The sequence below is a fragment of the Lithobates pipiens genome, unplaced genomic scaffold (assembly GCF_037356315.1).
Source record: "Lithobates pipiens isolate NorthernLeopardFrog02 unplaced genomic scaffold, aLitPip1_a1.2 Scaffold_18, whole genome shotgun sequence".
Classification (NCBI taxonomy): Eukaryota; Metazoa; Chordata; class Amphibia; order Anura; family Ranidae; genus Lithobates; species Lithobates pipiens.
Window position 1 is genome coordinate 65,255,275 of NW_027507758.1, and position 144,179 is coordinate 65,399,453.

The window sequence follows — 144,179 nt, forward strand, 5'->3', positions numbered from 1 at the left end:
CACAAGGATGTTTAAAGTGCTGTGAAATAAGCTTCTTTATTCTCCAACCTCACTTAATTCCAAATAATAATAATAGTCTCATGGACGGTACGCAGTGTCACCCAGCTGGAGTCACGGACGCTTTCCATTATTAAATCGTCCTAGCATTTAGCTTGGAGAATGGACAATTCTCTGAAAGTCTTGTTTAAAAGGAGTCTGTAATGATATAAATATGGCAGCTGTCAATCATGATTTGTTTTTAAAGGAGTAGGAACTGGGACTGTCATCCTGGTCCTGTCTTGATTAGTAAGGCACTGGCCTGGAACAAGCATGCAACTAGTCAAGCCTTGAAGGTCTGAACTTTTATTCTAATCTTTGTTCTAGATCAGTGATTCTCAGCCAGGGTTCCGTGGAACCCTAGGGTTCCTCCAGAGGGTGCTAGAGGTTCCTTCAGCATTGGGTAATTACTGCCTCTCAGATAAGTTCGCACTGACACCATTGATCTTTTTAGCTATCTGTAAGGAGGTAATTCTTCCTAATGGCCACAAGTGTAAGGACCATTCCTCTCACTGACCATCACACTAATGTATCATGATTTTTATAGCAGGGGTTCCTCGAGACCAGAGAACTATTTTAAGGGTTCCTCTGTGTTGAAAATTTTGAGAAAGGCTGTTTTAAGTCATTGACTCACTATGTAAAAAAAAACCCAGTACTTCAGCTTTAAAACCAAGCCAGTAATGGCAACCACCATATTGTTGGCCTCATTTATTCATTTTAACCCTACTGGAATAGAAATTAGAAAGCTTTCAGAGGATTCTAAAAGTAAAACTACAGGCTATATTTTACTTTTATCACATAAAGTAGAAAGGGATTAGAATTGTATGTTCCTTGCTAAAGAACAATATTTTTTGTCAGGTTGTTATGGGTAAAGTTCCACTTTAAGCAAATTTTCCACCAACTGGGTTTTTGTCAGCATTGTAAAGAAGCTGAATCAGAAGGGTGGTTCTAGTCAGTATGTGAACTTCATAAATGTATCCTCACTTGGAAACATAGTACAACTGTGGCCTTCAGCAATGCTCACTGGGAAATGCATGCAAATAACTCTTTCATAAAGGAGGAAAGACTATTTAGGCTTTTAAAAAATGTCCTAGGAAAGGTCCAAGAGGGGATATGATTAGGGTTACACCAATACTGGTGCCGATACTAAGCAATTGCATATGTATCGGTATTTGTGCAAATGCTCCGATACCTGAAACTGATACTTTCTTTCAGCTGTCAGCGAGATGCCCCCACTGACAGCTGAAAGGTTAAAAAAAAAAAAAGCCAGCAATTATCGGCTGTTAAGGAGTGGAGCCTTAACATTGTTTCTTTTTGTTCTGTTTATTCATTTAGCCACCGCTCACACCGGCTGTGATTTGTCATGTGATTTGGCACCCTATTGTCGGTAATGAAACTGTTCAAATCAGTGGGATGCTGACTTTGCGATGCCACGCCAATTTCAAAAACTCGTTTCTGCACTACTTTTGGCGATTTCAAGTGCGACTTGCATAGACATCCGCGCATGAAGTCAAACAGATGTCAGCCAAGTCGCACCTGAAGTTACACTGACATGCGGCTTTGAAATTGTGAGATTTTAAGTGAAGTCACATCATTTAAAAGCCGCATTCAGTGTGAACCTAGACAGATCAAAGGGATGAACTTCGATCTGCAGATAAAGTCAGTTTAACCACTTCACCTCCGGAAGGCTTACCCCCTTCCTGAGCAGGCCATTTTTTGTGCTACGGCTTTAACTGACAATTGCGTGCAGCGCTGTACCCAAATAAAATTGAGTCCTTTTTTTCCCACAAGTAGAGCTTTCTTTTGGTGATATTTGATTACCTCTGTGCTTTTTATTTTTTGTTCTATAAACAAAAAAGGCTGTCAATTTAGAAAAAAAACAAAACAATATTTTTTACTTTCAGCTATAAAACATATCCAATTAAAAAAAAAAGTTCTTCATCAATTTAGGCCAATATGTATTTTGGTAAAAAAAAAAATCCCAATAAGCGTATATATTTATCGTTTTGAGCAAAAGTTACAGAGTTTACAAACTATGGGATAGATTTATGGACTTTTTATCTTTTTTTATTGTTTTTACTAGTAATGGCGACGATCAGCAATTTTTAGTGGGACTATGACATTGCAGCAGACAAATATGCCACTAATGCTGTGCACACACGGCCAAACTTTGTGACAGCAAAGGTCCGACGGAACGAATCCGTCAGACAATTCGATCGTGTGTGGGCTTCATCGGACCTTTGCTGTCGAAAAATCAGATGGACTTTAGATTTAAAACATGTTTCAAATCTTTCCGACGGACTGGAGTCCGGTCGAAAAAATCTGTTTGTCTGTATGCTAGTCCGATGGATGAAAACCGGCGCTAGAGCAGCTATTGGGTACTGGCTATGAACTTCCTTATTCTAGTCCAGTAGTCAGGGCCGTCTTTAAGGCAGGGCAAAAGGGGCAGCTTCCCTGGGCCCTGTCATTGTTTTGGGGCCCAAAGCAGCTGCCTCATACTTGACAACTATCCCAGTTTAAATTCCCTTGTCCCTTGAAGTTTTAGTCCTGTGCTGTGTCCTGATATCTCAGTGTGAAGTGCTGCTACTAATGTTGCCCAGCTCTACCCTATTGTTGTGTACAGATGACTCACCTGCAGAGCCTGTGTTTACATGTAAATAACCGTCATTCATATGTAAATAGCAACAACATGCATATATAAATAGCTGAGGCCAGCGGCATTGATATATACCGTAAATAAAGGTGGCATTCATATGTATATCATGCCCCCATGTAGTGAGGAGAAGATGTGCTGTAACCTATAGAAACCAGTGAGCAGTATTACTGTACAGTAATCTCTAGCAGCCAATCAACAAGCAGAAATCATGTGCTGTAACCTCTAGCAACAAATCAGCTAGCCTTAATGTGTGCTGTAACCTCTAGCAACCAGTCAGTAAGCGGTAATGATATGCTGTAACCTCTGGTAACCAATCACAATCGCTGCCTGATCTGATACAGTAAACTGATTTTAAGTATAGCTACTATTTATTGTATGTCTCAGAGAAGGTGGAGAGCAAAATTACATGGGGGGAGGGGGGCCCTAAGAAAATTTTTGCCCTGGGTCCAATCAATATTAAAGATGCCCCTGACTGTCACTGTATACATGACACTGGCAGGGAAGGGGTTAAAATCAGGGGCAATCAAAGGGTTAAGTTATGCTCCCAGGGAGTGCTTTCTAACTGTGGTGGGAATGCTGTGACTGGAGGAAAACACTGATCAGTGTTTCTGCTTAGCAGAAACACAAGATCTCCATTTTCTTCCCTCACAGAAAGGTGGTCAGCCTTGTCGGACCAGTCAGACCACCATTCTGCCTCTCCTGTTATTGATCGCTGGTGGGTGGCGGCCGCTGATTCGCTCCCTCTGTGTCCAGTCGCACAGAGCTGATTCGAGGCACATGATATGTGATTTTGCGCTTAAGGGCCACCCTACTGCAGTATATGTACACGGGGTGGTCCTTAAGCAGTTAAAGCAACCTGGAAAAAATATATATATTTTTTTTTGTTTTTTATTAAATATTACTCCATTTAACCCTTTATTAACCTTAATTTACTCTAATCAGCCTTGATTAACTTCTTATTCTCCTCCGTTTAATTATTATTTTCCTGCTAATTTATTTTTTTCTTATTCACTTCTATTTTCTAAACTATTAGTAATTAAAACCTTTTTTGTTTGCTTTGTTCGTTAATATTTTTACACCTTTAACATATAATTACACGTTTCACTTCGAAAAAAGGGCAAAATGAATAAAAAAAATGTATTTCATTTGTAAATAACTTTTCAATGCTTTGTACCATTGCTGACAGTTAAAGTGTAAACAGCACAGTTGTGGTAGGTATTAGTAATTGGTATTGGCAAGTACTAAAAAAAAGTATCGGTAGTCGTACTTGTAAAAAAAATGGTATCACTGCATCCCTACCGTGTTTGCCCTGAAAATAAGACCTACCCCAAAAATAAGACCTACTGAGATTTTCAGGAAGGGTTGCAATATAAGCCCTGCCCCGAAAATAGGCCCTAGTGTAGAGTGCTGGAATCCACTCCGTTGCAGTAGTGTATAGTGTAGACTGTGTGATCCAATTGTGCCAAGTACCTTCGGAATAGCGCCGCTCTGCGATCAGCTGATCTCCTGCTCCTCTCCTCCCAGCTGTCAGCCCCCCCACCCCTTCAGGGCTCGGAGCGAGGAGGAAGTGGCAAGCTGCGCTGAGCTAATCTCCCCCTCGCCAAGCTGTCAGCGGGGTATCTCGGCCCCTTGACTGTGCAGAGCTCCAGCGGGCTAAGGAAGTGGCAGGCGGCACTCAGCTGATCTCCCCCTCTCCAAGCTGTCAGCGGGGTATCTCGGCCCCCTCCCTCTGTTGAGCTCCTGCGGGTCACAGGCACTATAAGAAGGTAGGTGGCACTACACTATTTGCATCATGTGATACTGTAATGCCGCGTACACAGGATCGGAATTCTCGTCGGAAAAAGCTCTGATGGTTTTCCCGAAGGAATTCTGACGGAATTCGGCTCAAGCTGTCTTGCCTACACACGATCACACCAAATTCCGATTGTTTATAACGCGGTGACATACAACACGTACGACAGGACTAGAAAAAGGAAGTTCCATAGCCAGTAGCCAATAGCTTCTGTCTCGTAGTTGAATCTGAGCATGCGTGATATTTGGCGTGGCGGAATTGCATACACAAGATCGGAATTACCGATAGAAAGTTTTTCTGTCGGGAAAATTGAGAACACGCTATCAATTTTTGGCTGGCGGAAATTCGGACAGCTAAATTCAGATGGAGCATACACACCGTCGCATTTTCTGATGAAAAGCTCTCATCTGTCTTTTTCTGGCTGGAATTCCGACTGCGTGTACGCGGCATAAAACAGAGTGGATTCCAGAATTCTACAAGCACTTTTACACAGGGGATTCCTGACAGGCAGGGGGGGAAAGACAGCACATGGCACAATAAGACCTACCCCGAAAATAAGCCCTACTGTGTCTTTTGTTGCCAAAATTAATATAAGACCCAGGCTTATTTTTGGGGAAACATGGTAGATAGGATCTTAAACTGATGATGGTTTGACATAAATCTGGAATAATGATACCTGCATAGCAAAGCGTTCATACTCAACTCTCTGATAGCCTTTTGCTCAGTTATGGCACTCTAGTCTACACAAGCCTTTTCGGCATTGAACACTCCCAGAAGTAGTAAGAGAGTAGTAACAGTGTCAGATGACAGAGACATTAACTTAACCACTTCAATACCAGACACTTTCAACCTCTTCCTGCCCAGGCCATTTTTCAGCTTTCAGTACTGTCACACTTTGACAATTTCTCAGTCATGCAAAACTGTACCCAAATGCGCGAGGGAGTCACGGCCGTGGCACGGCTCTTTCTTTGGTCGGCACGCTGTCCATTGAGAGAGCAGTGCGCATGCGCCGGTGACATCACTGGTGCTGCTAAAGTAAATATCTCCTAAACGGTGCAGGTTTTTTACTATACCTACAGGTAAGCCTTATTATAGGCTTATCTATAGCTATAAATTGAAAAAGAAGCCTTTACTACTACTTTAATCACCACTGAGTTTTTTACTTTTTGCTATACGAAATGGAAAATTCTGAAAATTCGGGAAAAAAATAAAAGCACTTTTCTTTGTTTCTGTTATAATATTTTGCAAACAAATAATCTTACTTCATAAATTTAGGTCAAAATTTATTCTGCTCCATTTCTTTGGTAAAAATAACCCAAATCAGTGTTTATTATTTAGTCTGTAGGAAAGCTAGAAAGTCAACAAACTATGGTATATACATTATGTTCGAAAAGTTATCATGTTGTTTCTTGAGGTCCTAAAATGCCAGGACAGTACAAATACCCCCAAATGACCCCTTTTTGGAAAGTAGATAGTCCAAGGTATTTAGTAAGAGGCATGGCAAGTTTTTTTAAGTTGTAATTTTTTTGTCAATTTTTTGGGAAAATGAAGAAATTAAATAAAATCTGTGGAAGGGGGTTCACATTTTTTTTTTACATGCAATCACCAGAGCTGTATAACGTCGCCATATGACTGGGGTGGTGGTGATCAGGCACACCGACTGGTGACAGTATGTAAAAAAATAATAATAATAATAATAATTTTTTTCAATGTTTTTTTTTTGTACAATTTAATTTGTCTTTTTTATGTTTTTATTTTATTACATACTGTTACCAGGGCAGTGTAGTGTTACTATAGTGATATTGTACTACTCTGAGGATGTGATATATTTTTTTTTTTTACACACTATAATTGCTTATAACAGTGATGATCATAAGCAATCATTTTTTCTGAATGGCATCCATTCATTCATTTCGTACTATTGTGAAACTGTGACTGACCACCCCTATCACATGGTACAGATGCACTAGGATTGGCCCTGCCTGTACCACGTGATCACTGTGACCAATCACAGAGACCAATACAACAGTAGTCAATGAATAGCTATGAATGAAAGCCATTCATTATGTACAACTGTCATGTAATCACTGTGATTGGTCACTGCGGTCACATGGTACAAGCCCAATACAGTGATCTATTATCTGCTGTGCCTGGTGGACACAGCAGGTGATGAATCGCACCACAGTGCAGCCCCTAGGGCGTGTTTGCGAGGCGTGTAACTGGGAGGACATCATATGATGTCCAATAAGAATGGGAGAGCACCGCCCTTTCCTATTATCAGTCAAACTAGCCATACACGGCCTGTTTTCTTACATTCATATGATTCCCTCATCCACGCTAAACAGCATGGATGGAGAAATCTCCACTGTTGGCTTTTTTATATAGCAGCTGTAGTACCTGTCGCTGTCTGAAAACATTTGTGCTGCGCATAGTGACCACATCTGATACAAAGCAGTCAATGTTCAGCCAATAGCTTAGTCAATTTTCAACTTTTGTGTTGTTTGGTGGTACCTGCAGGGTCACCCACAATTTGAACTTTGGACAATTTAGCAGGAATTGACCGAAATTTGAGCTGAATGTGACCAGCTTTAGGAACCAATAGGACACTGCTATCTAAAAAGATTATTATTTTTAGGAGAAGAAAGTCAAGGCCAGATCTAGGCTGTCTGATATCGGGGGGGGCAATAAAAAATGTTGAGATGGGAGGTCAGCAGGGCAGTGTACAGGGCATCAGCAGGAAAGAGGACAGGATCAGCACTGCGTAGGGCAGTGTATAGAGGCTACTGGTTTTTAGGACAGTGTGCAGGGGTCAGCAGAGCAGAGGACAGGAGGGAGCAGGGCAGAGTACAGGTAATCAGCAGGGCTAAGAATGGAAGGTCAGCAGGGGACAAGCTGAGGACTGGGGTTAGTAGGGTGGAGGACAGGGGTCAGTGTTGGCAGGGCAGAGAACAGGGGTCATGGCTGGCAGGACAGAGGACAGGGGTCATCGCTGGAGAGGCAGATGGCAGGGATCACTGCTGGAGAAGCAGAGGACAGGGATTACCATTGGCAAGACAGAAAACAGGGGCCACAGCTGGCAAGACAAAGGACTGCGGGAGAGGCAGAGGACAGGAAACACCACTGACAGGGAAGAGGACAAGAGAACACCATGAAAGAGAGAGAGGACAGGGATCACAGCTAGAGAGACAGAGGACAAGGATTGCCACTGGAGAGGCAGAGGACAAGGATCATTCCCAGAGAGGCAGAGGATCGGGATCATGGCTGGAAAGGCAGAAGACAGGGATCACTACTGGAGAGTCAGAGGAGAGGAATCACCGCTGGAGAGTCAGAAGACAGGGATCACCCAGTGGCATTGCTAGGGGGGTGAAGGGTGCAGTCCTCATCCAGGTGACGCCTGCTAGAGGGGTGGCACTATCCTGAGTGTGACGAAAGCCCTGGATCCCTTTAGCATTTTTTTTCTTCCAGCACCGCTTTGTCTTCCTCCTCTGCATTCAGTGGCCGGGCAGAGCATCCAGGGTGGAGGGGGGTGGTCAGGCTAGTAAATTTTTAGCGGACAATGGTCTGTTGTTAGATTTTCGTGTCGTCTATACACAAGTCCATCACACAAAAGTCGAAAGTACAAACACGCCTGCTCAGAAGGTGCCCAAAGGGTGGCGCTCAAGAGCTGAAATTCCCCGTAGTACGTCACTACGTTCATGTTTGTTGGCCGACAATTGTGTGACGTTAGTATGCAAGACAAGATCCGGGCCCATGCCCTTTTGACAAAAGTCTGACACTCTGTTGGCCAACAATCTGATCGTGTGTACGAGGCTTTAGGCCTGATTCACACCTATGCATTTTTAGTGCTTTTTTGCATTTTGCAGATTTGCACTACAGTCCATTTAACACATTCTGTAGTGCAAATCTGAAAAGTGCAAAAAGCACAAGAAAACGCATAGGTGTAATCAGACCTTAGACAATTGACTGATAACACTGGTCACATTTCACATTACCTCTGGGCCCTGACACTGCAGCCTGCAGAGTTATTATAATTGGGGACGATTCTTTTTTAATTATTATTAATTATTGCTTAAGCACAACTGTGTCCAGTTTTCTATTAAGAGACCCTGTCAGAGACCCCCATACCTGTAAAATAAAAAAAGGTGCAGATAATAGAGAAAAACACAGAGAACAGCTCACAATTCCCTTTTTTCCTTCTTGTTGGAGCCGCCAGTGGCATCATTGTTCTGAGCTGTCAGCCCTTGTCTGTTCCAAACATATTGTAAATCACTGGCTAAAGCAGACAAATGCTTTAATGGTTCCACCAGCGTGTTGAGAAGTCTTGTGCGATCCACCTGTCATCGATAGCCCAGAAACATGTAAGACATCAGCCGTGCGCAGAGAATCTGCTGGAAGACTGCAGTGGAAGGCTGAGCATCTGTGTCTTGCAGCTGCTGAGAAAACTCCATGTGTCCCTCCAGCTGTTTCTTCAATTGCTTAAGAAGAAAAAAAAGAAAAAAATGTTCTGTACTGCTTGAAAATGAGATGATGATTACCGCTTACAAACCGTATGCCAGCTCTTTTTATTCTCTCCGTCAACAAGGAGCAGCAAAGGAGCTCATAAAAAACAAATGATTTGTGTACCAGGCTACTGTTCATGGAATAAGAGTACTTAAAGGGAGACTCCAGACAAGCAGTTATATGCATGGGTAAAATGCAAACCGGTGAAATGATTTATTTGGCAATACACACTCACCGGGCACTTTATTAGGTACACCTGTGCAATTGCTTAGTAACACAAATTGTTAATCACATGGCAGCAATTGAATGCATTTAGGCCTCTAGACGTGGTGAAGACGACGTGCTGAAGTTCAAAGCAAGCATCAGAATGGGGAAGAAAGGGGATTTAAGTGACTTTGAATGTGACATGGTTGTTGGTGCCAGACGGGGCTGGTCTGAGTATTTCAAAAACTGATGATCTACTGAGATTTTCAAGCACAGCCATCTCTCGGGATTACAGAGAATGGTCCGAAAAAGAGAAAATATCTGGTGAGCGGCAGTTGTGTGAAGGAAAATGCCTTGTTGATGTCAGAGGAGAATGGGCAAGCTGGTTTGAGAGGATAGAAAGGCAACAGTAGCTCAAATAACCACTTGTTACAACCAAGGTATGCAGAATACCATCTCTGAATGCACAAAACATCCAATCTTGAAGAAGATGGGCTACAGCAGCAGAAGACCACGCCAGGTGCCACTTCTGTCAGCTAAGAACAGGAAACTGAGGATACAATTCGCACAGGCTCACCAAAATTGAACAATAGAAGATGCTGCCTGGTCTGATGAGTTTTAATTTCAGCTGCAACATTCAGATGGTCGGGTCAGAATTTGGCATAAACAACATGAAATCATGGATCCATCCTGCCTTGTATCAATGGTTCAGGCTGGTGGTGTAATGGTGTGGGGGGGAGGGTATTTTCTTGGCACACTTTGGGCCTCTTAGTACCATTGTTGATGTCCATCCCTTTATGACTCCAGTGTACCCATCTTCTGATGGCTCCTTCCAGCAGGATAATGCCAGACCACACCGAGTGCCATTCCTGTCAGCTAAGAACAGGAAACTGAGGCTACAATTTGCACAGGTTCACCAAAAATGGACAATAGAGGATTGGAAAAATGTTATCCGGTCTGATGAGTCTCGATTTCAGCTGCGACATTCAGATGGTCGGGTCAGAATTTGGCATAAACAACATGAAATCATGGATCCATCCTGCCTTGTATCAACATTCAGGCTGGTGGTGGTGGTGTAATGGTGTGGGGATATTTTCTTGGCATACTTTGGGTCCCTTAGTATCAATTGAACATTGTGTAAACGTCACAACCTACCTGAGTATTGATGCTGACCATGTGCATCCCTTTATGACTACAGTGTACCCATATCTTCCAGCAGCAGGGGCGGACTAACCATTTGGGCACTCGGGCACTGCCCGAGTGCCCCATGTCACTAAGGGGCCCCATCAGGGTTGCCAGCCTCAATAAAACCAGGGACAGTATGTAAAAAATCATTTTTTTTTTAAATCCCAGGATTATAGCTGCCCCTCCTGTCCAGTGCCTTTTCAGTGTGTGTATGTGTATTGTGTGTGTATATACTGTATGTGTATATTATGTGTCTGTGTGTGTATACTGTATGTGTGTGTGTGTACTGTGTGGCCCCATAATCTTATGCCTGGGGGCCCCATAATCTCTTATTGCCTGAGGGCCCCATAATCTCCTATTGCCCAGGGGCTCCATAATCTCCTATTGTCCGGGGGCCCCATAATCTCCTATTGCCTGGGGGCCCCATAAGTTGTCAGTCCGCCCCTCTCCAGCAGGATAATGCTCCATGTCACAAAGCTCCAATCATCTCACCACTGGTTTCTTGAACATGACAATGAGGTCACTGTACTCCAATGGCCTCCACAGTCAATCCAATGGAGCACCTTTGGGATGTGTTGAAATGAGAGATTCACATCAGGGATGTGCAGCTGACAAATCCACAGAAACTGTGTGATGCTATCATGTCAATATGGACCAAAATCTATGAGGAACATTTCCAACACCTTGTTAAATCTATGGAATGAAGAATTAAGGCAGTTGTGAAGGCAAAAGGGGGTCCAACCCGGTGCCGGCAAGTATAAAGAGGTATAATAAAGAGGCCGGTGAGTGTATATTAATCATGTGGAGTCACTCTGATGACCACCCACACTGTCTACAGATTGTGTATCACCTTCTCCAGGGGACAACCTTCAGAAAATGATGTACCGTATTTATCGGCGTATAACACGCACTTTTTTCCCCTTAAAAGCAGGGGAAAATCGTGGGTGCGTGTTATACGCCGATCACCCGAAATTCTGAGCCTCTGGGCGGCTTTCAGCCGCCTTCGGCTCTTCAAGGCAACTTTCGGCTGCCTTCGGCCGTTCTCGGAAGCTTTCGTCCGCCTTCGGCCGTTCTCGGAAGCTTTCGGCCGTTCTCTGAACCTTTCGGCCGCCGAGAAGAGCCGAAGGCGGCCGGAAGCTTCCGAGAACGGCCGAAGGCGGCCAAAAGCTTCCGAGAAGAGCCATAGGCGGCCAGAGGCCCGCCGAGAACTACCGCACGCCGCCGAGATACACATCCGACTCTGTATCTCGGCGGCGGCATTTAAAAAAAATAAAATAGACACGGCTGCAATGGGGGACAAGACTGCAATGGGGGACAAGACTGCATAAGGCTGCAATGGGGGACAAGACTGCATAAGGCTGCAATGGGGGACAAGACTGCATAAGGCTGCAATGGGGGACAAGACTGCACTGGTGGACAAGGCTGCATAAGGCTGCAATGGTGGACAAGGCTGCATAAGGCTGCAATGGTGGACAAGGCTGCAATGGTGGACAAGGCTGCAGATGACACTGATGGGCATATAAATGTAAGTTTTTTTTTCCCTTAAACTTCCGTCCTAAAAGTTTTTTTCCTTAAAATTCCCTCCTAAACTTGGGGTGCGTGTTATACGCCGGCGCGTGTTATACGCCGATAAATACGGTATTTTAACCCATTTCTGTCCCCATATGTCAGCAGGAAAAGGGGGCGCTATAATGCCCACACACTGCACATATGCGTTGCTGGGTGGCCCATGTTTCTGTGCTGAGTGTGCGCTCCCTGCAACCTGCCAACACAGAGGCTGAGCTGTCATGGATATCTCTAAGTCCAGACTTTGAGCTATGCTTTGCTTTTATGGCAATTATACAATTTACATAATTTCTCCTACCACGTGTCTTGTGCCACACTCACTTGTTTTTATTTCTGATTTAGGCATGGAGGTGCATGTAATCATGTACGTCATTTAACCACTTGACAACTGGGCACTTAAACCCTCCTCGTGACCAGACCAATTTTCAGCTTTCGGTGCTCTCACACTTTGAATGACAATTACTCAGTCATGTAATACTGTACCCAAATACATTTTCGTCCTTTTTTCCCAACAAATAGAGCTTTCTTTTGGTGGTATTTGATCACCTCCTGGGTTTTTTATTTTTTGTGCTATAAATGAAAAAACACCAACAAATTTGAAAAAAAAAAACACATTTTTCTTTGTTTCTGTGATAACATTTTGCAAATTATTACTTTTTCTTCATACATTTTGACCACAATTTATACTGCTACATATCTTTGGTAAAAATAACCCAAATTAGTGCATATTATTTGGTCTTTGGGAAAGTTAGAGAGTCTACAAGCTGTGGTGCAAATCATACAAAATTGATCACATCTGAAGTACTGGTGGCCGATCTCATTTCTTGAGACCCAAACAAGCCAGGAAAGTACAAATACCCCCCAAATGACCCCTGTTTTGAAAGTAGACATTCCAAAGTATTTAGTAAGTAAGTAAATAATAACAAATAATGATATAATAAAAGTACATTTTATTCAATAACTTTTAGTCAATAATATAATCAAATCAAAAACATTTAAATTTGTTCAACCAAGGGTGCAATATTATTAGTCCAATTGATTCAATAAACATCCCAGGTATTAAAATTTTTGAAACATGGGACTGCACAAAGTCCAATGTCTCAATCAGGACAATGGAACCTGGTTTCCTTTTGGATTTTCTTTCCACTGTCACTCGCTTTGAGCAACAAACCACGCACATCCTTGTAGGTGCTGACTTTTTCTCAGTTGGTGGAATGTAGTCCATGAAGTGACGACCAGTCAGGCGTTCTGGGTTGGCAACATCAACAGCACGATGTCCAGCTCTATTCACAGCCATTGGCATTTGGTGTTTCACGAAGATCAGTTCGTCAACTTTCCAAATAAAGTCAGAATGGATCATAGGCTTGTCACTCTTTTTTTGAGTAGAATGTAGGCATTCCACATGCATTGCTCAAGAACGGGGCTCAAAATTTCAAGTCATGAGGTACCAGCCAGGCCTCAAGGGTTACCCGCCACCAGTTGCCCCACCCAACCAAAACACGTCCTCATAAATTGTCTCATGAAATTACACTTACATGTTTTATGCAGAATTAAGTTCTAAAAATAAATATTAACAACAACTTTATGCGTGTCCATCAGTGCAGCCTCATCTGTGTCAATCAATGCAGCCTCCCCTGTGTCCATCAATGCAGCCTCACATGTGCCCATCAATGCAGCCTCACCTGTGCCCATAAATGCTGCTTCAAATGTACCCTGCCCTTGTCCACTAATGCAGCCTGCCCTTGTCCACCAATGCAGCCTGCCTGTGTCCACCAATGCAGCCTGCCCATGTCCACCAATGCAACCTGCCCATGTCCACCATGTAGCCTACCTGTGTCCACAATGCAACCTGCCTGTGTCCACCATGCAACCTGCCTGTGTCCATCATGCAGCCTACCTGTGTCCATCATGCAACCTCACCTGTGTCCACCATGCAGCCTCCCTATGTCCACCATGCAGGGGGAGAGAGGTGAGGAAGAGGATTGATGGCCGGATGATTAGAGCAGCGAGGAACATTAATTTCAATAGCAGTGTGTTCCTGCCGCTCGATACAGCCCCGTTCCCTGGCCGGGGAACTTTGATACACATCACTCATTCCGGGATTGGACGGTTGATCTGTCTATCAAATCCCCAGGAGCAGGGGGCAGGGCTGTGAGTGACAGCGAGTGTGGGGAACACTCTGCTATTGAAATGAAAGCCACTAGTGATTTTCCTCATGCTCTGATGATCCAACCGCCTGCTCTCCTCTCTTCCCCTCCACAAGCTCTGGGAGAAGGACTCTCATAGAACCCGCCTGCCGGCTGTGCTCGGCCCCTCCCCTGCTCCCAGGTGGTCCTTCCTCACCAGCCCTCCACTCCAAATCCACTTGTAAAATGTGAGCAAGCAAGTGGAATTTTTGAGGGCTGCTCAAGAAGGTGCCTGAAGATGTTCTTGTAATACTTTTTTTGCTTTTTCCGCATTGCTGTATAGAATGTCATTGTCATTGCTCTGTCAACACCTCCCATGGTGTTATTGTAGCCTATCATTACTTGTGGCTTCAAGATTTCCTTCCCAACTTTTGTGCGTACCATAACAGTGGAGGTATTATGGACTGTACTCATTAGGCACACATCTTTTTTGTCACGTCATCGCAGTGCCATCATTTTTCCTTTCTGCCAGGCAACCATTTCTCCAGTCTTGTGCTTCGTATTGCTAAACATTGGCGGCATGTCATGCCAGTTAGCGCTAACGTTTCCATAGGCATCCATTTTGTTCTGCAGAAGAAACTCAAAACGTTCAGGAGATGTGTAAAAGTTGTCAGTTATTACGCAGTTGCCCTGATCTAGCAATGGCTCAATCAGTGAAAGAACGGAAGATGTTGCCATAGTTGCTGTATTTTGGGTTGAATTTTGTTCCTTTCCCAGTGTATAGGACAGAATTCCAAAAGTAACCAGTTGATGATTTGCATAGCATAAAAGATTTTACACCAAATCGTTTGACACCATTTTGACACCATTTATTGGATCCAGCTGAGCCCTCCCTTGTAGGCCATTAGACTTTCATCTATACTAATGTCTCTTTCTGGCGTATAGCTCTGTTTTCTAAATTCTGCAGAATGATTTGATATACTTCCCAAATTTTCTTGAGTTTTGGTGCTGGATGAGTAGTTTAGTAATTCTTCATTGTTTTCGAAGTGCAAATACTTCATTATCAGGGAAAATTTGTACTCTGACATGACCGTGCCAAAGAATAGAGTTGCAAGTAATGTATTCGCTGTCCAATAACACTTCTGCAGGGGATTCCCCACCACTCCCTAAAGTATTATTAGGCCCAGAAATTTCCAAGTGTCATCTTTGGTCACTGGTTCCCACTTTCTACTTCTTTGAAAACTTCCGATGCGTAGTAGCTTGTTGCTCTTGGAACTGGTTTGTCTCCGTAACTATTTTTTCAATAACCTCATCGGTCAGAAATAGTTGTAGGTATGCCAAGGGGTTGTCATTTCAATATACACTTTCATACCAGGAGCTCCAGTAAATGGGAATCTTGGGGGTGCTGTGTGATCTGTACCGCAGTCAATAGAGCACCAAGTCTGAACATCACTGAGCTCAGTCGTAGGATCGTCGCTGAAATCACTTTCTGTGTCTAACAAATTTCCCCAGGAATCGCTATCACTCAATTCTGCAAGGGATTCTATATTGCTATTGCTCTTTTCAAGCAGGTCATAAACCGCTTTTAATGTAGAGGCATGCTTTTTGGATGCCATGGATGTTCTCCAGTTTCCAGGCAGAAAGAACTGTATAACTGCAGGCAGGGCACTGGACAAAGCACTGGGGGGAAAACTGAGGTCAAATGATTTGATGCAGGGATGTGTACAGGGAACGGAAGCCAGGACACACAGAGCATCGGGTGAAAGATCCATCCGCCGGACACAGCGGGAGTACATTGCGGGATACCAGGGACAAGGTAAGTTACCTCTTCCAGTGACAAAGTAAGTTACTTCTTCCAGGATCCAGCGATGCAATCCCGAGTGTGGCTCGGGGTTACTGCTAATGGTACTGAAATTTCACCCCAAGCCACACTCGTGAATACTGCCAAGGAGGTTAAGGGAATTTCTTGGGGGATCCGCAGGTCACCAGATCTAGTGTCCCCATTGGAAGATTTCCCCTCTATTACTTTTCTGGGGACAACCCAAAATGTGTGATTTTCTTCTACTTCCACTGTCAATGATAATGGTAAACAGGACAAATAGAGAGAGAAAATCTCCCTAATGGGGGTACAGACAGCAATAAAAACTGACAGGAGTTCCAAACCTTTTCCACTCTATCCAAAACAAAAAAAAAGTTTTGCATTTAGTTATATCCCTTCCCAGTCTGTGACTGGACAGTGTAGGAGAAGCAGCAGACTGATAAGCTCATCTCTCTGTTACTCTGCTTTCTCTACCATCAGTATGCTCATACTTAGAAAATGAACACTGCAGTACAGCTGGCAGTCAACTTGTGCTGCTTCCCCTTCTCCTAGTCTGAGTTCTGCCATAAAGGGACTGCAAAAGGACTATATTAGTCTAAAGTCAAATACACTGTGTGTATTAAGAAAAAAAACACAAATTATGTAATAATGAATACGGAGCTGCATTAGGATGAATTGAATATCACCCTGGAGTTTAGATTTAAAGGGTATCTGTGGTCAAAATGCAAAATCATTATAATCATTTCCACATTGTATTTAAAATTATTTCCAACTTACTCCTATTATTCTGAATCATCTTGAAGTTTGTAAACATACTTTGTGAATATCCCCACAGATTTTCTTCCTTGAATTATGTGAAAAGTAGTAACTATGTCCTGTGGGTAGGCACTGCTGTGTCACACATTCACAGAGCCTGCCTTCTGAACTACAGAGCAGCTGGGGGAGGGGTTTCGGGAGGCGGAGCCAGTGCAGGAATCTCTGCGTGCAGGTTGCAAGGGACCATGGGATATGTAGTTCTTAGAAATAGAAAAGTAAACAGCAGAGAATAAGCTGCAAAGCAAGCTGGGAATCCAGGAAGTTGTGGCAAGAGACAGCCAGCAGACAGGCAGAACTCACAACATGAAAGGAGATTTTTCAAGAAAGCTTCTATTGGATTGTCAAATATAACTATTGCTTGTATTGGTATTACATTGATGATGTCATAAAATGAAAGTGTGTGCTATGACCATAGATCTCCTTTAGATGGGCTATGAGGTTATACCAAGTTGTGTGTTTGTGACTTGTTTGTTTTTCCCTCTTAGGAGGATGTATTTGTTTTTCCAAGGCAATGCTTTCATAGGTCATCATTCTGAAACTGTACAAGTTGCATTTTTTTCTAAAAAAAAAAAAAGGCAAGGATCACTCTCAGTTATTATTACCATGTGCTGTATGTCTACATCTGCAAGCTATTTCTGCCCTGTCCATGGTACTGATACGACTGAGGGATCTGATACTATCAGATGTGGGAAGGCAAATACCCCTAAACTATTTCTACTTACTAGTATTTAATAATGTGTGATATTTGGAGATACAACATCTATTTCATATGTTTATGCTACTTCCAAATAATCTCTTAAGAGTTAAGAAAAAATAATATACTTCCACATATTGATTAAATTCATCTTTGTGTCTTCTTTATTTTCCTTTTCTTGCTCATTATGTATTTATATGTATGTGTGTGTATATATATATATATATATATATATATATATATATATATATATATATATATATATATATATATATATATATATATATATATATATATATTTATTTAATTTCTCCATTGTCCTTATTCTTTTCTCTTCTCATTCCTGCCATAGTTCTTTCGGTTTCTTACTCTCAGAGTTTTTTTTTTCACGTTGCTTCTGTAAGTCTCGTCTTGTTCCCTGCCTGCTCTCCATTATCGTCCTTCCTTCCTTTCCATTTTCAGCTATCTCACTATTCATCCTTTCTTCCTTCCCTTCTTTCTTTCTTCCTTCCTTTCCATCATTAGCTATCTCATTAACCTTCCTTCATTCTATCCTTCTTCTCCTTATTTTTCTTCCTTCCTACTCTAAGCTATCTTTTTTCCTTCCTTCTTTTCTATTTCCAAGCTTAATTATTTCCATCAGTTTTGGCGAGGCCTTTTCTGAGTGGAACCTGTCCTCTTAAAACACTGTATGGTTTTGGCCACCATGCTGCAGCTCGGTTTCAGAGTCTTGGCAATCTTCTTATAGCCTAGGCCATCTTTATGTAGAGCAACAGTTCTTTTTTTCAGATCATCAGAGAGTTCTTTGCCATGAGGTGCCATGTTGAACTTCCAGTGACCAGTATGAGAGAGTGAGAGTGATAAAAGCAAATTTAACACACCTGCTCCCCATTCACACCTGAGACCTTGTAACACTAACAAGTCACATGACACTGGGGAGGGAAAATGGCAAAATGTGGACATTTTCACTTAGGGGTGTACTCACTTTTGTTGCCAGCAGTTTAGACATTAATGGCTGTGTGTTGAGTTATTTTGAGGGGACAGCAAATTTACACTGTTATACAAGCTGTAAACTCACTACTTTACATTGTAGCAAAGTGTCATTTCTTCAGTGTTGTCGCATTAAAATATATAATAAAATATTTACAAAAATGTGAGGGGTGTACTCACTTTTGTGAGATACAGTATTTTCCTTCCTTCTTTTCTTTTTCCAAGCTTAATTATTTCCATCAGTTTTTTTTTCTTTTTTGTTCAAGTAAGTCCTGTCTTGCTCCCTCTCCACTCTCAGTTATCTTTCTTTCTTCTTTCCTTCCCTCCTTCCTTCCTTCCCTTTACTCTCCTTCCTACTCTCAATTATTTATTTCCCTTCCTTTTTCCTCTATCCAAGCTTAATTATTTCTAATAGTTTTTTTGTTGTTTTTGTTCACAATATTCCTGTAAGTCGTGTCTTACTCCCTGTCCACTCTCATGTATCTTCCTTCCTTCCTTCCTACCTTCCTATCTTCCTTCCTTCCTTCCTTCCTTCCTTCCTTCCTTCCTTCCTTCCTTCCTTCTTCCTCCCTTCCTTCCCTCTTCCTTCCTTACTTCCTTTCTTCCTTTCCATTATCAGCTATCTTACATATCTTTCTTGTTTTGCCAACAGCTCTACCACCAGCTATGAAGGGCCTGCCTAGATAGATACAATTGGAGAAGATTGTTTATAAACAGAGACTGATTATGGTGCAGTATTGTTCTTTCATAAAAATAAGTTAAAAGCACCCCAGAGAGAACTCTCATAAAATATTCCTTCCTAAAGCACTGTATAACTAGCATTTGTATTCAGACTCTTCCACTTTGCTTTTACTGAGGATTAATGGTCCTACTGGAGTGGTTAGGAAAGATAAAACTAAGAAATAAAAAGGAAAGTCTGGGGTTTTATGTAAAATCTAGAAGCTCATTTAGACCTTCTGTTCATAAAGATTGATCTATTTGGTGACCTAGGCAGAGCTTAACTACAGCAGAGCACCCTTTGGATTCAAATATTTGGATACTGAACATGTGAATTCTGTTTTTTTTAGGCAGCATCAGCTGAGAGATCATTTATACAGTATATTTATTAACTTGTGGTGCTTTATAATCTACACATATTGGAGTTAAAGTGGAAGTCCATGCTAAAACTAAAATCCCTGCATCTATAGACACCAACGATCTAACACTAACCTATCTAGCCTTGTAATGAAGAAATACATACCTATTCTGAAGATGACCCGACCCCATCCCACACTGAGCTGTCACCTGTAGCTTGGCTGTGGAGCAGTGTGCAGAGGACACAGCCGACAATGGAAGCCTCATAGTAACTTTATGGGTGATGTCACTTCCCATTCATTTCACAACCGTTGTTGGCTGTGTCCTCTGCAGAGCTGGAGATTGGGTCAGTTCGGCTACAGAAAAGGTATGTATACTGATTTCTTCTTTACAGGGCTAGATAAGTTAGTGTTAGATCATGGGTGTCCATAGATGCAGAGAGTTTAATTATAGCATGGACGTACATTTTAAAGTGATATTAAACCCAAAAGTAAAATTAAAATGAATATATTTCTGCTTGCAGTCCTTAGAAAGCCAGGTGGAAAATATTCAGGCAGCAGTGGATGCTGTTGCTCTTACATGATTGTTTATTACAATAGCTGGCAGTGTAGGCTTCTCCATCATTGCTGTTAGTGTGGATTGGGGAATCTATTGATTTGATTGATTCTTATTCAGGCCACCGGGAAAATCTATAAGTGTGGGGCGGGCTTTACTATGCACACCTACAACTGTCAGTTTTCAGCTGTCTCTACACCTGTGGCATTTCATAAGAAAACTGTTTTTAGAACATTTTCGTTCGATTAGCTAACAGTTAAAAGGGATCATTTGAAAATCGGTTTTAAGAAAATAAGGAGAAGGATGGACATTTTTTGAGAAATCTAATGGGAACAAACACATTTCTAATCATTGATTGCGCCATCTAGTCCGGTCATGTAATTCCTTGTGTTAGCCAGTGGTGGCTACAGAGAAGAGAGAGCGATCGCTCAACAACAGCTGAGATGTCTGGGAGTAGTGACGCCATCCTTTGGGGTTGATTTACTAAAGGCAAATAGGCTGTGCACTTTGCAATGTGCAGTTACTCCAGAACTTAGTAAATGAGTTAAAGCTTCACTTTGTAAAGAATACCCAATCACGTGCAGGGAAAATAAAAAAAACTGCATTTTTGCTTGCACATGATTGGATGATGGAAGTCAGCAGAGATTCTGCTCATTTACCAAGCTCTGGAGCAACTGCACTTTGCAAAGTGCACAGTCTATTTGCCTTTAGTAAATCAACCCCATAGGCTCCCATGTCTCAACCATTGTCTGTGTTCCCTCCTCTCCCATGCAGCTGCCACTGGCTGCCACAGGGGAGCCATGACCGGACTGGAGTGGGCTAAAAATAGGTAAGTATATACATCTTTATTACACAGGTCAGCGAGCATAGGTCTTGGGAGGGGGGGGGGGGGGGGCATTGTTAGCACTAGTTAGGTTAATCCTTGAATGCTGCTGCAATCCTGAAGTAGAAAGTTCATTCTATGAAAAGTGAGACATTAAAATGGTACTTGAGTGAAAAGTTATTCAAAATTAGTCAAGCCCATGAAGGCACCAGTGGATGGTTGGACAAGCGATTTGTATACTTTTTCACCAAAATATTCAAACAAAATTCTACAGGTATAAGGGCAGCCTTAACAACAGCAATGCTATTCTCCTGCCATTGGTGAGATGGTGCAAATCAGAAGAGATTATGGCAGTCACAATTGCATGTTGCTGCACAGCCTTGTGGCCAGTGGCAGCCGGTGGTATTTTTTTTTGGTGGGGCGGCAAGCAGTAACAATACCCAAAAGCCCCCCTCCCCCTTCCCCCCCCTTGTCGGTCGATCGGTGGGCGGGACTTACCCCATCTATGCAGTGCTTCACTGGGGGCTTCCCTTGCTCGGCGGCGGTAACAGCTTTCCCTTCCTCTGCTCTCCACAGGCAGCGGCAGCTTCCATTTCCTCCCTCCTCCTTGGTGGACAATCGGGAGTCTTCTCTTTTTGGCCAGTCAGAAAATGGGTCTCAGACTCAACAGCGACTATTCATTCGCTGTTGTAACACCTGGGTAGGCTCATGGCGCAATGCTCTGCGCTATGAGCCCACCCAAAACCTCTACCTCAAAGAGGACCTCACAAGAGTCTCTGGCTGATGTGTTTCAAAGGTAGCACTTCTTCATCAGAGCCAAATAACTGATCATACACCTATATATAAGCACACTTTTAGCCTAATTGTAATCTGACAGTTCAAAAGCGCCTGACAAGTTGCATCCCATTGCCAGCAATGGAACCAATCAAATCATTGTGACTTTGAAAAAGATTCCCACGCTACTTTTTTAGCGATTTCATTGTGACTTGCATTGACGCCTGTTAAATAAAGTTGCAAGCCGCTATGAAATTGGAGGTCCAAATCACACTGATCTGTGGCTTTAAAATCGCATTGAAATAGCACAATTTCAAAGCTGCACTGGTGTAAACCAGGGCTTAGGTATATGCCAACAGCGGTGAGTAGATTCTGCATAGGTACCTGAGTTTCTTTTGAGAATAGATGTCAGCATTGACTGATGCAGTGACAGTGACAGGTGCATCGTGCGGGGAGGCCGGACTAATGGGTTTCTATTAGGTCCATATTTTTTTTACAAGCATGTGATTAGAGCCTGAGGGTCTAATTGGCTTGTTTGAGGTTGTCCTCGGGGAGCAGGACACTGCGCCCCCAACCCTCCCACTTGTGATTTTAGCAAATCAATATTTGCCATCGCATCACTTCCAGTTTCCGGCTTCTCGTCTTGGCCAATCACGACAGGAGGCTGAAGATTTGGAACCTGGAAAGAATACCTAGTTAACATAGGACCCAAAAATGTGTGTATGCCCCTCAGGCTCGGTGGTAAAGGAATATGTAGTCAATGCTTCCCCAGCTGCTACTTAAATGCTGACGGGACGGAACCCGTCCTGGTTCCTATGAAGTTTCAAAGAACAGTGGGGTGGCCTCTTAAAGTCGCACATCTAGGTGTACTGGAGCTGTAAGTAGAGTGGCAAGCTCAGCCCAGACTCCAACTAGGCCACACCCCCAGTGCGTTTCACTCCACCCCCAGAGCTTAGTCATGGGGATTTTAACACGGAACCCATTGGGTATCAGGGGAGCCATGACCGCTGGAGGGCTCCGTTTATATGGTGAGTGCGGACCTGGATAGGTTTGTTTTGTTTCCCCCAAAACATTTTTTAGTACCATCCGCCACCGATCAATTGATTTTATGGTATGTAAGGCTAGCTTTATTTTTTATTTTTTGCTGAGGTTTTTATAAATATTACTGATAAGAGAAATAAACATTTTATTCTACAAAAACAAAACAAACAAAAAAAAACACAAAAAGATGTATAATCCCAAAAGGAATGAATATTGTTTATGGGGCTTCTTCAGAGTCATGTCACCTTAGGTTAACCCAACAGGTCATATTAACTGAGGTTAATACCTTATGACTAGCAAAACGTTCAGAGATCACAACCTGTTTGTTACACAGATCTGTACCGTGACCCTCCCCTGGCAGTGAAAGGGTAAAACCATTCCAACAAGTTCTCAGGCAATTACTCCCACGGTCGATGAAGTTCATGCTGTGAGCCGAGTGACTGAAGCAGAAGCTAAAAGGGTACTTCAAATGCTCCTCTTGCCCCCAGGTAGTTTATTTTGTACATCTGTGTTTTTATAGAAAATTTTCTACGTTCCTCTTTATTTTAAAACATTAACTCAGTGCAGCGAGGGGTCAAGAATGTCGGCATTTGTGACTAAATGCACCTAATCACTTGATTTCCCAGCCTGGAGGGAGGGATGAAGACAGGACACAAGGTTGGAAATGGTTTATTGATGATTGTAATTTGTGAACATCACAACACAGTATGACAAGGTATAACAAGAACACCAAACACAACCATTGCAATTACCATTGGATGATGGTTCACTCTCAGCTTCTAGTATGTTGGCAGGGGTTCTAATTAAAGAACTATAATACACAACATTCATTAAAGGGGAATGTATAACTGTTCTAATGCTTTTGATAAACTCCTTAAAGCTTGATATAAATAAGCTTACCAATATTTGTTAATGTTTTAAAAACCTTGATTTTATGTTCATGCAGCCATTTTTGCTCATTACGTACAATATGTTAGCCACTATTTTGCAGTGCTGCACAATGGTTGTGCTGCTCTTTTTTAAAATGCAAGCCTGAGTAATTTGACAATGCACTCCCTGTGTGTCTCAAATGTTATCTTAATAGTTGTTACAAAAAAACAAGAGTAAGGCCGCGTACACACGGGCGGATTGTCTGCCCAACTAAGTTCGTCAGACAATCCGACAGACAGTCCGTTCAACTTTTGAATGAACGGACTTGACCACACACGATGAACAGACAGTCCGCTGAAAACTTGCACGATGACGTGTACAGCACGTACGACGGGACTAGAAAAACGACGTCCAATACACTGCAATGCAACCTTCGGCCGTGTAAATCCTTTCTGAGCATGCGCCATACTTAGTCCGTCCAACTTGCCTACACACGAGCGGATTGTCCGCTGAAACCAAGTTTGGATGGACAAAACCAAGTTTGGACGGACAAAATTACGGAAATTCCGAAAGACAAAGTCCGTCAAACTGTCCGCTGAAAAAGTCCGCTGAAGCACACACGGGCGGATTGTCTGTCCAACTTAGTCCGCTGAACCGTGTTTCAGCGGACTAAGTTGGACAGACAATCCGCCCGTGTGTACGCGGCCTAACTGTACTGAGACAGTTAGAACTTCCGTTAGTTTTGAAGTGTTAGGCATAGGGGATTAAAGATGAGAGTGGTCCCCTTCATTTTCGGGACAGATGCATCTATGGACAGAAGGTCCTGGCTCGTCTTGTAGGTTTTGCCATGCGGAAGCCTTAGCTGTCCTCTTAGAATCTTTGGATGTCCCAGGTACATTGTCTGCAGATGTATGACGGGCTCTTCCAAGTGATAGGCCAGCATGTCCTGTATGGGGTGGCCTAGTTTGACTAGCAAGATTGGTTGGAGAGTTAGGAGTGTTCTTCCCTCAAGTTGAATCTCTCACAGGGTGAGTATGACCTGGTCAAGTGGATTGATGACTGACTCGATTAGTCTATGTACTATTATGCACATCTGTGGGAAAATTAACATCTTTTTCTTCCAGTTAAAATCTCAGATTTAAAGTCCAAAATGTCTTGCTCCAATTTGATGGATATCTTGGAAATCATATTATCCTCATAGGCTTGTATCCTTTGAGTTAAAGAATTTTCAAACGAAGTGTGAGATCTCAACTTGCCCAGTTCCCAGTTCCTTAGTGGTGGAATCAATGTCCTTTTGACTTTGACTTTGAGTATTTCCATCCATTCTAAGGAGCACTTGGTGGATGCCACCAGCCACTGAACATTCAAATCTTCATTAAGAAAACCATAGGATTTGACTGCTCTGAGACCTCTAGGGGTGATCACAATGAGATTAAGGTATCATTTTAGGAGCTCAATGTCTCACTATCGCATACACTAATATTCCATGGCATTGCATAATTTGTAGAACAATTTACTAAGTAGTTTCTTGGAAGTGCTCTCAGTCTTTGGCTGTCACCTGTCGGCTTCCCTTGTGGTCAGATTCTGAGCGCTGGTGCTGTGAATCTTGTCACTTGCCAGTCTTCTAATTGAGCTTGTGAGTGCAACTTACAAATTTTTAATAAAGTGTTTGTTTTTAATACTTCATTATGGTGGTCATTGAGCCTGTTTGCTCTTTCCCCTTGAGAACTTCCATTAGTGTTTACTCTACAAATCTCACTATGTAATACTATGACAAAAATAACAAATTATAATAGTTAAACTTCTAGTGGATCTTGCATCTGAAATATGAGGTCTGTTTTTTAAATGCCCTCCACCCTTTTTGAAAAGCAGATTTAATGTTTAATAATAAAAAAAAAAAAAAAAAAACAGAGGAGCGAGTTATATAGTATACCTGCCTTTCTCCTCACTTCTGCCCACAGAACCTAGCCTAGGGTGACCTTCAGAACAACATATTCAAAGAGGCGCTGGGAACTTTTGGACTTGCATGTGTAGTCAGATGAAGGAAAACTACAAACAAGCTCAATAGCTATGTTGAGGGGTACCCAACAATAACCATAAAAATACAGAAAGGAGCACCAGATCAGAATTAGAAAAAAAATGTCCAAGTTGATTTTAATGATAAAAAGTTATATAGGCAGCAGGTTTCACGTTTGATGATAAAAAGTTATACAGGCAGCACGTTTCGGGGCAACACTGCTCTCTCTTCATCATGGGAGCTAATGGACTGCTGTCAGGTTGTTCCTCTTTGAGAAGATTCAATACCGGTTCTAATATAGAACTGTAATGTCACTGGTTTTATTGAGTTCATCAAAGTTTTAACCTATGTTGGGCCCTGATGAATTGGGAGTGTTGCCCCAAAACGCATTTACTGTTGGTCGCTTCTATCACATTTTGATCTGGCACTCCTTTCTGTATTATTTATAGGCTAGAAGGACATCGTCTTTCTTCTGCTGAGATCTAGGGAATGAAGAGTACTCCACATCTCACTGAAAAGATGCCTCCAGTACTGTGCTGAGAGCACCGCTTTGCTGGATATTAAGAGGACCTTACATGGAGTGCCACATATTATTTGCCAAGGATTATGTAGGGTGAAGTCCTAATGGATCAGTCTGTTTAATTTCTATTCAATCAAGTGCACCGTAATACTAAAGCTGGCCATTCAGTGCACAAATTTTGACTGTTTCAGTGGTTGGCCTTGTTAGTCACCTCTTGCCTGACACCTTATCAGCCATCGGGGTCAACTGTCCAAATACAATAGCCACTATAGAAAAGTTGTCTCTCAGTGCTGGATGAATTAAAACTCATCAGTGTATGGCCAGCCTGATCGGTAAATTCATTTTTTTTGGCTTAAAAATATATACAGTATGTGTTAAAAAAAAACATAATATACCAAATACTGTACAATTGCTACACAAGCTGTACAATTGCTACACAAGCTTGTAATTTAACGTTATTAAAAATTACCTTTTTCTTTTTTAATCTGCGGCTGCAGTAATTTCCTGTAAAATTAAATGCAATATGATAACCTGGAGATATTATGAGCACCTTTGTCATATCCTGATTGTTCAGTTGGCTCACTGATTTTGGCAGAAGTCTGCATTAAGATACAAGTCACATTTTAGGCACCTTCTGCAAAAGGAATTTTCAGTTTTAATGATATGTACCCCAGAGGTTAAATACTTATCAAGGGATGCAGACCCTACAGCTTCTTTTCATCAGAATACTGAGAGCGCACCAGGTGATTATAATGAACCAGATACAACACACCAAAAATTGAGCGGAGGAAATAACCAAGGGCGGGATTTTACTTTTATCAGCACAGAGTAATTAATCAAAATATAAAATACACAAAGTTTCTATTACAAAGATTAAAATCAGAATAGACACGTGAATCACCATCGCTCACATATGTCTTAATCCACAAACTGCAATACATTCATGTGGCACCTTTGAGGATCAACGCGTCTCACGGCCATCTTGCTTCTTCGGGATTTGATTTCAGTCATTTCATCCTGTAGCAGTGACATAAAAAAATTTGCCCTCATGTGTGTCAACACCTAACCTTACCCAAAACTACCCATACACAAATAAAATAAAATATCATTCAAAAATGTTTGCTTTTCTAACTATTGGTTGACTTTTTAATTGTTAGTGGGGTCAAATTGGTGATTGTTTTTTACTGTAGTGAGGTGAAAATTCATAGGAGCAGGATGAAAAATGTGGTCAAACTAACGAATTTCCAACAATATACTATACAGTATATTGTTTTTGTTAGGGAAATTTCCTTCATTCCAAAATCCAATGGTAACAATGGACACAAGTTTGAAGTACAACCAAATTAAAATTTTCAAGTCTCTGTTGACATTTTCAAATGCAATGATAATTGTTTTAATAAAAGCTCAAATATCTACTTATCCTTAACCCAAAACTTAAAGTAAACCGTTGCTAGTAAATAGATAATCAACTATTTACATACATCTATGCCTAAAAAAGTGCATGATAACTTATGTGCGATAGGCTACATGCACACCTGCTAATGCATCCTTCCTGCGATTGTATGCAAGAACCCCAGTGGTGATTCCCGCAATTATTTGTGAGAGGCGGCACCATTTAAAATGGGAGTCTGCCAGCTCCTGCAGCTAATTAGACCCACTTGCATGTAATCTCTCAAGGAGTGCTTTCATATGAGTGAATGCCTCATAATGCAGCCAGTCTGTGCCAAGGCCGATCACTCACATGTGATCACTGCATGAGAGATTACATGTGAGTGGGCGTGATTACCTGTGGGAGTCGGTAGCCTCCTATTGCTTTCAATGGGGCTGCCTCTTGAAGTTAATTGTAGGAATTGCATATAATTATGGACAGGGAGCATTTGCAGGTGTGAATGCACTGTTAAAGTGGTTCTGAAGGCCTTTTTTTAAATTGATGCATTCTCTAAATTAAGGTCTCCCCTCCAGTTCCTCCCTCCTTATACTTACCTGAGTCCAATCACAATTCAGTGCTGTGCCCATTAGCAGTGGCTCTTTCCACTGTCTCTCTCCTCACAGGGCAGATTGATAGCAATAGGAGCCATTAGCTCCTGCTGCTTTTAATCAAACCCTGTGAAGAGGGGGTGAGGGGCGAGGCTGAGATGTGATATATGTGTCTATAGATGCAGACACCACCTAAGAATGCCTCACAGGAAGCAGCTTCCAAAAATCTAGCAAACCAAAAAGTGTAAAGGCCTGGCTTTCATAGGAAGTCCATGGAAGGAACAAACAGTTTAAGATTCAAAAGAAACAAGGTACAAGATTATCCAAAGGTTCAGACGGGATGCAAGAAGAGATACTGCCGGATGCAGCAGAGGTTGTGGGTGCAGATCCTGGACCTGACAGTACTCCCCTCCCTCCAGGATATCCCATTGATGCTTTAGGTCAGGTTTGTGGGCAAACATCTGGTGGAATTTTCTTGTAAATCTAGGGCCATGGCCCATATCCTTCTCAGGTCCTAGAATCAATAATTTTCTCAAACACAAATTCTTCTTCGCCTTGCACCTCAACAGGTGGAGAATTCTCCCAGAGAGGGGTTTTCATGAAATAGTTTGACCAAAGGTACATAACACAGAGCAAATCTTCATACTGTCAGGAAGTTTTAATCGAAAGGTGACTGGGTTATTTGAGCTGAAATCTGGAAAAGTCCCACAAACTTTTAGCCCAGCTTTGCAAATGGAATGTGAACCTTCACATTTTTGGTTGATAATTAAAAAGGTAGGATTTAACTGCGACTGCGACTTTTGTCAGCAGCCTTCTTGTATGATTCCTCAGCCTCCTTCAAAGGCCGGATCAACTTCTCCTCAATCTCCGGCAATCCAGTTAATCTGTTGGTAACAGCAAGAATCAAAATTGAGATAGGGAGATCAGGAAAAAGCTGGATGATACCCGGTGTTCAAGAAAAGAGGAATTTGAGCAGTAGAGCTATGTTTAGAATTGTTATAAGCAAAGGCTACTGTCAGAAGACAGTCCACCCAGTCCTTCTGAAAATAACTGACAAAACAGTTTGATTGGTACTTTCGGTCTGACCTTTTGACAGGGGATGAAAAGAAGAATACAGATTAATTGTAACACCTAACACTGAGCAAAATCTTTTCCAGAACTTTAAAGTAAAATGCACTCCTCTGTCTAACGCTACAACTTAAGGCATTACATGTAGTTTAAAGACTTCCCAAAACATCAGTTTGACCATTTTTTCAGCAGTGGGTACACCCTTGACCAGTATAAAAAGAGGCATCTTAGTGAGACGGTGGCTAACTAATGTGATAGTGGTCATTTCATTTGAAGAAGGTAAATTGACCACAAAGTCCATTGAAATTGACCCCCATGGTCTTCATGAAACAAGAGGTGGTTGGAGTAATGACAAAGGAAGAGAATCAGGGTCTTCGTTGTAACCGGGCCCCCCAAAAGGAAAGTGATAAAAGTTATTTTTTCTTGGAAACACTAAGATGCTAAGCAAGCTTAGCGTCATGCTCCAACTTGAGGGCTTCTACCCAAACTGATTCAGGTACATAGAGATGAGTCCAAAACCCCTTCCTGTACTCAAGGTTTATGTTCTTATATTTTAAAACGTGTGGCCCCTAGGAAGTTCTTTTGAGTTATTATTGTACATTCAGAGTTGCCTTCCTGGAGAGGCTCAGACAACATCCTTGATATGACATCAGCCTTACCATTCCTTGACCCAGGTCAAAACAAGCTAATAAAATTGAACCTAGAAAAGAATAGCGGCCAATGTGATTGTCTAAAAGATAATATCTTGGCAGAACAAATGATTTACACATTTTTATAATCAGTGAGAAGAGGATGATTAGCTCCTTCTAGTATATGCCTTTATTTGGAAAAAACATCCTTAATTGCCAGCAACTCTTTATTCCCAATGCCATAGTTCCTTTTGACTGAAGACGTTAAACAAGAGAAATAAGCACGAAGATGAAGCTCCCACCACATGGTCTAAAGCAGGGGTGGCCAACCAGTGGCACATATGGCCCGCAGAGCCCTCGGATGGGGCCCACGACCTCCTGCTCTGGAATGGCGGGTTAGCAAGCCCAGATCGCAGGTTGCCGACCCGTCATACCACAGCATCAGTGTTGTGAATGAAGCTGGTGGTAGAGGAAGAAAGTGGCTGCAGAGCACAGCTCCATAAGCCGATGCTTCCTGTACAGCATTGGCTTTTGCAGAGTCTATGGCAAAGTTCAGTTAACCCGTAGGATAGAAACAGGTTCACTACGCTGTACCCGTGGTGTGGCTAAACATCAGTGTAAAAGCAGTTTAGGCCTTTTTCACACGATCGGCCCTACCCAATTGGATCCTCAATTCACCTCTACAGAGCGGCAGATGTAAACAGAACTTTGTCTGTTTACTCCCGCCTGCCTCTAATCTGATCCTAAAAATCCATAAAAAAAAAAAAGAAGGGAATTTGTCCCCTTCCATCTGGGTAGATCGGATCGGAGGGCCTATAGAGTAGCTGTCACCTGTCATCCACCATTGTGGCCCGGGACTGGTTACCAAGTTGCTTAAGTGGCCCTCGTTCTTAAAAAGGTTGGGCACCCCTGGTCTAAAGCATCCACTTCTACAATAAAAAGGATTGGGATGTACCAATATTGGTGCAGAAATGAAGATTCTTTAGCTTATTAAAGGGAGCCTGTGCCTCAGATGGCCACACAAAGGTGCATCCTTTTCTTTGTCACCTGTATAATTGGTGCAACCACCTTAGAAAAGCTTCTTATACATTTTCTGTAGAAGTTGGTAAATCCAACAAATCATTGTATTTCCTTAACTTTTCTAGGGGTGGACCAATCCACAACTGGATCTGGGTTTGTTCAAACTCACATTTTTCCAGTTTGAGTCAGTTCTTCCTTAAAGCGGAGTTCCACCCAGTTAAAAGTCAGCAGCTTCAAAAAGTGTAGTAAAAGTGTATAATCAGACACTTACTTTTACCATGGTCCAGTGATGGGGGCACATGAAAAGCCGCTCCTCTCCCCCTCCTCTCTGCAGCGCCAGCATTCTGACCGTGGGCGCCCGGCTGTGGCTTCACAACCGGGGACGCACTGCGGATGCACAAGCTGTGCTGCGCAATGTGAATGGCCGGGCATTCTTCATGGACCTATGACATGTCCCAGAAGATTACAGGGAGGGAGGGGGGAGAGGTGAACTTCCTTCAGGAGCCAGAGGAGGAAGTGGGAGCTTGGTGCCCTTAAAAACTGGGTACCTTCTCCCCCCAAAAAAATGACACGCCAAATTTGGCATGTAAGGGGGTCACCATCACTTAAAGTGGAAGTTATATTTTTGGGTGGAACTCCGCTTTAATTTTTCAAAGGCAGTGCAAACGTGCTTGTGATGCTCCTCCAGGTTATCAGAAAAGATGAGAATATCATCTAGATATGCAATCACAAATTGGTCCAACAGACCTTGAAAAACAACATTGATGTATAATTTTGTAAAGACTTTGACAAAATTGAGTCTTTCCAACATTTCAGCAATTAAAGGAAGTAGATAACATTTTTAATAGTGTTTTCATTTGAATCCCTGTAATCAATGCACGGACGCATGGTGGAGTGAGTCCTTTTTTTTCAACAAAGAACAGGGCTGCTTCTGCAAGAGATGTTGAGTGTGTAATAAAGCCCTTCTTTAAATTCTCATGAAGGCACTCCCTAAGCACCTTTAATTTAGGTTCTGACAGATTGAAAAGGTGACCAAAAGGTATTTCATCCCGTGGAAGGGACAATCATATGGGCGATGAGGAGGTCGTTGATTGGAATTCTTTTTAGCACATATATCCTAGAACCTATAGTATTGCAAAGGCAGGTTGTCATATGACTGGGTATTTACTACATCAATTTGTGATTCCTTGATCAGTGGAGAACTTGCTAGACAAGGTTCTCTACAATGTTGCTCGCAATTGAAGGACGTAACATTTATGGTTCATGCTCCCCACTTTATGGAGAAATTAGGAGTAGAGAACCAATTAATGCCCATGATGACAGGAAATGTCAGTGACATAATCAGCTAAAAGCTGATAGTCTGACGATGGTCAACCTCAAATTGGAGTACCAGAGGAACTGTAAATGATGTATTTCTTACTTCCCTATGTATATTTATGTCAATACTGCTGCTATCACTTTTATGTGTTCCCACATATACACCAAAAGTCCTGAACATTAAATGTTTTTTTTTAAAAATGCAAAAGAAAAAATATATCCAAATATATCCAATTTAAACAGAAAAATGGGGGAAAAGGCAAAGCAAAAGAAAATTAGTTTTAGTGTGACCATCCATTTTTAAGGTAATAAATATTGCCTTTCCTTTTCAATTGTGAGCCCATGTATTTTTTTTAAACTGTCAAATACCCCTTTTCTTTGCAAGATGGTAAACTAAAGGTGCTTCGTATACTTTGGTGTACTTAGTACTCCCAGATATGTAATTTACTCATTAGCACACCGAGATTTGCTCATGTGGTTATAACAAGGGCTGAACCTCTCATTTAGGAATCAGTCTGAAAATATCATGGTGAAACAAACAATACCTTCTTCAGAACAGAGTCATGTAGGAATCTGCAACAAAGTTAGCATAATGCTAGCCATACAGCAGTCGAAAAATCATTCAGCCACGTTTTTGAAAAACAAACACAAGGTTGTAAGAGCAAACAATATTGGCATCATGTACTGACTAAATTTTGAACAATAAATCTTTCAATGGACATAAATGAATCAGTTTCTCATTTGTTTTTTGCTTCTGGATCACATATTCACAGTACCAACAGTTCAATTTAAAACAGGCAAGAATTACCCTTTCAATGTATCATCCATTAGGCAGAAGTTTTGCAAACTTTTCCTTAGATTTTTTGGCTCAAAAATGTCACAAGCAATTTTTGACTTGTGCCCATTAACTGGATGAAAAGTGAACAAACTGTCCACATGACAGATTTTCTAACCATTTTGCATCTAGTGTATGGACACCATTAATCTTTGCAATGTATATAGCTCACCAAGAGGTATTGTGTCGCTCAATGATGCTGGAGTTACACTAATAGGTTTAGAGGAAGGATACAGAAGGTGAAGGAGCTTACAATCTATTGAAATATAAGTAAGAAATACAGTGGGTGGAGGAGATTATAGTTTATTATGCTACACACGACCAGACTTTCCCGGCAGACTAGGTCCGAAGGGATTAGTCCAATTGTGTGTGGGCTAGTTTTCGAAAAATAAATCAGATGGACCTAGAAATAGAACATGTTTCAAATCTATCCGACAGACTCAATTTCGATGGACTAAAATCGTGAAAACTGTTCATCTTTGTACTGGTCCAACGGACCAAATACGACGCAAGGGAAGCTATTGGCTACTGGCTGTTGAACTTCCTTGTTTAGTCTCGTTTACGGCATCAAGTTCAAAACAAATGGACTTACGAACGGACTTAGTCCGTTCATGTGTGGCCAAGTCCGTTAGTTCGGAAAGTCTGCCGGAACTCCACCGAAAGTCCGTCGGGAAGACCGTTGGACCTAGTCTGCAGGAAAGTCTGGTCATGTGTACGTGGCATTAGTGTAATAAGAGAGAGATACAGAAGGCAAAGGAGTATACAGTCTAAGAGGGTACAATGGGGATATACAGAAGGTATGTGGCAAGAAGAACTCCAGCTCAGAAATCTCAATTCAAGGGTGCAAGAGCGATACAACAAGCCAGAAGACAGTAGTAGACTTATTACCATGGCAGGAAAATGTAACCAGGAGAACCCCTTTAGTTACCCCTTTATTTTTCTAAAATTCTCAGAGCCATGGACCAGTTCCTTTCAAGAAGTGTCCACGATGCTTCGAACATTCCCGGTGCCAACTCCAGCAAAGAGAACCTCAAATCACGCCAGCTTCCCCCTCTGCAGAAAACATAATTTGATAATTATTTCTGTATTTAGCCGTCCACGTTACGGCATTCACAGAGAAATGTGATTAGACAAAAGTGATCATTAGTCTCCCTTGTTCCACCATAAAGGAGGAAGCTGCTCTCATACGTTCCCCCAGTTGACTAGGGCGAAACAGCCTCTAATCTTGCTGAACACTTTGCTTTAGATGCTATATCAATGAGGCATTCAAACCGAGCAGTTTATACACAAAAAATTTTGTCTGCTTTGTAAAAGATTATCCCTTTATAAACACTCTGCGGAAAACATAAAAGCAAACAGGGGACAGCACATAGAGCAGGAAAGGCGTTGTTAGCAGGGAGATTAATACTGAATGGGTTGAAATGAATGGTGCTTACTAAAACGAGGTCCAGATACTTTGGCTGCAGTGAAACATAAATAATGGGAATGACACATTGTTTGTTCGGGATAATGAGTAGATCCGAAGTAGGGGCCTAGGACAAGAGATTAAAGATTAAATATCCATCTCCTGATGAATATTTGTTGCAAACTTTAACCTTTTTCCTCCCAAAATGCATCTTTCTTCATTTGAATTCCCTGCCAGTTTCAGATGCCCTTCATGAGTTGCTAACTTGATTTTTACGACTCTTGCTTTTTTTAATCTGCCAGTGAAAAGGTGATCCTTTAATTGTTTTCAGAAGCCTTGTTCCTGATTTTTATTTTTTTTTATTAATATCTTTAAATGCATTTTTCTTCCATTGGAATACCCATTAATTTTGGTTGTTCATCACAAGTTGCAAATTTCACTTTGACAACTTAATGTTTTATTATTATTATTTTGTATTTACTATGTCAATATACAGTATTTTATCTAGTTAAATATCCCTTTTAAAATTGTATTTTTTTTTGTTATTGTAAAGAAGGTTATTGTTGGTTATGTATTCAAAGTTTCATTGTTTCATTTATTTACGTCTTTTACCCTTTTTTAAGGTGTTGTGATATTCATAACCATTTTCCTTTGAGTGCCTAGGATCCAAATTGTTTCCAAAATTTTATTTTGTTAGCACAAATATTTGCATTTTATGATATTTTAGAAAAAATGTTTTTCTTTTTTCTTTTTACTATAATAGTTTATGAAAAATATTTCCTAATTAAGCTTTGCATCAATCAGATGTTATAGTTATTTTATATCTATATTCAGATATATACAAGCAAATAAAATTGTTGACTATTGTTGTGTGAGGAAATGTAGGTTATGGTGTAATTTGTAATGAGAATCACATAAAGATTAAAAAGTGCCATAAATATCACAACAAGTACTTTGACGAGTGGTGCATTTCATTTTTATAGTGCCTAATAATGCAATATAACCTGTGTTGGGTTATCGATATTAACACAGTTCTTAAATAATTCGTCCCTGAGCCACGATCTAAATGGAGGTCTGAACCGCAAATATGATTTCAAGGCTCAGATAAACCAGGCTGATGAGACAGTCCAAGAGCTACAGAGGGACTCGTGAAAATGCCTGGGCTGAGGGCTTGGCAACAGACTTTGATGGCCTGATAGCAGTTTGTCTGCAGAGAATTAAACACACAGGTCCACAATGGTTTGGCTGCAGTTTTAAATGGCTCACACTAAAATACTATTTATACCTGTATTCATCACAGGTAATTTTTTTAGATTACTGTTTTATTTAAATTCAAATAAAAAAATAAAAATAAAAATGTGCTTGTGCAGTCATCGATGTTATGCAGCTGCTCAAAATTCCATTTCAAGACATACAATTTCATCATAGGTATCTGTTTTTAAATTTTGCCTGTTTATTATAATTATTTATTTTGTTTTTATTATTACTACTAAAGTGTATCTAATGGAATTTTTTTTTTTTTTTTGGAGCTATTTTTACGTAATGTGCCTAAACACATGAAAAAGTGTGCATTAACCAAACTCAAGAGTTAGAATAGGCCTGGAAAGTTAATGTAAGACCCTTAAATCCCTAACACTGCCTTTGACCTCAAATTTGCAGATATTTCAACATGTTCGCTAAATGTGCCCACAAAGCAAACCCAAGCAAATTTGCCCATTATTAGTCACATCTCTTCATCTGCAACTTTTTTTCGGGGACAGTGATTCAGAAATTCTTGAAGTTTGAGAATCAGGATAACAGTCATTGTCTGGAGGAGGTTAGATCACCTTTCAATAAAAAATATGATTTGGAACTGAATAGTTACAGCCAACTGCCACCCAAAATTTCAATCATATAATGTTTTACTTTCTAGCAGCCAATCAAGTTTTGGTGTAAGCTGAGCAAACCTAACAATATATCAGTAAAAAGACATCTTTGGCATCTTTTCACCCCAAGTTTTGATTATCTAGTCACTAAAAACCTACAAGAAATAATAAATATTCATTTAAGGTGGCAAATTGATGTGGATCATTCATTGCCACCGTTGGTCGCCTCTACTCCAGCCCGCAGACGAGGCAATCCCCACGCCCTTCCCACCCTGAACACCTCCTCCGTCACCACTGGACCTCACCGCAGAGGCACCAGGTGACACAGGGAGCCAGGATAACCACGGCTCAGGCCTACCCGCTACATTTCATCTTGATCTACCAGATGCGGCTGCAATATTGGTAAGTAGTGGCTTAGGCCCCTAGCGCCTTCCTCTTTGCTTCCCTCTGCCCCCCTCCCCTCATCTCTTCTCCTCTCTTCTTCTCTGGACCATCTGGCAGGTAAACTTCGGGATTCACCCTTAGCAGTCGATCCAGGGTCCTCCAGTCTGACCGCTTCTCGAGGGGTCAGGAAGGAATTTTTCCCCCTACTGTAGCAATTGGCCAGCACAGCTAGGGTTTTTTTGCCTTCCTCTGGATCAACGGGAGGGCGGTTAGGTCAGCGGCCCCCCTCTCTACTACCACCAGACCATTGGCACCGTCATCAGCACCTCAACACATCGCCGCTGTCATCACTGGCATCCTTCGGGATTACCACCTTCTGAGCAACATCGTCGGCGCTACATCAATATTATCATTGCAGGCATCATTGTCGGCGCTACATCAATATCATCATCACAAGGCATCCTATCACCATCAACTTTGCCATGTGCAACTTCAAATACTCAGCGGAAGTTCTCCACAGGAAACACCACCTCAACATTACCAACCTCCATTCAAAAAATCCTACGAAAAGAACAACTACTAAAGACTAACCCACAAACACAGGAAGATACCAATTCAACAACAACAATTAGCATGCACCATGATCAACACCAGATCTGCAGTTAAACACAGACTGGGAGTCCACGACTTCATCACTCAAAACAACATAGCCAGCTTTCTGTGATGAAGAGGCAATCTAACACCTGCAACGCCATCCTAACCAAATTGGTACCTGAGAACGACAGTATCCTAACTGAGCATAGAACAGGAAAAAAAAGAGGAGGCCTAGCAGTAAACTTTACAGAACTCAGTACCTTTCATGGAGACACTTACTCTACAACTTCAAACAACACCCCAAGACACCATCCACATACTACTATGCTATGCTATAGACCACCAGGACCAAAGACTATTCTCCTTACACCCCACACTGAATTCATGTCAATATACACCTTGAAAACCAAAAACTCTGGTACTCTCTGGTTAACCTCTGGGCAAACTCTACCCAAGACCCTATCCCTACCGCCTGCATTAACCAACTGGAAGAATTAGGTCTCCAGCAGCTGATAAAGGCGCCCACACATGGGTCAGGAAACACTCTGGAGCTCATTTTCAAACAAAATATGGACATCAACATATTCGATAACACACCGCTACCTTGGACAGACCACCACACCATCAAATTCAAAATCACCACTAACACCACCCTCCAAAGATGGAAACACGCAACATCAACACACTGGACCTGATCTCAGAAGAAACTTCACTCCGAACTCTTCAAAACCACACTATCAAAAAAAAAAATAGCAAGGCTAAATTTAAACCTCTCAATGGAACCAACACTCAACTCCCTAAACAAGGCAATACTACAAACAGCAGACTCAGTGGCTCCAAAATGCAGAACACTCATCCGGAAAAAAAACTTGGGGTGGTTTAATGTCACGCTCACTCTACTCAAGCAAGAACGCAGAAGAGCTGAAAGAGTATGGAGAAGAAATCCTACCAAGGAAAACCACACAAACTACAAAGCACTCACGGAGAAATACCACAAAGCAATCTTCAAAGCTAAAAAAAGATAATTTCGCGAACACCATCTCATCTGCAAACGAAACCCAAGAATTCTGCAATGAGTTATCGGATTTTTTCATCAACAAAATCGACAACATCAGGAAGACAATTCACCAGAAAAAAACAACCAACCTCATTCAACCAAAGCAAAGTGAAGACGCACATCACAAAATCACCAAATTTTTCTCTGACCCCAATCACCACCGACACCACTAAAAACATAAACAATGCCTCCGAGACAAAACATCACCTATTGACATTATTTCCACAAAACTCCTGAAAGAATATGCCAACATCTTGGCGCCTACCATAACACACTTCATAAATCAGTCATTCAAAGAATGGACTGTTCTGACCACCCTCAAGCAAGGCATTATCAAACCCCTGCTAAAGAAACCCAACCTCGACCCCCAAGACCCTAACTACCGCATACCGATAACAAGTCTTAACACCCTCTCCAAGATTATGGAGAAAGCAGTAGTACAACAGCTACAACACCACCTGGACACACACAAACTCTTGGACCCTCTGCAATCCGGCTTCCGCCCAGGCCATGGCACAGAAACGGCCCTTCTCAAAATATGGGACGACGCCCTTGAAGCAGCAGATGAAAGAGAATCATGTCTACTAGATCTGTTGGACCTCAGTGCAGCGTTTGATACAGTAGACTACAATACCCTACTCATCCGCCTCGCAGAAGTAGCAGGAGTCTCCGATGCAGATCTACACTGGTTCGCATCATTCCTAGGAACTCGTTCTCAAACAGTGAAACTAGGAGCCTTTACCTCTGAAACACAGGCAATCTCTTGTGGAGTCCCTCAAGGTTCACCCCTATCACCAGTGCTCTTCAACATCTACATCCGCCCACTCCTAAAACCATCAGAATATCAGACCTCTGCTTCCACTCATACACTGATGACACTCAACTTTACTTTCGCATTACCGGAAAAAAAGACCATCATCAGCAACTAGAAAAAGGCCTCACTTTGATAGACGACTGGATGACCACTAGCTCCCTCAAACTCAACAAATCCAAAACAGAGCTTCTTCTCCTACACACAAACCAAAATTCCAAAACTAAGACCCCATGGACACCTCCCACCATCTTTGGACAAACCATCTCGCCAAGCACCAAAGCCAAGAGTCTCGGAGTCATCTTTGACTCAGAAATGTCAATGGATGCACAAATAGGATCAGTAGTCAGAGGATCTCACCATCTCCTCCGCCTGCTACGTAGACTCATCCCTTTCATTCTAACAGAGGACAAAGCATCAGTAGTTGGAACAATCATTAATTCCCGACTCTACTACGCAAACTCCCTCTACATAGGGCTAACCCAATATCAACTTGCACGCTTACAACTCATCCAAAACACAGCGGCAAGACTGATAACTGGAAAAAACCCTGGAAATCCATCCCCCCCGCTGGAGGAGCCTACATTGGCTAACCGTAAAGAATCGGATTACATTCAAGACCCTCTGCCTCACCCACAAATGCATAAAAGGAAACGCTCCTCTATACCTATGCGAGAAGATAACACAATACACACCCAACCGCAGTCTTTGATCATCTAACCAAAACCTCCTCCTCATTCCCAAATCCCGCTTCAAATCAAAGGGAGAATGAAGATTCGCAGTCCAAGGACCATGGCTATGGACTGCTCTACCGACTTACATCCATATGGAAGAAAACCACCAGGCGTTCAGAAAAAAACTCAAGACCTACCTCTTCTAAGAAGCTAGACAACACAGGCTGATCAAGCGCCTTGAGGCGATTCAGTTCGAAATTGCAGCTCTATACAAATCCTTCATTCATTCATTCATTGCAATCTCTTCTCAATTAAAATGTATGTGTGCTGCACCGAAATCTCAACCAGCATTGTCAGTCTTTCCTGTTGGACTATAGAACCCCATTTATCCATCGATCCCATCTTTTGAAAGATGTAGTTCAAGGGGTAGGTGTGCCTAAGGCAATAGGAACTGACCAAGGTTACCCAGTTCCTCCCAGCAGCTCCCCCTGCAAGTATGAATCTATCTATGGGGGCTGTAGCCACCCCCTATTCAGGCATCCAGCCCCCTTTCGGACGCTGGGTGCCTGAATTACAGCAGCGGGTGTGTTTTTTTTAAAGCAGCTGATTAGAGCCATAGGCTCTAATAGACTTCAAAAAGGTGGACTTGGAGCTTAAAGCATTGCGCTTGCAATCCACCCAGGTGTGTTAGCAAAGCAAATTAATATTTGCTCTTCTAACACTGAACTGCCTCTCAGCCAATCAGGAGGTGTGGATATAATACCCGTCACCTGATTAGCTGAAGGTACGGAATGGAAGAAGAGATGCACAGGAGGACAGAGAACCATGGAGGACACAGAAGTCGTTGCCTGACCCACTGCATGTCACACAGATTGCCGCCATCACCCACCACCAGGATGGGGTAAGTTTGTGCCAGTCAGGTGGCGAGCATGGGGGGGGGTCACAGAGGCTGCATATGATGGGCACAGAGGCTGCATATGATGGACAAAGAGGCTGCATATGATGGGCACAGGCTGCATATTATGTGCACAGGCTGCATATGATGGGCACAGAGGCTGCATATGATGGGTACAGGCTGCATATAATGGGCACAGAGGTTGCATATGATGGGCACACAGGCTGCATTTGATGGGTACAGGCTGCATATGATAGGCACAGAGGCTCTATGATGGGCACAGAGGCTGCATATGATGGGCACCAGCTGCATATGGTGGGCACAGAGGCTTCATATGATGGGCATAAAGGCTGTATGATGGGCACAGGCTGCATATGATGGGCACAGGCACTGCAAATGATGGGCACAGTGGCTGAATATGATGGGCACAGTGGCTGAATTTGATGGGCACAGAGGCTGCATTTTATGGGGCACAGTGGCTGCATTTTATGGGCACAGTGGCTGCAATTGATGTTTTTTTCAGTATTTTTTAGAATCTTTCAGTTTGTTTGCACCCCCACAAAAATTTTGAGCACCAGCCGCCACTGTAAAAAGGGTTTGAGGAAGGTCTGGGGGTAAATTCAGGTCATTTCTGAAGATCACCTCTGAAAGCTAATGAAAAAACTCCAATATTGCCAAAAATGTGTAAATGTATCTTTACAGCAGATGGCAATTAATTTCCCACTGGTAAGCATGTGGCACTTTTCTGATTTGGGCATATTGTGGGTGAAGGAATAAGTCACTGTCGGATGGAGTTGGATGGCGTTGATTTGCACATAAAGGCCAGTTGTCAACACAAAGACATGGGTACGGCTCTTAGTTAGACTTAACTTCCTTAGGCCCAGTAATTCACAATTAATTAGATATTGATAACTGTCATTCTGACATTCATAATTATTGATAATTCATGAAGCATTCTTTTACTTTGCAAATGATACATCCCCAAAAAAAAAAAAAAAAACTGAAAGATTACTTGGTTAAAGAGCTCTCCAATTCTCCCAATTGTACAAAGCACATTTGATTAACAGGTGCTATAGGATCCAGCAAGATACATTTATGTAAGGAACTTGAAGCAGGACCAGAAATATTACCTAGGTACCAATACTAGTATAGGCAAAAGTCCACATTCACTCTGGTACTTTATAATGTATTTCTAAGGACACATCACAGAACACATAACTAGTCTTCCAGTAGCATCCATTGAGGTAATAGAAAGATATTACCGTTTCCTGTAATATCATGGGCATATTAAGGATGTTGCATAGGAAACTATAGGCAACTAATATATGCAAATTTAACCACTTCAGCCCTGGAAGGTTTTACCCCCTTCCTGACCAGGGGGTTTTTACAATTTGGCACTGCATCGCTTTAACTGCTAATTGCGCGGTCATGCAAAGCTGTACCCAAATGAAATTTGCTTCCTTTTTTCCCCACAAATAGAGATTTCTTTTGATTGCCTCTACGATTTTGTTTTTTGCGATATAAATGGAAAAAGACCAAAAATTTTTTTTTTTTATATATATTTTTTACTTTTTGTTATAAAAAAAATTCAATAAACTTTATTTTAGATATACATTTAGGCCAAAATGTATTCAGCCACATATCTTTGGTAAATAAAATGTCAATAAGTGTATATTTATTGGTTTGCGAAAAAGTTATAGCGTCTACAAACTAGGGTACATTTTCTGGAATTTACACAGATTTTAGTTTATGACTGCCTATCTCATTTCTTGAGGTGCTAAAATGGCAGGGCAGTACAACCCCCCCCCCCAAATGACCCCATTTTGGAAAGTAGACAACCCAAGGAAATTTCTGAAAGGCATGTTGAGCCCATTGAATATTTAATTTTTTTGTCCCAAGTGATTGAATAATGACAAAAAAAATTAAAATTACAAGACGCTGTCACTAAATGATATATTGCTTACACATACCATGGTTATATGTGGCATGGCACCCCAAAATACATTTCTCCTGAGCTGTCACTAAATGATATATTGCTCAAACATGCCATGGGCATATATGGAATTACACCCCAAAATACATTCTGCTGCTTCTCCTGAGTACGGGGATACTATATGTGTGGGACTTTTTGGGGAGTCTAACTGCGTACGGGGCCCCGAAAAACCAATCACCGCCTTCAGGATTTCTAAGGCGTAAATTTTTGATTTCACTCCTCACTACCTATCACAGTTTTGAAGGCCATAAAATGCTAATATGGCACAAAACCCCCCCAAATGACCCCATTTTGGAAAGTAGACACCCAAAGCTATTTACTGAGAGGCATGTCGAGTCCATATAATGTTTTATATTTTGCCACAAGTTGCGGGAACATCACAAACTTTTTTTTTTTGCACAAAGTTGTCACTAAATTATATATTGCTCAAACATGCCATGGGCATATATGGAATTACACCCCAAAATACATTCAGCTGCTTCTCCTGAGTATTGGGATACTACATGTGTGGGACTTTTTGGGGAGTCTAACTGCGTACAGGGCCCCGAAAACCAATCACTGCCTTCAAGATTTCTAAGGGTGTCAATTTTTGATTTCACTACCTATCACAGTTTCGAAGGCCATAAAATGTCAAGATAGCACAAAAAAATAAAAATTTTTGGAAAGTAGACACCCCAATCTATTTTCTGAGAGGTATAGTGAGTAGTTTGCAGCTCTCATTTGTTTTTGAAAATGATTAATTTTTTTCCTTTTTTCAATTTTCAAAACCTTGTGCCAAAAAGCGAGGTCTGCAAAATACTCACCATACCTCTCAGCAAATAGCTCGGGTGTCTACTTTCCAAAATGGGGTCATGGGGGGGGGGGGGTGTGCCATCTGCGCATTCAATGGCCTCCAAAACTGTGATAGGCAGTGAAGAGTGAAATCAAAAATTTACACCCTTAGAAAGCCTGAAGGAGGTGATTGGATTTCAGGGTACCGTACGCAGCTAAGCTGCCAAAAAGTCTCACACATGTGGTATCCCCGTACTGAGGAAAAGCAACAAAATTTATTTTGGGGTGTAATTTCACATATGCCCATGGCATGTTTGAGCAATATATCATTAAGTGACAACTTTGTGCAAAAAAACTTGTGTCACAATATAAAATATTCCATGGACTCGATATGCCTCTCAGCAAATAGCTTGGGGTGTCTACTTTCCAAAATGGGATCATTTAGAGGGGTTTTGACCTGTCCTGGCATTTTATGCACAACATTTAGACGCTTATGTCACACATCACCCACTCTTATAACTACTTGAAGACAAAGCCCTTTCTAACACTTTTTGCTTACATGAAAATATATTTTTTTTTTTTTGCAAGAAAATTACTTTGAACCCCCAAACATTATATATTTTTTTAAAGCAAAGGCCCTACAGATTAAAATGGTGTTTTTTTTTTTATTTATTTTTCCACACAGTATTTGCACAGCGATTTTTCAAACGCATTTTTTTTGGGAAAAAACACACTTTTTTAAGTTTTAAGACACTAAAACACATTATATTGCCCAAATGTTTGATGAAATAAAAAAGATGATCTTAGGCCGAGTACATGGATACCAAAAACGTCACGCTTTAAAATTGCGCACAAACGTGCAGTGGCGACAAATTGCATACATTTTTAAAAGCCTTTAAAAGCCTTTAGAGGTTACCACTTTAGATTTTCAAAGGAGGTCTACTGCTAAAATTACTGCCCTTGATCTGACCTCCACAGTGATACCTCACATGCATGGTGCAATTGCTGTTTACATTTGTCGCCAGACCGATGCTTGCGTTCGCCTTTGGGCGAGAGCAGGGGGGGACAGGGGTGCTTTTTTCTTTTTTTTCTTTTCTTTTGTTTGCTTTTTTATCTTATTTTTAAACTGTTCCTTTCATTTCATTTTATTTTTTTATCATTTTTATTGTTCTCTCAGGGAATGTAAATATCCCCTATAATAGCAATAGGTAGTGACAGGTACTCTTTCTTTGAAAAAATTGGGGTCTATTAGACCCTATATCTCTCCTCTGCCCTCAAAGCATCTGACCACACCATGATCGGTGTGATCAAAAGCTTTCCCAATTTTCCAATAGCGCTGTTTACATCCGGCGAAATCTAAGTCATGAAATGCTCGTAGCTTCCGGTTTCTTAGGCCATAGAGATGATTGGAGCCATTCTGGTATCTGATCAGCTCTATGGTCAGCTGGCCGAATCCCCAGCTGCATTCTCAGGTTCCCTGTTGGGACAGAAGAGCCAGAAAAAAACATGGAAGACTGTGGGAGGGGGGAATATTCCCTCCCACTGCTTGTAAAAGCAGTCTAGAGGCTAATTAGCTGCTAGAATTGCTTTTACATGAAAGCCGACCGCTGTCTGAAAAGAATGATACCAAGATGATACCTAAACCCACAGGCATCATTCTGGTTTAACTACTAAAATTCCAGCAAAATACCAATACGTTGCTGGTCCTTGTTGGGCATATATTGTAATCCTTTTTTTCATGCAGCCTGTGGGCTGAACAAAAAGAAGAGATTGATCGGTGGGTATGCCCACCATTAGAATACCTCCCTTCATCCACCCACTTCTAATGATGGGCATACATGCACCATTTATATATGCCGAAGCATGGGGGCATCCGCCCCAAAAGGTAGGAGCAAATCGCTCCTCCACCCTTGCTGCCCCCAAGCATTTGCATATACCGTATATACTCGAGTATAAGCCGAGATTTTCAGCCTCTTTTTTGAGGCTGAAAGTGCCCCCCTCGGCTTATACTCGAGTCATCGCTGTCTGCCCGCTCGATCAGCGTGTCGAGCAGACAGACAGCGGCCATTCTATTCAAAAGCCGCGCCTCCGGCGCCGCCTTCGCCTGTGATAGGCGGAACACTGAATTTCCCAGCAGCCTGTGTTCCGCCTATCACGGACATCGTATCATCCTCGTACTACGGACGAGGATGATACGACGTCTGTGATAGGCGGAACACAGGCTGCTGGGAAATTCAGTGTTCCGCCTATCACAGGCGAAGGCGGCGGCGCAGCTTTTGAACTTTACAATGGCCGCCGACGAAGAGGGCACGGGACGGCACGGCACGGGACGGGACGGGACGGGGGCAAGGCAAGGCAAGGCAAGGCAAGGCAAGGCACGACACGGGACGGATGCAAGGCGGCAAGGCACGGGACGGAGGCAAGGAGGCAAGGCACGGGACGGAGGCTCGGGACAAAGGTAGGCTGGACACACACACACACACACACACACACACACACACACACACACACACACACACACACACACACACACACATGGATGGAGACACACACAGGGATGGATGGATGGATGGATGGAGACACACACACACAGGGATGGATGGATGGATGGAGACACACACACACAGGGATGGATGGATGGATGGATGGAGACACACACACACAGGGATGGATGGATGGATGGACACACACACACACAGGGATGGATGGACGGACACACAGGGATGGATGGACGGACACACAGGGATGGACGGACACACAGGGATGGACGGACACACAGGGATGGACGGACACACACACAGGGATGGACAGGCATGTCTCACCCTCGGCTTATACACGAGTCAATAAGTTTGCCAGTTTTTTTGGGGGTAAATTGGGGGCCTCGGCTTATATTCGGGTCGGCCTATACTCGAGTATATACGGTATGCTCTTTTTTTATCTGTGGTAGTGAAATCACCTCCTACAGCGCTGGAGTCACAGTGGGACTCCAAAGGGACAAAAATAGCAGGTGTCACGCCTATATCCGCGCTTGCTGCAGACACAACATCTTCTTTGGGGGGTTCGTTGGGTAGGGATACTCGGGAGGACATAAGGAAAATGCCTCTCATGCAGCCGGCTTACTGCATTTGGTTGGGGAAGGTGAGGTGGAGCACTGTCTGGAAACAGAAGGCTCTGACGATCTCTTCCTGGAATTTAAGGAATATCCAGTCCATCCTGAAGCTCTGTATAGCACATGAGCGTTTTTTGTACCAGCGTCTGGCCTCATGGGCAACTAGGTCCACACCTACCATGTTAAGGTTATATTTGTGGACACGGTTTCTCCACAACACCAGTGGCTGTAGTAATTTGGACCGGCGTGTCTGCGTAGAGGGAGGTAAGAACGAAAACATTCTTATTATCTCTCCCCTTCATAGCGAGCAAGTTATTACACTTCAAGCAGGCTCTCTCCCCCAGCCTAAGGTGGGGAAAGCCCCGGCGATTGGGTCGCACGGTGCCACATGCTCCAATCTGATGATCAAACAAGTGACTAAAAAGGGGCACGCTCATGTAATAATTGTCCATGTACAAGTGGTACCTCTTTCCGAATAAGTCCCACACAATCTTGCCAGCTCTTCCTATGTAGTCAGGGCAGTTTGTTGGCTCTATGTGACTATCTTTGCCCCAGTAAACCATGAAACTACATGTATAGCCTGTGGCCCTGTCACAGAGCTTATCCATCTTGACTCCGTATCTGGCACACTTGCTGGGAAGGTACTATTTGAATGACAAGCGGCCAGAAAACTTAATCAAGGACTCATCAACGTAGAAAACTTGATGGGGAGTAAACAAGTCTGCAAAACATTGGTTGAAGTGGTTTACGAGGGGCCGAATTTTGTAGAGCCGATCGTATCCAGGGTCTCCAAGAGGACGACAGAGTTCATTGTCATTGAAATGCATGAACTGTAAGATCTGCTTGTATCGTGCCCTGGTCATGGAAGTAGAGAACAAGGACATATGGTGAATTGGGTCAGTGGACCAATATGGCTGCAACTCTTTTTAGCTATGCCCATGTTGAGGGAAAGGCCCAGAAAGAGCTTAAATTCGGAAACTGTAATTGGTTTCCAATCTCTGGCAACGGAGGACTGGGGAATAGTGGCGATGTGTTGACCAGCGTACAAATTGCTTTGGTCCAGAATAGATCTATAGAGATCTTCGGTGAAAAACAGCGAATCAAAATCAAGTGATGTAAAATCATTCCACCTGAATACCGGGTTGGCCAGTGAATGAGGGAAGTGCGGGTGCTGCAGAAGTGATGGGTTCCCAATTAGGATTGGTGAATGCAGCAGGAAGGGCACTATGGGCATGACGGGCCTGTGTTCGTCTTCTTGGTGGCAGTGGGACACTATTTGTGCTTGCCACCTCACCAGCTTTAACTGCATTTATGGGACTCGCCACGTCACCAAGTGTTACTGCAGTGCTGGATGTATGACCAGGGTGTACAAGGCTGCTGGTGCTTGCCAGTTCACCAGAAGGATGAGCGGCGCTAGTACTGCTCTGCTCCATATGAGGGACCTGCGGTTCTTGCACCTTAACGACAGAAGAAGACGATTGGGTCTGGTACACCTGACCTTGGCAGGGACCACAACTCAGTCGTCAGAGCTATCTGTCATGGAGCCGCTGTCCTCTACAGGATCGTGTTCTGAGCCTGAATCTGACAGATGGGTGACTTCCTCTTCAATATCTGTCATGCTCAGAAATGTGTAGGCCTCTTCACTAGTGTACCTTTGATTTGCCATTTTGGGCTCTAAATTTAGTTGTTCACTAGTGAGACTCACAGGTAAAAAAGCTCCTAGGCTGTCAGCGACTGTATCAAAATGCTACCAAAAAACTGTTAGCAATCGCAGGGATCAGGCCTGACTCTGCGAATGCTGCAGTTATGTGTGTTTAGTGTTTTGTAAGTGACAGTGATCGATCCGGCACTTGGGTGGACGGTGCTGGGAGGAGGGGCAAAACGCAGGTGCTGGCAGGTATCTGGGCTGATCCCACTAACACTGTGTTTTTGGGAATCCTAAACTGCTGGGGACGCTAGTATAGATCTGATAAGATCAGGTATCGATCCGTTCAGATACTATACCAATAAGGGAGGTGTATGCTGCGTGCGTGGGTGTTAGCGGTACTGGCACTAACCTGACGCTGCCTGGGGAGACACAGACCCTAAAATCTAACTTATATCACCCGCTGGGTGATCAGGGGGTTAAACCTTTATTAGGTAATAAATGGCGGGTGCCCTGACACTATAAAAAACAACCTAACTAACCAGCGTCACCCGTAACAGTTATACAGTGATCACTGGTGGAAGGGTTGACTAGGGGGCAATTAGAGGGTTAAAACCTTTATTAGGTAGTATATGGGGGTACCTGACGCTATAAAATGCTGACGGCGAACCTAAATACTTACCTGCCTAACTAGCATCCCCTGTGAGGCCGCGTACACACGCGGGGACTGTTCGCTCAACTTTGTCCGCTGAACAGTGTTTCGGCGGACAGTCCGCTCGTGTGTGGGCTTCAGCGGACAGTTTCAGCGGACAGTCTGACGAACAAAGTTTTTCGGAAATTCCGAAAAACTGTCCGCTGAAACTTGGTTTGAGCGGACAGTCCGCCCGTGTGTAGGCTTGTTCGTCAAACTAAGTCTCGCGCATGCTCAGAAAGAATTTACACGCCGAAGGTTGCATTGCAGTGTATAGGACGTCGTTTTCTAGTCCCGTCATACGTGCCGTTCACGTCATCGCGCACGGTTTCAGCGGACTGTTCGTTCGTCGTGTGTGTGCAAGTCCGTCCATGCTAATTTTGAGCGGACTGTCCGCTGAAACTGTTTGACGAACAAAGTTGAGCGAACAGTCCCCGCGTGTGTACGCGGCCTGACACTAATACAGCGATCAGAAAAACGATTGCTTAGTGACACTGGCGATGGGGGAGTGTCATGTGGTTAAACTTTTATTAGGAGGTTTAGGGGGGTACCCTAGACCTAAAGGGGCCTACCACTAACTGTCCTACCACTTATAACAGTCACAAATGACACCGATGCAGTAATCAGTAAAAAAAAAAAAAAACTGATATTGGTGTAACTGTGACAGGGGGTTCAGGGGGGTGATTGGGGGGTGAAAAGTGTGCCTGCGTGTTCTACTGTTAGTGTAGCGTTGGTACAACTCACATTGATGTCTTCTCTCTTCGGGAGCCGGACGAAAAGGCTCCACGAGGAGAGATTACATCACTTCTGCTGCTTCTGTTTACATTACAGAAGCAGAGGAAATTTCCCATTCGCTGGGAGCGATCGTGAGGGGGTGGCCATGAATCAGTTGTCGTACATTACTTTGCCTGCCTGTGCCATCCTGCCGACATATATCGTCGTGAGGCGGTAGGCAAGTGGTTAAAGCGTTAACAGCTAAACACAAAGTTGAATTGCATCTATGTCTATTTTTGTGCCACTCGCCTTAATATTTCTGCTACTACACATGTCCACATGATATTACCAGAAGATGAAACATCAATATAGGGATTGCAGCTTTCTACATCAAGTCTACACAATTAGCCAACTTACTTGCCAATTAATTGCCATCCCTACACTGATGAGCTGCTCTCTGTACTTTTTGGTGTTGTTCTACTAATCATATTTCTGGATCAGAAGATCTTAGCCCTTGTACACATGGTCGGACATTCTGACAATCAAATCCAACGGATTTTGTCCGACGTATTTTGTCCAAAACTGTTGCATACACACGGTCGGACAAAGTTGTCGGAAAATCCGATTGTACATAACGTGATGACGTTATTTCGTTACGACGGCACTACGTTCAGGCTAGTAGCCAATAGCTTTGGTCTAGGAATTTGATCTGAGCATGCGTGGCACTTTGTCCGTCGGAGTAGGCTACACATGATCGGACATACTCCGATCAGAGCATTTTGTTGGAACATTTTACCGGCAAGTTGGAAAAGTTGGTCCGCCGGATATTCTGACGGAAACAGTCCGATGGAGACCACACACAGTCGGAATATCTGACAAAACGGTCCGATAGGACACATTCCGTCAGAATCTCAGACCGTGTGTACAAGGGCTTACTATTGTGTAATTGCAGACCTCTAACATTGTGTTTTTGGGCCATTTTTTTGTAATTGTCCTGCTTTCTTCTGTTAGATTCTGGAAGCAGCCTTTCTCCTCTACTCATAGCTAATAAATCTGTATATACAAGTGCATCTCAAAAAAATTGAATATCATCAAAAAGTGAATTTATTTTAGTAATTAAATTCAAAAAGTGAAACTCATATATTGTATTATATAGATTTATTACACCGGGATATATTTCAAGTATTTCTTTCTTTTAATTTTTAAAGATTATGTCACAGTCTTACAGCTAGTGAATACCCAAAATTCAGTATCTCCAAAAAGTAGAATATTACATAAGAACAATTAAAAAAAGATGTGACATGGAGGCAATCAGCCTGTGGCACTGCTGAGGTGTTATGGATGCCCAGGTTGCTTTGATAACGGTCTTCAGATCATCTGCATTGTTGGATCTGGTGTCTCTCATCTTCCTCCTGACAATACCCCACAGATTCTCTATAGGGTTTAGGTCAGGTGAGTTTGCCAGCCAATCAAGCACAGTGATACCATGATCATTAAACCAGGTTTTGGTACCTTTGGCAGTGTGGGAAGGTGCCAAATCCTGCTGGAAAATTAAATCAGTATCGCCATAAAGCTGGCCAGCAGAGGGAAGCATGAAGTGCTCTAGAATTTCCTGGTAGAGGACAGCGAATAGTTTCACGAACATTTATTCCCTGTTTACTCCTACTAGGATTCTAACACTTGACGCCTTACGCTCTTCTCATAATATCCCTGTACGAGAGAATTATAGCTACCTGCAACTTATGCATTCTCTTCAGCAACTTATTAAATCCCGCCCTACTCCATATACTCTGACTCCTTTTGAGAGCCTATGCAGGGCCAGACCCCACTCCCGGGCATCATATTCTTGGTATATTCGTCTATTATCTTGGCAAAAAAGTCTAGGGTGAGGCCTTATCATTTATAATGGGGAAAAGAGCTGGGGAGACAGTTAGACCCAGAGGACTGGCAGATTATGATTAAAGCTTTTTCTGAGGCCGCGTACACACGGGTGGACTGTTCGCCCAACTTTGTCCGCTGAACAGTGTTTCAGCGGACAGTCCGCTCGTGTGTGGGCTTCAGCGGACAGTTTCAGCGGACAGTCTGATGAACAAAGTTTTTCGAAATTTCCGTAAAACTGTCCGCTGAAACTTGGTTTGAGCGGACAGTCCGCTCGTGTGTAGGCTTGTTCGTCAAACTAAGTTCCGCGTATATTTAGAAAGGATTTACATGCCGAAGGTTGCATTGCAGTGTATAGGACGTCGTTTTCTAGTCCCGTCGTACGTGCCGTTCACGTCATTGCGCACGGTTTCAGCGGACTGTTCGTTCATCGTGTGTGGTCAAGTCCGTTCATGCTAATTTTGTCGTGTGTACGCGTGTGTACGCGTGTGTGTACGCGGCCTAAGAGTTCAAAAAATGTTCTTATATTAGAGAATGCCTATAAAGTGAGGACCGGAGTGAAATGCAACAAAGTGGAATATAGTGTAGGGCCAGGCATGACGGTGTGTCTAGTGTGGCACACATAGGGTTAAAGTGCAGGAGGTTGTGGGAGGAGACTGGTGGCTAGGCGGAAGGAGCTGTATTTAGAGGGGGCGGAGCTTATGTCCGGGCAGTCGCATGGGGGACAGAGAGAGGAGGCAGTTCTTTCCTACCCACCCTCCCTTATAGTTGTTGTTGATGGTGTTAATGTATGTGTTTTCATTTCAGGATCGAGTGAGGATGGTCGTCATGGCAGATGGTGGGTTGGCGGTATTTTGTCTGTTGGTCGGTGACGGTAGCAGTAACAGATGTGGTAAAAGGGGTTGGGGGCTCATCGGTAGTATGGCCCTTCCGATGTATTCCACCAAAAGGTTGATGGAATACTGGTATGGTTGCACTGCGGGAAGGAGGGATGTCTCCGAGTGGTACAGATGGAGGTCTATGATGTTTGGTAAAAGGTCCCGCAGTGTACTGGTGATATATGGTGGAAAAAGGAGGTAGCTCCGTCATTGACCAACAGATTGGGGTTGAAACATGTTATTTCTCTGATGTTTTATATATGTTATATATATATTTAAGGTGTTATGGTGTAGGGGATCGCTGGCTGAAAAAGCTGATACCCCGCACAAAGTCAAGGACGTCGTATGATGGCCAGCGGGCGGGAAGTGGTTAAAATGCATTTTTTTTAACACAAAGTTGCCCATTTATACAATATTTCTAACACATAGCATGTACACACCAAAAATGACATCCCAAAATAGATTCTCCTACTTCCCTGATAACACGTGTGTGAGACTTCCATAACCTGGCAACATACAGATGCTGAGTACAGCCAAGCATGGCTGAGCATGGCCAAGCATGGCCGGGTATCACCGAGTATTGCAGGGTATCACAGAGTATGGCTGAGCATGGCCGAGTATGGCTGGGTATTGCAGAGTATCACCAGGTATGGCTGGGTATTGCAGGGTATCACCGACTATGGCTGGGTATTGCAGAGTATGGCAGGGTATTGCAGGGTATCACAGAGTATGGCTGGGTATTGCTGGGTATGGCAATTTATGGGTGAGTATTGGCAGGGTATTGCAGGCTATTCCTGGGTATTGCAGATTATTGCTGGGTATTGCAGAGTATTGGCAGGGCATTGCTGGGTATTGCAGAGTATTGGCAGGGCATTGCAGAGTATTGCAGAGTATTGGCTGGGCATTGCAGAGTATTGGCAGGGCATTGCTGGGTATTGCAGAGAATTGGCAGGGTATTGCAGAGTATTGGCAAGGTATTGCGGAGTATTGGCAGGGAATTGCAGAGTATTGGCAGGGTATTGGCAGGGCATTGCTGGGTAATGCAGGGTATTGCAGGGTTAATTGTCGGTGAGCAGCGCTGTGGGCACTGCAGATCCAGCCCACATGGGGGCGCGCAAGAGCGGAATTCTGGGAGGAAGTTATAGTACGTCCTCCCAGAGTTAAAGCGGTTTTGTACAGAAAATTGCAAGTTCATCTTATTCAAATGGCTTTGGAACATAGATGCAGTTATGACCATTGAAATAAAATAATATGCAGTATTTACCTTTTATTTTTAATGTTTATGCCGACTTCCGGGCTCTCCTCCCGTGGGAGTAGGCGTGTTTATCGGCTTCGCAATGGTCCCTGGGAACTTTTTTAGCTATTTCCCAGGAATCCGTGGGGGACACAGTCATGCCGAAATCTTGTGAGATTTCGGAAGGAGGACGCCTCTCACGTGACGAGGGCGTGTCCGAAATTGCCATTTTGAAAGTGGGCAGGCAGCTCTATCTGCCATTACCACTATAGCACACGAGGCAAGAGGAAGGAAAACAAAGAGGACACTCAATGAGCATGTGCGAGATGGAGCGGTGGATGCTGGGAGCTCAGCGTCATCGCATTCAGGAAGTAAATGCCTGTGGGCTTCAAACGCCCACAGTGAAAATGGAAACCACCGGACTGCTTTTTTAAAAGTTTTCCTTAGCAATGAAATCGTCACGCCGGGGGTTAAAAAGACGCCGATCGTGACTGCAAAGACACCGTAGGAATCGCCCACCAGTGACACAGGTAAAAAAAAAAAAAAAAAACGGCAGCGGAATCCCGCTTTAAGCAACCGCCCTGTAGCCACCAGCAGCTATGGGCCGGTTGTTAAGTGGTTAATAAAGGCTGTTATGGCCATTCTACTTCATAAGAATGGTGTGGTCTTTTATTTAAGGGGTAAAAAGGGGGTTGGTAACTGCAAAAGAGAGGTGGTACATCTGGACTACACTGTTCAAGTATTGTATAAGTGGTATTATACACCAGCTAGATTGGCCCATTTTATCCCTACTCACTCTCGTCTCTGCTTTTGGGAACGTTCACAGGAGGGGTCCATGGCACATGTAGGTTATTGGTCAGAATCTATACACTTCTTTGTAATTTATTTCATGTTAACCTAAAAAAAAAACCCTATGGAGCCCTGCTAGGCAAACCAATTGTGGAAGTGCTATGCCTGGAATGGCAATTGGCCCAACATCTGTTTACTGCAACTAAATTGACTATTGCCAGGGCATGGAAGACTCTCATGCTTACCTTTGAGGTTGTCAAAAATCTCATGATTGATGTCATGGTGAATGAGAAGCTGAAGGCCATCCTCTCAGATACACATGACAAATTCCTAAGAGTTTAGCAACCGTGGATCACTTATTCTCAGCCCTCCCAGTTCAACAGTACGCTTCTCTCAATTTAACGATCCTTTGACGCATACCACGTGGACTCTTCTCCCTTTTCTTCCTTTCCTATTTGGTTATTTCTCCTTCTTTCAGGCTTCTTCTCTTCTGTTTTTCCTTTTTCTTTTCTGTTCAATATGCTTTATACAATAAATGAATAAGGTTATCAGGCGGACAGGTATTGTCCTAGTCAGGATGGTTATTTTGATATTATTGCTTCTTTTATATTAATATATATAATTTTTTTATGTTGTATCCTCCCAAATAGGGAAACTCTATATTGGGGTAGCCAAGGTTCCCTACCCCTGCTTTAGATCATGCATGTGTTTTTTTAGATATGACAGATTCTAGAATTGGACATTTATGTTTGCAGGTATGTTATGAATTACATGATACCTCGAAAGGTTGCTTTTGGACTTCCCCTTACTCTCTTGGTTACCTGGGTCTTTATGTTTGCAACATGTGTAATGTCACTGCTTATGTTCCCCCTTTTTACTATTATTTGTCCTTTCCCTTTGCCTCATGTTTGTTTACTAAAAGATGTAACCATCTAACGGCTGTTCTGATATGTTGGATTATCTATTAATAAACCTTTTGTAAAATAATTTCCTGGTAGAGGGATGTGCCTATTTTGAACTTGATAAAACACAGTGGACCAACGCTAGCAGATAGCATGGCTACCCTAATTATCACTGAATGTGGAAACTTCACACTGGACCTCATGCAACTTGGATTCTGTGCCTCTCCACTCTTCCTCCACACTCTGGGACCTTGATTTACAAATGAAATGCAAAATGTAATTTCTTCCAAAAAGAGGACTTTGAACAACTGAGCAACAGTCCAGTCCTTTTTCTCTGTAGCCCAGGTAAGAGGCCTCTGATGTTGTCTCTGGTTCAGAAATGGCTTGACACAAGGAATGCGACAGTTGCAGCCCGTGTCCTGGAAACGTCTGTTTGTGGTGGCACTGACACCAGCCACAGTCTACTCCTTGTGAACCTCCCCCAAATTCTTAAATGGCCTTTGCTTCACAATCCTCTCAAGGCTGGGGTTATTCCTGTTGCTTGTGCACCTTTTTCTACCACACTTTTTCGTTCCACTCAACTTTCCATTAATATGCTTAGATACAGCACTCTGTGGACAACCAGCTTCTTTATCAATGACCTTTTGTGACTTTACCCTACTTGTGGAGGGTGTCAATGACTGTCAGTGTCTTCTGGACAACTGTCAAGTCAGCAGTATTCCCCATGATTGTGTAACCTACTGAATCAGACTGAGAGATCATTTAAAGGCTCTGGAAACCTGTACAGGTGTTTTTAGAGTTAGTTAGCTATTGAACCTTTTTCACAATAATCTAATTTTCGGAGATAGCGAGTTTTGGGTTTTCACTAGCTGTAAGCCATATATCACTCTGTGTGTAATGCATCTATATAATATATTTGTTTCACTTTTTGAATTGAATTACTGAAATAAATTGACTTTTTGATGAGATTCTAATTTTTTGAGATGCACCTGTAAGGTGAAGCAATGAGGAAGGCGAGTCAGTTAGTAACACTGAAGTAAACAAGTTATCCTGAACTAGTGAAATTTGCATTCTCAGCTGCTGCCATTTACCATCATGACTTTTGTGTAAAGGCATGTCAGTGATTCAAGTTACCAAACCAGCTTTGTGGGTTTGGTATGGGCATCAACAATTTGTATCTTTCTAGAAGTGAATAAGGTAACTTAGGCTGTTTAGGATGCCAAACTGCTAATGGCATAGGTTTCAAGACTGTGAATGCAATTAACAACCTTGTGTCACCTGCTAAAATAAGTAAAAGACATTTGAGAAAATACTTACAGTGCTGAAACCCATTGTTCACTAATCTTTTTTGAACCAAGCATTTTTGTTCTGACAGATGGGGCTGTCCAAGGTTTCAATGAGAGACATAGTATCTGAAGAGAAACAATGTCTACTGTGCTCTTGCTTTAGAAAAACCAATATTACTCTGAATCCTGAGTCATGGAGTATAAATTGTAAGGGTCAGCATCAAATGGAAAGCTTTCAAGGACTCAACCCAGTTGTGTTTTGAGGCATCCAGACTTGCTTTATTTGTCAATGAAGAAGGATAAGACAAGGTCTTCCACCAAAGCAAAAAGAAAATCAATATTGCTTTGTGAATTATGGGTCATGGATAGTGCCCTTTATTTATTTGTAAAATATACGTGTACTGTATTTTGTAAGGATCAACATCAAATGCAAAGCTTTAAGGACTCAACTCAGTTGTGTTTTAGGGCTTCCAGACTTGGTTTATTTGTCAATGTAGATGCTTATTATACTCACTGTGGATCCTAAGGGGTTAATCCTGCTCATTGTGTAAAAAAAAAAGGCTGTTTGATCCTCTATGCACAGATCCCCTTCTTCCACTGACTCCAGAACAGGCCCGGATAGTACAGAGCTTTTGGAGTCAGGCTGCAAATGCTCAGTTTGGTGTGTATTGCTAGAGATTTTTTTTGTTTTTTGAGAGAGTGCATGTGAACGGAACAGGGCCAATCAGCACTGTCCAGACAGAGGGTCAGGGGTCTTGAATCCTGATAGGAAATCTCAGTGCAGTATGAAAACTCCTCCTACAATCTTTAACCAGGAATTGGTAGGTCACAAGACTGCCATATGTTGCTGATGAGAAAAGGTATTTAGCAGTTTATATTTACTAAAATAATTGCATTTCCATGTTCTGTGTACTGTAGGAGACCAGATATAGCGAATGCAGGCTCTTGGGTTTAGTAACACTTTAACTTTAAAAGCCTGTGGTGGAGTTTTCTTATTATTAAAGCCTGAGCCTACCACTGACCATCAATACTGGATAAGTTAATATTACAGCCTGCCACTGACCACCAATGCTGGATGAGGTTATTATTACTGTCTGCTAATAACTACTAATCTTGGAGATTATTAATATAGCCTGCCGCTGCCTGCCAGTGCTGTAAATGTATTAACAAATCATGGGGGGGAGTGGGGTTATTTCAGACACTTAATCCAGTATTGGGGCTTACTATTATATATTTTACCAATTGTTGCCTCCCATGGGACTTTATATGGCAAATAAACAAAATATATAAAACACAATGAGGTTGATTTACAAAAATTTAAGAGTGCAAAATCTAGTGCAGCTGTGCTTTGTATCCAATCTGCTTCTAACTTCAGCTTGACCAATTAAGCTTTGACAATAAATCCTGGAATCTGATTGGTTTCTATGCAGAGCTGCACCAGATTATTTGCTCTCCAGTTTTAGCAACTCAACCCTATTGTGTTTTATTATATACACTTCAAAATAAATTTACATAAAAAACACAATCTTTGCAGAGTAAAACATCTTTCATAGAGTTGCAATACCTATACACAGCTGGCAAAGATTCATCACATGACAATTACAATGCGCCCCATACAAGAATTTCTTCACAGAAATATTTCAATTGCTTCCTTTTCCAAATCTTCTTCATGGAAGGTTTGGCCAATCTACAAATAGATATACAACACATCATAAATGATTGTACTCCTACAATGATATTGGTGTAGCTCCTTCATTAATAGTCACACTTACATATGTAAATACCAAAAATTCATCATCTCCAGGCCTCTGGACCTCCATCAGCCATCAGAGATAGTATGTGCGCACACAAGGGACCACAGATATGCCACAAAATAGTCCAGGAAACAGTCACCCAAGTGTAAACAATTTAGGAAATCTTTAAATGAACAGATAAACATGTAATGTGACTGGACCATAATGATATTCCCCAGACTATATTAAAAGATCCGTGATCCCTGACTACTTCAAAATTACAAGACCGTAAATAAATATTGGGGTGTTCAGCTAAGTAGAGGACAATAGAATACTAGCCCAGGAATCAAAATGTAATATACACAATTATCAACAGTAAAGATAAAGAGACATTTCAAAGAATTTCAAAGATTTAAAAAATGACTGGTCGATGCAAAGTATCATACTGTACTCGAATATAAACTTACATCAAATAAATTAAAGAGGGATTCCACCAAAAAAAAAAAAATATTAAAAGCCAGCAGCTATAAATACTACAGCTGCTGACTTTTAATAAATGGACGCTCACCTGTCCCGGGTTCCAGCGATGCCGGCAGCCGAGGCCGATCGATCGCTCGGCTCTCGGCTGCTGTCGCCACCATTCTAGGTGAGGGAATCAGGAAGTGAAGCGAATCGGCTTCACTTCCCGGTTCCCTACTGCGCATGCGCGAGCCGCGCCGCGCAATAGGAAATCTCCGCGCTGTCACTGGGACCCGTGTGTGTCCCAGCAGACAGCGCGGCAGGGCAGGAAATGGCGTAGACTCCCACGGGAGTCTATGCCCGGAAGTGGGTGTAAATACCTGTCTTTGACAGGTATCTCCACCCCCCTCCCCCCTGAAAGGTGTCAATTGTGACACCGGAGGGGGGGAGGGATCCGATCAGCGGAGGTTCCACTTTAGGGTGGAATCCCGCTTTAATAACTCTCTGTAGTCAATTACCACCAACAAGCAATCCCTTCAACAATGCTCCTAAAGAGTTCTACTATATGGTTGTGAATCTCTCCCATATATAATCCAGCACATAATCCTCCACTTAGTCAAATCATTTATTAAATGCTATTCATTTTATTAATTTATTTAATTCATTAAATGTATTAATTTATTAGGCGCTGTTCCCGAAAGGCCACCGATTTGGGCAAGTTGTGCCATTATATCGGCCATAGGGCCAATATGGTGCCACTCATAAAATAACAAGCTTTAAAAATAACTATATTTTCCTGATCTGTGCAATGGTTTTAGCCTCAAACCTCCTCTTCTTGGGTCTTCTACAGGCACTCCTGGCCCCCCCAAGTGCCCCCTGAGCCGGCTCAGGAGAAAGCAGAGGGCAACTTGGCCTGACCCTCCGCTCCCCCCTCACTGGCTGTAATTGACAGCAGCAGGAGCCAATGGCTCCTGCTACTGTATATGTGCCAATGAGAGGAGAGAGAGAGGCAAGAGAGACTGTTCTCCTGCACATCGCTGGATCGATATTGGGCTCAGGTATGTATTTAGGGGGGCTGTAGATGGAGATGCTTGTAGAAGGTTTTTTTACCTTTAAAAAAAAATAAAAACCTTCTGACTTTAGAACCAATGCCAGCACTATACAAGATAACAGAGTATAATAAGCTCACAATACTGTCACTAAGTTAGTATATTAGAAGTTTAAAAAAAAAAATGTGAATAAATACATAACCTAAAGGGCAATTTACTTGAAAATTTTCCTGAAGTTACACATTTGGTGTACATTTTTTGAGAGATTCAAATAGGTAACTATGCTCATGGAATTTTCCGCACCATCAAAGTATACTTCACATAACATCTCTTTATTTACTAGGTTCTTTTTTGCTACAAAATGCATAAACAGCAACAAAAAGAGATGACATGAAAATCAAGATGCTGTATTTGAATTCAAGCATAAATCACGGTACACAGGGGAATCCTAATACAGTGCCCGTGGTTCGCCTGAAACTTAGAAAAGAACAGCTGTGCAGATTTATTCAGCCGAAGTGCACAAGGACGCATCCCCATGATGCAATGTAGAGGATACACTTGGATGGAACATTTCATTAGAATGGCTGAGAGATCGTCCCAGAAGACAAAGCATTTGTCTTTGAGGTGAGAGATTCTCAGCTGACATTCCCTTCAAGGTAAATTTTAGTGGGCAAAAGCGGTAAGCAAAAAATACATAGATAATGTGAAATTTTAATGTCAAAAGAGTGAGAATAGATCTTCAGATGTTTGTTTACTGCAAGGGACAGGGTGAACAAAATGGAAGGAGGGTGAAGAATACGATGTAGGACATTTAGAAGTAGAAAGGTGGTTATGGGGAATATGGCACAGGAGAAGGTGAAGGAAAAGCACTTATAAGGTAAGATCCCTTCCTAAAGCAGCCCTGTCATGAAAATAGAATTGTCCTAATAGCTATCTCTCCAAAAAAAGTAAAAATACTCACCTTTTTCACTGCCTGTGCTGCTGTACAACACCCAGTTAAAGTGAAATAATCTGCTGAAGTCTGATCAAAGACCAACACATTCAACAGTGTCTACCTTTTGGACCCCAGTGCACTCAGTTCATCCTCGTGATATCACTACATGGCACATATAAAACTTTCATTTTTTTTTTTAATCAAGCATAGTAAAAGCACAACTGCCTTCCCAACCCCCACAGCTCTCCCAACATCTCAAGACATTCAGTGCCATCCATTGGCACTTTGCCTGCTTCAGCTTTCTTTTGACGCTGATGCTAAAGGCTCAGTAAAAAATGAATTATTATACCTGTCTTTGTTCCACTTGTTCACATTCTGAGCCATTCTGTAAATGCCCCCTTGTGACGAGCTGTTAAGCAAGTTTTCACACCAAGATCTACAGTAAAGGTTTCCAGTGATTATAGACTCGAGTGGCTATTCAGGGTCTCTAATGGCTATGTGGGGTCTCTGGTGGCTATGCAGGGTGTCTGGTTGCTATGCAGAGTCTCTGGGGCCTATGCAGGGCAGAGGACAGGGGTGAGCGGGGCTGAGGACAGGGGTTAGCTGGGCAAAGGATGGGGTTTAGCAAGGCAGACCCAAATCCATGACGTCACTAACCAAATATGGTCATGTCCATATTTGGTCAATGTTGTCACCCAGGAGACCCCACCCTTTTGTTAACATTTGGCTTTCAGCTAAGGAGTTGTCATCCATGGTAAGCAGGTGTCAGTATTGGACACATCAACTGGTTAGTGCATTATTCAGATTAGGAATACTTTAATAATCCCAAAGGGAAATTATTGAATTATTACTTTCAGTGGATCAGCAGGCATTGATTGATGAGGATCTGCATCGATGGATGATGTGATTAATGATGGACTTACATCGTAGGACTTTTTTCAGGACTTGTCAAAGTGCTCAATCTCTTTATTTACTAATTCCTTTTTTTTGTGAATAAATAGGAGTACTTTGTACCTCTTACTCTTTCACCAGCATCTGGGGACACCCTTATTTTTTAAAGGGGGCTTCCAGGTTCCAATAAGCCCCCAACCTGCAGGCCTCCAGAACTACTGGGCTAGGGTTGTAGAGATAAGGCCCTTGTCCACATCAACATTGTGGGCAAGCTGCTTTCCAAGAGTGCCCCCCTGGCAAATTAACGTCCCCATGTTTAGGGCATGTGGCCTGGTATAGCTCTTAACCATGCCAATCCACCCCTGGTCATCCAGGATGCATGCTCCAGAAAGTCTCTGGTAAGGATTTTGGGAAGGCCACATACTTTTATTTTCTTGTTTTTTGCACTGGGTTACCTTTTCAAATCCATGCGAAACTCAAAAGAGAGTTTGGGGGTCTCCTCGCCATTTTTGTGTGTTTGTTTTGGGTATGAGTTTTGGGGGATCCCACAACATTATTATTATTTTTTCACTCTATTCCTTTGTATATATTCACCTGTTTGCTGGGAATCTAATCCATAGCTCACAGCTGAATGGACTAGGCAGTTTGTCCATTTGCTGTACCTTCAAACAAGCCACATTTAGTCTAAATATGGATGTGGTCTGAACCCAGAGCTGATCCACACCTACCCTGCCTGCTGTACCCTTCTTCTCAGGCTTTCCCTGAGGAGAAGGATACAGCAGACAGTCAAGCATGTGCTGTGTGCAAGTGTACAGGAACCAGAACCAGCTCAGTGCTATGGATGGGAGAAGCAAACAGCCGAGAGCAGAGAAAATGCAGCACCCAATGTACTCAACAGCATCGCTGGGGTCAGACTAGCAGCCAGATCCCCACTAAAATCTAGGGATTGTTAAAAAAATTTATAAGGATTCCTAAAATAGTTTTAATCAAATTGAACTATATTCACATCTTAATAAAATAAGTAATGTCCAAGTCCTACTCAGAAAGTGTATATGGTGTTTTTTTTTTATTATTTTGTTTCACACACATCGCAAACAGTGCCATCCATGACGTTAATGTCATAATGCATGTGCTGCCTGTAGAGACAGTGTCACAATGCTGCCAATGACATTATGCCATTGGCGGCATGGGTGGCACTGTCTGCAGCACAATATGCCATTGGCGGCATGGGTGGCACTGTCTGCAGCACAATATGGCATTGGCGGCATGGGTGGCACTGTCAGCAAGTAGCACATGCATTATACCATTAGTGTCACGGGTGGCACTGTTTTCAGCACATTACAGCATTGGCAGCACTGTCTGCAGCACATTACCACATTGGCGGCATGGGTGGCACTGTCTGCCAGTAGCACATGCATTATGGCCCATAATGCATGTGCTGCCTGCAGAGACAGTGCCACCCGTGCCACCAATGCCATAATGTGCTACAGGGGCCCCATGATTTCTATGAGCAGCCCTGGGTGTAATGGACAGAGGGCCACATGCTCCGATACAAATGCATCTACTACCATGTTCACCAGTATGCCCACTTGGGGAAACAGAAGTTGCACATGTTACAGAAGCCGTTTAACATTACAAGAAGTCCTCTCTTGTTGTAGCTCTTTCTGCTCCATGGTCATGATCAGCATCTGTAGTTCTTGGTCCTCCTGGAGAGTTAGCTTTGAGAAATGTAACCACTTCAGCCCGAGAAGATTTTTACCCCATTCCTGACCAGAGCACTTTTTACAATTTGGCACTGCGTTGCTTTAACTGACAATTGCACAGTCATGCAATGCTGTAGCCAAACAATTTTTTTTATTTTTTGCACTATAAACAAAAAAAGAGCGACAATTTTGAAAAAAAACGATTTTTTTAACGTTTTGCTATAATAAATATCCCCAAAAATGTTTTTAAAAAACAAATTTCTTCATCAGTTTAGGCCAATATATATTCTTCCACATATTTTTGGTTAAAAAAATCGCAATAAGCATATATTGATTGGTTTGCGCAAAGGTTATAGCATCTGCAAACTATGGTATTTTTATTATTTTTTTCTTTTTTACTAGTAATGGAGGTGATCTGCAATTTTTAGTGGCACTGCGACATTGCGACGGACAGATCGGACACTTTTTACACATTTTTGGGACCATTAACATTTATACAGAGATCAGTGCTATTAAAATGCACTGATTACTGTGTAAATGTCACTGGTAGGAAAACGGTTAACACTGGGGGGCAATCAAGGGGTAAAATGTGTCTTACCTCAGTGTGTTCCAACTGTATGGGAATATGAATGACTAGGGGAGGAGACCTATCATTGCTCCTACTTAACCTCCCTGGTGGTATGATTATTTCAGATTTTAGGTGCTGAAAGCAGTACAATTATTTTGCATGGAAATTTGGCATTTTATATTGTAGGCCTACAATTCTTAGGAATAACTCTCTTAAGTCTGTTCAAACCAGAGTCTAGTAGACATCCCGGGTATGATAAAGTTTATAATATAATAAATAACTATAAATAATGATAACAAATAATAATAAATATTATACAATAATGTAATCAAATCCAAAAACACAGAAATTTGCTAATTTGCAGAATTGTCGCTGTTATTAGATTTAGTGTTTGATGACGGATCTCCCCACAAAACGCTATCGCTCAATTCTGCAAGTGAATATAATTGATTATCACTGTTTTCTAGTTGGTCTAAAATCACTTTTGACATAAAGGGACACTTTTTGGTTGCTATGGACAATCTCCAAATTCCAGGCAGAAAAAAACTGTATTTATAATATAAAAGGGCATGCAGGGCACTGGACAGACCACTATGGACAAAGGGGATGTGTATTTTTTTATACAGTACTGTATGTGTATTGTGCGTTTTTACTTTTTTGAATTTGGCGCCGATCTCCACTCCCGTGCATCATAACGTCGCAGGGAACGGAGCTCGGCGGCACTCGGCACTGTGTGAATCAAGCGGAACATGGCTTGCACACACAGCGGGGAGGACATCGCTGGATCCAGGGGACAAGTTGAGTAAGTCTCCCTGTATCCTGCAATGCGATCCCGAGTCTGGCTCGGGGTTACCGCTTATGGTACTGAAATTCCACCCCGAGTCAGACTCGGGAATACCACCAGGCAGGTTAATAGGAACAAATGATAGGTCTCCTCTCCGCTGACAGAACAGGGATTTGTATGTTTACACACACAAATGCCGTGCCGACTCTCATGCACGCAACCGCGCCCACTGGCCATGCACTTTTGGTATCCTGCCATTCAGCGCGCACACCTTCTGGCGGCTCTTAAAGAGGATGGCGTACCCGTACAGGGTTTTGTGCAGCCGTGCCATTCTGCCACAGTATATCTGTGTGAGGCAGTCGGCAAGAGGATAAACACAAATTTTAATATATAGCAGGTCCATATTCAGTAAGTTCATGAAAATCTCAATAATTTGCCAGCAAATGAGCTGGAAATACATTACAGTGGATGAAAGGTATATCCATCTCTGTTCCTTAATATCCAAACTCAAATTACCCGCCAACAAGGGACCTTTTTTGGCACAAGAGTTCCAGGAGTTTACAAAACCATCGGGAGTGAGTTGAAGACATTGTGGCAGATATTATTTGTAGGAGAGGTAAGTAAGCAAATTCAAACTTTTCATTGTCATGAGTTGTGTGTCATACATCACTAGTTCTGGGAAAGAAAGGAGACTAGCAGAAACTGAACATCCAGGTGATAACAGGACCACCATTTCTGCTAGGAACCATCTATACATGCGAATAAACCGCTCAAGTGTAATGCTGGCTTGAAATGCAAGACCTCCAACAATCCAGATTTTCTTCACTAACATTGAAAACCCAGATGTCCCTGAGATACGTACATCTACTGAACGTACTTGGCTGAAGTAGGATTGCATAGCACTGAATCTTGTATGATCTGTTCACTTGACACACACATCTATTATTTAGTGCATGTTGGGCAATCTTCCCATTGGTATCTATGAGACAGAACCAGCAGGTTATCTCTTTAATTTAAGCTTAATCAGCACAGACCAGCAAAATGAAACAACTTGTCTCAACCCAATCAATCCATGTGATGTAGACACTAGCCTCCTAAAGGAATAATTGACTTGCCACACACAGAGAGATTATCACATATTCAGCCATATCTTTACATTAAATCTTTTTTTGTATATGGTCCTTTTAAGGCCCAGTTATAAAGTTTCTTTTTAGTTTTAGGCTTGAACATCAGCTAGGCTCTTTTTGTTGTTTGTGTGAGATTTACCCTTGTAATAAGAAAACCCCTCAATGGGTACGGCTTTTTGTTTTTGTCTGTTTCATTCATTGATAAGGTAAATTTCCACAATGTAGTCACAGACAGCAACACAAGAGTTATACACAACTAGGGATGAGCTTTGAGTTCAAGTCAACCATGAGTTGAACCAACCTGGATAATGATGTCGGCCTGCTTCCTTGGCTAGTTTGTTAACATCGAGCAGATGGCCAGGGAACTGTCATTTGTGAGTATTGTTGAAATTGAACTGCCGTGGTGTGAGTCGTTTATCAAGATTGATGATGGATCTACCCACTGGATGATGGATTTACATGTGCGGACAATGTTTATTTATTGTTTTTTTGTTTGTTTTTTTGGGTTAAAGAACTTTTTCTATAGTATGTGTGTTTATTTACCATTTACCACCTTTTTGCAAATGGGTAAAAAGGGGTACTATATACTCATTCATGTAGTTGGGAGGGCTAGATATCTTGAAGCCTCCTTGTTCCAAAGAGGTCTTCTGGATTCAGCCACTGGGCTCAGGTTCTGGGGATGTGTCTCCATCAATATGTCTCCATCAAGGTTGAGGTAATGTGGCCTGGTTTGGTTCAGGAGGGGGAAAATCATTTTTGGATAGGGGTCTAATATGGTTTTGGAGAGGACCCAAACTGATGTTAGTGCAAAGTTTTGTTACAAGATATTTGCACTACTGTTTTTTAAATCTTCCTTTAAAAAGTACACTCAAATTAATTTTAGCATACACAATATAATACCCAATATTGTTTTAAAATATAAAAGATAAATGTCAGGGGTCTGTGATAATGAGTCCAAGCCCCAGCCTACTTCATCACCATGGCCCCTGATGGTGGAGATGGGGTTGCAGCAAGCTGGAACAAGGTTCGGGGGCCCCAGGTATAGGAAAAGGTATAGTAATAGGAAATGACAGAATAAAGGTGTCCTTCAATCATTCCCTTTACTAGGAGGAATCTGCCCTCTGGGTCCTTCGATTCCAAGATCAAGTTAAAATTGCAGGATTTAGCGAAGATGATGGCTACCCCTTTAGTTTTATTTTCTGCGCTTGCTAAGGAAAAAGTGGGGAAATGGGAATGGAGGAATTTAGGGCTATACCGAACCAGAAAGTGAGTTTCCTGAAGCATGACAATGTCAAGCTTGGAAGACTTAAATAGGTTGAAAAGTTTCCTGTTCTTGAGAGGGGAGGTCATACCCTATACATTGTGGGTAGCTATTTTTTGTGTGTGGTCAGCCATGGAGCCATCTGAGAGGTGCATATGAATGTCTACCATCACTTACCTTTGTAAGTCTGTTTCTATAAGAAGAAGACAGTGGGATTTCTGGGCCGCTTCGAATAGGTGTCTCTGGGTGTGTAGACCATGTGATAATCCTTACTGAAAAATAAAGGGGAGTTAGTTGGTGTTCCAGAAAGGGGGGAAAGAAAAAAGGAATAGAGAGAGAATTAGAGGAAGAATTTTCTCCCCCTGGGTAAAAAGGGACCCTGGGCAGAGAAACAGAGCCAAGAGGATCTCCCGCACTTAGAAGTGCGGGGTGTAGAAAGACAAAAATCTTCCAGCCAAACAAAGCCTATCCCCCAGAAACCGGAAGGGATAGGAGGAGGCGCATGTGTACCACCCCAGACCAGGACATTCTGGATCTGGGAAAAGTCTAAAAATGAACATCATAACCATAGAACAGCCCTGTAAAATAGAGTCATGTCTATCAGGGTAAGTCATCAATTGAACCATAACAAATAACTTTTAACTGTAGTCCGGGGGGTTTCTAAAACCTCAAATGTCACTAAATCATTATCGCCCCTCTCCCCGCCCCATTAGGTTGGGCGAGGGGGAGGGGCAAAGAAAGGGAGCACCATGGGTTCCCATCTGGATCCAGCCGGATGCCAGAGAAGAGGACACTGTGTAGGCAATGCTGGTGTATCCTCCGCAATCTTGCTTGAAGAATTTTCTTTAACAGTTTCTTTGCCAGAGATGACATGGTAGTGCCAGCTGCCACAAAGTTAGAGTTAAGGAACCATAGATAGTCCCGGGAAATAGATCCTGAGGAGTTTCAGAAAGTTAGAACTGGACAACAGAAGATCAGTCAATTTTTAAGGGTTGTCCTCAATTAGGATAAGGATTCTGCTTCAGATTGACAGTCAGGGAGGACCATTGTGGGTCGATCTACGTGCCTTGGGTTTATTCCATAGGGGATTCTGCAGGCTCACTGGTGGCGGGCGCTTGTTTGAGCCTGTGGAAGGGGCAGAGATTTCCATGTCTGCATCTTGGGAAAGTACCCTCAGCCTGAGGAGGAGATTTTTACCCATGGAGAAGTTGGAGAAGGAGTAGTTTTGACCTTTAAATTAAATGGGAAAGACCATCTATACTTAATGTCCTTCTTTGCGAGGGGCCAGTAGGAGTGGTTTCAAATTCCTTCTACGTTGTATAGTTGAAGGTGCGAGATCAGTGAAGATTTGCACAGGGTGACCTTGGCATGTCATCTGAGGTAAGGCTCATGCTTGCTTCATTATCGCTTCCTTGACTGTGTAAAAATGAGGTTTGGCTGTGATTTCTCTGGGGGTGCCATCCTTCCCGGGAGGACCAAGTGATCTATGAGCTCTATCCAGCTCCAGACAGTGGGATTGGAAATTGGGGATCAGTATTTTCATGAGGTCCTGTGTCGTCGAGGTGACGTGACGAGGCCTCTGATCCTGAAGTTGTATCTCCTGGATCTGTTCTCCAAGTCGTCAATGCGGGACATAGCAGTGTCTAATTGGTTTTGGAGGGTATGAATGAGGTCAGAATGTTGATGTGCGGTTGCCAATGTTTGGTCTACTTTAGTTTCATTTGCCTCCATTCTGGATCCTATGTTCTGGAGGTCCTCCTTGATCTCCCCGGTGATTTTGGCTGCTGTGGAGGGTAATCCCCTGTCAAGGAGAGTAGACAATTTGAGATAGAGATCTTCTACGTTAAAGGGATGATCCCTGGTAGGGTCTTCATAGTGGGGAGAGTCTGTGAGTCCAGCCATGCTAGGCCCTACAGGAGAGAAAGTGGGGTCTCCAAATGAGTGGCGTAAAAGTCTGTAGAGGCTGGGGATGGGATCATGTCCTGCTGACAGAGTCCTTGTGGCCCAGGGGTAAAGTGTAGGTGGACTGGAGAGATTATTTGCGTTTGATCCTGCTGAGAGTCCATGAGGGAGACATGAGGCTGGTTTGCAGCGTTTGCTGTGGTGGCCATCTTGGTACACCCAGGCCTGGTGAAGGCTTGCTCTTGGTTTTGCCTGGGGACACAAATTAACATGCAGGGGGTGTTCTCTGCGGGTTTCCGGGGCTGTGCACCTCGAAATCGCGAGTGCAGTGTGGCTTGGGCTGGTTCTGTAGGTGCCGCTCGATCTGGGGTGGCGCAGAGCTCCGTGACTAAGTGTCCATCATGGATCCCTCGCACATGCACACTGCAATTTATGCATTTTTTTAAGGAGATTTGCACAGAGGTCATGTTAGAATGTTACATTGCCAACATGTGACATGCACCTTGTTAAAATTATGTAAAAAGACTCTCACTCCTCCTAAAAGGGCATTTAACCTTCTCCCTCTAATGCATATGATTTCCTTGGGCTAGTTTTTGCTTTTAAAGGGAAACTCCACACTCCATTCTCCAATGCTCTTGTCTCCCCCCTCTAACCCCTTGGATTTCCATGGGCTAGCTTTTGCTTTTAAAGGGGAACTCCACACTGCACTCTATTCTCCAAAGGCTGTGAGCTGCCTTCACCAATCCAACCACATCCTTTTTCAGAGCATACAACACGACCAGCTAGGAAAGGGGCGAGAAGAGTGATCGCCCAACCCCCTCCTTAACCATACAAGGCCTCATGCACTCAACATAGCTGGTTGCCTTTGGGGCACGTTGGGTTCAGCCCAATACCAACCACAAAGCACCTTGTACCCACTAGTTTAAAGGGCTTTCCACATTCCATAAAGCCCCCTCTCTGCAGCCCCCCCAACCCCAGCCTAGGGTTGTGTGTAAGAGGCCCTTGTTGCTCTGAATATGAGAACAAGGTGGTTGACTTTTGGGGTGCCCAAGCCCCTCCTGCCCCCAAGCACCACCCCCTTTCATGGGCTGGCTTGCTGTGTGTTTGGCTAGGGGTTTGTTAGTGTGTGGGAGGAGGACAATTTTTTTTAGTTTGGGGTGATATTTTTCACTTGGGGGTTCTCATTTCAAGCCTTAACAGACCCAAATGGCCTTGTATGTATTGGGGGGGGGGGGGCGCAGGCTATTTTCTGTCTTGGGTTAAAATCTTGCAGCTGCAATGTAGATTTGTAAGTTTTCTCTAAAGCTGTACATCTATGAGGCAGCATTTTCGATACATGATACAGATGCACCACTTTACAGGCAGAGTAAGCCCCCCCCCCCCCCCCCACACCGAATTACTAGCTTTTAAGAAATGTACCTTTCTTAAAGACACTTCTCCTTGTTTCGTTTTTGGGGTTGTTCAAATTGGTGACATTGATATATGTCCCTCAGTGTGGGACCTGGGCCCCCATACCCATTTTAAGGACAATGACTAGAATATAAGCCAGCCAAGTGGGGACTCAAAATTAATAAATCAGTTCCCATAGACTGCAATGATATTTGTTGTATAACTTTTGCCCATGTTAGGCTCTTTGTTTGCCCCCCTGGACCGGGGGGGGGGGGGGGTGTTTGTACCATCTGTCATTTTGTAGCATGCTGGATGATGTGCTTAATTTTGGATGGGGGGATGGCTTATTTTGTGCTATCTGCATTTGGGTTGTTCTGAGCATGCATACTGTGGCTTTTGGTGTGTGAAATGCACTTGGTTTGGTCTGGGCATGCTCAGGGACTTTGTTTTTTGTTTTGTTTTTTGTGTGTGAACAGCACTTGGATTTTTCTGGGCATGCTCAGAGAGTGTGTTTTTTGGGTTAGTAATTTAAGGACATCCTTAACAGGTGTTTACAATTGCCTCATTAGCACACAAACCTATGTTATATAAAGCTTGCAGATTCTTTTCCTTGCTCTGAAAAGAGGCAAGATTACGCGTGTGTGTGTGCGCACGTGCACGCGTGCGTGCGTGCGCGCGTTAAGAGAGTACATTTGGGTGTCCTTATAGAGTTTGTAACACATGCATTTTCTCTTTGTGTTATGTTTGTTATGTCTTTGCAAAACAGATGTGTTTTTAGAGCAAGTATTTTTTACTTATATTTTTGATGTTGTCAATCTGTGTTGTTTGTAGGTTGTTAGATTCACTTTGATTTAGTTGTCTGTGCTGCATTATTTTGCAAAATCTTCCTCAAGCTGTTGTGACTACTAAATGTTTAAATCCTTAAAGAGGGATTCCACCAAAAAAAAATAATATTAAAAGCCAGCAGCTATAAATACTACAGCTGCTGACTTTTAATAAATGGACACTCACCTGTCCCGGGTTCCAGCGATGCCGGCAGCCGAGGCCGATCGATCGCTCGGCCCTCGGCTGCTGCCGCCACCATTCTAGGTGAGGGAATCAGGAAGTGAAGCGAATCGGCTTCACTTCCCGGTTCCCTACTGCAGATGCGCGAGTCGCGCAGCGCAATAGCAATTCTCTGCGCTGTCTCTGAGACCCGTGTGTGTCCCAGCAGACAGTGCGGCAGGACAGGAAATGACGTAGACTCCCACGGGAGTCTATGCCCGGAAGTGGGTGTAAATACCTGTCTTTGACAGGTATCTCCACCCCCCTCCCCCCTGAAAGGTGCCAATTGTGACACCGGAGGGGGGGAGGGTTCCGATCAGTGGAGGTTCCACTTTAGGGTGGAACCCCGCTTTAAGAAATCCTGTCCATTTGTGGACGCAGTCCTTTTAACTCCTGTTAATTTCCTCTGCAAAATGGTCAGACCTCAAAACCATATTCTGTTAGTGTCTCAAATTAACATATATGTGTTGTTTTGCTTTCCTTGCTCTTTTCCAAGTCCTGTTTTGTTGACCAATAAAATTTGTAGCAAATTTTTATGTTTTAGGTATTTTCTTAACAGTTTGTTTTGCAGATGTATGCTCAAACCAAGTAATGCATTTTACACCCCCCCCCCCCCCCCAAATAATTTTCATGCAACATTTCCCAGCTGCAGCTTAACTGATTGGCATGGCAAAACAAAAAAAGATGTCTTCATGATATTATTATTATTATTATTATACAGGTTTTATATAGTGACCAACAGTTTGTGCCGCACTTAACAAAATAAAGGCAGACATTACAGTTACATTACTACTTGGTACAAGGAGAATCAGAGCTTACACTCACTTACACTTACATTCGCTCATTAGAGCTTACACTCGAAAAAGGAAGGGTCAATTGATAAAAAAGGTAATAGCTGTGGGGGATGAGCTGATGGAGGAAGTAAAACAGTGTTAGAAGCAGAATACGCTTTAAAGAGAAGGGTTTTCAGGGATCATCTAAAGATGGATAGATTAAGGGACAGTTGGACAGATTGGGGTAGGGAGTTCCAAAGGAGGAGAAAAACTCTGGAGAAATCATGGAGGCGAGCATGGGAGGAGGTGACAGGGGAACTAGAGAGCAGGAGGTCTTGGGAGGACCGAAGAGAGCGGCTTGGTTGGTATTTTGGGACTAGATTAGTGATATACACAAAAAAAGAGGGGAGGGTGGAGCAAAGAGATGCCCCTAAAAAGCAGTAATGAGGGTCAACAACAGTATATCTTTTGAAAAAATAGAAAATAGCTATGTTGAAATCTCAAAGTAGTGGGTAAAAAACAATGTGGACAATAACATCAATTGAAGTATATCTCCCCAGATAACCTCTAATATAAAAACACACACATGCAATATTGACAACGTTTTCACATGTGTCACACCGGTACCGAAAGTTTCACACATAAATACCCATGCATACCCAGACCAAATGTCAAATTGCTGTACGCTCATAGTCCGGTATGTCTCTGCTATGTTCCAGGGTTTTTATGGTCATGTGATCAAGAATATCACTACGGTGGCTCATGTACTCCAAACAGTCCAAACAATGCAGACTTATCCTAGTAGGGCCAGGGAGAGATGACAGTGCGGGAGTACCACGCACATTAGCTGGTATGCATTAGTAGAGCGTGGGGCTTTACTGGTGCAGCCTTTGTTGATGCATTTCGTGCACTTAATTGTGCACTTCTTCAGAGCGTTATGTCCTTCCATTTATAGCAGCTCCATTTAGATCCATTTGGTCTGGGTATGTATGCGTGAAGCTTTCGGTACCAGTATGACACATGTGACAATGTTGTCAATATTGCATGTGTGTGTTTTTATATTAGGGGTTTTCTGGGGAAATATTCTACAATTGATATTATTGCCCACATTGTTGGACAGTTTTTTCCCACTATTTTGAGATTTCAATAAAGCTTTTTTCTATTTTTTCAAAAGCTATAAAATGGTTGACCCTCATTATTGCTTTCTAGGGGCATCTCTTTTCTCCACCTTCCCCTCTTTTTTGTGTACAGTGAACACCAAGATTTTGGGGGTATCCAGTCCATTAGGACGAATCGGTCACCTTTTTCTATAAGAGATGGAGTACACTCATCACTTAGTCAATTGGATTCATGTTTTGTCATTAATTTTTTTTAGGTTAGTCAAGACAGAGGGGACAAGGGGGGTGGGACTTTAAATGAAGCACATGGAAGCGATAGAATAATTATGTGGAACAAGGGAATTTTATTCATATCACAATGTATATATAAATGTACAAATAATGTTAGTAGACGATCAATCAGATGGTATTGAACAAAAGTGTCTTAGATAATGACCCCTATTGTCAATGATAAATAAGGTAAACATAATAATGTACAATAAACACTAAAATGATAACAATATCTAAATTAAGAACATGATTCATTTCCTAAAAAATCCCAAAGTTCCACAAGAAAAAGGTTGAATAAAATTATAATTTGAATAAAAGGGTGAATAAAAGGTTTAATAAAATTATAATTACAAGATAGGGCCTGCTGGGGGCAGAGTTATGGATGTCTCTCTAAATTATTGTTAGTACTTTGAATTTTATTCGTTGGGTGAGTGGAAGCCAGTGGAGGGATTGGCAGAGAGGGGTGGAGGACACTGAATGGTTGGTAAGGTGGATGAGTCTTGCAGCGGCATTCATTATGGACTGAAGGGGGTTTATGTAGTTTATGTAAAGGTAATCCAAAGAGGAGTGAGTTGCAGTAGTCGAATCGACAGAAAACCAGGGAGTGAATTAGAAGCTTGGTGGTGTCATTAGTTACAAAGGGGCATATTCTGGAAACTTCCCACCCCCTGTTTTTGGTAAGATGGTTTTGTATGAAGTTTTGAGGTGTTTCACTCTCGTGTACTGGTGTGGGTCAAAACTTTTTCACAGCTGAGGAGCACAGGACGGGGCAGGGGTTTTAAGCTCTTTGTTGATTGTGTTTCCTGTCAGGTGGAACCAATAATCTCTCAGGGTGCCATCCTAGAAGACTTCCCAAAAACACAGTTACCGGTAAGTGTAACTGGTCATTTTTGGGGTTTATTAAAGGCAAATCCACTCTGCAATACAAGTGTACTCGCTGTAAATCTGAGGGGAAGCACTGGTGATTTTATCATCCAATCATGTAGAAGCAAAGATGCTGTTTTTTTTCCTTGCATGCCCCCCTTGGATCCCCAGCAACTGCACTTCCAAGTGCACTTGTAGTGCAAAGTGGATTTGCCTTTAGTAAATAAAACCCAAAGACCAAGATACCTAATAATTTGGGGTGCACACAGCAAAATGCTAGAGTGCAATTTACCTAATGGGGAAACTATTTAGATTGACCTGTGTGTCCCCAAGGAAAGTCATTGGTAGGGTTTTTTCCTCACTTCCTGTTTGGCTATGTGACAGGAAGTGGATCAATTTGAAGGAGAAACTGGCAAAATTTGGGAGGTGTCTTCACCCTATCAGGGATGCAGACATACCCAAAAACTGACAAGACTTCTAATTCCTCTGCACTCTATCCGCAAGCACATTCCTAAGTTCAACTGTGATGCATGTCAATGGCCCATTTAGACCTTGTTTAATAATCTGCATCTGCTTTATTATTAACCCCTTGCCTACTGGGCACTTAAACACCCCTCCTGCCCAGACCAATTTTCAGCTTTCGATGCTCTCACACTTTGAATGACAATTACTCAGTCATGTAACACTGTACCCAAATGAATATTTTGTCCTTTTTTCCCACAAATAGAGCTTTCTTTTGGTGGTATTTGATCACCTCTGGGTTTTTTTTTTTTGCGCTATAAGTGAAAAAAGACCGAACATTTTGAAAAAAAAAACGCATTTTTCTTTGTTTCTGTGATAAAATTATGCAAATTATAAATTTTTCTTCATACATTTTGGCCACAATTTATACTGCTACATATCTTTGGTAAAAATAACACAAATTAGTGGCTATTATTTGGTCTTTGTGAAAGTTAGAGAGTCCACAAGCTGTGGTGCGAATCATAAAAAATTGATCACATGGTGGCCGATCTCATTTCTTGGGACCCAAACAAGCCAGAAAAGTACAAATACCCCCCAAATTTCCCCTTTTTGGAAAGTAGACATTCCAAGGTATTTAGTAAGAGGAATGGTGAGGTTTTTGATGTTGACATTTTTTCCCACAATTCTTTGCAAAATGAAGATTTTTTTGTTTTTTATTTTTTTTCCCCACAAAATTGTCATTGTAATAGCTTATTTCTCTCACATGGCACGTGTATACCACAAATGACACCCCAAAATAAATTCTGCTACTCCTCCTGAGTATTACGTTACCACATGTGTGGGACTTTTTCACAGCCTGAACACTTAAAGAGACCCAACATGCAGGGAGCGCCATCAGGTGTTCTAGGAGCATAAATTACACATCTAAATTGTTGACTACCTATTACACTTTTGAAGGCCCTGGAGCACCAGGACAATGACAGGTGACACTGACATGGCACTGATGGCCGATGGCACTGATACATGGCACTGATGGCACGTGACACTGATGTGACACTGACGACAGATGGCACTAATACGTGGCACTGATGATACTTGACACCGATGACAGATGGAACGTGATGTGGTACTGTGGACAGATGGCACTAATACGTTGCACTGATGACAGATGGCACTAATATGTGGCACTGATGACACCTGACACTGATGACAGATCGCTCCAATACGTGGCACTAATGACACGTGACACTGACAGGTGGCACTGGGGACACATGGCACTAGGGACAGGTGGCACTGGGGACACGTGACACTAGGGACGGGTGGCACCGGGGACAGGTGGCACTCGGGACAGGTAGCACTCAGGACAGGTGGCATTCGGGACAAGTGGCACGGATAGGTGGCACTTGGGACAGGTGGTACTGGGGACAGATGACACTGTTACGTGGCACTGGGGACAGGTGGCATTGATAGATGGCACTGGGGAAACATGGCACTGAAAGGTGGCACTGGGGACAGATGGCACTGATAGGTGGCACTGGGGACAGGTCGCACTGGGGACAGATGGCACTGATAGGTCTCACAGGGGACAGATGGCACTGATAGGTGGCACTGGGGACAGGTGGGCATGTGTGTGTTTTTCACTGTGTGTGTTTTACTGTGTGTGTGTGTGTACTCACTGACACTGCAGCTGCAGCACGGAAGCTCTCCCTCCTCACATGCTGTCTCTGTGTGAGGAGGGGAGCCGGCGATGAGAAATGATCTCATATGTTTACATATGAGATCACCTCTCATTGGACAGGCCGATCGAGTGCTACTAAACGGCCGCTGTGATTGGCCATTTAGCACGATCTGTGATTGGCTGTGTCCGATGGACACGGCCAACACAGAACTTCCCCGATGCACGTCCATGGTGGCGCACATTGGGGAAGTAAACAGGGGGATGTCCAGGGATGGCCTCCCGGCAGTTAGTGTCCACTCTGTAGCCGTCTTTTGGCTATAGAGCTTTCGCAAAGTGGTTAATTTCCATAAAAAGTGGGTTCCTGCAGCTTGATGCATGACCACTGTGTATGTGAGATGCGTAACTTCTGTGTGTGCGGAGGTATGTAACCCGTGGCGCATATTTGGTTCCCGGAAGCGGTGGCCAGCACACAGGAATGACATCACACCCCTATAGGAAATTGCTTGTACTGCTGCTAATTTCTTCCCACTACCATTCCGCTCACTGTTCTCTGAGGAAGAGATGATCCTTATTTGCAAATTAAGATCATTTTTTTTTTTTTACATGGGGTGGTGTTTGTGTTTTGTAATATGTATATGTCTATGATTTGGCCTCAAAATACACACCTTCCTGTGTACAGATTCACTTCTGGGCTAATGTATATTGCTTACTTACTACAGTGTGTGTGTACAGTGGTGTGAAAAAGTGTTTGCCCCCTTCCTCATTTTCTGTTCCTTTGCATGTTTGTCACACTTAAGTGTTTCGGAACATCAAACCAATTTAAACAATAGTCAAGGACAACACAAGTAAACACAAAATGCAATTTGTAAATGAAGGTGTTTATTATTAAAGGTGAAAAAAAATCCAAACCATCATGGCCCTGTGTGAAAAAGTGATTGCCCCCCTTGTTAAAACATACTATAACTGTGGTTGTCCACACCTGAGTTCAATTTCTCTAGCCACACCCAGGCCTGATTATTGCCACACCTGTTCACAATCAAGGCATCACTTAAATAGGAGCTGCTTGACACAGTAAGGTCCACCAGAAGATCCTTAAAAGCTACACATCATGCCGAGACCCAAAGAAATTCAGGAACAATTGAGAAAGAAAGTAATTGAGATCTATCAGTCTGGAAAGGGTTATAAAGCCATTTCCAAAGCTTTGGGAATCCAGCGAACCACAGTGAGAGCCATTATCCACAAATGGCGAAGACATGGAACAGTGGTGAACCTTCCCAGGAGTGGCCAGCCGCCCAAAATTACCCCAAGAGCGCAGCGACGACTCATCCAAGAGGTCACAAAAGACCCCACAACAACGTCCAAGGAACTGCAGGCCTCACTTGCCTCAGTTAAGGTCAGCGTTCATGTCTCCACCATCAGGAAAAGACTGGGCAAAAATGGCCTGCATGGCAGAGTTCCAAGGAGAAAACCACTGCTGAGCAAAAAGAACATCAAAGCTCGTCTCAATTTCTCCACAACACATCTTGATGATCCCCAAGACTTTTGGGACAACATTCTGTGGACCGATGAGACAAAAGTGGAACTCTTTGGAAGGTGTGTGTCCAAGTATATCTGGCGTAGAAGGAACACTGCATTTCAGAAAAAGAACATTATACCAACAGTAAAATATGGTGGTGGTAGTGTGATGGTCTGGGGCTGTTTTGCTGCTTCAGGACCTGGAAGAATTGCCGTGATAAAAGGAACTATGAATTCTGCTGTCTACCAAGAGATCCTGAAGGAGAATGTCCGACCATCTGTTCGTGTACTCAAGCTAAAACAAACTTGGGTTCTGCAGCAGGACAATGATCCTAAACACACCAGCAAGTCCACCACCGAATGGCTGAAGAAAAACAAAATGAAGACTTTGGAGTAGCCTAGCCAAAGTCCTGACCTGAATCCTATTGAGATGTTGTGGTATGACCTTAAAAAGGCCGTTCATGCTCGAAAACCCTCTAATGTAACTGAATTAGGACAATTCTGCAAAGATGAGTGGGCCAAAATTCCTCCAGGACCCTGTAAAAGCCTCATTGCACGTTATCGCAAACGCTTGGTTGCAGTTGTTGCTGCTAAGGATGGCCCAACCAGTTATTAGGTTTAGGGGGCAATCACTTTTTCACACAGGGCCATGATGGTTTGGATTTTTTTTCAGCAAATTCTCCTGCGCTCTGGTTTCTTGGTCTTTAGATGTGATATAGACAGTTTGAAAATGGTGTAGTCACTACGTCTTGCAGCCCTCCTTTAGAACATTGGGTGTTCAAATACTAAAAAGAGAGAATACAAAGAAGGGGAAGGCGCACTGACCTAGTGCATTACCATAAAACAGCTTTATTTAAAATTGAATCAAATAGCAAAATGGCTACTCACAAACGAGTATTGGTCACAGGCAAAATCAATACAATAAATCCATCGCACCAAACGTTTGGCGACTCCAGACCAGATGTCCGAGGAATTTGATGAGTACCTCTACGGAAATGGCTAACGCGTTTCGGGAGTGACCCCCTTTCTTCAGAGCCAAAGAGGGCTATGGATTTTTTTTCACCTTTAATAATAAACACCTTAATTTACAAATTGCATTTTGTGTTTACTTGTGTTGTCCTTGACTATTGTTTAAATTGGTTTGATGTTCCGAAAACACTTAAGTGTGACAAACATGCAAAGGAACAGGAAATGAGGAAGGGGCCAAACACTTTTTCACACCACTGTATATATAGATCTCTGTGTGTGTGTGTGTGTGTGTGTGTGTGTGTGTGTATGTATATATATATATATATATATATATATATATATATATATATATATATATATATACTAGAGAGAGAGATATCTATAGATGTAGGTTCTTGTGTCCACCAGCAGAGAGAAGTTGGGTAGATTCCACACTCCCAATTCTGGAGGTATAATAATGGTCTAGCACAGGGGTCTTCCAACTACAGCCCTCCAGTTGTTCAGGAACTACAATTCCCATCATGCCTAGTCATGTCTGTGAATATCAGAGTTATACAGTGGCTCATGGGACGAGTAGTTCCGCAATAGCTGGAGGGCCGTAGTTTGAAGATTCCTGATCCCTCTAGCATGTCTTGAAAAAAGGTGGTTTTTCATAATGCCCAAGAAATATTGTCAGGAAAATACAAGTGGGTCATGACACACCTACATTCCAAATTTGGCACTTAAGATGTCATACACTATGCAATCTGATTGTCCAATCTCTGTACAACTCGATATTTAGACAAAATAGGTAATAGGAAGACACCCTTGAACAATTAATTAAAAATATAGGCTCTTGCAATCTAATTTATTTATGATCTAAGGGATTGCAGTGTATGGTCACATTTAAAGATCAAGATCTGAAAATATACATTTATTGGGTTTGAAAAACTTCTCTGTTCTTTGTAATGTATTAAAAGATTTGGATAAAAAAAGAAAAAACACATTTCAAAGATACAGTATATTAGAAGTGAGACGAATGAGAATAGCATCAAAAGGGTTAATTAACTGAGTACACCTACTGATTGTCTAACAAGACACATCCAATGAGATTAAATTAACCAATCGTATTGGGCGTGCGCTATTATCAATGAGAAAACTGCAGTTACCCTAGTGACAGTTGCAGTTTATATATACGGGTATTTATTATCGATATTTGTGCTTCATTGTGTGCCAGTTCATACGTTCGATTCATGACTTTTCCCGGAGTACCAATTAATGTATGAACTGGTGCAGTGCCTTCTTCTTAGTAAATCACCCCCCCCCCCCCCCCCCCATGTATGTGTATTCACTCCAGATAAGTAAGCCCGTTTCTTGCATACCCAAAGGCAATGACTGTTGCATCTTTTGGGAGAGAAAAAATATCTTGGGACCCTGATAGATGCATCACAGTGTACAGGTTGATGCCAGACTTTTGCTTTCACTACTGACCTAAATTTCTGTGCATGGCTTTGCTGCTTATTGTAACTTGCAAATTCCTTGCTCCTTTTTCATTATGTACTGTATACATGCTGGACTCTATATGTTCAATTGTCTGTGTTTGACACAAACATCTATTAACCACTTCCCACCCAGCCAATGTACATATACGGCCGGGTGGGAGCCGTCTACTTCTGATAGGACATTCAGGAACATCCTTCAGAAGGAGCGGGATCGCACGCGCGCGTGCCCACGCAGCGGCGCGATCCCGATGTGCTCGTGTCACCCGGACACGGCGCATCTCAGATCGGCAGGAGGGCTCTGTGATTGGCCCTCCTGATAACATGACGGCCGTGTCCAATCATGGCCGTCATGTGATTTAAACAAACAGCCGGTTGCTAGGCAATCAGCTCCCCCTCTCCTCACACGGAAGTCATCGATGAGGAGAGGAGAGCAGATCGCTGCAGCCGGCTGATGATCAGTGAGTATGAGCTGTTTTTTACAGCTTTTTACTCACTGATCACCAGTCTAGTGTAAACACACCACACACAACACAGTGTAAACACAGTCCCCACATATGTCCCCAAAACACACATGTCCCCAAAACATACATGTCCCCAAATGATAAAAACACATGTCCCTAATAATAAAAACATGTCCCCCACATATGTCCCACTAAAATCACATGTCCCAATGATTATCTGCACACATATGTACGTGATCACCTGCACACATATGTACATGATCATTTGCGTACATATGTCCATGATCACACAAACCAATTATTATACACTTAACGGAATTGTTTTTACCAAAAGCATGTAGCAGAATACATTTTGACTTAAATTTATGACAAAATTAGATTTTATTGGATTTCTTTTAAAATTTTCGCTTTTTTTTGCGCTTATATCGCAAAAAAAAAAAACGGAGTCGTGAATAAATAACACCAAAATAAAGCTCTATTTGTGCGAGCAAAATGATAATAATTTAATTTGGATACAGTGTAGCATGACCGCGCAATTGTCACTGAAAGCGCTAGAGCGATGAAAGCTGAAAATTGGGCTGGGAAGGAAGGGGGCGAAAGTGCCCTGTATTGAAGTGGTTAAAGACAGCTAACTAATTTGTACCTTAATTTTGACTGTGGGTAGACATGTGCACTGCTGAAAAATTTGTTTTTCTTCATTTTCGTCCTGATCAATATTCATTATTTCGAATAAATTAGTAAATTCGTAAAAATGTGAATTTCTTACGTTCCATTTGTATAGATGTGGTATTCGTTATTTTGATAATTCGTACATTTAAAATAGTTGTAATTTGTTACGTTCCATTCCTATAGATGCGGCATTCATTATTTCGATAATTTGTAAATTCGGATAAATTTGTATTCATTTATTTCAGCCTAATTTGAAAGCAAATTCCAATATAAATGGACACAAGAGTGATTGGCACCGATCGTTTGCTGTGTTCATTCAGGAATGGAAGGGGCCAGTAAATGATATACTGTATTTACCGACCACTTCACCCACCCTCCATCCTGAAGCATCCCCCTGTGCACCCGCAGCAGCTGGCTGCCAGCAGGAGAGGAGGGAAGCCAGCTGCACTACGAGGGAAAGGGGCACACAGGGCAGCCCGGACAGCAGATGGAATGGGTGAATGTGCTAAAACCTCCTAAAATCTCCCTGCAGTGCAACCGGAGGAAAAAACAGGAAAAGCTGGAAATAAGGCAGGGGGAGGCAGAAGAGGATTGGTGTCTGCAGTAAGACAATAGAGCCGGACCTCCTGTTCAGCAGGTGCCTGGGCCCCCCTTTTGAACTGATGGGGTCTGGGCCCAGTACAAGAGGGCTATATGTACTGCCTTATCAGCCACATGGTATAGCCAGCAGCTTGCAGTGAAATGTTAGACAAACTGCCAGCTGCTATAGCAGAAACAAAAAGTCCAAATGCAGCCAAAATGTTTTTAGCTTTTGGATAGAATGGTAAAGTGTTAGAACCTCTTCATTGTTCTAATTGTTGGTCATGCCCCTTCTAGAGAGATTTCCCTTTGTTTTCTATCCCTACTGATGGGAAATCAGACAAAAACACATTTTCGATATTGTGAAGTAGGGTTTGATGTTTTTAGTGCTCTCTGTGGCTTAGTGAATTGGTGCCTACTGCCCCCTTATCCTTGTGCTCGTGTCACAGGAACAGGAAATGGGGGAAAATTCCCCCCAATGGTTTACAGACAGAAACAAAAACCGAATGCCGTGTACACATGATCAGATTTTCCCCCAACAAAACCGTGCATTCTTTCCCAAAGGATGTTGGCTCAAACTTGTCTTGCATACACACGGTCACACAAATGTTGGTCAACAATTATGAATGTGGGAACGCGGTGACGTACAAGACGTACGACGAGCCGAGAAAAAGGACGTTCAATAGCCAGTGCGGCTCTTCTGCTTGATTCCGAGCATGCGTGAACTTTTGTACGACGGACTTGTGTACACACAGTCGGACTTTCCAACAACAAGTTTTGTTGGTAGAAAATTTGAGACCCTGCTCTCAAACATTTTTGGGGGAAAATTCTGACAGCAAATGTTCAATGGAGCATACACACGGTCGGACTCACATCGAACATTTCCCAACGGAGAATCCGACTGTGTGTACTCGGTTAGTTATAGGTCAAGGAGAATGCCATATGAAAAATCTTCAGGAGTCCAAAGTCTTTATTGTTCAACTGGTTACAGACTGTCCTTTGCCATGCTTGTTGTAACCAGTTGAACAATAAAGACTTTGGACTCCTAAAAATGTCTTCTTTGATGCTCTCTTTGACTATCCGGCGGACTTAGAAAGAACACTTGCTTCAAAATTGTCCGCCGGACTCGGCTTTGACAATCCGTTCGTCTGTGTGCTAGTCCTGTGGACTAAAACCGATGCTAGGGCAGCTATTGGCTACTGGCTATGAACTTCCTTATTCTACATCATCACGTTCGAATCCGCCAGACTTTCGGAGTGATCTTGTGTGGCCAAGTCCGTTCTCTTGAAAGTCAGATAGTTCGATCGTGTTTACACGGCATTCGATTTCTCAACTCGGGTGAATGTCCTCTTCGTGTTTGTGATGACCTACGGAATGCCTGTCAACTAGGCTCAAGTAATGACTTTGGCCAAATTTTGATAACCTGTGAAAGTCTGTGTCCAGCGCTCCTCTATCACTACCTCAGAAACGACCTCAGAAACTAAAAACTCACCGAATTTTTGGAAATGATGGGTACAATTAAAAAAAACAACAACAAAAAAAAAAACAATTGGCTGGGTTTAGGCTTTAAAACAGTAAGAATAAGAACTATGTATTCCATTTCTAAACTTCATCCAAAAGATGTATAGGCAATATAAAGTTTTTTTGGAAAGTCAAAACTTGAATAAATTAAGACCACCTACTAATTAACTCACACAACGCCTGTCCTGTCCAAGGTCTGCGCTCGTTTTAAACAACTTTGCCAAGCTCAGGGTCCGAGAAAAATGTAACTGCTGCTGAATATAATTCAGCTAAATTATCACATCTGAATCACCAAATAAAAAAAAAAAAAGAAAGATTTGGATTGTGCTGTAATGGTGATTAAAGTATAATTATACCAAATGACAATGTTTTTTTTCTTCTGTGACTGTTTTATTCTTAGTTTTGACAGTAACTGCTGCTATTGCTATGTAACAGATGACACATTTTATTCAACCTCTTGAAGTCTGTGCCCGTGGAACAAACACGAGTCTTCCGCATTTAGCAGAGCAGTCATACAATGTAGATTCTGTTACAAATTGGCAACAATATCACTGAGAAAAATACTCATATCTCTCTTCTTATCTGACTTCCATGTGGGTATATTCTGTCTTCCTTATTAATGCCAACAATTGCTCAGCCAGATACATCATTCGAATGCCCGAATATGGCAGAAGGATATTGTGAACTAAACATTTACAATTACTGATAAAAGAATTGTATACAACATTTTATTTTTAAAGAGCTTTACTAAAAGCAGTAGATGTGGCTACTTTGTAATATACAACCTACAGCTCATTGACTATCATTAGAGAACTTTGTCAGGTCTTAGCCCTTACCTAAAATCAGGTCTGATTAAACTGGGTGGTTGTCCAGGGAAGTATTACCAGATATGCTATTAGTATTAAACACTATATTACTAAAAGTATTGGGACACCTGCCTTTACACGCATAGGAAATTTAACCTCCCTGGCGGTATGATTCATTCTGGTTTTAGGTGCTGAAGGCGGTACAATTATTTTGCATTTAAATTTGGCGTTTTATATTGTAGTCCTGCAATTCTTAGGACTAACTCTCTTAAATCTGTTCAAACCAGAGTCTAGCAGACATCCCGGGTATGATAAAGTTTATAATATAATAAATAATAATAAAAATTATTCAATAATATAATCAAATCCTAAAACACTGAAAAAGGGACACTTTCTGGTTGCTATGGACAATCTCCAAATTCCAGCCATAAAAAACAGTGTTTATAATATAAAAGTGCATGCAGGGCACTGCACAGACCACTAGGGACAAAGGGGGTGTGTATTTTTTTATACAGTACTGTAATCTGTAAGATTACAGTACTGTGTGTGTTTTGTGTACTTTTACTTTTTTGAATCTGGCACCGATCTCTGCTCCCGTGCGCCGTAACGTCGCAGGGAACGGAGCTCGTGGCATTCGGCACTGTGTGAATCGAGCGGAGCACGGGTCGATCACACAGCGCGGAGGACATCGCTGGATCCAGGGGACAAGGTAAGTAACTTCTCCGTGTCATCCCTGTATCCAACGATGCAATCCCGAGTCTGGCTCGGGGTTACCGCTTATGGTGCTGAAATCGGGATTACCGCTAGGGAGGTTAATGGCATCCCGGTCTTAGCCCATAGGGTACAATATTGAGTTGGCCCCTTCTTTGCAGCTATAACAGTTTACTTGAGCCTAGTTGACAGGCATTCCATATCTCTTCTGGGAAGGCTATCCACAAGGTTTAGTAGTGTGTCTATGGGAATGTTTGACCATTCTTCCAGAAGCACATTTGTGAGGTCAGGCACTGATGTAATCGAGATGGCCTGGCTTGCAGTCTCCGCTTTAATTCATCCCATAGGTGTTCTATTGGGTTGAGGTCAGGACACCCCAAACTCACTTATCCATGTCTTCCAGGACTTTGTTTATGCACTGGTGTGCAGTCATGTTGGAACAGGAAGGGGCCATCCCCAAACTGTTCCCACAAAGTTGGAGGCATGAAATTGTTCAAAATGTCTTGGTATGCTGACTCCTTAAGAGTTCCTCAATGGAACTATGGGGCCAAGCCCAACCCCTGGAAAAACAACCCCACATCATAATGCCCCCTCCTCCAAATGATTTGGACCAGTGCACAAGTAAAGGTCCATAAATACATGGATGAGCGAGTTTGGCATTAGAGGAACATGACTGGCCTGCACAGAGCCCTGATCTCAACCCGATAGAACACCTTTGGGATGAATTCGAGCAGAGACTGCAAACCAAGGCAGTTTGCTTTTGGTTGAGGCTTTGTTTCCCGACAAGCAGTGATTGGCTCAAAAGTGACCTTGCAAAATGTTCCTAACACCCATGTAGTGTTTCAATCTGGGCTTGCAGAGTTCCAGCCACCCTCCCTAAACAGAAAGTCCATTTTCCTATTACTTTCCTTTAAGTGGCCACCACCTAACTTGAGGTTACTGGATCTTATGGACTATCCAAATATTGGTTAAACTAAAGTGCTGCTAAGATTTTACTACTTACACTAGTCAATCTATTAGGCTAGAGCTACACAGGATTTTTTTAGGAGCTCACGTGTGTTGCTAAAATCACCACAATTAATTGCTAGGAGTAGTAATTAAACAGAAAGTTCTTTAACCACTTGATCACTGGGCACTTAAACCCCCTTAATAACCAGACCAATTTTCAGCTTTCTGTGCTCTCTCATTTTGAATGACAATTACTTAGTCACGCAACACTATACCCATATGAAATTGTTGTCCTTTTTTCACACAAATAGAGCTTTCTTTTGGTGGTATTTAATCACCGCTGGGTTTTTTATTTTTTGTGCTATAAAAGAAAAAAGACCGAAAATTATGTTAAAAAAATGATTTTTTTCTTCATTTCTGTTATAAAATTTAACAGATTAGTAATTTGTCTTCATAAATTTTGGCCAAAATTTATACTACTTCATATCTTTGGTAAAAATAAGTACAAATTGGTGCATATTATTTGGTCTTTGTGAAAGTTATAGAGTCCACAAGCTATGGTGCCAATATCTGAAAATTGATCACACCTGAAGTACTGACGGCCTATCTCATTTTTTAAGACCCTAACAATGCCAGAAAAGTACAAATACCCCCCAAATTACCCCTTTTGACTCCTGTAAGAACGATCAAGCAGGGGAACAGCCGCTATGATCATTCTTATGGTGTAGGGAATCGCCGTCTGAAAAAGCTGATATCTGAATGATGCCTGTAGCTACAGGCATCATTCAGATATCCCCGCACAAAGTCAAGGACGTCATATGACGGACGGCGGGCGGGAAGTGGTTAAAATGCATTTTTTTTTTAACACAAAGTTGTCCATTTATACAATATTTCTACATTTTCTAATTTCTATTTCTAATATTTTCTACATTTCTACATTTCTAAATTTCTGTACATAGCAAAAATTACACCCCAAAAATAGATTCTCCTACTCCTCCTGAGTACGGCGATAACACGTGTGTGAGACTTCCACAGCCTGGCAACATACAGAAGCTGAGTACAGCCAAGCATGGCTGAGCATGGCTGGGTATCACCGAGTATTGCAGGGTATCACAGAGTATGGCTGAGCATGGCCGAGTATGGCTGGGTATTGCAGAGTATCACGGGGTATGGCTGGGTATTGCAGGGTATCACCGACTATGGCTGGGCTTTGCAGGGTATCGCTGTGTATGGCTGGGTATTGCAGAGTATGGCTGGGTATTGCAGGGTATCACCGAGTATGGCTGGGTATTGCAGAGTATGGCTGGTTATTGCAGGGTATCACTGAGTATGGCTGGGTATCACAGAGTATAGCTGGGTATTGCTGGATATGGCAATTTATGGCAGAGTATTGGCAGGGTATTGCAGGCTATTCCAGAGTATTGCTGGGTATTGCAGAGTATTGCTGGGTATTGCATAGTATTGGCAGGGTATTGCAGGCTATTGCAGATTATTGCTGGGTATTGCAGATTATTGCTGGGTATTGCAGAGTATTGGCAGGGCATTGCTGGGCATTGCAGAGTATTGGTAGGGAATTGCAGGGTTAATTGTCGGTGAGCAGCGCTGTGGACACTGCAGATCCAGCCCACATCGCTGCTGACACCGATCTCTCCCCTCTCACTGTACCGATCGGTACAGAGAGGGGAGGGAGGAACAGGCGTCATAACATGACGCCGGTTTGTTTACAAGTGATCGCTCCGTCATTTGACGTAGCGATCACGTGGTAAATGGCCACGATGAGCGGCCGTTTACCATGATCCATGATGCGCCGGGTCCTGTGGACCCGGCGGTCGCAGATGCTCTCGAGTGCGCGCCCCAGGGGGCGCACGAGAGGGGAGTTCTGGGAGGACGTACTATAAAGTCCTCCCAGAGTTAAGCAACCTTCCTGTAGCCATCATTCGGCTATGGGCCAGTTGTTATGTGGTTAAGGAGTAAGCTACACAAGTAGCATCTTGCATCAATGACACATGATTGGAACATTGTTCGATCATGTGAGCTTGATAGCTACTACATGTTACTTATGTCAAGCAAGTGATATTGCTTTTACAATCAACTGGGCATCCCATATTATTATTATAATTATACAGGTTTTATATAGCACCAACAGTTTGCGCAGAGCCTAACAAAATAAAGGCAGACATTACAGTTACATTACAATTTGGTAAAAGAGGAATCAGAGGGCCCTGCTCATTAGAACTTACAATCTCTACCACATCCACATCCAAGTTACAATCCCCTCAGTAAAGCATAAAACAAAATACAAGGACTGCTTCTTGACTACTGAGTGTCTGAAGATTTGTGTGCCTGGCTGTGAAGGGTGAGAGGCGGACCACAACTACCAGCAGCCCCTACGAGGGTACCACTACACAACATTAACTAATTTTAATCCAACGTTGCTTGCCTTTATAAATAGATAGGAACATATATTATATTTACTTGCTTTAAACTTTTTTTTCTGTTGCTTCCTAGTTTCTTGGTTTTTGATGTCATAGATTCCAGGAATCTGCATGCCATTTTTTATTCTTTCATTGGGAGGAGGGCTTTCTCAGCTAAGCACATCCTACTGCTTGCATGTCTGAGATAAGAACAAAGAAATTCAAGGAAACAAATGCTACATGAATCATCTGCCCTTACTTAAGATGGCCACGGCTAGAAATGCTAAGGGGGTGTTTTTCAAAGCAATTTCTCAACAAAATAATGCATGGTGACATGTGGGATGTGTGAGTTTGCTTTGAAAATGAAACAAATTGCATTTTGCGGTTTGTGGTTCACAGGTACACTGTAGTTCCACTTTAAGGGAACTTGGATGCCTAATTCTCTGGGCCAAGCCTCAGACTCAGACTAAGACAAAAAAAGAAAAACAGATAAGAGGAGAAATTTATATAATTTCATAATTAAAGATCAAATTTGCAGCTTAAAAGCTTAATTTACTTTTTCAATAAAAATCACTATACTTTTAAAAAGGGGGCTTCTTTTAAATGTCATACCCATAGGCTGTGTAAGGCCTCTCCCAAGCCTGTCGGAAATACCGGTATGCGCCCATGACAACATCGGTGGCTTCACAAGTAAATATCTCCTAAACTGTGTATGTTTAGGAGCTATTTACTGTATCTATAGGTAAGCCTTACTATAGGCTTACCTATAGGTAAAAATCAACCAAGATGGATATGGTAGAACTCATCAACTTGACAAACGATTCCCCATCCAAATTCACAGCCACTTGGGCCAGTTAGATTCACATCGCACCACTGATTAATACAAAAGCCTGGTCAACCCCCAGGTCTAACCTGCAAATGGGCGAGCGATTTGTTTGCCCCCATATGCAACATTCATCTAAAAAGGAGGGAAGATCCGAACAGCCCCCGCTCCACCCCCCCACCGGATAGATAACGCGACAGACTACATATCTTCCCTCTTTACCTTCAACATGTCTTACACCCCTCATCTTCTCCCTCCTGTTACATTGATATCTATAAACCTAAAGCTTCACAACCCCCCTTCATCCTTTACAGATTTAACCCTAGTTATTAGGGTTTCATTGGCCATGTATGTGTTAAATAAATCATAACATGCTGCCCGGAGGCTCTCCTATTTGCATTTTCTTTCCCTCAACCAACCCTCTTAACCCAACCAAATACATTTTGTGCTTATTCCAGAATGCTCTTTCCTCCACCTCCCATCCCTTGGACCCCCACCCCCCTTTTTTTTCCTTTGTCTTCTGTCCTTCAAACACTCTCTTCGATACTTATTGGTTTGGGTTTAACCCAGTTATTTGAAGTTCATTATCATTTGCTTGATACTTGCAGCCTTCCTTGATTTTGGGCACTGATAGCCCCTAGGCAGGCTAACTGTTGTACCTGTTACATTTATCCAACTGTTTGTCGCAGCACCTTGATTGTATAGCAATATGCTTGACATATTTTTTGTACTGCCTGTTTGAAAATTTTATTCTCAATAAATCTTGTTTGGAATAAAAAAAAAAATCAACCAAGGGGATTTACTCCTACTTTAAGAGGGAGCAGAAAGACAGAGTTGAGCTTAACACTACCCTCCTTCTTCTTTCAGTGTTCAGGGTGGATCCATGAAGGCCTGGGCTTATGCCGTGTACACACGACCGGACTTTCTGGCAGAAAAGGTCAGACTGAATAATTTCATCGGATATTCCGATCGTGTGTGGGCTTCATTTGACTTTGTTCTTCAAAAATTCTGATGGATCTAGAAATAGAACATGTTTTAAATCTTTCCAACGGAATCAATTCCTATCGGAAAAAAAATGTGTCTGTATGCTATTCCGACGGACCAAATACAACGCAATGGCAGCTATTGGCTACTGGATATTCCTTTTCAAGTCCTGTCGTACGTCATTGCATTAGAAACAAATGGACTTTGGTATGATCGTGTGTAGGCAAGTCCGTTCTGTCGGAACTCCGTCGGATAGAGAGTTTATTCTGATGGAAAGTCCGGTCTTGTGTACGAGGAAATAGGTTGAATGATGCTGACTGTTATTCAACTTGGAAGATTTGTAGATTGAAGGTGAGTACTACAACATAATCATCTTTTTTATTTTGATCTTTCATTTTTGCGGTTTGAATTTTCCTCTGGAGTTCAGCTATAAGTTATGCAACGTTTCTGTTTAATACTTAATAACATTACGTTACTAACAGATGTCAGCAGGGACCGCATGCAGTGGGTAATTCCAGGAGATATTATTGTGCACCGCCATCACATGAGTCCCATTCTTTGAAGTCTTGAGAATGAGTGACACACACTTTGATAATTCTCCAATAACTATGAATCGGCGGCCAAAACAAGCCTAGAGAGTCTCACCTGCTCCATTAACCCCGGAGCCTGGCATCGGCTTCCTAAGCCATTTCCTAATGTTTCCACATCCACAAGTAGCCGGAGTGGGAACAGTTTTGTGATACATCCTGCAGCTTCCTTCGGCCATGAGAGAGCCTGCGGGGCAGGATGTTATGATTTATTTAACACATACATGGACTGAAGTACAAAGAGCAGGGTGTAATTATGATGTGATGATATGCTCAATAATTCATTATTCTAAGTACTCAATTTTTCCTCGGGGAAATACTTAACAGCAAATCCCTAGAAATCACATCAACCAGTCATATGGCATCAGCTACTTATATTATAAGGTGAATAGATTTTGATATGCCGTATAGTGATGGACGAACTTCCGACGGGACGTTTCGCGAAAGCGAAATGCGAACGGACCCAAACGTTCGCGAAACCGAACGTTCGCCGCGGGCCCCATTGACTTCAATGGGAGGCGAACTTTGCAAACCTTCATGTCGAATTTGCGGCCACGTGGTAATTATTAGGGGGTAAAACGTAGTCCCACCATCTGGACAATGACATAATACATGTATGAGGTGAATTTGGGATCGATAACTACAAGCATTTTTATTTTATTTGGGAAATTGTTCTAACAATTCAGGACTATGGAGCTAATGAAGGCAATGGAGGAGAGGGAAGGTCAGGGACCAGGGTAGGCAAAGAAGAGGGTGCAGGAGATGATCACCAGCAGCGTGACATACCGGAATGACACATGCACCGTGATAGAGGCATCTGACAGCAGCACCGTAATACAGAGCACTGACAGCAGCACCGTGACATACAGCGCTGACAGCAGCACCGTGACATACAGCGCTGACAGCAGCACCGTGACATACAGCGCTGACAGCAGCACCGTGACATACAGCGCTGACAGCAGCACCGTGACATACAGCGCTGACAGCAGCACCGTGACATACAGCGCTGACAGCAGCACCGTGACATACAGCGCTGACAGCAGCACCGTGACATACAGCGCTGACAGCAGCACCGTGACATACAGCGCTGACAGCAGCACCGTGACATACAGCGCTGACAGCAGCACCGTGACATACAGCACTGACAGCAGCACCGTAAGCAGCCCCAGGAGGAAGTCAGCACAGCACAGGGATGGTGTGATCCCCTCATAATAAGAACCCCCAGGAGGAAGTCAGCACAGCACAGGGATAGTGTGATCCCTTCATAATAAGAACCCCCAGGAGGAAGTCAGCACAGCACAGGGATATCATAAGCAGCCCCAGTAGAAATATGACACCGCTCAACCTCTTCAAAGAGGAGGGTAGGGGCATATAGTACGGTGTGCTTTTTTGGGTCAAGGAAGTGAGCCAAATGAATTAAGAAGGTCTGTGTGCTTGATTAAAAAAATAGTTTATAGACATATACATGGTCTACTGGTCACATGTGTTGAATTCCTCCGAGATCCATGCCTCATTCATTTTTAGAAATGTGAGGTAGTTAACACTGTGGTGAGCTAGGCGAGTACGCTTATCGGTCACAATCCCCCCTGCTGCGCTGAACGTCCTTTCGGACAGGACACTGGATGAGGGGCAAGCCAACAGTTCGATTGCAAATTGGGCAAGCTCTGGCCAGAGGTCAAGCCTGCCCACCCAGTAGTCTAGGGGTTCATCACTCCTCAGAGCGTCCACATCGGCCGTTAACCCAATGTAGTCGGACACCTGACGGTCTAGGCGTTCCCTGATGCTGGATCCGGATGACACCTGTCGATGGGTCGGCTGAAAGAATGACCTCATATCCGAAGTCACCAACACATCTTCAAACCGGCCTCTTCTTGCAGGCGCTGTTGGATTGGTACCCGCAAATCCTTCTCTGGGAGTGGGAATTGCTCCTCTGCCAGCGCACGCAAAAGCAGAATGCAGCATTTCTCGAAGCAAGGCCTGGAAGTGCTGCATTCTGACAGCCCTCTGCGACGGCGGTAACATTTCCGCCATTTTGTGTTTGTACCGGGGGTCTAAGTACGTTGCCACCCAGTACTGGTCCTTGACCCTCATGCTTTTTATACGGGGGTCCCTATTAAAACACTGGAGCATGAAGGCCCCCATTTGCACTAAAGTGGAAGCGGTGTGGTGGCCTGGCTCCTGCTCATCATCCAGGATAATGTCGTCCTCTTCATTCTCCTCTCCCCATCCTCGCACAACAGGGATCCCAGAAAGGTTTAAAGCATGCTCTTCTTGCTCCTGCTCATCCGCCCCGGCACCATCCTCCTCTGACTCCTCATCAGACTCCTGTTGTTGACTTGTCTCAGATAGAGTAGCCCCCCCTGGGAATTCATCCAGCATTGCGACTTCCTCATCTTCCCGCTCCTGCTCCTCCACAGCCTGATCAATGACACGACGCAATGCACGCTCCAGAAAGAAGGCATAAGGTACCATGTCACTGATGGCGCCATGGCTGCGACTGACCAGTTTGGTGATCTCCTCAAATGGCCGCAGAAGTCTGCATGTGTCGCGCATGAGCAGCCACTGGCGCGGTGAAAAAAAACCCAGCTCCCCAGAACCGTTTCTTTCGCAGAGTTCATACAGGTAGACGTTAACTGCACGTTTCTGCTGGAGCAGCCTATCAAGCATATAGAAGGTTGAGTTCCATCGCGTCGGGCAATCGCAAATAAGACGTCTGACCGGCAGATGGTGTCGCCGCTGAATGTCAGCAAGGCGAGCCATGGCCGTGTAAGATCTTCTGAAATGGGCCGAGATTTTCCTTGCCTGCCGCAAGATGTCCTGGACCCCAGGGTATTTGACAAGGAATCGCTGCACGACCAAGTTTAAGACGTGTGCCATGCACGGCACGTGCGTGATTTTGCCCTGTTTCAATGCGCTAAGCAGATTGGCACCGTTGTCACACACCACTTTACCAACTGTCAAATTGAGCGGTGTTAGCCACTCATCTGCCTGTGAACGCAAAGCTGAAAGGAGTGCCGGGCCAGTGTGGCTCTTTGCTTCCAGGCACAACAGACGCAGCACGGCATGGCAACGTCTCACCTGGCATGTGGAATAGGTTCTGGGGAGCTTGGGCGGTGCAGTGGAAGAGACGCTAGCAGCGGAAAAGGAGGAGGCAGCTGAGGAGGAGAGGGAGGAGGATGGAGTAGGAGGAGGAGAAGAAGAGTCAGGCCTGCATGCAATCCGTGGCGGTAAAACCAAATCTACACGGGTGCCACGGGTTACATGCTTGACGGCCGTCAGAAGGTTCACCCAGTGGGCAGTAAAACTGATATACCTTCCCTGCCCGTGTTTGCTAGACCACGTGTCTGTGGTCAGATGTATCTTGGCACCGACACTGTGTGCCAGAGATACATTCACTTGCCGCTGAACATGGCCATATAGCTCTGGGATGCCCTTCTCTGAGAAATACTTCCTTCCTGGGACCTTCCATTGTGGTGTTCCAATGGCCACAAATTTGCGAAAGGCCTCCGAGTCCACCAGTTTATATGGCAGTAGTTGGCGGGCTATGAGTTCTGACAAGCCAGCCGCCAACCGTTGGGCAAGAGGGTTATCCGGCATCATCATTTTTTTACGCTCAAACATTAGGCCCACGGAAGCCTGCCTTTTTGCAGAAAAATGTGAGCTTGGCGTGATGGAAGGTGGAGTGGAGGACAATTGTGAGGAGAGAGGAGAAGGAGAAGTAGAAGACGAGGCTGGACGGTGAGAGCCTGCAGTGTGGCTTTGTGTGTTCCGTTGCTCCCACTGGGCTCGGTGATGGCTGCTCATGTGCCTTCTTAAGGCGGTCGTCCCTAGGTGAGTATTGGGCTTACCGCGACTAACGCGTTGACTGCAAAGATTGCAGATGGCAACGCTATTGTCAGCAGCGGACACGTTAAAAAAAGCCCACACTGCGGAGCCATGTGCCGGTGTCCTGGGAGCGCCAGATGTGACCGTACATGGTCGATGACTCGCTCCTGATACATTTGCAGTCTGCTTTGTCCCTGCTGTGCAATGTAAGTCATTGCTGCTTCTCCTCCCTATCTGCTGGTCCATATCTCCCTCTGAACTCCCCTCCTCTTCCTCTCTTGTGGGCACCCACGTGACATCACTAGACACGTCATCATCAACGTCACCTTCCCCACCGCTATAAGTAGAGATCTCGGAGTAGGCAGCAACACCGGGGACCAACCTCCTCCTTGGGCTGATCTGGGTACTGGCGTCAGACTGCTGAGTAGCGCTTGTTGCTACCTCCTCTTCCTGATCCAATACCAAGAGTGGCTGCGCATCAGAAATGTCCTCTTGATATGGATCGGAAAATAATTCCAGTGACTCAAGCGGAAGGTATGTGGTGGTGGTGGTGGTGGTCGTGTTGTTGGTGGTAGTGTCTTTGGGGGTGCACATAGCAGAGAGTGAAGAAGAGGGTGCAGATCGAGAGGATGAGGAGGGTGCAGAAGAGTAAGGCTGAGCGAGCCACTCAACCAAGTCTGGTGCATCCTTTAAAGTAATTGAACGCACCTTCTGCAACTTCCCACTTTGGCTCAAGCCTGTTGCTCCTGCCCTACCCCTACCACCCCTGCGGAAGGGCCTGCCTCTTCCTCTGCCTGTCATTTTTTAAATGACCCTGTGACAAAACTCTTAGTCCCTATACCGATGAAGGACTGCTGCAGTATAGGGCAGCGGTCAGCAGTGGTGCACGTCAACCCTATCTATTGTGGACCGATAGCGGTCCTTACAGAACAGCAGACTGTACCGCACTCAAGCCTATGTACCGTAGCACCCTATACCAAGTTACCAGTCCTTATAAGAACTTTTGTGGAACAAGCAGGTTGTGTGTTAGTGATTAGCAGACTGTACGTCAGTCCCTATACCGCTGAAGGACTGCTGCAGTATAGGTGAGCGGTCAGCAGTGGTGCACGTCAACCCTATCTATTGTGGACCTATAGCGGTCCTTACAGAACAGCAGACTGTACCGCACTCAAGCCTATGTACCGTAGCACCCTATACCAAGTTACCAGTCCTTATAAGAACTTTTGTGGACCAAGCAGGTTGTGTATTAGTGTTTAGCAGACTGTACGTCAGTCCCTATACCGCTGAAGGACTGCTGCAGTATAGGGCAGCGGTCAGCAGTGGTGCACGTCAACCCTATCTATTGTGGACCGATAGCGGTCCTTACAGAACAGCAGACTGTACCGCACTCAAGCCTATGTACCGTAGCACCCTATACCAAGTTACCAGTCCTTATAAGAACTTTTGTGGAACAAGCAGGTTGTGTGTTAGTGATTAGCAGACTGTACGTCAGTCCCTATACCGCTGAAGGACTGCTGCAGTATAGGTGAGCGGTCAGCAGTGGTGCACGTCAACCCTATCTATTGTGGACCTATAGCGGTCCTTACAGAACAGCAGACTGTACCGCACTCAAGCCTATGTACCGTAGCACCCTATACCAAGTTACCAGTCCTTATAAGAACTTTTGTGGACCAAGCAGGTTGTGTATTAGTGTTTAGCAGACTGTACGTCAGTCCCTATACCGCTGAAGGACTGCTGCAGTATAGGGCAGCGGTCAGCAGTGGTGCACGTCAACCCTATCTATTGTGGACCGATAGCGGTCCTTACAGAACAGCAGACTGTACCGCACTCAAGCCTATGTACCGTAGCACCCTATACCAAGTTACCAGTCCTTATAAGAACTTTTGTGGACCAAGCAGGTTGTGTGTTAGTGATTAGCAGACTGTACGTCAGTCCCTATACCGCTGAAGGACTGCTGCAGTATAGGTGAGCGGTCAGCAGTGGTGCACGTCAACCCTATCTATTGTGGACCGATAGCGGTCCTTACAGAACAGCAGACTGTACCGCACTCAAGCCTATGTACCGTAGCACCCTATACCAAGTTACCAGTCCTTATAAGAACTTTTGTGGAACAAGCAGGTTGTGTGTTAGTGATTAGCAGACTGTACGTCAGTCCCTATACCGCTGAAGGACTGCTGCAGTATAGGTGAGCGGTCAGCAGTGGTGCACGTCAACCCTATCTATTGTGGACCTATAGCGGTCCTTACAGAACAGCAGACTGTACCGCACTCAAGCCTATGTACCGTAGCACCCTATACCAAGTTACCAGTCCTTATAAGAACTTTTGTGGACCAAGCAGGTTGTGTATTAGTGTTTAGCAGACTGTACGTCAGTCCCTATACCGCTGAAGGACTGCTGCAGTATAGGGCAGCGGTCAGCAGTGGTGCACGTCAACCCTATCTATTGTGGACCGATAGCGGTCCTTACAGAACAGCAGACTGTACCGCACTCAAGCCTATGTACCGTAGCACCCTATACCAAGTTACCAGTCCTTATAAGAACTTTTGTGGAACAAGCAGGTTGTGTGTTAGTGATTAGCAGACTGTACGTCAGTCCCTATACCGCTGAAGGACTGCTGCAGTATAGGTGAGCGGTCAGCAGTGGTGCACGTCAACCCTATCTATTGTGGACCTATAGCGGTCCTTACAGAACAGCAGACTGTACCGCACTCAAGCCTATGTACCGTAGCACCCTATACCAAGTTACCAGTCCTTATAAGAACTTTTGTGGACCAAGCAGGTTGTGTATTAGTGTTTAGCAGACTGTACGTCAGTCCCTATACCGCTGAAGGACTGCTGCAGTATAGGGCAGCGGTCAGCAGTGGTGCACGTCAACCCTATCTATTGTGGACCGATAGCGGTCCTTACAGAACAGCAGACTGTACCGCACTCAAGCCTATGTACCGTAGCACCCTATACCAAGTTACCAGTCCTTATAAGAACTTTTGTGGACCAAGCAGGTTGTGTATTAGTGTTTAGCAGACTGTACGTCAGTCCCTATACCGCTGAAGGACTGCTGCAGTATAGGGCAGCGGTCAGCAGTGGTGCACGTCAACCCTATCTATTGTGGACCGATAGCGGTCCTTACAGAACAGCAGACTGTACCGCACTCAAGCCTATGTACCGTAGCACCCTATACCAAGTTACCAGTCCTTATAAGAACTTTTGTGGACCAAGCAGGTTGTGTATTAGTGTTTAGCAGACTGTACGTCAGTCCCTATACCGCTGAAGGACTGCTGCAGTATAGGGCAGCGGTCAGCAGTGGTGCACGTCAACCCTATCTATTGTGGACCGATAGCGGTCCTTACAGAACAGCAGACTGTACCGCACTCAAGCCTATGTACCGTAGCACCCTATACCAAGTTACCAGTCCTTATAAGAACTTTTGTGGACCAAGCAGGTTGTGTATTAGTGTTTAGCAGACTGTACGTCAGTCCCTATACCGCTGAAGGACTGCTGCAGTATAGGGCAGCGGTCAGCAGTGGTGCACGTCAACCCTATCTATTGTGGACCGATAGCGGTCCTTACAGAACAGCAGACTGTACCGCACTCAAGCCTATGTACCGTAGCACCCTATACCAAGTTACCAGTCCTTATAAGAACTTTTGTGGACCAAGCAGGTTGTGTATTAGTGTTTAGCAGACTGTACGTCAGTCCCTATACCGCTGAAGGACTGCTGCAGTATAGGGCAGCGGTCAGCAGTGGTGCACGTCAACCCTATCTATTGTGGACCGATAGCGGTCCTTACAGAACAGCAGACTGTACCGCACTCAAGCCTATGTACCGTAGCACCCTATACCAAGTTACCAGTCCTTATAAGAACTTTTGTGGACCAAGCAGGTTGTGTATTAGTGTTTAGCAGACTGTACGTCAGTCCCTATACCGCTGAAGGACTGCTGCAGTATAGGGCAGCGGTCAGCAGTGGTGCACGTCAACCCTATCTATTGTGGACCGATAGCGGTCCTTACAGAACAGCAGACTGTACCGCACTCAAGCCTATGTACCGTAGCACCCTATACCAAGTTACCAGTCCTTATAAGAACTTTTGTGGACCAAGCAGGTTGTGTATTAGTGTTTAGCAGACTGTACGTCAGTCCCTATACCGCTGAAGGACTGCTGCAGTATAGGGCAGCGGTCAGCAGTGGTGCACGTCAACCCTATCTATTGTGGACCGATAGCGGTCCTTACAGAACAGCAGACTGTACCGCACTCAAGCCTATGTACCGTAGCACCCTATACCAAGTTACCAGTCCTTATAAGAACTTTTGTGGACCAAGCAGGTTGTGTATTAGTGTTTAGCAGACTGTACGTCAGTCCCTATACCGCTGAAGGACTGCTGCAGTATAGGGCAGCGGTCAGCAGTGGTGCACGTCAACCCTATCTATTGTGGACCGATAGCGGTCCTTACAGAACAGCAGACTGTACCGCACTCAAGCCTATGTACCGTAGCACCCTATACCAAGTTACCAGTCCTTATAAGAACTTTTGTGGAACAAGCAGGTTGTGTGTTAGTGATTAGCAGACTGTACGTCAGTCCCTATACCGCTGAAGGACTGCTGCAGTATAGGGCAGCGGTCAGCAGTGGTGCACGTCAACCCTATCTATTGTGGACCGATAGCGGTCCTTACAGAACAGCAGACTGTACCGCACTCAAGCCTATGTACCGTAGCACCCTATACCAAGTTACCAGTCCTTATAAGAACTTTTGTGGAACAAGCAGGTTGTGTGTTAGTGATTAGCAGACTGTACGTCAGTCCCTATACCGCTGAAGGACTGCTGCAGTATAGGGCAGCGGTCAGCAGTGGTGCACGTCAACCCTATCTATTGTGGACCGATAGCGGTCCTTACAGAACAGCAGACTGTACCGCACTCAAGCCTATGTACCGTAGCACCCTATACCAAGTTACCAGTCCTTATAAGAACTTTTGTGGAACAAGTGAGTTGTGAATGTTTAGCAGACTGCAGCAGAAGGGCAGCAGTCAAGTATAATATCCTTTCTATATTTGGAAGAAAGAATATTATACATGTACAAGCCTATTACTGTACCACTGATACCAGTCCTGAAAAGAACCTTTGTGGAACTAATAATAACAGCAAGTCTTTAAAATTACCCTCACTGCCTGACAACACTGCTTCCTTCCTGTCCCTATACAAATTGGCAAAAAAAGAGAACGATTAGTGGTTACTGGAACAGCTCTTTTGTGGACCTTGATAGTAACAGCTAATGATGATGATGATGATGATGATGATGAAAGACTAATCTGGCTGTCCCTGTAGCATACACCGTCCTTTCCCTTTCTCTAAACTAACAAAAGACACTCAGGCTGCTGCAAGAATCAGCAGCACAGCAAACCTATCAACACCTAACACCTATACCAGTCCTGAAAAGAACTTTTGTGTACCAAATAGCTAGTGGTTTATCTCTCCCTACTCCACACAGGAACCTGTCCCTATCGTAACAGAAGAAAGAATGTAAAATGGCCACCGGATCGGGTGTATTTATAGGTTAGGGGGAATGTCCAAGTGTCCATGTGCTGTCATGTCTCAATTGGCTGTCCTGTATCACATGATAAACGTGTCACCAAAGGTTAAAGTTCTTGTATACATTAAACACGTAAGTCCGCCGCGGCGAACGACGGAAAAAGGCGTTCGAACGTGCGGACCGCGAATGTCGGAAATTCGCCGCGAAACGACCGCCGGGCGAAACGTTCGTCCATCACTAATGCCGTATAGACATGTTTTTTTATTGCCCCAACTGCTAGGACAAGGATGGATTTACCATAAGGCACTATGACTAGGAAAGCAGAAAAAGAAGGAATCAGCACTAATAAATTGTGTTCCCTTTTTTTTTTTTCTCTGGACACTTATTACTCAATCTACTGATAGCACTGAGGGGAGGCTTCTTGAGAAGAGGAGTCACAAGGCTCTCAGTAGATCAAGTAACACTGCGTCGCTTTAACTTACAATTGCGCAGTAGTGCGACGTTGCACCCAAACAAAATTGACGTCCTTTTTTCCTCATAAATAGAGCTTTCTTTTGGTGGTATTTAATCGCCTCTGTGGTTTTTATTTTTTGCGCTATAAATAAAAAAAGAGCAACAATTTTGAAAAAAAAAGCAATATTTTTTACTTTTTGCTATAATAAATATCCCCTAAATATATATATAAAAAAAAATGTTTTTCTCAGTTTAGGCCGATTTGTATTCTTCTACATATTTTTGGTAAAAAAAAACACAATAAGCGTATATTGATTGGTTTACACAAAAGTTATAGCATCTATAAAATAGGGGATAGTTTTATGGCATTTTTATTATTATTTTTTACTAGTAATGGCTGCAATCTGCCTTTTCTATCGGGACTGCGTCATTATGGCGGACACGTTGGACAATTTTGGCATATTTTTGGGACCACTGGCATTGATACAGCGATCGGTGCTATAAAAATGAATTGATTACTGTAAAAATGTCACCGGCAGTGAAGAGGTTAACCACTAGGGGACGATCAAGGGGTTAATGTGTTCCCTATTGTGTCGTCTAACTGAAGGGGGGAGGGGACTGTACAGAGTACAGACTGTACTCTGTATGAATAGACGATCTGTCTGTTCTCCCCTCAGAGAACCGGAAACTGTGTGTTTACACACACAGATCCCGGTTCATGGTATGCCCGGAGCGATCGCGGGATCACCACTGCACACTCGCATCGGCTCCGTGGGCGAGCAAGAGGCACGCATGTGGCTGAATATGTTACCGACGTAATACAAAGATGATTTTCACAGCCAAGCCATGTTGCCGGAGTACTAGTCCTGCTGCTGGTCAGCAAGCAGTTAAAATGGTAGATACCGCTTTGTGAATGGAGCCTGGTATTTTTAGAGGTTTCAGGACCAGACTGGATGATCTTGATAATTACAGAACATAAGAAAGTAAATAGCGTGTCACTTTTAAAAATGGAAATGGCAACACTTGTGAATGTGCCTGACAATGATTACATGCCAAAACCCCGGTGGGGGGTTCCTGGCGATTACAAGAGGCAGCTCCATTGAAAGCAATGGAAGGCTGCTGGCTTCTGCAACTAATCGTGACCGCTCGGCGCTCGCATGTTATTGCTTAGCTTAGCAATGATCTCTTGTGAGTGATCGGCTCTAGATGCAGACTGTCTGTAAAACACTTCCTGTCTTAGGCTGGCTACCCTCAGTCCTCCCCTGTATCTATGGGGGAGTCACCCTTAGCAACATTGACAATGTGTAGGGAGGGTAGTGTTAGGCCGCGTACACACGCGCGGACTGTTGGCCCAACTTTGTCCGTCCAACAGTTTGAGCGAACAGTCCGCTCAAACTTAGCATGGACGGACATGGCCACACACGACGGACGAACAGTTTGCTGAAACCGTGCGCGATGACGTGAACGGCACGTACGACGGGACGAAAAATACGACGTCCTATACACTGCAATGCAACCTTCCGACGTGGAAATCCTTTCTGAGCATGCGCGAGACTTAGTTGGCCGAACAAGCCTACACACGAGCGAACAGTCCGCTGAAACAAGGTTTCAGCGGACAGTTTTTCGGAATTTCCGTAAGACCTTGTTCGGCCAACTGTCCGCTGAAACTGTCCGCTGAAGCCCCACACACGAGCGGACTGTCCGCCCAAACACTGTTCAGCGGACAAGGTTGGGCGAACAGTCCGCGCGTGTGTACGCGGCCTTAGATGAACGAGTAGATTTTGATGGCAACTTTACATAAGTGACTAGCAATTTAAAATCAAATTCCCGCTAATTTGAACTTTTTAAGAAGTTACAGAATTTTTTTGTTCCTTTTGGGATAAAGATTTTATTCCAAATAAAAGCTCACCATTGTAAACACCATTTCAGTGTTAAATAGTTTAGGATTGATTTACTAAAAGCAAAGCAACTGTTCACCTTGCAGGGGAAGTTGCAATTTTCAAGGGAATTTTCCTCAGAGCTTAGTGAATAAAGTGAAGCTCTGTTGACTTCCATCATCCAATCATGTGCAAGAAAAATGTTTTTTTTTTTTTTATTCTCCTTGCACCCAACTGGGGTTTCTTTGCAGAGTGGAATTCTGAAAGTGCAACTTCCCTTGCAAAGTAGCAGCCTATGTACAATATCTTACAAAAGTGAGTACACCCCACACATTTTTGTAAATATTTTATTGTATCTTTTCATTTGACAACACTGAAGAAATGACACTTTGCTACAATGTAAAGTAGTGAGTGTACAGCTTGTATAACAGTGTAAATTTGCTGTCCCCTCAAAATAACTCAACACACAGCCATTAATGTCTAAACCACTGGCAACAAAAGTGAGTACATCCCTAAGTGAAAATGTCCAAATTGGGCCCAATTAGCCATTTTCCCTCCCTGGTGTCATGTGACCTGTTAGTGTTACAAGGTCTCAGGTGTGAATGGGGAGCAGGTGTGTTAAATTTGGTGTAAATTCTCTCTCTTTCATACTGGTCACTGGAAGTCCAACATGGCGTGGTAAAGAACTCTCTGAGTATCTGAAAAAAAGAGTTGTTGCTCTACATAAAGATGGCCTAGGCCAGTGATAGCGAACCTTGGCACCCCAGATGTTTTGGAACTACATTTCCCATGATGCTCACCTACACCGCAGAGTGCCAGAGCATCATGGGAAATGTAGTTCCAAAACATCTGGGGTGCCAAGGTTCGCCATCACTAGCCTAGGCTATAAGAAGATTGTCAAGACCCTGAAACTGAGCTTCAGCATGGTGGCCAAGACCATACAGTGGTTTAACAGGTCAGGTTCCACTCAGAACAGGCCTCGCCATGGTCGACCAAAGAAGTTGAGTGCACGTGCTTAGCATTATATCCAGAGGTTGTCTTTAGGAAATAGACGTATGAGTGCTGCCCACATTGTTGCAGTGGTTGAAGGGGTGGGGGGTCAGCCTGTCAGTGCTCAGACCATACGCTGCACACTGCATCAAATTGGTCTGCATGACTGTCGTCCCAGAAGGAAGATGATGCAGAAGAAAGCCCGCAAATAGTTTGCTGAAGATAAGCAGACTAAAGACATGGATTACTGGAACCATGTCCTGTGGTTTGATGAGACCAAGATAAAATTATTTGGTTCAGATGGTGTCAAGCGTGTGTGGCGGCAACCAGGCGAGGAGTACAAAGACAAGTGTTTCTTGCCTACAGTCAAGCATGGTGGTGGCAGTGTCATGGTCTGGGGCTGCATGAGTGCTCCCGGGACTGGGGAGCTACAGTTCATTGAGGGAACCATGAATGCCAACATGTACGGTGACATACTGAAGCAGAGCATGATCCCCTCCCTTTGGAGACTGGGCCACAGGGCAGTATTCCAACATGATAATGAACCCAAACACAACTCCAAGATGACCACTGTCTTGCTAAAGAAGCTGAGGGTAAAGGTGATGGACTGGCCAAGCATGTTTCCAGACCTAAACCCTATTGAGCATCTGTGGGGCATCCCCAAATGGAAGGTGGAGGAGCACAAGATCTCTAACATCCACCAGCTCCATGATGTCATCATGGAGGAAGGGAAGAGGACTCCAGTGGCAATGGTGGCCACACAAAATATTGCCACTTTGGGCCCAATTTGGAAATTTTCACTTGTTGCTAGCGGTTTAGACATTAATGGCTGTGTGTTGAATAATTTTGAGGGGACAGCAAATGTACACTGTTATACAAGTTGTACACTCACTACTTTACATTGTAGCAAAGTGTAATGTCTTCAGTGTTGTCACATGAAAAGATATAATAAAATATTTACAAAAATGGGAGGGGTGTACTCACTTTTGTGAGATACTGTACCTTTTAAGTTGGGTTCACGTATGTGCATCCTCGGTTCCCAGCATGGGGTCCAGTGCGTCCCTGTTCACTGGTTCAGGCAAAAATTTGTACAATGTAAAAAATGGACCCTCGCGCCACTAAGTGCTAAACGTGAAAATATATCTAAATACGTGTAAAAAATAGAAAATGTACCAATACAAAAATATATGTAAAATAACCAGTGAAGTGATACAAAAGTGCAAATGCTACTAAATAATGCAAAATGCAGTGGGACAAAATAGTCAACACAAACTATCGCATCAAATAAATAAAATAAAGAGTCCTGCGCAAATCGTGCCACTGAAAAAATAGATGATGAATATAAATATAAAAATATAAAAAAATTGTAGAAACAGTCAATAAAAAAAAAAAAAAAAAAAATTTATTGACTGTTTCTACAATTTTTTATATTTTTATATTTATATTCATCATCTATTTTTTCAGTGGCACGATTTGCGCAAAAATTTGTACAATGCCTCCTCAACGCCTGTCAAAAACCTCTGAAAAGTGATCCAAAACACAAGTAACTATTCAGAGAAGTGCACAGGTGAATGAGCCCTAACTGCCATTTTTCTGGATCGATTAGTCTGTTAAAGGAAGTTGAAAAATAATAGACTTACTGGCCAGATCACCAGGTAATACAACTATATTTCAGAGAGAAACCAAGACTTCTGTGTTAATGCTATTGACATATTGCACCGATAATGTAATTTTTGATCCATTATAAATGAACATAATAGCTTTTGTGAGATTTTAGTGATTGGGCATAGATCTACTTTAACATCATTTTACCAGTTTCTGCAGAAATGCAGGATTTTGCCTTTTCTCGTGCTTGTCCTTCACGTTATTGTTATTCTACTTTTTGGCATGGATGCCACTAATAGTAGGGTCATGGAATGAACTCTGTTATTCTGTTCAGGGAAGTTACAAGCAATGGCAAGTGTCTAAACACAAACAGGCCAGAGTGACGCTATGGGGTATTATGATGCCTGACGGCCAGCACAGAGTGGAAGATCACATTGGTCTGACTGGTAGACTCAATGTTTCATTCTATTACATCGTGCCCAGAAGGATTTGTCTTGCAGCACCTTTTTAAATGGTGCCTAATTTATATCCGCGATATAGGACAGTCCTTCAGAATTCTTCATGTCAAAGTTATTCAGTAAAATAATGTGTGGATTGTTTCCCCTCTGGTAAGCACTGTTCACTTTTAATTCATGTCACAGGAATTTCGCCGATAGTGGCTTCAGTATCGTCAGTCCGAAGGAATTCCTGCACCTGGTCATCTGCTCTGGTTATAGAACGTATCCATCTTTCAAAATAAATATATGAGATAAAATCAGAACTTTCTAATTGAAAAGTGCAATTTATACAGTATATTGAGTATGCATATGCACTTGCAATTCTGTGTCAACTTTTGCATTATCCATATTTATTATTCATATGTCATCCTGCCCAGCAGTGGCGGCTGGTGCGCCATTTCTTGGGAGGGGGGACAACAAACAAATCACCCTTCAACCACCCCCCCAGCAACCATTCGGTCGGTCAGCTGCCCCCCCCCCACCCGTTGCTCGTTTTATCTGCCCACCTGCCCCGAATTCACCCCATCTAGGTAGCGGGCAGCTTCAGCTCCTTCCTGCATCTCCTCCTCCTCGGTGGCTTCCCCTGCATCTCCTTCCCCTCGGCGGCTTCCTCCTTGGCGGCCAATATGGCCGCTTCTCCTCTCGGTCAATCAGGTCTTAAAGCGGTAGTAAACCCGCTAATTTTTTTTATTTTTTTTAACACCTGCAAAGCAAAAGGCATAATGAGCTAGTATGCACCGCATACTAGCTCATTATGAAATACTTACCTTAGAACGAGGCCCCGACATCTGGCCCGATCCACGCCGAGGAAGCTGGCATGCTCCCTCGGCGTTTCTTCCGGGTATCGCGGCTCCGGTGCTGTGAGTGGCCGAAGCCGCAATATCGTCACTCCCGCGCATGCGTGCGGGAGATTTCATTCCGGCCGGTCAGCCACTGCCGGATTTTCAGGCCGAGAATCCCCCTGTGCGCATGCGCCGCTGCAGTCAGCGGCGCATACCGAGGGGAATATCTCCTAAACTGTACAGGTTTAGGAGATATTTTTTTTACCTACAGGTAAGCCTTATTATAGGCTTTCCTGTAGGTAAAAGTTAAAAAAATTAGTATACAACCACTTTAAGACCCGCTTCCTGAAGTTCAAGAAGTTCTCAGTAGGAACTATTTAAACAGAAGATGAAGCCTCTCCAAAGACCTCCACAATTCTTAACCCCTGCTCGCAGGTGCTTGTTCCTCCACTGCCTGTTCCTCCCTCCCTTCCAAAGTGTAATCAACGTTATTGTTTGGCATAAATACAGATGCTCCACCCAGGATCCACCCTCTGGTATGTTTTGTCCCCTAGTGGGGCTTAAAGGAGAGCCATTTTGGCTGTACTTCTCCTATGGATGACAGGAGTGTAGTTCATATACATATTTTCAGCTGACAGTGGGCTTTAGCTCGCTGGCAGCTAAGGTCACAGCTGGTGGTCAACCGCTTCATGGGAATGGTCGGGATTCAACCAGATACTTGGGTGCTGGCTCAGTCTCTACAGGCTTAAGACTGAGAACTGAGTAAACAGCAGTCTTTGATCACTCAGGTCTCGGTCTTAAAGACGGCGACAGCTGCAGTTGGGATTGGTGCTGCAGCCATCTAGGTGGGTATCACTCTTTTGTTTTTTTTAAAGCCATAATTCTCTGTTAATCATAGTGCCAATGATTGTGATTGACCCCAGTAGGGGGGAGGATCCTGTGTGACGTCTCTATTCTTGAACTAAACAACAAAGTGTGCGTAACGCACTGCATTGAATTGTGGGTGTGACAAAAATGTACCAACAGTGGGAAGGGATTAAAACTTGAATCTATAAATTTTTTAGACAGCCATTCACTGTGCAACAGTCCTTGTACCCCAAAAATATTCTTTAACCACTTCAGCCCCGGACCATTTTGCTGGTCAAAGACCAGACCACTTTTTGCGATTCGGCACTGTGTTGCTCTAACTGACAATTGCGCGGTCATGCGACGTGGCTCCCAAACAAAATTGACGTCCTTTTTTTTCCCACAAATATAGCTTTCTTTTGGCGGTATTTGATCACCTCTGCGGTTTTTATTTTTTGCGCTATAAACAAAAATAGAGCGACAATTTTGAAAAAAAATGCATTATTTTTTACTTTTTGTTATAATAAATATCACCCAAAAATATATATAAAAAAATTGTTTCCCTCAGTTTAGGCCGATACGTATTCTTCTACATATTTTTGGTAAAAAAATCGCAATAAGCGATTATTGATTGGTTTGTGCAAAAGTTATAGCGTTTACAAAATAGAGGATAGTTTTATGGCATTTTTATTAATATTTTTTTTTTACTAGAAATGGCGGCAAACAGCGATTTTTATTGTGACTGCGTCATTATGGCGGACACATCGGACATTTTTGACACATTTTTGGGACCATTGTCATTTATACAGCAATCACTGCTATATAAATGCAGTGATTCCTGTGTAAATGACACTGGCAGTGAAGGGGTTAACCAGTGGGAGGCAGTGTAGGGGTTAAGTGTTCCTTGGGGTGTGTTACTAACTGTGGGGGGCTGGGCTTTAATTTAGTGAACACTGATCTCTGCTCCAATCACATGGAGCAGAGATCAGCGTCACTAGTTGCTAGGCAGAACGGGGAGATGCTGTTTACAACGACATCTCTCCATTCAGCCGCCCCGTGAGACGATCGCGGGTATGCCCACGGCGATCGAGTCCACGGGACCCGTGACCGGACTCACGGGGGTCCCGACCGGCACACGAGCGCGCCGCCGGTGGCGCGCTCGCGATGGCAGGGCGGTAAATTTAAAGGGACGTACAGGTACGCCCATTTGCCTGCCGGTGCCATTCTGCTGATGTACATCGGCGTGCGCTGGTCGGGAACTGGTTAATTACTGCTTAACTTACACATAAATGCTTCATATAATTATTTGTAAAAAAAATAAATAAATATACTTTTCAATGATATACGCCTTTCTACACACATTCTACTTTAAAAAAGAACATTCACATAGTCTACTGAATAGTGAGCTTCCAGCAATTGCTGTTAAACATGTGCAGTTCCTGAATTTACGAAAATTCGTACGTTCGGAAGCATCCCAAATACGAATTTCTATGCTTCTGAATTGTATACGAAATTTCAAAATTTCAACAAATTTCGGATCCAAATTCCGAACAACAGAAACGTGACTGCTGTTTTGGGAGTAAAAGTATTCTCGCGCCTATCAATGTGTCCTAGAACTAGTGTGGTTGCAGCAAAACACCGGCAGGGGTGTGAACCCTCCCCAAACTAAGTGATAGTGATTAAGAAATGGTGTTGCGCTCCGACTGAATAGATCTAATTAAACTAAAATAAATTAGCATGTACCTAGGTAACAGCCACAAAAGAATAAATGTGAAACTATGTGTTTAAATAAGCTCAAACAATATACATAAATTCTAAAGTGCAAAACACCAAATCAGATTGTGCACTCAACATAAAAGACTTGGTATAAAGGGTCTTCTGTAAATGACAGTGAAACAGTGTTGGGTGCACACAAATGCATAAATAATATGGTGCAAAAAGCAATGTAAATTAACTACATTGGAAAACAACTACATTAGAGAAAAAAAAAATATATATATATATATACTGAGTGTCGTTATAAACGTGCAATAAAAATCAGAAAATGCACAAAATACTAATAGTCCATGTACAGTGAAACATGTGTTTGAACAACAGTTCTAAAACAAAAGTAAAGTGAACTATAATTATACAAGAAACATGTCCATTTAGTGATGAAATTAATTATACAAAAAACATGTCCGTTTAATGAAAAATAAAGCAGTATCCTGCGTGCTCCAAAAACAAGGGGTAAATTCCACCAGTGTTCCTGTGCGTATTATATCCTCACACTAGCTGCAGTAATTACCTTACCTTACTGCTGTAAGGTAAACAGCACTTCCAAAGTAACACTTGTTGTCCAGTAATGCAGGTTCGATAGGTGATGTGATCCTAGGCTCTCATTCACCGTGGGCACGTTATAACATGTAGAGAAAGCAAGGGGAACACTCCAATGGTGAAGTAAGTATTCACAGTTTATTGGATATAAAACGAAGGTATAGGTACTCACATTTAAAACAGTAATAAAAAGCACAACTAAACGAACGCGCGCCACGTTCGTGCTTCCGGACGTCACTTCCGGTGTCCTCACTGGCCAATTGTGTTCCTACGCGTATCGTCATATGACTTCATCAGGGAATGAATGGTGTTTTGCACTTTAGAATTTATGTATATTGTTTGAGCTTATTTAAACACATAGTTTCACATTTATTCTTTTGTGGATGTTACCTAGGTACATGCTAATTTATTTTAGTTTAATTAGATCTATTCAGTCGGAGCGCAACACCATTTCTTAATCACTGTGACTGCTGTTTTGTTGACCAATCAGAGGTTTTCTTCTGCTGCTGAGTAGGTTCGGGTCGAACTTTGGTTGTTCAGATGTTCTTCAGAACACCAAACAATATGCGATGTTCGGGGGAAAAATTTGAAAGCTGCCGGAACACCAGTAAAGTCTATGGGACATTAACATGAAAAATTAAAAGTGCTAATTTTAAAGGCTTTTATGCAAGTTATTGTCATAAAAAGTGTTTGGGGACCTGGGAAATTCTGATCGTGTGTTTGCAATTCCGACACGCCAAAAATCACAAATGCTCAGATTCAACTATGAGCGGAAGCTATTGGCTACTGGCTATTGAACTTCTTTTTTCTAGTCCCATCGTACGTGTTGTACGTCACCGCGTCCTAAACGATTGGAATTTGGCGTGACCGTGTGTAGGCAAGACAGCTTGAGCGGAACTCCGTCGGGAAAACCATCAGAGCTTTTTCCGACGAGAATTCCGATCGTGTGTACGCGGCATTAGCGAGGTCAAGGGTGGAGAACCAGTAAAGATCTCCACCTCAGTAAAGGTTCTTCCTACCCAGTACAGATATCCCCCCAGTACAGATCATCCTCCCCCAAAATGGATCTCACCCCAACTCTAACCTTCCATTTTTCCTGCTATTTTATCACTATTTATTTTATTATTTGTCACTTGTTACTTGTTTTACTAAATGCAGCTGTCAATCAATGCATATGGAGAACATAGGAAGGGACTTGTAATGTGCTGAGCCTCTTAAACCAATGCTGGAACATCATTTCGTAATAAAAAATAAATCTATGGCCTCTGAGCTGTGCAGCTTTTAGGAATCAAGCCAAAGAGTCATAGGGAATCCTAGGTCTTGTACTGTGCTAGCACAGCAATTGGAACACCTTCTAAAAAAGCCACAAGATATAGCTTTGCAAATGAGCAATCATGCTCTATCTTTAATGTGCAATATCACAGTGTTTGCTTTAAAAAAAAAAGACAAAAAAGCATATCTGTGATGAAGTGAAGGACGGAAGCTTGATCGACTGAACTTATAATAGGGAGCTTAAACCTGCTCCCAATCCTATTCTTAGCCCTATACTAACTAGCCTGTAAAGGAAAGATGGGTATACTTGCCTAATCTAAGGGCACTCTGATCCGGTGTCCAGCATTGGGGGGGGGGGGGGGGGGGTGAGGGCAGCGACATCAGCTGCAGTGCCTGGGCGGTGATGTCATCCATTGACATATTATGAATTTTCTGCTGTCCCTCCTCTACTCTGAAGAGGTCGCTGGGAGCCAATCACATGACCGGACCCGAGTGCCTTTGATTATGTAATTATACATATCATTCCTTTACAAGATAGTTAGTATAGGGCATAGAATGGGGTTGGAACCGGTTTAAGCTTAACTAGGTTTACATCAGACCTTTACTTTAGAAGTACCTTTGCTAAGAAGTATGGAGTCTGCTGTTGCTGGCCTTTTGAAAATGCTACCACTGAAGCTGTATCATTAAACATTTCATTTATTTGCAGTGTGTTAGTATTAATGTTGCTGCAGTCTTTATTGTTGGAAGGTCACATGTGAAGTATTTTCATAAAAGAAGCTAAATGAAGGTATATGACTAATAGAAGGATACTGTAGATGGAAATCTGACTAACTACCCTGGCCTGAAAATTCTCAATTGGATTTAAATCTGGACTTAGACTGGGCAAATCGAACACATGTATATGCTTTGATCAAAACCATTACATTGTAGCTCTGGCTGTATGTTTAGGATCGTTATCCTGCTGGAAGGTGACCCTCCGCCCCAGTCTCTAGTCTTTTGCAGACTCTATCAGGTTTTCTTCTAAGATTGCGCTGTATTTGGCTTCATCCATCTTTCATCAACTCTGACCAGATTCCCTGTCCCTGAAGAAAAGCATCCCCACAACATGATGCTGCCACCACCATGTTTCACGGTGGGAATGATGTGTTCAGGGTGATGTGCAGTGTTAGTTTTCTGCCACACATAGCGCTTTTCTCTTAGACCAAAGCATTCAGTTTTGGTCTCATCTGCACAGAGCACCTTCTTCCACATGTTTACCGTGTCCCCTATCTGGCTTCCCACAAACTGCAAGCAGAACTTATGGCTTTCTTTCCACATTGTCTTTCTTCTTGCCACACTTCCATAAAGGCCAGATTTGTGGAGTACACAACTAATAGTTGTCCTGTGGACAGATTCTCCCACCTGAGCTGTGGATCACTGCATCTCCTCCAGAGTTACCATGGGCCTCTTGGCTGCTTCTCTGATTAATCGTCTCCTTGCCCGGCCTGTCAGTTTACGTGGATGGCCATATCTTGGTAGGTTTACAGTTGTGCCATATTCTCTGTCCATTTTCAAATGATGGATTGAACACTGCTCAAAGCTTGGGATATTTTTTCATAACCTAACCCTGTTTTAAACTTCTCCACCACTTTATCCATGACCAGTCTGGTGTATTCCTTGGCCTTCATGATGTTGTTTGCTCACTAAGGTTCTCTAACAAACCTCGGAGGGCTTCACAGAACAGCTGTATTTATACTAGGATTACATTACACAAGTGGACTCTATTTACTAATTAGGTGACTTCTGAAGGCAATTGGTTCCTCTGCTTTTTAGTTAGGGGTATCAGAGTAAAGGGGGCTGAATACAAATGCACACCACTCTTTTGAAATATTTATTTGTAAAAAAAAAAAAAAAAAATGTATCACTTTCCTTCCATGTCACAATTATGTGCCACTTTGTGTTGGTCTATCACATACAATCCCAATAAATATATTTATGTTTTTGGTTGTAACAAAATATGGACAATTTCAAGAGGTATGAATACTTTTTCAATGCACTGTATGAGGCAGTCCTCTGATCACACAACTTTTCTGTGATCCAAAGGAGATTGCAGAATAAATCAATATTATTTGACCTAAGAAGACACACGATCATACCTCTTCTTTATAATCCCAACGGACTTCAGATCAGACATCCACGGGGCGGATCAGAACTGATCCGCCCCGTGTGAAAGGACCCTAAGATGTCTTCAAAATACTATATTCATGTAATGTACCCAATAACAACTTAAAATACATAAATCATAAACATCAGATTCATATTATAGTTTGTCTCTTAAAGAGGAAGTAAACTCTCCCACTCTGATGCTTCTCTTCATTTAGTCCATTATAATAAGTAATTATCAGACTATAGCCACTGTAATCCAGCCCAAATCTCATATTACTTACTGTTAAAAGAAACTTAAAAAAAACTTGTTTCCAGGGGTTAGGCAGTGCCATCTTAAGTATTGTTTTCTGAGTCCACAGTGGAGTGTATTTCCGCCCTTACATTGAGCACTTCCTGTACTGTTAACCAAGCCTCCTTCTCAATCCAACGTTTCTATGGCAACCCTGCTTCCCTGTTCATAGCTAAGTTGTTTTATTTCATAGTATTTACTTGTGCCGATGTCTAATGTTTCCCTTTGTCAGTCTTATCAGCTTCCATAAGACTGCAGTAATGTCCAAGTTTACACTGCATGTCATGTCACATGGTCACATGGTGTATAGGAGGAAGCTCTGAATGATTCTGAAGTCTCCTGGGAGTTCAGTGTTGTGCTGTAGGAAGTCCTGATAACAGATAGATAAGACATAGAGAGTGTGCCATAAATCAGGGGAGATCTGGGCATGCTCAGTGACATCATTCTGAAGAACTAAAAGGATTACAGCAATACTAAGCAAGTAAGGAGATATCTACAAGCAGTGTTCATTAGGGTTTTTTATGCTGATTTACATGGGACAAAGTTGTGGGGGATGGTTTACAACCACTTTATAAATGGGTAATGTATGGTAGTGATGGTCATCTCCATCTAGTAGCCGATGTGCAAACGACTCCACGGTGTTTAATCCAGCACTACACATCACTGCATGTCAACGCAATAAAGCAGTTTGGTTTGTGAAGATTAAAAAGTGGAAGTAAATTCCCCTATCGTTTTCAGCCAAGGAAGCTGCCATCTATGCCTCTGTTTAATCTTCAACTGCTATGGTGCTGCACATGTGATTCGTTATGACATCAGCTATTGGTTGGTTTGATAGTTTGGCTGAGAGCACAGCCAATGTGCAGTTAGCATTCCCGGCATGCCTTTTTTTTTAACTGTTTAAATCGATGGGTTTACTTCCACTTTAATTTTTTTTTTTTTCATTTAAATTTAGTCAGAAAAAGAATAGTAAACACGGCAATGCATTGTAACAACACATCGCACTGCCCTACACAATGCAAATCCATATAATGTCATACTGGTCATGTGACGGGCTTCTGTATGTATTCTGGACCACTTAAGAATTGAAGAATAATGATGACAGGTTTGAATGGGTCTGATTAATTTGACATAATAGGCTGGATTCTTTAACTCAAATGAAGCTTTGGGTGGAGCTATTTGCACAGCACCAGCACATTGACCATTGAATTCACATTTTCTTTAGCTTCATACACAAGTAATATTTTTTATATTCATTTATCTATGAAGTAAAATTAACAATGAAATATGTGTGGTCATTTGTCACAGACAATTGAAGCAATAGTATAGGGAAAACATAAGAGCAACAATTATCAGAAATTAAACGCCAAGAGATTCCAATTCTCCATTTCATCTGCGGTGTGGCTATACGACTTTTTACTTTTCTATAATTATATATGTTTTGCGTGGTACTTAGGACTAAATTATATTGCAATTAATGTAATTAACTCCAGTAATCCATTAAAAGTCAGTAGGAGGCCTTTTCTAGTTAGACAAGAAGAAGAGGCTGACACTGCACAAGGTATTATTAACCTACTCCAAATATCACAAGAAACTCTTCTTTTCTTGCCCTCCATGGTGATTAGAAACACTGTTATTATAATTTAATATGAACAATAGGCCATTACTTTCTTTTATTTCAAAGCCTTAACCAAGTATTCTATTTCTGAGACAAAAAGAAACTCTTTTGTAACATAAGATAAGATAATTTTCTGGCTAAACTATTAACATCTAACTGGGAAATAAACAGGAGGACCACAAAGAGTAGCCATTCTTTTCATTGATAGGGATGTTGGGATCTTCATTTGTACATTTCTCTTTCAAATATGCAAAACAGTTTTTCAGAACAAAATGTCAATTGGTGACTGCCTATGATAAAGGTGAGTGCATCTGTATAAAGATGTATGAGAACGTTTTGAAGCCTTTGTGTGAAATCCTGGAAGTGTTCCTACAAGGGATAATTTTATCGGACATATTTGGGACACAAGATATACACCATGGATAAAAGTTTGTGGACACCTGACCATCACATTGATAATATTTGATCAAACATGTCCGTCACTCCAAAGTACTGAGATTAAGTGTTTCTAGTGAAGGGTATTGTAAATTCTGCAGCAGGGGTGTTCAACCATGTGGCCCGCGGAGTCCTCAAACCAGGAAAGCACATGCCCATACTCTAGGATGACAGGGCCGGCAAGTCCAGATTGTGATCAATGGGTTACCAACCCGTTCATCAGAGTGCAATGAGGTAGCTGAGTCTCCTGGGAGTTTAGTGTTGTGCCGTAGGAAGTCCTGATAACAGATAGATAAGCACATAGAGAGTGTGCCGTAAATCAGGAGAGATCTGGGCATGCTCAGTGACTTCATTCTAAAGAACTAAAAGGATTACAACAATACAATGATGGCCCTGGAGGGAGCAGGAGCCGCAGGAGCCGATGCTTCCTCTGCGGTACTCTTGTCTGAGACAGAGTGATGCCAAGTGCATTTTTCCTGGGACCTTTCTAAAAGCCTGGAGAGCGATGCCAGCAGAAGCTGGGAGAGCAAAAGGTAAGTGTATTAACCACTTGCTGACCAGCCTCCGCAGTTGTACTGCGGTAACATGGCTCGGCTGTGTGAATTGCCGTTATGTTACGTCGCTCCTTCTGTTGGCCACTCGGAGGCCGGTGCGATGCGAGTGCCCGGCGGTCTCGATGACCGCTGGGCTCCCGCAATTGCTCGTAACAGGACGAGAACCAGGATTTGTTTACACACAGAGATCCCGGTTCTCTGAAGGGAAAAGTGACAGTCGTCTGTTCAAACAATGTATGAACAGCGATCTGTCATCTCCCCTAGTCAGTCCCCTCCCCCCTTCAGTTAGAACACATGCAATTAACCCCTTGATCGCCACCTAGTGTTAATCCGTACACTGCCAGTGACATTTTTACAGTAATCAATGCATTTTTATAGAATTGATCGCTGTATTAATGCCAATGGTGACAAAAATGTGTCAAAATTTTCCGATGTGTTTGCCATAATGTTGCAGTCATGTTAAAAATCGCAGATTGCCGCCATTACTAGTAAAAAAAAAAACAATAAAAATGTTATAAATCTATGCCCTATTTTCTAGACGTTATAACTTTTGCGCAAACCAATCAATATACGCTTATTGCGATTTTATTTACCAAAAATATGTAGAAGAATACATATCAGCCTAAACTGAGGAAAAAAATCGTTTTTTATCTATTTTTTGGGGGATATTTATTATAGCAAAAAGTAAAAAATAATGCGTCTTTTTTCAAAATTTACACTCTTTTTTTGTTTGTAGCGCAAAAAATAAAAACCACAGAGGTGATCAAATACAACCAAAAGAAAGCTCTATTTGTGGGGAAAAAAAGGACATCAATTTTGTTTGGGTGCAACGTCGCAATTGTCAGTTAAAGCGGCACAGTGCCGAATCGCAAAAAGTGCTCTGGTCAGGAAGAGGGTAAAATCTTCTGGGGATGAAGCGGTTAAACATCACATACACTGCATTTTTGCAATGGGCATATTAGGCTGCTTTTATATTGATCCGCAGGTGCAGCTCAGCTGTACTGAGCCATATACTTCTATTATATCCTGTGGGTTTCTGAAAGTGCACCAAAACTCATGCTTTCAGAAAGTGCACTGCACCCAAAAGATGTAATAGACCTGTATGGCAAAGCGCAGCTAACCCACAAGAAAGTTGCAGGTGCAGTGTGCTACACTCGTAGTACTGGTGAACCGCAGCCAATCAGTGTGAAAGCAGCCTTATAGGGGGCTCAGGACAGTAAAGGCTTGTCTATATTTGTGTTTTGGGGAGCTGTAAAACCCAGTAGTTCACTGTTGCCCACGATCGTTTACCGAATAACTTAAAGTGGAGGGCCACCCTGAAAACCAAAAAATTTTAAAAATTCAAAAAAAATCAAAAAAAAAAAAATGAAAAATTTTTTTTTTTTTACTTACCAGAAATGCCTGTTGCTAGGCACATAATCCTAATCTTCCTCTTCCTCCTCCGCGGAGATCTTCTGTCTTCTCTCTTCGTCGCGGCGTCTTCTGGGTAATGGGTCGCGCTGTGTTCTGGGAACTGTGTGTTCCAGAACACAGCGCGTCCCATTCAGAAAGCGCTGCGGGACTCGCGCATGCGCAGTAGCTGCGGGACTCGCGCATGCACAGTAGGAAACGGGCAGTGAAGCCATAAGGCTCCACTGCCTGTTTCCCTTAGAGGGAATGGCGGCGCCAGGACCCGAGAGCCGAGGGACGGGTCGGCCTCGGGCGGCCGACATCGCGGGCGCCCTGGACAGGTAAGTGTGTTTATGACTTTTTTTTTTTTTTTTGTTTAACCGGCCCTCCTCTTTAAGTGTCTCTCAGGCCCCATTCACACCTGAGCGTAACATTTTTAAGCGTTTTTTAGGCATTTTGTCACATGTATTTGCACGTATTTGCGTGTTTACATGCAACTTTTCCAGCGCTTTTGAGCTTTGTTTTCTTTATTAGCCAATAGGAAAAATGATCATCTGTTTCATGATTTGTTGCTATGTTTTTAGATTTTTTCGTCTGCTTTCTGGGTAAATATTCTTCTTCCAGTTTATCATTGTTCTTCCTTTTCCTGGCTGTGTTGTGTGGTGTATCTTGTTATACAAAGATGAGTGATGATGAAATGGCGTGTTTTGTGGCAGCAGCCACTGTTATGTCATATTTTCTGCATGAAAGAGAGTGGGAGAAGAAGAGGACACGCAGATATTGCATCCACCCCGTAATTGCCAATCGAGAACAATGAGGCCAGTTTTGAGTCATGTACAGTGACCTACATGATCATGAGGAAAAATGTTTGGACGAAACTAGGATGTCCAGAAAAAGGTTAGTCAAACTTCTTTGGATTCCTGATGTTTGACATTGTTCCTTTCTTATAATGTGCACTAAGCCCCACGTTTGTTATTTTTGCTCACAGCTTTGATGAGTTACTGGGCTTACTCAGTAGTCGGACTCGGTTGTAACAAATCGACACATATTTCAGTAACAGTATACCCCTGTGGAATGACTAATCTTCACAGGTAATTTTTTCTTATTTTTGTAATTTTTTGAAGATTGATACATGAAGAACCCAATTTTCTAATATTTTTATATGCATAAAATAAACATCATTACAGCATGACCTGTGCTCATCATTGCAGCGTGACGTGTGCTGACCATTGCAGCGTGACGTGTGCTCATCATTGCAGCGTGACCTGTGCTCATCATTGCAGCGTGACGTGTGCTGACCATTGCAGTGTGACCTGTGCTCATCATTGCAGCGTGACCTGTGCCCACCATTGCAGCCTCACCTGTGCTCATCATTGCAGCCTCACATATTTCCGTATGCCCCCTGTGGAATGAATAATCATCACACTGAGGTAATTTGTACTTTTATGTAAATTTTTGAAGACTGATACATAAAGAAACCAATATTTAAATATTTTATATGCATAAAATAAACACCAAACACATGTTTTTAAAGAAATACAAAACTTTACTTTTTCACAAATATAAAATATTTTTGAAATCTTTTTTTCCCTTCACATATACATCTAGATAAGATAACATATAGATAACAAATAAGACAAAACAACAAGCTCCAACAATCTCAACAGTATAAAAAAAGAAATAGAGCACATATCCTCCTGTTCTCGGGTCCCTCTTCTGTGCTTATGGCTCCTCCCTTCTATGGAGTGTCCCCACAGCCAGCAGCTTGCTTTAGGGGCACCATAATAAGCACACGAGCAATGCCTTGGAATATGAGCATAAATTTACCTGTTTTTTGGAGCAAATTACTGTGTTAAAAAATAACAGATTCCTAGCACCGGTAAACAATATGAGTTTATACTCATACTCCTATGGATTGCTTAGGTACTTATACTTATATACTTACGAACAAGGAGGCAATAGATGTGCCATTCCAGTTCATCATGGCCACATTCATACACACATGCAATTTGTGTGTACAAATATGTGGCCATAGTGAACTACAATTGAACATCTATTGTCTGTTTTCTCATATGTATGATCTTGTAAGCAATGCATAGGAATATGAGCATAAGCTTGTGCTGTTTTTCTGGTGCTAATAATCTGTTGTTTATGTTTAGATGTACTAAATAACAATCATCCTATTATCTCCCTATGGTTGATTTGGTGGTTAGTTCAGTTTGCAGGAGTTTATCTTACCTTTATCTTCCTTCACATGGACATTTAGGTCTGCCCAGTTTGTGAAAACTTGGCTGGCAGTCTGGTTCCATGCCATCCTCATGCTCACTCGAAGCTTGTAGCATGGATCTCTAAAATCGCAGAGGCAGGTGTGCTGCTTTACCATTCAGATAAAGCTCTCTAGATACTGTCTCATTCATCACTTCCTCATCCATATTGCTTGCCTCCATGTCTACTAACCAAAAATGGAGATCTGTGCATTTCCTGTGTATTTTTATGTAATTTCCTTTATGGAAATCTATTTCACTTGAGCAGATAAAAGTGGCAAAATGTGCATAGAAACGCTCAAGGAAGCGCGATGTCACGCTGAAAAGCTCGAATGGAGCATTTCCATTCATTTCTATGGGAATACAAAAGCTTCAAAAATGCCCCAATCTGCCTGGTCCGAGCCTAGAGGCGATTCAGTTCGCATTGTGCGCTATACAAGTATTTCATTCATTCATTCATTCATAAAGGGGTCCAGAACTTGTTTGAGCTTCAGGCGACTTGGAGTGGAGATGTGAACCATCTCCATAGAGAATAATGGAATTTTTTCCCCTTGAAGCTTCAGGCTTCAAGCTACAAAATGATCAGGTGTGAATGGGGCCTCACTTTTCAAAAGGTTGAGCATCCCTCTACAGTATACAAAGAAATTTTAGAAAATTGCAAGCTTCTGACCTTGTGGCAACAGTCTGGGGAAGGCCCCTTTCTGTTCTAGATTGACTGTGCCCCTGAGTATAAAATCAACTTCATAAAAACATGGCTTAAAGGGGTGTTCCAGCGGGAAATATTTTTTTTAAAAGTCAGCAGCTACAAACACTGTAGCTGCTGACTTTTAATAAGGACACTTACCTGTCTAGGGCCCCGGCAATGTCTGCCCCACCGAGGCCAATACGTCCCTCATATCGTGTCCTGGCGCTGCCATCCTCACTAGGGGGAAACAGGCAGTGCAGCTTCACTGCCCGTTTCCTACTGCACATGCATGAGTCGTGCTGCGCTTTGTGAATGGGGCGCACTGTGTTCTGGCACACACACATTTCCCAGAACACAGCGCACCCCATTCCCCAGAAGACAACGCAAGGAGGAGAGAAGACTGAAGATCACCGTGGAATAGGAAGAGGCAGATTACGAAGACTGCTTAGCAACAGGGGTTTCTGGTAAGTAAAAAAAAAATTAAATGTTTATTTTTTTACATTTTTTTAAGAATATTAATGCTATTTTTTTTTTTTTAGAGTGGCCCTCCACTTTAATGAGTCTGCGAAAATCCTTATCCTCAGCCCCCTACTGAATACAATGATGATGAATTGGAACACCAATTGTTATCCAGATCTTCTCACCCAAAACCTACAACTTACCTCGCAAATGCACACATTCTCACAGACTCACAAAATCTTGTAGAAAGCCCACTCAGAACAGTGCAACTGGGGAGCCAACTCCATATCAATGCCCATAATTTTGGAATGTGATGTTCAACAAACTCATGTAAGTGTTGTGGTTAGGTGTCCACAAATGTTTTGCCATATAGTGAACTTTTTAGGAAAAAAGGACAACCACTGACTGGCCAGAATAAATCAATCTAAATAAAGATACAATACTCTGACAAAGATTGTTGCCGGTATGTGTGCCAGAAACAATCTCAAATAAAAACCATGGGTCCAAAGTAGATGACTCTATAGTCTGTCCAAAAGGCTTGCAGAACAAAATGTTTGCTGTCTATTCAGAATAAAAGGTTTTTGTGCGAATCTCTTTTACATATCTATGACAACTAAATATTGTTGGTGCTTTGAACACTTTCAGCTCGTAACCTTGGGACACTAAAGTGTATAGAGGCAAAAAAAATTCAGTGATGGAAATAGTATTTTTCATTAGTACAATATGTGCCATCCTCAAGAAGATACAATTATTCAGAGCAAAATGACAATTGCTTTTTGTTTAGAAAACATTTTTTGAGTGCTTAGTACTACATAAGCTGTTTATGAAAAACATTTCCAATAATAATCTTCAGTGTATAAAAAGACAAAATGTTGATCAACTGGGCTGGGTAGGTTACATGATCCCTTCTAATTACTATGACCTGCAAAGCCCTTTGCATGCCCTGTCTGAAACTAAATGGCCAGGAAACCTCAATGAATACTAATGGGAAAATCGATTTTTTGTTTTTGTTACCTATGTTTCTTTATTGATCGACTAATATCCTACATTTCAGTCCACTAAAATCGAATGAGTTTAGTTAAATTGTAATGCATGATTTAATAATTTCTCTAGAATTTCCAAACTTATTATATAGTCCTGGAGATAAAAGAAATCTAATATCATGTTATTATTTATGTTATTAAGGTTTAAAAAAAACTACACAGACACTCTGGATGGTGGTCTAAGGAGGCCCGTTCGATGCATTGAACTGTGCTCTGGATGGTTGTCTGAGGAGGCCTGTAATGCACACAGTGTGATAGATGGTGGTCTGAGGAGGCCTGTAATGCATTGCACAGTGCTCTGGATGGTGGTCTAAGGAGGCCTGTAATGCATTGCACAGTGCTCTGGATGGTGGTCTGAGGAGGCCTGTAATGCACACAGTGCTCTAGATGGTGGTCTGAGAAGACTTGTAATGCTGCACAGTGCTCTAGATGGTGGTCTGAGAAGACTTGTAATGCTGCACAGTGCTCTGGGTGGTGGTCTGAGGAGGCCTATAATGCATAGTGCTCTGGGCAGTGGTCTGGGGAGGCTAATGCTGCACAGTGCTAAGCACGCCACACCAATAAGCATGCTATAGTCACTACCTTGCTTGCTGGGAGTTGAAACACTCACAGGATTTACAGGCAGGCCTCAGAGGAAACCAGAAGTTCACATGGGTAAATGTCCCCTCCTTGCATTTTCATTCTGGTGACGAAAATGGGAATTGATGTTTGTCATAGTTTTTGTCAATTGACGAAAGCGTGGGGTAATTTTCATTTAGGTTTCATCAGTGGAAACATGCTGCTGACGAAAATTATGATGAAAATGTTTATGCCAATGAAATTAACACTGGTGGGCAGTCATCACCTACTTTTACTGCCTCCTGGCTACCTGTATGAGTTCCAAGACCTTGACATGTGCCCCTTGTAATTTTAGCAAGAATAGGCAAATTCTGCATATTTCCATAGCATCTGACAAAAGATTTGCCCATACCTATAGATACTTGAGTGAATCTCAACTTTTATCAAGAAAAAGCAGTTGAGAGAGCTCTGCTCACACAGCTCACGCAAGAGCTGCTTGGTAGATTGGGTTCTTTATTCTTTTGCCTTGAACAACCTCTGCCCCTCTGACACACCAGGTTAAGCAAATGGATACTTCGAGAATATTGGAAGCACAAATATAAATATTCTGCACACAACTATAGATCAGTATCCGAAAGCAAACAAAATGTTTGATGGTAAAGAAGCACATATATATTTTTATGGGTTGAAGTAAATGGTAGTATGTACATGTAGCACTGGCTCCTGATGAGCATGCGCTATATGTTTTTTAAAGTTAAATCTCCTGAAACCGCAGTTGGGTTTTGGGGCTAATTTTACAAAATGTATGGTTTCAGTACCATTCTGGCTGGATTGCACTGGGTTCTTCTTGACCGCAGGTGTCGCTGTCACCGCTGGCAAGGTTGAGAACGCAGTCTAGCTGGATGTATTGAATGCCATGTTTCTTTCGGTACCAACCCAGTGGGAGTGTTCTCCAGCTGTGCATTCTGGGAGGTGGTATTTAAGGTGCTGAGATCACGTGCTTAGGGTGTTCTGTTCGGGAGATTGTTGGCTGTCTGTCTGGTTCTGGTCCTCCTGACCAGCCCCCATAGGCCCTCCTGGCCTGGGGTGCGGAACCATGCATTTCGAAGTCACGGGGCTTACTAGCTTGAGGCGACGAAACTGCAGGGACAGGCCTGAATGGATATCGGGTCCTATTGATTCAAAGGTGGTCCAGTGCCGTCTCATCTAAGGGAGAGGCGCAGCAACTGGAGAAGCATCCAGGGGAGGACTCTTCAGGAGAAGGCCGTGCGCAAGGCTGGCTTCTCTGAAGGAGCCTGGAGGCTCAGTTGAAGGACACTTCATGGATCTACACTCATACGGTATAGCTGGATCGGCTGAGAGATACTTGTACTGTATGATAGCTCTTTAAATTTGTCTACTTCCCTCAGTTACATTCAAGTCTGTGGCAGAGACTTTTCTCAAGTATTCTACATTCAAGTCTGCTGCAGAGACTTTGCTTAACACACCACTGGCTGCTAGGCCTAGTGAGAGGAGGTCTATCCGGGGGTTGTAAAATCCAGCTGTGAAATGGTTATTTTCTGGATTGCTTCTATAAGAGACTTATCATTTTGCAGTCCAAAGTACCTGAACTTAATCTTAACCCTCTACCCTAAACTGAGAGACTCTATACTTCAAATAAATAACCCAAAAGAAGATTCAGTGTCAGTTTCCATATTTCTTTGGGCCATTTACCACGGGAAACCCTAGACGGAGAAGCAGTCAAGAAGGTAACGGTAAGCCCAATAAAACCAGCAGCTCCTTTGGGGGTCGGTGCTACATACATAAACGAGAAAGTAAAGAATTAGGTTAAAGAGGTACTTAAAATGGAAGGTTTCTTGCTTTAATGCATTCTCTGCCTTAAGGTAAAAAAAGTATGGGTGTAGTTCCTCACCCACCCCCCCAGCCCCTCCTTCTATATACCTGAGCAAGATCTCAATTCAGCGATGTGCATTAGAGCAGTGGCTCTCTTAGCTCTCTCCCTCTACATAGGCTCAGAGACAGCAGTGAGAGCCATTGGCTCCTGCTGCTGTCAATCACAGTTAGTGAGGAGGAAGCAAGGGGCGGAGCCGAGCTGTAAACTGTGTGGACACATAGAGCCAGCATGGAAGCAAGTCCACACAAAGTGCCCCCATAGCAAGCGGCTTGATAGAGTTTGCACTCAGCGGGGGGGGGGGGGGGGAGTACCCAGGAGCATCAATATGGTACCTGAGAATAGTAGGATTGGTGCTGAGACATAGAGCAGGTAAGTATAAAATGTTTGTTATAAAAAAAACTAATGGTTTACAATAATTTCAATCGCTGGCCACTAAATAATATGATCCCTAGGTTATAGTAGCTTTGAATGGCGTTCCTAAAGAGGAACTTTTTACTATGGGCATTAGATAAAGTTCTTGTGAAGCAACTATCTTAGTGAGTAACCCTTAGCACTCGTTTTTCAGCCGGCTAATTTCTCTCACCAGTCCCAGTAACACAGCAGCTTCAATCCCACTGTTCAGATGTCAGCTCACAAATCTGCCTGAAGTGACTCCAGATTTCAGCACACATGATAACAGTGCTCCGGTTTCTATCTTAGGCTTGTAACAGGTTGGTGTCTACTTTGGAATAACGATATCCACACTTCGATCCCCTTGCAGCAATAGGAAGTCACTTGGTCCTTTTTCCAGGACAATAAACATCTTTCTCCTGCTGACAACAGTCCCTCCTTGAAAACTGTAGACCAATAGTTCATTTACTGTCATAGCAGAATTTCTTTCCCAACCTACATCTCCCATACTTCATGGTTGCCAACCTTCATGTATCCTTAGCTTGTTCTGCATGTCAGCTTCCCCTTGTGAGCAGAGGCAAAAGACTGTTAACCCATTTAGCCTGAAGTCCAGTGAGAGCGCAGAAAGCACCGCAGCAAAATGTCCTACGTCACTCTCTGTCTCTGGCCAATCACCTGGTTACATTTTTTAAAGTTTTGGATAGAGAAGCAAAGGGCTAAAACCTCTCTTAGATAATTTTTTACTGCCTGTGTCTCACTGAGATTTCCCTACATGTCTTGTCCTAGATGAAAGAAAATCTCTCTAAAGAGACAGGTAACCCTACTTTGACAGTTGTTACGGGTATAGATGTCCCTATTTAAAAAGTTCCCCTTACCCCCCCATTCCAGTGGCAACTGTAAAAAAATGTGCCCATCATTTTCTGTCTCAAAGACAATGGTCACCAGGTCAAGAAGAGAGAGAATCTTTCTAGTTGGGGTTCAGACAGCAATAAAAACCTGACACTAATTCCAACTCATCCTTTCTCTATCCAAAACCGAAAAAATGTTTTGGCTAGAGATACACCTTGATTAAAGTTTTAAAAATGAGTGTGTGCTAGCGAGTACTGTGGATCAATTTTTTCACTAGAATATCTACATGTGCATGCTAAACTGTGTTTAAGGGAAATGAACTGTTCCATTTGTGATATTTAATATATACGCAACCTGTAGATTTGAAACTGTTAAGACACCACATGTCCCAGCATGCCTAGCCAGCCTTACATGTTACTTGAATAGGCATCCTTTATATTCTGGGTCTTATCTAAAGAGCAGCAATTCCCCCCACCTTTCTTTAGAGTAGGTCAGTCCACCAATGGCAAAAGTATGCGTGCATAGACCCTGTGAAGACAGGCCATGGCATTTGAACCTGTCAAAGAAAGAATCATTTGCTTAAGATTTGTCAGTAAACATTACTTCTGATTAAGCAGCAAGAAAACTCAAGGTTAGCTTTGACCGTGTGACACAGAATCAGATGCTGTCACACAGTCTCAAAAGAGATCAGTTATTTCATGCTGTAATCACAAATGGCATTCCACAAGCTTAGCCAGAAACAACATGGACTTCCAGGATGGGAATTTCTCAATCGACCCAGTCTTGAGTCACAGCAGTAAACAAACAAGTCATCTTTTTATGTGTCCAGGAGTTAAGGTCAAGCTCAGTTCTTGTTGCAAAGCCTCAGAAACCCCATGAAAACGTGGAGCCAGCCAATGGCTTGAATATAATTTTATCAGTTAAGTGTAGAGTATCTCACATCAGAGGGGGACTTGTGGCCGCTATCATGTTTATTTAGGGAATTATTCAAGCCTTCGGAGACGGTAAATTGTTAGAATTCATTTGTTATTTCTCAGACATGGGATTTGCCAAGATTCATTCTTCCCAGTAGTCAGAGGAAAAAAAATGGAAGGGCTGTCCAATTTATCAGGTTATTCTGGAACTTCAACAAAGACTAAACACATAGATAAGTGATAAATATATTCTAAAAGGTGCACTGGTTTCCAGAGAAATGGACCGAAACCATAAACTACCATACACAGGGCAGTTTTTGACTACATTTTTTCGGGCTGAGTCATATAATAAGTGACTTTGTTATGGGGCAGGTAACACCACTGTGAGTTTTCTATACTCTTGGAAATCAAGTAATAAAATCAAGTCATACAATGGTCACACTTGCACATGTATTATGTCGTCATTCAGTATAGTGAGCTAATAATGTCCCAGATAGCAAGCAATCGTGCCGCAATTTTGAAAATGACTTACTAAGCTATTGCTAGAGGCTGTGGCCACTTACCCTGTTAATAGTGAGGCTCTTAAACTGTTCTACTAGGTTTTACAAAAGCTCCAGAAGAAGCCATGTTTGTGGTGAAACATGTGGATGCAATCACACTTTTGTAACTTGATCATTTGGATTGATATGGCCTGAATTTTTCAAATTGTTTCATAATATCTATGTAATAAAAATATCTATATATATATATATATATATATATATATATATATATATATTTTTTTTTTGGGGGGGAGAATATTGTTTTTAATAGATTTTTCTGCACTTTAATACTCCAATTCTGTGCTCTTTGGGTATATACTGTCTTGTCATATTTTAGGGAGGTGGTGCATTTATTAGAGTCTCCCAGCTCCAATATCTCTTTGATAAATTAAGCTATTGCTAGACTTGCCAGGCTCCACAAGTTTGTTGCACAATTGCAGTAAGTCTGCATTGCATGACTCAAGATCAACTTTCTTTGCAAACATTCTGCAAGTCTTCTGCAAGTTCTAGTTCAGTTATGTTGTGCAATAGTCATCCCACCACAGGGGTCACTGTGATATGCAGAGCTCTTGCTTTAGGCTCAACACTGCAACTTTGCTCTTGCTAGAGACTTGCCACACAAATTTGCTACAAATTGGAAAAGTGTCAACTAGAGCTTGTGCTCTGCAAGTGTACAATGTGTCAGTAAAAATGTGCAGCAAGTTAACGAGATTTACAATTCAACACTGCCACACATTTTGGAGAGTTATCCTTGCTATCTGGGATTGAGAAGTCTGTTGATACAAGCTAAATGCTGCAGCACCTCTTTATCAAAAAGGCTAATAAGCTTCTGAGCCCTCTTCCAAGATTGCTGCTACCCAGTCCTATATAGCTATCAAAGTCCTGATGAAGGAGGCTTCACCCACAAACATCTATGTACCATCTTGTTACAGTTTTAAGCTGGTCATACATGGATCCATTTCTTTGTCCAATGAGCAGATTGCAAAAAAAACCTTACCAGATTGCCCCATGCACACATCTTACGCAGATTAGGGAATCCTGTCATTTTATTCTGACATCAGAGAGAGACCCCCGCCATCAGAATACACAGATCAGTGCTGCAACCTATTGCCATAGGTGCTGATTAAGAGAAAAAATATTGACAGGGTGGTTGAACAGAAGTCAATATGTTGATCAAGATCTGTTCCACTACAGCAGCCACACATGGGTCAAATTTGGCAGATTCCTGCTGAACCGTCCGAATTTCAATAAATGTATGGCCAACTTTAGTCAGGTTTAAAACAAGAAACAAGTCTATCTAGTTCAACCAGTAGAAGAAAAAACAAAACAAATATAAAATCTAAGATCTAAAGAAATTGTGCTGGTAGATCCAATGCTACAAGATGTCAAGAAACGACTAGACAAATTGTGTAGCTCTCATGATTGGCTGGCAACCATTCAAGGGTATTCCCTTTATCGTAGGGATAGAGAGGGTAAAAAAGGGGAGGGGTATGCCTATATATCAAGAATAATGTGCAAGTGAATGTGACAGATGACATCAATAAGGAAGCTAGAGAGGAGGTGGAAACCTTATGGGTAGAGCTCCAAAGGGATGAAGATAAGGGGAAAATAATACTGGGAGTATGCTATAGGCCCCCTAACCTGAGGGAGGAGGGGGAGACAGACTTCCTATCACAATTTGGATTGTGATAAATGTCTTGCAGGACAATTTCATGGGTCAGATGGTAGACGCACCAACTAGAAACAAGGTGCTACTAGATATACTGATTACCAACAATACAGACCTGATCACGGATGTGGAAATATGAGGCAATTTAGGAAACAGCGATCACAGGTCAAATGGCTTCAGTATAAATCACACAAATAGGAAACAGAAGAGGAACACAAAGACACTGAATTTCAAATGAGCCAACTTCCCTAAACTACGAACCTTGCTAGAAGATATAAATTGGGATAACATCTTAGACACAAAGAAAATGGAGGAGAGATGGGTTTGCTTTAAGAACATATTGAATAAGGGCATTAGCCAGTGCATCCCATTGGGAAATACATTTAAAAGAGGGAACAATAGTCATGGATGGCTTAACTCCAATGTAGAAATGCATATAAAAGTAAAGGAGAAAGCCTTAAAAAAAATACAAGGCTGAGGGATCATCATCAGAATTCAGACGTCTTTACAAAGAATGCAACAAGATATATAAGGGAGCTATTAAGGTGGCTAACATAGAACTCAAAAGACACACTGCGGAGGAGAGCAAAAAAAATCATAAGAAATTCTTTACGTATATAAACAGCAAAAAAGGGAGCACAGACCATAAAGAATGAGGAAGGACATCTGGTTACAAAGGGTGGGGAGATGGCAAAGGTATTGCATTTATTCTTCTCCTCAGCCTTCACGAGGGAATCGGGGGGCTTCAGTAACCAAAACTGCAGTGGATTCATGAAGAATCATTCTTGGCAAACCAATCTATTAATCTTCTATGAGGAGGTGAGCTGCCATCTAGATAAAGGAAGGACCGTAGACGTGGTGTATCTGGATTTTGCAAAAGCATTTGACACAGTTCCCCATAAATGTTTACTGTACAAAGTAAGGTCCGTTGGCATGGACCAATAGGGTGAGTACATGGATTGAAAACTGGCTACAAGGGCGAGTTCAGAGGGTGGTGATAAATGGGGAATACTCGGAATGGTTAGGGGTGGAAAGTGGAGTCCCCCCAGGGTTCTGTGCTGGGACCAATCCTGTTTAATTTGTTCATAAATTACCTGAAGGGCTGGGTAAACAGTTCAATCTCTGTATTTGCGGACGACACTAAGCTAAGCAGGGCAATAACCCCTCTGCAGGATGTGGAAACCTTGCAAGAAGATCTAAACAAATTAATGGGGTGGGCAACTACATGGCAAATGATGTTTAATGTAGAAAAATGTAAAAAAAAATGCATTAAGTTGGCAAAAATATGAATGCAATCTACTCACTAGGGGGTGACCATCTGGGGGAATCTAGGATGGAAAAGGGCCTGGGGGTCCTAGTAAATGATAGGCTCAGCAATGGTATGCAATGCCAAGCTGCTGCTAACAAAGCAAACAGAATTTTGGCATGCTTTAAAATGGGGATTTTTAATACCTGGAGTATGCTGTCCAGTTCTGGACACCAGTCCTCAGGAAGGATATACTGGAAATGGAGCGAGTACAAAGAAGGGCAACAAAGCTAATAAAGTGTCTGGAGGATATTAGTTATAAGGAAAGGTTACGAGCACTGAACTTATTCTCTCTGGAGAAGAGACGCTTGAGAGGGGATATGATTTCAATTTACAAATACTGTACTGGTGACCGCACAATAAGGATAAAACTTTTTCGCGGAAAGGAGTTTAATAAGACACGTGGCTACTCATTAAAATTAGTAGAAAAGAGGTTTAACCTTACACTGCATAGAGGGTTCTTTACTGTAAGAGCGGCAAGGAGGTGGAATTCCCTTCCACAGGCGGTGGTCTCTTGATAGTTTAAAAAAACTATTAGATAAGCACCTGAACGACCACAACATACAGGGATATATAATATAATACTGACATAAAATCACACACATAGGTTGGACTTGATGGACTTATGTCTATTTTCAACCTCACCTATTATGTAACTATGTAACTATGGTGGTTATTTACTAAAGGAAAATCCACTTTGCACTGAAAGTGCACTTGGAAGTAAAGTCACTGTAGATCCGAAGGGGACATGCAAGGAAAATGAAAGACAGAATGTTAAATTGCACATGATTGGATAATAACATCAGCAGAGCTTCCACTAATTTCAGATTTACCCCTTAGATTTAGAGAGACTGCACTTCCAAGTGCACTTGCAGTGTAAAGTGGATTTGCCTTTCGTAAATAACCCCCATGTGTACAAATATAAATTCAAATTGCTACGCTTTAAAGTGACAACCAAAAATTCATACAAGTAAATCATTGTGTCAAAATAAAAAATATATATACAGTATATATAAATGACAAGCTCAAATATATCCAAATCCACTGTGATAACGAGAAAAATCTTCTGTGATCCAACACTTGCAACAACCAAGTAATCTCAGATTAAGAGGACTCTTATGGAAACCTTTGGACCCTTCATATAAAAAAAGTCAAATAGGTATTTAAGTTAAAGTCTCATCAGCGGTGGACCTGATTAATAAACCATCTCCAGGGGACCTGAAATCACCTCCAAATGTCCAGACAAGATCAGCTTTGTGTCCCATCCAGTGGCCCAGAATGTTTCACCATACTGCAATCCCCCAGCAGCCTCCTACTTATAACTGCCTCTCTTCTTTGTACGAGATGAGTGGAGATATTGAGTCACACTAGTGAGGACTGGAGGACTAACATCCTTGGTACCAGCAATACCCAGGTTGGCAGTTGAGACATGCACTTGAATTTCCTTAGGTGGAAGATAGGGTGCTGGTACCACTTGCTCCAGACTAGCAGCTACTATAGGCAGCTCAGAGTGAACGGTGGCAGCGGGAACTGACACTTCCACTGCAGTCTCTGTAGAATCACCAGACGAAATGTATTCCGATGGAGAAGAATCTGCCCAGGCAGGAATAGGCCTACTAGAGTCAGCAGCAGTAGTGCTGGACGTAGGTTCCTTCACGGTGGCATAACCATGGGCCCAGTCCACCCCCATCACTTGCGACAGTAGCACTGACTTCAAAGGCGTAAGAATATAGCAAACCCGAAACATCATCAGCAAACAATCCCCATGGCTGTAGAACTTTAAAAGATATACAATGCGATCTCCCCTCTCGGCACCATCCGCATACCCGTATCAGTAATCATCTCTCCAGAGGCAAAGAAACTGGCAATTTTCCATGGATCATATTCGGCCGATATAGGATGGGGGACCTCAAACCTAGGAGCTCCTAGATGCGCCATATTTACTTTGAGGCCACGAGGTTTCAGCATGTGGACCCAAGATGGTGACAAAAACAGCAGTGAGTCCTCCTCTGCTCCTCCCCCTTCCAACGGATTGGTGCAGATACTTTCTAGAAACTTTAGTGCCTGCCCGTTTGCTTCTGCAGCGTGCCAGATCTGTAATGGAGTCTGTTTTAATCCTCACATCACTGGCGGGAAGTGTCAAAAGACTGGGCTGATACTCTCCCATGAGCAACGAGACTTGTTCGTTCTGCCCTACATTGTTAGAACGCATGATAACACAGTCTATGAGAAGTATAGATGTTACTTGCCATGTTCCCTGGGAGCCAGACAAAATCCCAATGAAGCTGTAGCCGGTTGCTATGGGTGACTGCTGCGAGGATAACGCCTTTGCCCCACGTTGGGCGCCAAATGTAGCCAAGTCCTGGGTCTCTCCAGGCCTATTGGTGACCTCCAAGTTAGGGACAGCTGACATCCTTCTATGTAGAGTGGGTTACGAGGCATGGTGGGTGTAATGCAAGGTAGATTAATGGGTGCCAGGCCCTTCTTGAATGCAAAAGAGATTTATTTTCTCTTGAATAGAACTGGGGGAGAGAGGATGAGGGCCAGGATACCCTTTAGTAGCTGCAATGTTAATTAGCAGACTCTGAGACTTCTATAGGTAGACAGCCAGGCAAGGAAATGCATCCATCAAGACACCACATCTGCATGTGTAGACACGCTGTCTCCTATGGCAACAATCTTGAACAGTTTCTAACAAAGGTTGCAATTAACTCTTTCCCCTTCTCCATAATCTCCTCTTTCGATCTTCACTCAACTGTGTTCCCAGTCTATCGCCTTGACCTGCTGATCCACTGCCACTGGATCTCCTGAGCTCTTCCAATCTTCTCACTGAGTATCTTCCTCAACCGGCCACGGTCTGGTACTTGCTTCAGCAACTCACAGTGGTCCCTGGTAAAAAAAAAAGGTGGATGGTCCGTTAGTGGTGACAGCTTCCCCTCTACTTCTGACCACGACAGGTTCTCTGGCCAGCAGAACGCCACTTCTGGTTGAGCTGCAAGCCGCAGTCCCAACCCTGCGATGCCCTGTTGCTTCTGGATAGGCCTAAAGAACAGCCTAGCAGAAAGATGTCCCCTGGAATAGGCCTCAGACTCTGGTCTAGTAGCCCAGGGCAATACAACACATGTCAACCCAGATGGCTGTCCAGGTGGCACAGAACCCCGATCATCTGACCTCACCCAAATAAATAGGCTCACCGCTCACCCAGCAGGCCAAGGGACCCAAGAAGATCCCTGCCCATTGGCTGAGATACCCCATCTATTCCCAATCTGTCCCTGCAATGCCCTTGTCTTATCTAATGCCACCAGATACCTGGCCATCTAGTGACAGAAGAAAGAAGTGCAGCAATTCCAGAATTAGGGTAGAATCAATTGATGTACTATCAATTGGCCAAGGCAACTATACCTGGCAGGTAAATTTACTAGCAACCCTGCCTAAACATCAGGGTGCTACATTCACAATCCTATACCCACAGCTGATCCAGAGGATAGCAAAAAAAAAAAAATTCCAATACAACATGGTCCCTTTGCTCCAGCAGGAAAAAAAATAATCCCTCTCGATCTTCCAGGAGGCAATCGGATATTGCCTTGATCAACTATTCCTGTTGTAGACATGTGCAGAACGGAAAAATGTGTTTTGCTTTGTTTGGGATAGATTTGTTATGTTACTAATTTCGATTCCTTTCAGAATTCGTTTAGTTTTATTTTGTTAAATTTTATTTCATTTATGAATTTTCTAATGAATTCCAATTTTTTTAAGCAATTTAATTTTGGATAGTTTTTTCGACCGATTTGCATTCGGAGTGAAGAATAGATGGTTGTTAAAGCGGAGTTCCACCCAAAAGTGGAACTTCTGCTTATCTGCTTCTTCCCCCCCCTCGGGAGCCACATTTGGCACCTTTCATGGGGGAGGAGGAAACAGGTACCTGTTTTTGACAGGTACCATTTCCTACTTCTGGTAGACAGCACCAAGGCATGGTCACTCAAGAAAGTTCGGCCCCCCTCCTCCTTCCCCAGCCACCGGGCCAGTTAGAAAGTGTAGAGGGATTCGCGCATGCGCACTAGGGGACCGGTTTCCCTTACCAGGAATGGCGGGACCCAGGAGCCAATCTGAAGATCGGTTGGTGTGCCGACATCTCGGGCCTCCTGGACATATTAAAAGTCAGCAGCTTACAGTATTTGTAGATGCTGACTTTTATTTATTTTTTCTCCAGGCTGGAACACCTCTTTAGGGAGCAGGCCCCGTCCTTAACAACCGATGACTCATCAGCTGTCAGCGGGCTTTCCTGCTGAGAGCTAAAATTAAAACAAAAGAATGTCAGTTATCAAAAATTTAGGAAAAAAACAGCGTGAGGTCCCCCCAAATTACATACTAAGCCCTTATCTGAGCATTCGGCCCAGCAGGCCAGGAAAGTGGGGGGCGACAAACGAGCAAATTCACACTGAATGATAGAATCATTGTTCGACTGATCAAAATTCGAATTGTTCCAAAAATTTGATATTTCGTTAGAAAACGAATATACCAAATGCGATTTAAGGAATTTGTTACTATTTCCTTCGGAGATTCGGATACACCCAAATCTCTGAATAACCCAAAATTTGCCTGAATTTATATTCAAACCGAAACGAATTGCACGTGTCTACCCAGGTGTTAATATCCAGTTATATTTTGTGCATTTAGGAATGCATCCAGCTCTTTGAATGTAACATTTTGTGTCATTTCAACTAAGGTCTAATAAAATTTAGATATCTGGACTCTACAATAATCTCCTTGTGTTTTATACATTTGGACCTCTCAAGGTCCTCTTTTGAGCTGCTTTTTTTTAGCTTCATGACTTACACCGTGTCCTTTTATAATGGACTAAAACTACCTATGATCCAGTGTGCCATATCTATACCCCTCACCGGTACAAACTCTGCAAGGTGATACTATACTAATATATAAAACCAAGGATTATAGCAGTTGCATTTTTAAGGAGAATATATTATATATATGCCCCCATGTAAATTGATGATTATAAATTCTATACAAATACAAGAGTTCTAAAACATAAGCACATAATGATAAGAATATTTTGTTAAATTGATTTATTCATATGTTTACTTACAAACTATAACAAACTATACTAGACTATAAATTCACTCGAAAAACTCTTGTGTTTGGAGCATTATAAGGGATGTTTCACTATGCAGGAAATTCAGTTGCTCTTATCAGCCTTCTCATTTTTAAACTCTTTATCTCCTATTACAAAAAAAAAAAGATAAAAAAGAATAACTCTTCTGTCATGAAATCAGGTAGCAACATGAAAAACAGCTAATTATAGCCACGTTTTATGGTGGGTGTGTGCTGAAAACAAAGAAGTTTGGAGCCGAGCTCCCGCTGATGTGACGTCACAATCACAAAACATGCTCATTATATGATTACAGCAACCCATGTCAGCTATATCTTGACATTGTATACTTTGTTAAAGTGTAACTCCAGTTTTGTTGAGAAACCCCCCCCCGGGTGATCTATGAACACTACAAGGATTTTAACAAACTTTGATGCAGTCTCCTACCTTTTGTTATTCGGTGTGTCTTTGTGTCAATCTGGGAAAGTGAGTCTAATGAGAGTGGTTTCATAACTATCAATCAGCTGCTGCACTTGCAGGGCTCTAATAAGGAACATTCCAGGGGTCTGCATCCCTTTAGATGTGATTTCCTATTTGGAGTAGTGCACCAAAATGATTTTTTTTGTTGCAGGGGGTGCCTCAAATCTGACTGAGGAAATTATACTGTGTACAGAACACCTCCAGGTTGCCATATTGCATTGCATTTTACAGAAAATTACAGAGCTGGAGACTGAAAAAGTAAAGGTATTTTTTAATAACATTCAGTCACAATATGAATTATTTTATTTTTTATTTGCTATTCTTTTCCCCCACGAAAGTGGAGTGACCTAGTGGGTCTTCAGATTGATGATTGTCCTTAACCACTTCCAGCCCAAGGACATCATTGGCTTTGAGTGGTGATATCTGAATGTTGCCTGCAGTTACAGGCATCATTCAGATATCCTCTTTTTCATCTGGCGATTCTGTGTAAGAACAATCATAGAGGCAGTTCAGCTGCTTGATCGTTCTTACAGGTGGGCATCCCCTCCCACTGCCCTCCGGTGTTTCTACTGGCTCACCCATGTGATCAGCGAGCCGGAGAATAAATCAGCCACCGCCAGAAGTTGAGCATAGAGATTCCTGGTGAGCAGAAGGTCCCCAGTCATCTCTATGACCCTCGGAGGCCTGGGTGCGACATTATGATGTCACATTCTGGCCAGCGAAAGTAATCATTGCCGGGGATGCGGCTGGAAAGGACGAGACAGTTTATTTTTTGATCTCTTTCCAGCCTGTTTGTTTACAAAATGTAAAATCAAAAACACTGAAATTTGCTGAATCGCAGAATCGTCACTGTAGTTACTTTCAGTGTCTGATGACAAATTCCCCCACGAATCGCTATCGCTCAGCTCTGCAAGTGATTCTATCGCTGTTTTCTATCTGGTCTAAAATCACTTTTGATGTAAAGGGACGCTTTTTGGTTGCCATGGTCATTCTCAAGTTTCCAGGCAGAAAGAACAGTATATATAATATAAAAGTCCAGGCAGGGCACTGGACAAAGCACTAGGGACAAAAGGGATGTGAAATGATTTGATACAGAAATTAAATCTGTAAGATTACAGTGTAATGTACCGTATTTATCGGCATATAATACGCGCCGGCGTATAACACGCACACCAAGTTTAGGAGGGAATTTTAAGGAAAAAAACTTTTAGGAGGGAAGTTTAAGGAAAAAAAATTACATTTAAATGCCCATCAATGCAGCCTTATCAGTGTCCATCTGCAGCCTTGTCAGTGCAGCCTTGCCCCAGTGCAGCCTTACCCCCAGTGTCTTTTGCAGCTTTGTCAGTGCAGCCTTGCCAGTGCAGCCTTGCCAGTGCAGCTTTGCCCCAGTGCAGCCTTGTCCCAGTGCAGCCTTGCCCCAGTGCAGCCTTTCCCCAGTGTCCATCACTTGGACAATTTAAAATTGGTGCTGCCGAAACTTGCCGGAGTGGAGCGAATGCCGCAAAATCGCAGGGACTGGGCGGAGCCGAGATACACATAGTACATAGTACATAGTACGTGATCCGTTACTTCCAGATAGGGGGCATGCACGCCATTTGCCCGATGCCAGACATGTGGCCTTCCTATTGCAGGTAACAATGTCTGAAACAGTAGGTTCAAGAACCACAGGATTTGGATACAGCATGTTTTAGTGCAGGGGTCTCCAAACTGTGCCTGGGGGCCAGATGTGGCCTTTTGCTTGCCCTTATTTGGCCCTTGGGGCATTATTCCTCCCAGTGACACTGATGGGGCATTTTTCCCGCTAATACTAGAGATGGAGCGTTGCTTACCCCAATTGATGCCAGGAAATGTTCTACTCCCACTGGCTATACTCCGGCCCCCCTAAAGTCTGAAGAACAGTAAACTGGCCCTTTGTTTGGAAAGTTTGGAGACGCCTGCTCTAGTGTCTAGTCAATTTATCCCACCTGCTTATTATTCCTGGCTGTCTTGTGTGTATATATATATATATATATATATATATATATATATATATATATGTATATATATATACAGTACAGACCAAAAGTTTTGACACACCTTCTCATTCAAAGAGTTTTCTTTATTTTCATGACTATGAAAATTGTAGATTCACACTGAAGGTATCAAAACTATGAATTAACACTTGTGGAATTACAGTATATACTTAACAAAAAAGTGGGAAACAACTGAAAATATGTCTTATATTCTAGAGTCTTCAAAGTAGCCACCTTTCGCTTTGATTACTGCTTCACACACTCTTGGGCATTCTGTTAATGAGCTTCAAGAAGTAGTCACCTGAAATGGCTTTCCAACAGTCTTGAAGGAGTTCCCAGAGATGCTCAGCACTTGTTGGCCCTTTTACCTTCACTCTGCGGTCCAGCTCACCCCAAACCATCTCGATTGGGTTCGGGTCCGGTGACTGTGGAGGCCAGGTCATCTGGCACAGCACCCCACCACTCTCCTTCTTGTGCGAGTGGCTCTTGCGCTCTTTCACATGAGTTTGTTCACTGCGCTGCCAAAATCTTAGTAAATCTTAGCAACGTACATGCAATTGCATGGGTTGACAATCTTGACAATTTTTTTTTTTTTACGCTGGTTCACCTTTATGTATTTTTTTAAGGAGATTTGCACACAGGTCATGTTAGCGTGTTACGTTACCAATACGTGACATGCACCTTGTTACAATTATGTAAAATGGCATTTAACCTTCCCCCTCTAATGCATATGATTTCCTTGGGCTAACTATTGCTTTTAAAGGGGAGCTCTACACTCCAATCTTCAATGCTCTTGTCTCCCACCTCTAATCCTTTGGATTCCCATGGGCTAACTTTTGGTTTTAAAGGGGAACTCCACACTCCACTCCATTCCCAAAAGGCTGTAAGTTGCCTTCACCAATCCAAACCACATCCTTTTCAGAGCATACAACAGGGCTAGCGAGAAGAGCGATCACCCAACCCCCTCCCGAACCATACACATGCACTCAACATAGCTGGCTGCCTTTGGGGCATGTTGGGCTCAGCCCAATACCAACCACAAACAGGGCTGGACTGGGACAGAAATTTGGCTCTGGATTTCGTCCAGACTGGCCCACTTACATTTTGAGTGTCCCATCAGCACTCCCTTACATCAGAGTGTCCCATCACCAGCCCCCTTACATCAGAGTGTCCCATCAGCGCCCCCTTACATCAGAGTGTCCCATCAGCGCCCCCTTACATCAGAGTGTCCCATCAGCGCCCCTTTACATCAGAGTGTCCCATCAGCGTCCCCTTACATCAGAGTGTCCCATCAGCACCCCCTTATATCAGAGTGTCCCATCAGCGCCCCCTTACATCAGAGTGTCCCATCAGCGCCCCCTTACATCAGAGTGTCTCATCAGCACCCCTTACATCAGAGTGGCCCATCACCAGCCCCCTTACATCAGAGTGGCCCATCACCAGCCCCCTTACATCAGAGTGTCCCATCACCAGCCCCCTTACATCAGAGTGGCCCACTGAGCCATCGGCCCACCGGGAAACTCCCGGTAGTCCCAATGGCCAGTACATGCCTGACCACAAAGAACCTTGTACCCACTAGTTTAAAGGGGCTTTCCATAATCCGTAAAGCCCCCTGTCTGCAGCCCCCGACAACCCCAGCCTAGGGTTGTGTGGAAGAGGCCCTTGTCCCCCTGAATATGGGAACAAGGTGATTGACTTTTGTGCCCAAGCCCCTCCTGCCCCCAAGCATCCAACCCACATTTCATGGGCTGGCTTGCTGTGTATCTGGCTAGGGGTTTGTTAGTGTGTGGTATTTTTCACTCGGGGTTCTCATTTTAAGCCTTAACAGACCCAAATGGGCTTATATGTATTGGGGGGGGGGGGGGGGTTGCAGGCTATTTTTTTTTTTTTGGGTTAAACTCTTGCACCTGCAATGTAGATTTGTAAGTTTTCTCTAAAGCCATACATCTTTGAAGCAGCATTTTGGATACATGCTACAGATGCACCACTTTACAGGCAGAACAAGCCCTCCCCAAGTTCCTAGCTTTTAAGCAATTTGCATTTTAAAGGCACTTCTCCTTGTTTTGTTTTGGGGTTGTCCAAATTGGTGACATTGATATATGTCCCTCAGGTAGGGACCTGGACCCCCATACCCATTTTAAAGAGGAAGTAAACCCCTTCAAACCACTTTGACCTACAGGTAAGCCTAGATTAAGGCTTACCTGTAGGTCCAAGCAATATCTCCTAAACCTATATGGTTTAGGAGATATTTGCCCGAAAATGGGCACCGCTGTCTACGGCGCATGCGCCGTAGACAGCGGCGCGCAGGCGCACTAAATGCGGCAAGTCCAAGAATGGATTTGCCTAATTTTTCGACTCCCGTGCGCATGCGCGGGAGTGACGTCATCGCGGCTTCGCCGAATGGCAGCGTCGGAGCTGCGAGACGCGACTCCCGTGCGCATGCGCGGGAGTGACGTCATCGCGGCTTCGCCGCTGTCATTGGTCGGAGCTGCGAGACGGCACCAGCAAGATGGACGCGGCGGACTACAGGGATCAGCGGCGACTTCGCTGGCTCCTGTGTCAGGTAAGTGACACATAATGAGCTACTATGCGATGCATAGTAGTCCATTATGCTTTACCTTTGCAGGGAAAAAAAGAGGAAGTAAACCCATCAACGTTTACTTCCTCTTTAAGGTCAATAACTAGAATATAAGCCAGCCAAGTGGGGGCTTGCAAAATTAACAAGTCAGTTCTCATAGGGACTTTGATTTATTGCTGTGTCTTTTGGTGTGTGAAATGCATTTGGGTTGGTCTGGGCATGCTCAGGGACTTTGTTTTTTTTGTGTGCTTTTTGTGTGTGAACATAATAGGAACCTAATAGGAACTCACGATCTGTCACTCCTCACAGAACAGAATAGGGATTTCTATGTTTACACACACAGGTTCCTGTTCTGCCTCTCATGCCCGCGATCACTTGTGGCCGGCGGTCATCGCAATCATCGGCCACAAGCATTGGCACCCCCACTGTGCAGCGGGCGCACGTGTGCCTGCCATCCCGATCATGTGAGAAGATGTGTAGCTTCAATATGTGCCAGATCATACGTTCGATTAATTCCAGCATACCAACTAATGCATGAACTGGTGAAGTGCCTTCTTCTTAGTAAATCACCCCCAGTGGTGTCTTATACGTATTGAATATGGTGAGGGATGTCAGTTTTAGATGGTTTTATTGTCCTACGTTTCTGATATAAAGCTATTGTATGTAATAAAGCATTGGATTTTCTAAATCAATTGTGTATAAGCCTATAGATGGTGGTGGCTTCTGTTCAGAGTGCTTATGCCTTGACTTATGGTTGAGCTGGTCAATTATATAACCATCAGGATCATGCACAAATGTTGCAAGTTGGCAATGCCAATGTTCCAATAGGAATGTGCTTCAGCTCCTCCTAGCTAGACATGTGCAGAACGAAAAAATATGTTTAGTTTTATTTTGTTTCGATCCAGTATTTACATAAATTCGTATTTACATAAATACGTAAATTCATCAGAAAATTTGAATCAGTTCGAATACCATTCGAAATTTAATTTATTCTATTTGAAATTCAAATTTTGGAAGATGGTTATATTTTTTTTATTGCATTTGATTGTTTTTTCTATTCTATTATTTTATTGTCTGTTCTATTCTTTTGTTTTCTATTCTATTCTTTTTCTATTCTGTTTTGATTCAAATTTATTCTATTTAACCTGCTTGGCGGTATGATTATTTCTGATTTTTGGTGCTGATAGCGGTACAATTATTTTGCGTGGAAATTTTAGCGTTTTATATTGTAGACCTTCAATTCTTAGGAATAACTTAAATCTGTCCAAACCAGAGTCTAGCAGACATCCCTGGTATGATAAAATTTGAAAAACAAAATCATAAATTAAAATATGATAAATAACTATAAAGAATTATACCAAATAATGATATTTTTCCCTCCCCTCCCTGCGAGTGATTCTAATTTATTATCGCTGTTTTCTAGCTGGTTTTGGTTGCTATGGACAATCTCCAGTTTCCAGGCAGAAAGAACAGTTTTTATAATATGAAAACTGCACGCAGGGCACTGGGCAGACCACTAGGGACAAAAAGGATGTGAAATAATTACATACAGCAATGTAATCTGTAAGATTACATTATCCTATATGTAATGTGTGTTTTACTTTTTGAATTTGGTGCAGTTCTCCATCCCAATGTGTCGCAACGCTCACAGGGAACGGAGCTCAGGTCCATGACAGATCAAGCAGGGGACGAGCCGCTCGCACAATGGGGGGGACATGGCTGGATCCAGGGGATAAGGTAAGCATACTCATCCTGGATCCTGTGGTGCGATCCCGAGTCTGGCTCGGGCTTACCGCTAATGGTACTGAATTTTCACCCCAAGCCAGACTCGAGAATACCGCCAGGGGGGTTAAAATTAGAATTTCAGAAAACAATTATATTATTATAGTCTTTATATTCTATTATATTCTTTTCTATTGTTTATTCTATTCTTTTCTATTATTTTATTTTCTATTCTATTTGATTTTATTCTATTCCACATTCAAATTTGGGAAGAAGGTTATATTCTTTCTATTTCATCCTATTCTATTCATTTTTTCTATTCTATTCTTTTCTATTGTATTGAAATTTATTCTATTTGAAATTCAAATTTCAGAAGATGGTTATGTTCTTTCTATTGTATTCTATATTCTATTAAATTCTATTCTTTATTTTTTATTCTATTTTAATTTGTTCTTTAATTTTCAATTTTTTTTTCTGTATTACTCTATTCTTTTCTATTCTATTCTTTTAATTTTCTATTCTATACCTTCATTTTCATTATTTTTTCTATTCTTTTATTTCATATTATGTATTCCTCTATTCTATTCTATTTTATTTTATTTTATTTTATTTTCTATTCTATTCTTTTATTTTCAATTTTATTTTCTTTAGAAATTCCAATCAAAAACTATTTGAATTAGAAAACGATTTGAATTTGATTCGAAAACTATTTTAATTCAAATTTACTTTGAAATGTTGTTTCATTATTTCAGGTTCGTTTAAATTTGTTACCGTTGTAAGTCAGAAATCCGGATACATCCGAATTTCCAAATAACTAAAAATTAGTCCGAATTTCAATTCGGAACGAAAGGAACCACACGTATTTTTCTTGTGGGAGGGAGAGCTGTAAGAGTGCCTCAAATTTTTCTATAGAAATATTTTTTACACATTGTACTTATATCAATGTAGTTCACAAAAATCAAGCCTTTAGATCCACTTTAAATTTTCTACAATTTATTCTGCTGAAAAGGCTTATCAGCTACGAATAGCCAAATCTGTTGAAGGTCATACTGTATGGAAACATCTCAGATGGACTGATCTGCAGGTGTTGGGGTTTTTACATCCAAGAGGTTATTTAAAAACATAATGAGATCTAAAAGCATAGAGAGACATTCAAATAAATCACAAAACAATAAAATACAATAGAAACTACAGAATATGTGTTGTAAAAAAAACAAAAACAAAAAAAAAACACAGGAATGAAATGAAAAAGATTAGAAAAAAAAAGAAGATTAATGTAGAACAAAGGTATGTTGATGAAATGGCCCATAATGGACAACACAAGCCAGACTGGTAACCCAGAGACAGTACAATTGTTTTCATGGAAACAGCATATCAGAAAAACACATTTTTGCACATAAGTAAATATCATGAAAATGATTAAAGAATGACATAGTGCCTAAACCTAAACTACATGCAGCTATAAAACAACACCAATTAATGCAATTAAGTATTCATTTAAATGCGTTTTTGAATTAATCTAGAATAAGTACCTGAATTTGACTTTGTATCTTCCTGCTCTCATTCTTTACACAGCAGAGCTCAGACTAAGAGAGGGAGGGACAGCAAAGCTGACAGAAAGTCAGAGGAACAGAGGGGGGACCTCATAAGTCTTCTGCTGCTCCTTCAATGCCCAATGGCAAGGGGAGGTGGGGAGATGACCAAGATGCATTGTATAGCTGCAGTAGGGAAAAGTCAGGTCACCTAGCTGACTAAACAGTCTGAGTGTAAATCTTATGCCGCGTACACACGACCAGACTTTTTGACAGCAAAGGACCAACGGAATGAGTCCGTCGGAAAATTCGATCGTGTGTGGGCTCCATTGGACCTTTGCTTGCCAAAAATCTGTCAGACTTTAGAAATAGAACATGTTTTAAATTTTCCTGCCGGATATCGCCCGGACTGAGAAATCCGTTTGTGTGTATGCTAGTCCAACAGACAAAAACCGATGCTAGGGCAGCTATTGGCTACTGGCTATGAACTTCCTTATTCTAGTCCGGTCGTACGCCATCACGTTAGAATCCGTCAGACTTTGGTGTGATTGTTTGTGTCCAAGTCCGTTCATTCTGAAAGTCTGCCGAAACTCCGCCGAAAGTCCGTCGGGAAGACTGTCGGACCTAGTCCGGGAAAAAGTCCGGTTGTGTGTACACAGCATTAGTTGTTGAATCAGAAAATTGGAGCACCATACTCAAAAGCAGGGATGGGCCGAACACACCCCTGTTCGGTTCGCAGCAGAACTCCTGAACAGGAGGAATGTTTTAACCCAAACAGCGAACCCCATTGAGGTCTATGGAAGTCGAAC